The 104673-nt window shown below is 50.0% G+C and overlaps 3 protein-coding genes across 3 annotated transcripts; 2 read left to right on the top strand and 1 right to left on the bottom strand.

The window, feature by feature from the left end:
* The first annotated feature begins 808 nt into the window (after window positions 1-808).
* On the top strand, window positions 809-7451 carry BARHL1 (BarH like homeobox 1). The gene is made up of 3 exons (XM_045771303.1): window positions 809-1274; window positions 5209-5431; window positions 7157-7451. Exons 1-3 carry the CDS (start codon window positions 809-811, stop codon window positions 7449-7451), a joined length of 984 nt encoding a protein of 327 aa, XP_045627259.1.
* Window positions 7452-11990: 4539 nt separating this feature from the next.
* DDX31 (DEAD-box helicase 31) lies at window positions 11991-80611 on the bottom strand. The gene is given in 21 exon segments (XM_045771289.2): window positions 11991-12774; window positions 12776-12878; window positions 28359-28527; window positions 33759-33870; window positions 40317-40398; window positions 45445-45584; window positions 47174-47224; window positions 56221-56280; window positions 59528-59707; window positions 60428-60663; window positions 61684-61790; window positions 61901-62020; window positions 63584-63648; window positions 64789-64830; window positions 66172-66216; window positions 71743-71807; window positions 72768-72838; window positions 73951-73994; window positions 75004-75079; window positions 75186-75442; window positions 80130-80611. Coding segments are annotated over 21 exon segments (2382 nt in total). The 5' UTR covers window positions 80388-80611; the 3' UTR covers window positions 11991-12675.
* Window positions 80612-80812: 201 nt separating this feature from the next.
* GTF3C4 (general transcription factor IIIC subunit 4) lies at window positions 80813-104468 on the top strand. Its single transcript, XM_045771287.2, has 5 exons — window positions 80813-81319; window positions 88681-90507; window positions 93502-93632; window positions 97060-97148; window positions 98617-104468. The coding sequence occupies exons 1-5, from the start codon at window positions 80963-80965 to the stop codon at window positions 98679-98681; spliced, it is 2469 nt and encodes an 822-aa protein (XP_045627243.1). The 5' UTR covers window positions 80813-80962; the 3' UTR covers window positions 98682-104468.
* Window positions 104469-104673: the final 205 nt, after the last annotated feature.

Genomic DNA, 104673 nt, shown 5'->3' with positions numbered 1-104673 from the left:
GTGGGCGAGTCCCCTTTAAAAAAAACACACACACAACACAACGAAAAAAAAAAAAGAAACAAAAAAAAAAAAAACCCAGCCCCAAAGTAAAAGTGACACAAGTTCATTTTTTAAAGGAAGGGGGGGAGGCGAAGGCGCGCGCGGAGGACGCGCTGAGAGCTGCAACCGCGGAGCCGGAGGCGCTGTCCTCGGTGCTGACGGGCCCCCGGAGCGGTGGGAGCGCGGCGACAGGACCTCCCTGGCCAGGTGGAGCGTCATGCGCCGCGGGCCGCCGCCGCCGCCGCTATCCGCGGTGCTGACGCCGCCAGGTGCGCTCCGTTCCGCCGGCTGGTAGCGCGGCTCGGGCCCGCTGCTATCCCCGGTTCTGACCCCGCTGTCTTCGGCCACTGCTAGCCTGCAGGAAGCGTGCTGTTTGGATTTTTTTTTTTTAAGCCGTTCTTTATTTAGATTCCAACATCCTCCCATCTCTTCTGTGCCAAAGGGGCGCTCAGGCCGTCCATCTCCCCCTTTGCTCTCCCCAACTTGGCGCACCCTCCCTCCCATTCCTCCCTGACACTCCCACCACCCCCCCTCGGCTCGGCAGCTCGGCGCGATGCTGCAGAAGACGCGCTGAGCCCTTTTGGATCTAATGCGCAGAGGAGGTTGGCCCAGAGCTCCCCGGCTCCCCCAAAGCTGAACTCCATCCAAGGTGCCCGCAGGCTCCCTGCCCGCCTTCCCCATGCCAGCCCGCAGCTAGGGGCAGGGGCAGCGGCGGCTGGGGTTGGGGGTGGGTGGGGAGCTTTTGGGGAGGACAGGTCGCAGCTTGGCTATGGAAGGCTCCAATGGCTTTGGGATCGACTCCATTCTCTCCCACCGTGCGGGCAGCCCCGCCCTTCCCAAGGGGGACCCCTTGCTTGGGGACTGCCGCTCACCCCTGGAGCTGAGTCCGCGCTCGGAGAGCAGCAGCGACTGCTCTTCACCAGCCTCACCAGGAAAGGACTGTCTGGAGACGGGCACCCCAAGGCCTGGCGGGGCACCAGGCCCAGGTTTGGACTCCCACCTGCAGCCTGGGCAGCTCTCAGCCCCAGCCCAGTCGCGCACCGTGACCTCCTCCTTTCTGATCAGGGACATCCTTGCCGACTGCAAACCACTAGCGGCCTGTGCACCCTACTCTAGCAGCGGGCAGCCGGCCGCCCCTGAGCCTGGGGGCCGTCTTGTGGCCAAGGCTGGGGAGGACTTTAGAGACAAGCTGGACAAAAGTGGCAGTAACGCCTCGTCGGACTCTGAGTATAAAGGTAAGAAAACAGGAGAAAACTTGGGGGGGGGGCATGCCATGCTACATTTCTAAGAACTGCTCCATTTCTGAAAGCACACAGGGACATGTACATGCTCACTTGGGAGTTCCCCCGGGGCCCAGACTGAACCTTTAGGTCTTATCTGAACCTTTCAGCTGGCCCTGTGGCTATGCCTTTGAGCAGCAGAGCCCAGCAGAGAAAGTGGAAGAGGGACACTGTGTGCCCCAGGAGAGATTCCCCAAAATGCACAAAGCGAACTTTCTAAACTTCACCTGGGACCACTTTTCCAGCAGCACTGGTGGGCAGGAGCAGGTTCCTATTGGGCTAGTGGTTCTCTGGGAAAAAATCTGGCAGAAGCAATGGAAGACCCAAAGGGTTCTGCTTGAACGCCCTTTTTTAAGAGTGAAAACCTAGCAGGATATTTCAGATGAAGCCTTAAGAACAGTCAGAATTTTCCCCTTTAATCTGAACTTCCAGGCGGGAAGAAGAACTGAGCTTTCCCTCCCATTGGGCCCAGTGTGATCTGGGCCCTGCGAATCACGCAAAAGAAAGGCTCACTTCAAAGTAGAAAGAGCAGCCAGACGGCTGACTGGGAGCAGGTTGGAGGTCTGGTCGAGAGGGGAGGACCCTGCACCCAGCCCACAGTTCTCATTGAATTTGATTTCAAGTGCACTGAGCAGCCAACTTCAGGTTGTGTGTGGGACCCAGAGTGACCAGCCCCGCTTCCCCAGTATTGGAGTTGCTGCTCCTTCCTTTGCCTTTCCACCTCTGTGAGTCTTTTTGTTGTTGTCGTTCCTTTTACATCCTGTCTTGACCAGGAAGCTGAGATTGAGATTAAGAGGAAAGGGGGAAGGAAAGAAGGAAAGAGTCCCTAATTTTCTTTCTCACCCCAGCCACGTTAGCTCTTTGGTGAGGCCAGAGGCACAAAATTCTTTCTAGGAAGAAGTCAGGAGGCAGGAGGGGAAGGAGTTTCGGAATGTCAAGGGAGTAAAGCCCTGGGTCCCCATCCAGCAGAAAACTAGGGGCTGGCAGAGGCTGCTCAGAGCTCTTTCAGTCTTACAATTAATTCCGAGAACCCTTTTCACGAGAGGAAACTTCCATAATAAAGGCAACCTCTTTATCGTCTTGGGAGCCCTGGACTTGCTCCACCCTATTTGTACTAAGTCTTCACAAGAATTTAGGGAAGCTTACTTTAACACTCTCCTCCCAGCCAAGAATTCATTTGTGGACAGGCCCTGAACACAAACCGAAATCCCCTTGGGGCCTCACTACATCCCACTGCCCTCCACTTCCCCACACAAACTGCAGCCACACTGGGCCAGCCGTGCCTAGAAAAAGGTCTGGTTGGGCTAGAGAAGCCAGGAAGGAGGAAAGGAGGTCCAGAGGCATGTGGCCCAGCAACCCTTGCCTCTCCCCCTGGGGCCCGTTTAGAGAGGCAAAGAAAACGTGCCCTGGAGAAAGACAGGTGCTGGGGGGGCGGGTAGGCAACGTAAATATTTATTTATAATATAGTGGTTTATTATTAATAATTCTCAACAACACCCCAGCTTTATGGTTAGAGTAAGGGGCGAGAATTCCCAACACTGTTTGCCGACGGCTGGTGCTGGTGGAGGTGAAAGATAGTTTGCCTCTTGTCTCCTTTTATTTCTTTGCCCGTAGGTGGGATTTTGAGGCGAGATTTCGTTTAAGATAATTGGAATATCAATTTTCCTCTCCTGTCCCTGATGATATCTGATCAGGGAGGTGATGAGGGCCGGCTGTCCACATATCACTTAAATAGGTTTGGAGCAGAGGGGGGTGAAGTTCTCCCCCAACCCCCACCCCTAGGCGCTGCTGCCTTTGCACTTACAAAGCTTCGGGGTGAAAGAGAGAAGGAAACATCCACCGCTGAGACAGTGTCTGGAGCGTTTCTCCAACGTGGAGGCGAGTTTTTCAGGGCCCGAATTAGGAAGCCTTGTTGAGACAGAGACACACCAAGCCAGCCAGCCAGCCAGCCAGCCGGGGTGGTCATCTGAACAATTCAACTCCCCATCCACCTTCCATGCTAAGAATAATTTCTTCCAAGGAGGGCACAGAGGGAAGGTCAGCCCCATCCCAAGTTTTTGGCATCAAAGGCTCCTCAAGCATGACACTGAGAGAAACTGAAACCAGGCTTTGAAGTAAGGCGGTCTGCCGGTCTGCCGCTAGGTCCTGCCTGCTAGAGCCAACGTCCGTGGAGAAATCGAGCCAGCATTTTGGTTGGAGCAGGCTGGGTCGGTGGGCCTGGCACTCTGGGGCATTGAGATGTGGCCTCCAGACCAGAGTCTGAGGCCCCACTGGGCTGAGACTGTTCCGGAGGCTGAGGCTGAGAGGCACCCGGTGCCCATCCAAAGGCTCCAGCCTGTGCCAAAGAGGGATTAGAGAAACCAACCCACGAGTATCCAACCCGTTCTTCCTGACACCGCAAACTCAATCCCCCACCTCAGCCCTAAGAAGCTGGGGGTTTCTATAGTCAGTCCGGGCAGCTCCATCAAAAAGTAAGGTTCCCACAATATCGAGTTTGAGGTTTGAATCATTGTTTCCTCGCACTCGTTTCAACTTTATCTTCGGGCACAGACTGAACTCAAATTTCGCCCACCCTAACATGCCTCCTGAGGTGGCCATACCCCATCCTCACCCCAGCTCAGGGAGGGCAAGGACAGCCTGGCGCACCCGCCTGATGGAGACAGGCGGCAGGCATCCGGGGAAGTTTTCGCGGAGCCAGCGCCCTCCCTGCTCGCCTGCCTCCGCGCACCCGGTGCCGGGGCCTTCCCAGCCGAGAACCTTTGCCTTTCCGGTTGAAAAGTCTCGCTCCCTGGCGGCTCAATTAACCGGATTATTGTTTCCTACAGAGAGAAATCAACTTGCATTCAGCTGAACCCTGTCACTGCAAACGTCACGCACAATGAAACTCACCATAAAGGAAAATAGAGAAAAAGAGGGGGAAGCCCCAGCTCGCGCAGCCAATTTTGGGGACATGGGCTTTGGGGTTGTATCATCACTTTAGGGAGAGAAGGAGGGCGATCACCCAGCTTGTGCTATCAAGTGTGCGTTTTCGGTGCGGTCGACCCCGAACGAAGGTGCCTGGGGGAAAAAAGAAACCGGCCCTGTCGGGTTCATTCTTGGGCCTCAGGAGCGGGGCCCCTGCCGGGGTGTCCCGATCGTGGGGCGCAAACACACGACAGTAGGCGTCGTACTGACAAGGAAACACGGACCACGGCGACACGCGCATCGCAGGGGCAAACGCGTTGCGTATTTTTCCCAGAGCTTCGCGCTCCCGGCTCCGGCGCCCGGCGCTCCGCCCTCCGCACCGCGGTCTTTAGGTAGCTTAGGGACCGCGGAGGCGAGCACTAAGGCGTCGCATCTCACACGGCCAATTACTGGTTTCTTAGGACAATGATTCGCTGCGGGGCGAACAGGTTTTTGTCTCTCCACGCGGGTTTTTCTCCCCACATTCCGACCCTCAGCTTCCTCCCTTCCGGGTCCGCACGCGGCCAGAAAATTGGGGCGCGGATGCGGAGCACAGACCTGCACCGCCGAAGCGCGCACTTACGCAGCCCACCCGCTGGAACCCCCGGGCCCCTCCCCTCCCCCAGCGGCTCCACCCGGTCGCTTGGCCCCAGCACGGTTACTCCGTTTGTCCCTCCAGGGAGCGCGGCGGAGAGCAAGCGGGTCGGGTTCTCTCGCTTTGGGTCATTTGTCCCCGGAAGTGTCAGTCCTCCTCCTCCTCCGTCAGGGTTCACGCCCCGCTTTGGGGACTCGGAGGTCCTGCCCTTGAGCCGCTTTGCCGCGGCCCCACGCGCTTGAGTGCGGCGGGGCCACCGCCGTCGGGAGCCGCGTTCACACGAACGGGGCGGGAGGGCGCCGGCAGGCAGGCGCTGAGGCCGGGCCCTGACACACCGCTGTGTCTCCGCAGTGAAGGAGGAGGGCGACCGCGAGATCTCCAGCTCCCGGGACAGCCCGCCAGTGCGCCTGAAGAAGCCCCGCAAGGCGCGCACGGCCTTCACTGACCATCAGCTGGCGCAGCTGGAGCGCAGCTTCGAGCGGCAGAAGTACCTGAGCGTGCAGGACCGCATGGAGCTCGCCGCTTCGCTCAACCTCACCGACACGCAGGTCAAGACCTGGTACCAGAACCGGAGGTGAGGCCTGGCTACGGGGTGGGGGTGGGGGGCGTAGAGGGCCCCCCTCCTTTCCTCCCTGCCCCACCAGTGCGCCGCCGTCGCTGAGAGGTCCCCTGAGCCTTCCCGATTCTGTAAAAGTAAGGAAACTCAGGCCTCGGGGGCAGAAGGCCTTGCCCGAGGTCCACAGTGAGAGAGTGACAGGACTGGACTCGGTCTCCAGGGCCCAGTCAGCCTCCTCCAGGACAGGAGGACAGACATAGGGACCTGCCCCCACCCCAGCCAGGGTCCTACCATCCCCACTGGGACCAGCCCTAGCCCCTGTTGGGGCCGCTGAGCTCTCCAGCCAGGATGCCAGGCCAGGGGAGGGGTGGTGGCCTCGGTATGCAGAATGTCTTGGGGGGTGGGAGGAACGAAGGGACAGCCCTGATGTGTGTGTGTGTGTGGGGGGGCTGTCTGAGCTCTCCGGGGGCTCTTCTGGCCACCTCAGCCTTTACAGTCCTGACACCCGGGAAGGAAGAGACCCAACTCCGGCTCCTCGAGGACAGGGTGCTTTGGAAACGGGCGGTGGGCACTGGTCTAGAACCTGGCATTTCCTAATCTCCCTCCCCAACACTGTCACAGGACGAAATCGCTCTCACACACATCCACAGTCACACACACACACACGCTCACACTGAGCTCACACAGTCACACACACCCACACTCACACACACTCAGCAGAGGCTGGAATGGTGCTTTCCATAAACAAGCCTCAGAACACGTCTCCCCATTAATAATAAATACCGATTACTGCTTGGGGCATCAATAATTAAGGCCCGTTACAGTAATTACACAATTATGATGATGATGAATAATTCAGGGAGGGAAACGCGGTTAGTGTGGCTGTGCCCGCCTCGGTGGGACCGTGGCCGGCTGGCCCGGCCTCACTGGCCAGGTGCACCCAGGGGTCCCAGCTGAAGCTCAGGCAACGAACGGAACATGGCCTCGACTTCCTTGCCTCCTCCAACCCCAGGCTGACACTCGGCTGGTGGTCTCGGAATTCGGGTCCCCGTAGGCGGCAGGGCTCCTCCCGGGCCTGGGAGCTGGGTTCTGAGGGCAGCGGGTGTGGCAAAGAGCGTGGGTGCATCCGGTACTCATACTCTTCAATGGCCGACTCTGGCCTGCGCGCTTCCACAGAAGCTCCGCGGAACCGGGCACCTCGAGGTGTTTGAATCTTCCGGCCTGCGGTTCAGCTGCCGCACGCCCGCCACTGCTTGTGGACCAACCTCTTCCACCCCCCACCCCCACCCCACCCCCACCACGCTCCCCGCGGCAGGAGACTTTCTAAGTCCCCCCAGGGGGCGGATATGTGGGGCGGGGGGAGAGTCCCAACACCCAGCTCCAAGTGTCCCCTGCGATCCTGAGAGCAGAGTGTGGTGAAGTTAGAACCCCATCTTTGGGGTCAGACAGCCTGGCTTAGAGCCCGGGCTCTGCCTCATTGGAGACCATCTCCAAAACTGGCCAATGCCTCAGTTTTCTTATCTGTAAAATAGGGATAATAGCCACGGAAGGCCGGTGGAAGATTACAGGAGCCGATGCATGTGACGCCTGAGGACGGTGCCTGGCTCCCTGTTATTTATTAGCAGATCCGTGCGATCCCTCTTGGCCTCCCTGAAGGCGCTCTGGGCCAAGCACTCGTGAGGGGCAGGGGTCTTCGGGCGCCACAGCCCTGACCCCGCCGTACGCGTTTATTTCGGTCCCTAGGACTAAATGGAAGCGACAGACGGCAGTCGGGTTGGAGCTGCTGGCGGAGGCAGGCAATTACTCAGCGCTCCAGCGGATGTTCCCGTCGCCTTATTTCTACCCGCAGAGTCTAGTTTCCAACCTGGATCCCGGCGCCGCACTGTATCTGTACCGCGGCCCCAGCGCGCCCCCGCCGGCCCTGCAGAGACCGCTGGTGCCCCGCATCCTCATCCACGGACTCCAGGGCGCCAGCGAGCCGCCCCCGCCGCTGCCCCCGCTAGCCGGCGTCCTCCCGCGCGCCGCGCAGCCTCGGTGAAGCGCCCGGCCGCCTTCCTGGGGCTCTGTGTGGGCCCCTTCCGCCTGCCCCTCGAGGGACGCGGGGTTTCAACGCCCCTTCCCCGGGGCCCCCTGGCCGGCCCTCTCTGGAGTCCCAGCCAGTGTCCCCCGCAGGGCCCTTGCCAAGTCTACTGAGGCGCGGACCGGACTGAGTCTCCCTAACCCCCCTCGGCGTGCTCCGTCCCGGCCACTCCATCAGGGAGCCACTTCCACCCGCCGGATGTACATACAGCCCCCCTCTTCGCCGGCTCCCTAAGGCGCCCCCCCCCGCACCTCCTTGGGAGCAGGTGGGGGCGACCCCGACGCTGCACTCGTCCGCTGCCCCTCTATGCTCCAGCTGTACACCCAGCCCTCTCCCCGTACCCAGACAGGCGGAGGGGAGTGTGGAGCCCTCCTCTGAGCGCCCAGGCCGCCGCAGAGCTGTACATAAGGTGTGCAAAGTGTATATGAAGTAATTTATTCGTGACCCATGAGCCCGTGACCGTGTCCGTGAATCAGTGAGTTTGTGGCCTGTGCCGTCTTCCCTCCCAGGCGAGGCAGGAAGGGGTCGACGGGGCTTGCCCACCACCCCAACCCCCAGCCCCCACCTCCAGCCTCCGTCCGGGGCAGCCAGGCCCTCGGGTTCTCTCTCTCTTTTTTTAAATGTCGAAATAAACTTCTTACAAATGACCACGCGCCTGTCCGGGCTCAGCCCTTCTTTCCCACCCCTCCTTAAATGCATTTCCCCCTCCTGGGACTCGGCCTCTTTCCATCCTCAATAAGGAAATATTTTTGTCCACCTCTCTTCCTTGGCACTGTGGTCGGGGGCAGGGGCCCCGATTGGACTCACTGGGGTCCCCGGGCAGGGGCCTCCCCTCCCTGGCCTCAGTCTTCCTGTCTCTACAGTGAGGGGAGCCCGCTGCTCTCCCCACCCACCCCCCTTCCCTCTCCATCTGGTTCCTTGCTGCTCCCAGCGTCCCGGGGGCTGGAGTGGGGGTCAGCGCTGGGGCTCGCTCGACTGCGGGCCGGGCTGCGGTGCCCTCGCTGAGCCGGCTCATCTGGCCGCAACAAGGGCGCCGGCAGCTGGTGACCGGCCCGCCGGGCACAGGGCCGACAGATGGGCTCCGAGGCTACTCCCCCCACCAGCCCCCTCCGCCCCATGCCCCGGCCGCACTCGGGCTCCGGACGCTCACGGGCGCCGAGGCGGCTCCGGCCCGCGCCACCACGACCCTACGAGCCTTCGCTGGGAGCCTGACGCCACATCGGTAACCCCCACAATCCGGCATCCTCTCACTTCCCCCCTTTACCCCAGGAGTACGGAGATGAGACCGAGAGGGGAGCCGAATCCCGGTGTCCGCCCCATGCCCCAGCCTGCGGTTCCAGGATCTCAGGGGAGGAGGGGTTTAAGGCTCCAGCCAGACTCCAGGCCTCCAGTTCATGTTCAAAGGGCCAAGGTCACCTCCTGAGGCCGTTCCCTCTCAGGGGAGGTGGGCGCAGGTGTTCCCCTCCACACACCACCTGCAGCTCAGACTCTCAGGGCAGTAGACAGGCCCAGGGCTGGGAAGTTTTGGGGCCCCGCAAGTCGAGCCCCCTCCAGTTTTGGGGCAGGATTGTTGTGGGAGAGGGCTGCCTCCTGGGGGAGGGGTGGAGGGCAATTTTAAAGTACCCCCCCTCAACGGTCCCTGCTACTGTTTCCTGCCTCCCCCCCCCCCCCGCTTTTCTTTCTTGGGATGGTGAGGGTATTATTCTAATTTTGCAAAATGCACAGCAGCTAATTAAGTCAAGGAGCCTCTCGGCTTTCGAGTTCTTTTGCATGTGAATGGGGGTTGGTAAATCCCCAGCTCTGGCTGTGGTGGGGGGCGAGGGGAGACTGTCCCCAACTCAGGGTTAATGAAGTGGGAAAGGAGTCTCTCATAGCCTCCTGCAAACAAAACCCCCCCACGCAACAAACCCAGCCGAAATCCTACATGGATTGACTTAAGCCCAGGGGATAAGTGCTTTAAATTAATCTCATTGAATAAGAATGAGACCAAACAAAACTCTTTAAAATCATATTAAAAATCTATCAAAGGACAACTTGCACTGGTGTGCTTTTCATTTTGTGAAAGGGAAGGAGGTAGAGCGGAGCAACCGCTCTCACATTTACACAGCGGCAGCGTAAACCACAGACACATTCTCACTGTGTAATTGTCCTTGTACCTCAGAGGCGAGTTCATATCTTACATTAATGAAGAACAAGGCTTCCCTACAAGTTTATAATTACGATATCTTAAATTGTCCTGCACTTCCCATCTGTAATAATAACTTCATAGCCTTTGCGGTGAGGTGGGCTTCTGCTCTCACCCATTTAGAGGCTAAATTGGCTTCTCTGTTCCCAACCCTGGGGCTGGGTGTGAACTCTTTTTACAATACAAAGAAAGAGGGAATGCAAGCCCCCCGGAGGGCAGAACAATGGCAGAGGCTCCCGGGAGGCATCCTCTCTGCTCCTCCACCGGCCCACCCCAGTCCCTTACAAACCCAGGCTCCGCGGGGTCGGGGCAGCGAAGTTTAAAGAAGTTGAGATTCCCGTGAGCCTCGTTACAAGGGCTCTGGACATTTTTGAGGCACCAAGCTGACTCTAAGGGTGACCCACCGCCCCCACACAGGTAGGCCTTGCTCAGAGCTCCTCTCATGGTTGGAGCACATTAAGAGAGAAGGTGAGACAGTCACGCAGGCCATTTAACAAGACACATGAAGTGCCCTTTCCAAGCAGGGCCACTTCTCCGGTAGAAAAAGCTTTAAATTTCTGTGTCACGGAAGCGAGGCTTGGGTTCGAGTGGCCGCGGCGCTAACCAGCAAGGTCACTAGCAGTTTGGGGCTCTCATTTACTCCCCTCTTCCTGAATCTCACCTCCCTTCACTACAGGAAAGGGAAAAAAATAAAAGTCTAAGGAATCCACTGGGCTCTGTCAAAATGTCCTTTGCTGAGACCCGGTTGGCTCTCTGCTGCTCCTAGAGTGGAAGATGCCGGGTGCACCAGCGCTGGCTTAAGCCCTCGCCAAGGGCTCTCTGCCCTTCGGTGCGTGGGAACGGCCCCTCTGAAGAACTACAGCCACTAAGAGCTGCAAACACGAAGATGTTTTGGATGAAAAACAAGCACTCGACAAGCCCACGAGGGGGGAAAAGGTTTAGGCTGCAACACTCCATGAGATGTCCAAATTCTCTGTGACTTTAAATACGGGATCAGGCTTGCGACCCAGAAATAGGTAAGTTTGGGAAATCAGAAAAAGAGGCACGATTAAAAGTACACACGAAATTAGAATATGTACAGTGGAATTAGGCTAAAGCTTTGCCTAATTGATGCTTGAAATGTATAATCTGTCAGGAGCCATAATAGGAGAAAGAGATTTATTTTAAGGTTATTTAAATTTAGATAATATTAACCTTAAATCTGTTAAATCCATGTTTCTTTATTAACTGGGGGTAATATATTGATTCTGCTTAGAAACAGCCCACACAGCATCTATGGCAGGGGCCCCTCACCTCAGTGTTAGCAGAGTAAGCACGAGTTCCACCTCAGAATTATCCTCCTTTACACACTCAGCACAGCTCCCCCAGGAATGCGGAACCCGGATCGGACCTCTCTTGGAATGCGTACATGGGGGTGCGGGGGGAGCAGGGCTTCTCTTTGATCCTCCCCAATCACTGGCATTAATCCTGTTTCTCACACAGCTCGGTTTTGTCTCTAAAGTTTGATGCCTCGTTTTCTCATCCAAATCCTGTGAACCATTACGCTGAAGTAAAAGAAAGGTGGCGGATTTCCCCAAGTCGGCTTGACATGTGCTGCACGGCTTCATTATTATCGTTACTATTGTTGTTGGAAATTTCACCAACCGTCCCTGTGAACTGCTATGTGACAGCCGTTCTGGGGAGGTCACAGTTTCCCTCTGTGGAGGATTAGTGCTCACTGGGCTCCCGCTGGCCCTCTCTCCGGGGCCTCTGGTGTGGGTGTCAGCTGACCGCCCCTACCCTGGCTACCAGAGAGGGACAGAGGTGAGCACGCCGACCACTCCGTGGACCCTGCCGACGGCCCACCTCGCAACTCTCAGGGTCCGCTCCCGGCCACTCAGTGCCTGTGGATCTGGAGGGGGTACTGAAGTGGGGCCTCAGCTCCTGCTGCAGGAACTGGAGGAGGAGGAAGGCGGCAAAGAGAACAGGAAAGTGGAGCGAACAGAGCACCTACGGGCAGACTCCCCTCTGGAGTCTCCCGCATCCCAATCTGACACTTACTGGGAAATCAGTAAGCCCTGCTGGCGGGGGGTGGGGGTGGGGTGGGGGGTGGGGGTGGGGGGGGTGGGGGTGGTGGTGCGCTTTCAAACCTCCCAGGGAAACACAGTAGGGGAGGGGTGGCTGAGGCCTGGGCCACACTACAAAGAACCCCAGACCCCAGACTTGAGGACAAGGTGGGATTCGATGGGCGAAAACGTTGACTCAGCAGACTGGTGCCCTTTGACTTCAAAGGCAACAGTAAAAAAAAAATAAACAGAAAAGGCACCAGTACATCCATCAGCAGTGAGAGAAGTTTTCCTTGGACACGAAAGGGGCAGCCAAGCGCATGACTACGATGTGGGGTTTGGAGCAGCAGCCCGCCGACGGGACCAGGAGCCTGTGACCCACCCCCAAACCTGTCGAGTCCTTTTACACGAAGCACTGGTACATCAAGAAAATGATCCGATGTTTTTTTTCCTCACTTTTGCAAACTGCATTCCAGTTTTTAAAATCCTATTTTACAAAATGCATGCTAATCCACGAGCTGACATAGGGCAGCTCCTGAAAACTTTGAGACTCCTTCAGAACCCTGTCCCGAGGCCGGAAGAGGCCCCCTTGCTGATGCCGGCACCACCAGGCCCGCACCCGAGCTCGCGGGGCACCTGCAAACTGCAGGCCAAGACGGTTCTGGTGGAAGAAATACAAAGTATAAGCTACCTCACAGAAGGTAAGAATTAACCGGCTCGGCTACACAACGCCAACCCCTGCCCCCGCCCGGATGAGGGCGGTGGCTTCCCCGGGTCAGGGACGTCGTCTTCAGGGAAAAGTGGCACCATTACTTCCCACAAGGTCCTGACAAGGACAGGACATCAGCCCAGGCCTCTGAGGCCTCCAGGATCCACCCCCAAGCCCCCCAAAACGAAAACTTTTTTGGCAAGTCCTGTTGTCCCCCAGTAAGTCTTTTTGGGTTTTTCTGCTTCACGGGGAGCGTTTCTTAGTTTTTCCCACAGCCGAGGCTGGGCTCCGGTTACAGACAGCACTGCGTGGCTGGCTGCCGGGCTCTGCGTGTTTGTTTTTGCTTTTTGACCTTGGCGACGCCGGCCTCCATCCCACTTGAGTATTCCGAACGCAAGATTTCAGCAAGGCGGTGTTTACTCCGGGTCTTCTTATGAAGGTCAGCCCTGAAGAACAGTAACAGCAGAGGGGAAAAGAAACTTTATTATTTTTTTTCTTTCCCATTTGGAAAGGGGCTGAGAGCAGCTGGTTCCGAGACTGTGGAACTGACATTTTTGTATTAACAGAAGTACAGTCCCTTCAATAGTGCTTGTTGGATGCACCAGAAGATTAGATACGGTGCTGACAGATTTTCATAACGGTGGCAAAATATCATGGCATTTTTAAAAGTGAGGCTTTGTTCTATGTTGTTTTCATGGAAAAAAATAACGATACACACTCACACTCTGATGGCAAATGAAATGTATGATACAGCAGTTTGCCAAAGGACGGCGGGCGGGGGGGGGGGAATAAACCCGCCTTAAAACTCAACCACACTTAGCGGTGGGAGCTCGCCGGTGGCTCCCCGCAAGTGAGGCCCATGTAGTTCCAAGCGATCGGCCTCCCCCGCGACGGGGCCAAACAGAGACAGCTGGGGTCAGTCACATTCACCTCTTCACTGACTGAGGAGACTCTAGTAAGTATTTCTGACCCAAGAACCCCAAACCCAGGGTGTGGTGGGCCAGCGCGGTACGTGTCGGCCCAGCAGCTCTCCACGGATCACAGACGTGCGTGTGGCTCGGGGGGGTCTCCCCGCCTACCCCACTCGGAAAGTAAGTGCCAAAGGCTGAAAATCCATCTCAGACATTGAATACTACTAACCGTTTTCAAGAGACAGCAGCCTTACCATTTGATCAGATCAGAGGGAGAAATTTGTAGAAGTTCAATTGTGCACAGGAAGAATGATTATGAAAATGGAAGAGTAAATGTTTCCCGAGACACAATTTTAACCAAACAATAACAGAAACCCATAGTGTCACGCAGGCCATTCCCTCAACCCCCCGATGGCAGGGTCTTAGGGTAATATGGTGTCTTGGGGTTTTTACAGAAGGCACATGTCACCCTCTGTGACTTATAGTTACAACATTTTCTTTGTAATAATCAGAGCTCAACTGGACTAAAGCTGTGGTCAAAATAAACATAACGGAACTCCTTTAAAACTCAAGAATTAGCGACAGGACTAAGGTTGTGCTAATAAACAGATGATGAAAGGCTGTAGAATCGTGTGACAGCGTCCTATCTAGGTTAAGGCAACCACGCCTGTTGGTGCAGGGCCGGGGCGGCTAAGTCCGCAGTACAGGCAGAGCCCGGTTTTCTACCATGACACACGGGGGGAAACATACTCACCCTTTGTTGGGAAAAACGAAGACGCAAGGATAATGAGGAGCCAGTGTTTAAGGGTTAGAGTTTATCACCAGGGTGCATGGCTGCGTCCGTGACAGCACTCAGTGAGATGCGGGGTACAGAGGGCAGTGCTTCCCAGGTCCTGATCTCACATCATGTCGGCGGGACGAGGGAGGTGTGATTGCACCCTCCTTTCACAGCCCGGGAACCTGCTCTGGAGGGGCACACGTACCTTGCCTAGGACCATCTAGCTCACAGGTGCAGAAGCAGAGAAGCAAACACACATCAGAGGGACTCAAGCCGACGTGCTTCCCACCAGGCTGCTGGTCCCGGGACGGACATTCAGGAAGGCCCAGCAGGATCAAGGGTGACCAATACCACGATTTGACCTGGGGGAGTCCTGTGGTCACACAGGGATGCTGTAGGGGAACAATGAGGGCTGAATCTGGATGGCCGAGGAGGAAGGAGCAGGTGGGGAGGAAGAGGAGAGTGAGGCTGATGGAGATGCCTGGCCTGGAACCTTGCTCATGAGCTGAATGACGTGGAACAAGGCTCTCTGGGCTCCAGCTTCCTCATCTGAACAATGGGGAGGACACTTAGAACTGCAGAACAAGCTCACAGTGTCGTAGGGTTAAGACAGACAGACACACAGGCTGCCACCTGCCAAGGCTGCTTGGTTAGAAATGAGGAAACTGCGGTCCAGAGGGGCAGAGCAAGTCCCCCCAAGGCCACTAGGAGGCAAGCCAGGGCACTTCTGGTTCACCTCCTCTCCCACAGCGCACTCATTCTGACTCCATGGACCCTGCGGGGTGGGGGGTGGGGGGTGGGATGGGACACAGTGTGGCCTGCTGTCCCTGGCGGAAGGCCGCACCTGGGGAGGGGGGGCTCGAGAGGGGTGGGAAGCGGCGGGAGCCAGGCCTGCTCATGAGAGCACTCAACTTGTTCCAAACTGAAGGCTGCCAGTTCTTGGGCTCGTAGTTTATTTTTAGTTGGGTTACATGACAGACGGAGTGAAAAGGTTCTGACAGGAAGAAATGCTGCCTCTTCCCCTTTTGAAGCCAGGTACTCACAAGTGTATAATTTTAAACATAACCACCTGAGTTTCAAAATATGTAAAATTTCAGTCAAAATATCCTCCCCAGCATAGGCTCTCCTGCATCAGAGACTGCTCCTGCCACTGCTAAGGCAAACTAAATAACCAGCACCCGATCGGGCGACGGATGCCCTAACTGCCAACAGGGCCAGCGCCACCTGCGGAAGTGGCACGCTCCGGCCGAGGGCTCCCGGCGCCATGCCCCCCGCCACCAGAGGCGCCACACAGGCAGCCAGATGCACATGCACACTCTGTCCCTTCGAAGACACGGACAGCTGGGTGCTCGGGGCAGCAGAGGGCCCCGTCTGCTGGGTACGGTGTGCCACCGAGTGGGCATGTTTCTGAAGGAGCTTCGAGTCCACACTGTGGCCGAGGACACTGCTGAAAGCGCGTCTTGGCGGTGGTCCCGCTTAAGCCTGGAGCTTGTGATCGCAAAACATCCTAGCTATTTTATGATCTCATTCTAGTCAATGTACTTTCCACCTGGAACCCAAACCCAAACTCCGAGGCTCTTGGTGGTCCTGAGAGCAAGCAGGGTTTGATCTTTCAGACCCAGACCCCTTCCTCAGGACATGGACCTCGGGGTCACCCCGCGGGAGCCTCCCCTGCTGTCGGAGCAGCAGGACCCATCCTCCCCCTTGGCCAGCTTGCTGTCTGCTGTGCCTTTGTTCTGAGGCCCAGGGCTGAGAAGGCAAAGTACAGATGGGAAGGTGGAATGTTCTCAACCCAGGCCTGCGCCGGGCCCACGTGGGCTCTCGCTTCCTTCTCCTGCCAAGTTGCAGTTCTCCCAGGGCCTCGCCAACTTTCTTGCCCTCCTTGCCCTCCAAACACTCAAACCCCTCTCGAATGGACTTCCCGGTCCACCCGCATAATCCTGCAGTTACCAAGCAACAGATCAGTTTATCTAACCACAGGGAGCTCCCTTGTAGTGAAGGATGAACGAGCCCCCTCGGTCACCAGGCTGGATTACCCGGCAGGACGGGCAGATGCCACTTTCACTGCCAATAAGGTGAAATCACAGCCTAATTAGGAAATCAATATGCCCATTAGGGTGACCGCTGCAGAAGAGGGGCCTCAGGACCTCCTCACAGCTTTATCCACAGACTCACAGAGGGCCAGCCCAGGTGGGAAGCCACTCCAGCTCCGGCCTGTGTTAGTGGTGTCCTTCCCCGGGACAGTGTTTCACTCTATCTTCTTCGATTTACGTACTGTCAAGCCAAGCAATGTTTTCTTTTCCCGCTTCAGGATCAGGCTTACGAAAAGTCCTCCGCATCTTTGCACTGAAAAACGCTCAAGCATATTTTTAGTCTGCTACTGCCTTAATTCCATCCGGATTTTCTTCCGGTTTAACGATTCCTCCCCAACAGCTATCCAGTTATCCAAGACAGTCACTGGACAATAAACCTGCCCCCCAGGGACTCGGAATGCACCCGTCACCCCCCTCCTGACGTTCAGAACACTTCCTGCAGGTGACGTTTGAAGAGATGGTGACGATGATGGTGGCCAACATGAACGAGGTCTACCAAATATATTACAACATGTCACTTACACAGGTGGTGAAGGGATTTAAAGGTAAAACACGTCAAATCCAAGCCTTTGAACTGGCCGTGTGACTTTAATAATAATTCTACTACCCCCACTCACGTGGCACTTAGGGTACGCCAGGTACGGTTTTTGGCACTCGACCGGCATTTCACTCATTTATTTCACCACCAACCCCATGACACAGGTACTGTTAGCACCCCCAGGGTCACAAACCGGTGACAGAGGAGCTGGGGGTTCAGCCCCGAAAATCTGACCCTGTGCCTTGCACACTTAATCACTGTGCTGTTAAGTTGTTATCAAAACAAGAAGTCTCTTAGGTGAAATTTTTTTATAAGGGGAGGGGCAGAGGGAGAGAGAGAATCTAAAGCAGGCTTCATGCTGAGCACGAGGCCCAGTGAGGGGCTCGATCCCACGGCCCTGAGATCATGACTTGAGCTGAAACCAAGAGTCAGAAGCTTAACGGACTGAGCCACCCAGGCATCCCGAAATACTTTCAATACCAAGACAACATTCGTGTTATCTCAACATCTCAGACACTCTTGGAGCCGCGGATACGTGCATCTTCAGTGTAATGGCTGGATAACTTAGGTGAAAAACAGCAGTTTAAAAACTCACAATTTGTTCGGTTTCATTATACGTGTAAAGAGACCTGAATATGTACACCCAGAGAGGAAGTCTGAGGGCATAAAAGATGTGATTCAGGGTTAACTCGGATTGTGGGCTAATGGGTGATTTTAAAGCTTTTCCCTATTGCCTGGATTTTTACAACGAACATGTATTACCTTTATAATCAGAAAAAAGTGTGCTTATTTTAGGGGAAAAAAATCAAATGGTAGAAATTTGCTCTATGCTGAAATATCAAAGTTATTTTAATCTTTACTTATCAAAACCTCTTTCCCTTTGGCTGTTAGTTTGCTTGATTTTGTGAGAGATTTTTCTCTTAAAACAGAAACACAGGGGCGCCTGGGTGGCTCAGTCGTTAAGCGTCTGCCTTCGGTTCAGGGCGTGATCCCAGAGTCTTGGGATTGAGCCCCACATCAGGCCCCTCTGCTGGGAGCCTGCTTCTTCCTCTCCCACTCCCCCTATGTTCCCTCTCTCGCTGGCTATCTCGCTCTCTGTCAAATAAATAAAATCTTAAAAAAAAGAAAGAAAGAAAGAAAGAAAGAAAGAAAGAAAGAAAGAAAGAAAGAAAGACAGACAGGTGGAAGAGTAGTCAAGTGTGCTTACTTCTGTGATCTGAAACCTTCTGCATGTAAGCCAATGACCCAGAGCCACGGTGAGATCCCCCACCAAGGAGGCAGCGGGGAAGCAAGCCCCCCAGCTGGAAGAAAAGCCTGGGTGCTAAGTGATCCTGGTAGGAAACAGGGATGCTTTCAGGTGGCCTGAGGCAGACTCCAAAGTTTCTACTTTCCGCCTTGCTCTTACGGATGAAGAAAAGGCAGCAATGTCTGAGCGGGGTTCTGGTGGCTCTCAGATGACAGTAAGAGGAACAAACAACTCCAGGGAGAATTTGACAAGCAGTCCCTCTGGTGCAATAAAGTGGTTCAGGTAAGGAATCAGCCAGCACGGGATGATAGTTTAGCCTACACACTCTCAAACCCAAACCTTCCACGGTCACTGAAGGAAAAGCAACTGTATCAAGACTCCTTTAACCTTTGCATTCTGTTTCGGCAGAGATGTAAGCTGGCAGGTGGGCCCTATAAGGGATGCTTTCTTTGTGATTTCTTCGGATCAAACCAACACTAGCTTCTGTGAAACCACCAGGGCCCCAACAGACACCCCATTCCAGGTGAGCCCTGCTGCGGCAGTGGACATTGCAGAAAAATCCCCGAGAGTGGCTCTGTGGACACAGGGATTGATAAAAAGGCGGTTTCTGCCTTACATCCAAGAACAAGACCCAGTGTAAAGCAGACAGGAGCTCTGAGCTTTGGGGTGAGGGCGGGCGTGCCGCCAGGCCACACTGGTCACAGGCGATCGATACATTGACGTCGTGATCAATCTGCCACCTGGCAGAGCAGGCATGATGAAAGAGAGGACAGAGATGATGTTTAGAGATTGGGACTTAGGCACAGACGTCACTGGGCAGGGTGGCAGGGCTGGGGAAGGAAAGGGTAGAAGACGGAGTCCTGAGGACCCCGGCTGGAATCCCAGCTCTGCCCCTCACCCAGCTGATGTCCCCGTGGAGTCAAGAGCTTTCTCCAAGCTTAGTCTCCCCCATGTCAGAAAGTGCCTCCACATCTAGGCCTACGAGCATGTTAGAGTGCTTTACACATTTTAGTTCTCTGTGAAAATATCAAGATGGAGAAGTACCAAGCAGACATGGACACAATTATGGGTATTTGTAACCAGTAGGACTAGATCCTGAAAATGCTGCCTGAGATTGATAAGCTCGGTGCAGAATTTCAGCACCGAACCCCAGAGCTCAGCCCTCTGGGCCGTCCTGTCTGGCGTTATTATGGATGCCTCGGATGAGATCACGAGGCATATTTATCACATCTGCACATGAAAAGCAGCCTGCAGGGACAGCTAACACACAGAATGACAGAGCACCTGCTACACCCTAGCAGGCCAAAGGGACGGGCCTCAGCTAAAAGGTGAGACAGAACGGGGGCACAGGCCACGTCTTGCTCTTGAAGCAAAGCAGCTGGCTGGTTTGAACTATCCAAGTGCAAGCAAGCAGCGACCCAGCTGGCCAGTTTCGATCGAAGCCACAGCATGACCGACATGGCAAGAATGAGCCTGGAGGTCTGGGTGCGTGTGAGCCCCACCCTGCCCTGTGAGGGGCAGGACACAGCCGCCCCCCACCCCCTGCACTGAGAGCCTGGCCGGTGCTGAGTCCTGCAATGAGCGGCAGCCGCGCTCCTGGCTCTTACCATTAACGGACCAAGAGGTATGATCGCCGTCCTCGTTGTGCTGGCCGGTCTCTGCTGCGTGTTTGGTGAGTCTGACGAGCCCGATTTAGAAAAGAACCTGGGCTGAGAGAAGAGCTGCCCAGAGGAACGGTGTGACCGACGGGCAGCTGGAGGCGCTGGGGCTGCAGGGCCCAGGGGTGGCGCCACGGGGCAGAGCTGGCCCCTCGGAGGGGAAGGATCCTGGCGCCGTCACGCACGGGCTGTGTGACTCTCTAAGTCCGACCAAGGCCCGGTTTCTCCTTTTGCCAGTCTGCTCACTCACAAAAGGATTAAGTGAACTAATGACTCAAAGCGCCTCTCACAGTGCCTGTTGCGAAGGCCCTCATTAAATGTTGACTGTTATTGTTATTAACAGTATGGGAAAGAGGAAAGGCGGGAGAGAAGGAGCCATCATCAGATATCTGACACACGTCATGTGGACCAGCGATGGCTTTGATCAACGATAACAACACCTTGTATTTTTGTGTTTGCAAATCATGCACATTCAGCATTTGAATCTCACAGAGACCAGAGAGTGGAAAGACCAAAGGGGGGAAAAATGAAAGTGGTCCGTCGGGACTCATTTCCAGGATCTCTTATAGCGAGAGCAGGGTCCACCGGGGAGGTGGCGGGCCCACGCGGCTGCGAGGCCTGGAGCAGAGGCCTTCCGGATGGAGGAGACACGCAACAAGAGGGTCAAGGGCAGGCTTTGGCGGGAGCACTCAGGAAGGTTCCGCGAAGTGTTCATCCCTCACTTACAGACTCAGAGAGAGGAAGTGGGACGGTGGGAGAAAGCGGCATGGGCTCTAGGCCAGGCGCTCCACGTTCGGTACCTTCTGCCACTCCACACAGCCCCACGGCCCCCATGGCCCCCACGGCCCAGATTCGCTGTTTCCAGGGCTGGGATCAAGCTTGGAACATCTGATGCCGGCTCCAGGTTCCCCACTGCACTGCACCCTTCTGCCTCCAGACCCGGAAGGAAGCCAGAGAAGAAGTGGGATCCAGAACCTCCCTGTCATCACCTCTTCTCAGAGATCTTCTGAGGTAACTGCCCCATAAACGCAAAGCTTCTACCACCCACTCCACCGGTTGCTACTCTGCTGGTTTTAAACCCAATGACTTCCTGCTTCGAGTCTGTTTCTTCTGCTATGTGAACTACCTGCTCACATAGAAAAACATCTAGAGCAAGTTTCAAATACCTGTCACTTTGTCCAATATCAACTCTAGAAGCTGGAAGCTTCCACAAAGGGAACACAAGGCAGCAGCCAAGTGCTCAGAGATGGGCTCCAGGATCTCTTTTAAAAAGACTCGGGGCCGTGGGACCAGGCCCACCCACGTCCTCCCGGGCCACCGGGGACCAGCCTTGGTCACAGGGCCCCGGTGAAGTCTCCGTGGGATCTGCATGTGGACTCAGCACAGCCGAGGGCACGCAGAAGCCCTGAAGAGTCCCACAGTCCTACGCGGCTGCTCCACGGCGGTGCTCCCTGTTCTGGATTACTAAGCAGTTAAGACCCTACTCTCCATTTCGGACTGTTGCTGTAACATCAGGGCCAGAATGAAGAGGATGTCTGAAAAAGACCTGGAGTCATTTCGTTCAAGTCCTAACAGGATGCAAAGGCTCTAGCCTCATCGAAGTAAGGAGAGTGCGGAGGAGCGGGGGACACACACCCGCCTACTCAGGAAAGGAGCCCAAAGACCACGGGGACAGATCAGAGGAGTGAGTCAACCCCAGGAGGGGCTCAGGATGACTAAAACGAACTGAACCATGTGTAGCGAGGGGAAAGCTGGGGCCTAGCACATCCTTTTCTATTTCTCTAGTGGTATGAGCCAGAAGAGCTCCGAGCAAGGCCAGTCTAACGAAGAGCTGGGCAGTCTCCTGTTGCATGCAGCCTCAACTGCTGTCTGCCAAGTCGCGCTGGGCCAGCCCCGTCTTCCAACTCCGGTGCCTGGAAGGCTCCAACAGTGAACGTGGCCGCCCCAGCACCCTCCCAGGAGAGGCGGGCTGGGTTCCTGTCCTTTGTTGTCGGCCCTGACTGCTTGACTGAAAGCACACCCTGTGGTCCCCGCTGTCTGCAGGTGACCCAGGTGTGGAGGAAGAGCAAGGTCACCGTGAAATCCCTCTAATCGCCTCATTAGCCGGGTGGGGATGAGGGTGTGTTTGTTTCATGAGGAGGCACAGGGCTGGTAATTGCATGGTGTCAGAGGGAAAAAAAATAGTGGTAGAAGCAAAAGGCCAAATGTAAAAAGCTGCATGTGCACGGCTATAATTAAGCCAGGGCCCTGACAGGCAGGGCCCACAGCCCCTGACCGGCGAGAAGGGAAGGGAATGAAGACTGGGCTTGTACCGGGTGAGCTGAGGGGAAGGGGGCAAGCCCTCTGCTGGAGCCTGTGCCCACACCAGGCCACCCACCCAGAGCCGCCTAAGAATGCAACGCTGTGAGCTCAAAACCAACACGGGACTCGCCAACACACAGTCCCTGAGCGACAACTGTGGCCTGGGTCGTGTGTTCCACCAGAAGCGACCCGGCCCCTTTCCACAGTACTTCTCCCGTCCCTGTCACAGTCTGGACAAGATACAGGAGTGTATTCTCCTCAGTACAAATGTCCCAAAGCGATAATCCACTGTGGACTTCAAAGTGAGCCAGTCGGTGTCAGTCCCACCTACAACCAGTGCAGTTCATCCAGGTTCTGCGTTAAATTATCATCGATTAATCCCGCCTCCAATTCAGAGCACACACACACTTAGCCAGCACCTCACTGTCCTTCTGTGTTAAGGACACCCCATCACCTAGTCCGAGGACCTGGGTCTAGAGACCTGTCAAGTTCGACCACCTCCATCCCACTCTTCATGACTTCAGGCTTTCCTGAACCACGGTCGCCTGGGTGGGGGCCCGGGCATCTGTATTGTATACAGCTCCCCAGGAAGAGTCTGAGAGCAGGTACTTTAGTCCTTTGCTCCTCAGGACGTGCACCAGCTGTCCTCAAGGCTTTGTCCAGCGGTCCTTAGCTGTTTCCCTCTGGTCTTCAGGCCGAAGCTGAGTGATCTGACCTTCCTGAACCAGCTTGTCCCCATGTTCTGTGGGCTGATCCCCAGGCCTCCTCCACCTGTGAAGCCAGGGAAACGGGCCAGAGGCCCAGGCCCTCAGGGTGCTTGGCAAAGGCCCCGAGAGAATGGGGAAAATGGGGGCCACACAATGCAGGTCCTTGGGAAGAAGGGGTCTGCTGTTGTCACTTGCCTGAGTCTTTAGAGCAATGAGACCCAGCAAAAGGCTGGCCACAAGGGTGATGGGTGAGGGCTGTGGAGGCTCTTCGGCCTGGAGCACAGGTCAGAGGGGAGCAGAGTGGCCGCAGACTACTCCAGAATGCCAGAGGAAGGTGAGGGGCTGAGAGCTGCCACTGACCATGGCAGGGTTCGAGAAGCGGCGGAGGTGCAAGGTGGCCAGGGCAGTCAATGATGTTGAATGCTCCTCTGGACCCGATAAGGAGAAATCCGGCCCACATGCAGGGGGTGGGGGGGTTCTCACAGAGATCCCCACATTTTCAAGCGTGGCTTTGTCTAGCCTCTGATCTCATGTTTGGCCAATCTGTCTTTTTTACAGAATAATTGGCTCAATGAAATCGAGAAAATTTTCACAGTGGGCAAGGTTCCAGGTTTGCCTTCAGCTAATTAAGTGATATTAGAGAGGTTGTAAATGCCACATAAAAATTGGCAGGCAAGCTGCTCCTAATGACGAGAATATTGCCTTACAGGGAGGTACAGCTGCAGCTTCTTAATGTGCGTCTCAGAAAGGACCAGCTCCACGTTTTCAAGGTTGTTCCTGATAAGACAAGTTCAAGGGTGCTGCACAGCTGACCGTTAGCCACATTTCCCGCTCCCCATCGCAGGGACACTCACAGGGACAGGGAAGGCGGGTGCAAAGAACCACCAGTACTGTCGCTGCCGTCCCCCAGCAACAAGTGCTCCCGTGTGCTCACATGCGACACCGTGTCAATGCCCTACACTCCTCACCTGGCTTGGTCCCCGTGACAGCACCATGAAGCTCCAGCTCCCCTGTTTGGGAGCCGAGGGGACTAGGCAGAGGGAGGCTGAGTCAGCTGTCCCAGGGCAAAAACAGTAAGTAGCTCAGTCCTGAGCCTTCATCACTGTGTGACTCTCCCTTGCTCGGCCTTTAAGACACGGGGCGGGGGGGGCATTAGAGTACTAGTCAGTAGGGACCCTCGGTACTTATTTAACAACTACTCAACAGTCAAGGGTGAGAATCACAGCAAGTGACGGGGCAAAGGCCTTCAAAACGGAAAAATGCCCCAGATGGAGCTATGCAAAACCCCCAGTTTAAACTCCGGCAATAAAGCATTTGTGATCCTTCACATGGGAAAAGTCTAGCAAGCACCCTCTCCAAGAGGATGTTCACCTGTAGAGAACGCACTGTGTCTGGAACTCTGGGGGTGAGAGAGGTTAAGGTAATGCTCTGTGGTGCTTGGGCGCTGTTGGTTCTGTCCCGAGGCCAGGACCCAGGGGAGCCAGCCCCCACGTACCCGTATTACTGACCACAGCCTGCTGAGCACTGGCCACGCACGCGCATGCAGACCCAGTAGTCAGGGTTAAGAGCTCCCTCATTTCAGACTGTTTCCCTGCTTGGTAAGATCAGGTGACACTGTAACAAGGCTGGTTTGAGAAAACGTATACGAATAAAACACTGCATTTCTTTGAAGAAGAGTCAACAATTCAGACTGTTGTTCCTCTGCTAATTTTAAGAGGAGGGAGCCGACAACAGCAGAGCATAGTTACTGGATTACTGACAAAGACGATGTCCCAGATGTTTCTAGGCACTAAGAAAAACATCAGAAAGACACAGGTGGCAGAAGCCAGGGGTACACAAGTCTTCGGTAGCTACAGACTAAATTGTTTGGGGAAGAAGACCCTTTCATGGTTCCAGCATAGAACTCACCCGAGAGAGGGTGCTTAAAACCAGCAGACTCCCTCTTCCGTATTGTCACGGCAGTGCTGACACCGCAAGGCGTTCTATTCTTGAACCATTCTCCACGGTGTCAGACAGGTGAGGGATCCAGAGCCCTCCATGGCGTGCCTGCTCCCGGCTCGTGTGTGACTGCCTACACAGACACCCTGGCAAACAACACAACTGTACCCTCCCGCAGCAGACAGGACCGGGGCTCAGTGTCTCCTGGGAAGATGGAAATTCTGAAAGATCTGTTCCGTTTGCTTCTCCGAAGCAACTGCTGAAGCAACTGCTGAACTGAAGCTTCCAATCGGAACTGCAGTTCACAGGGGGAAATGCCGAGTTTGTGACGGATGTCGCCAAGGGGCCGCTCAATATTTTACCACCAGCACCGACTCCCTGTGTGCATGTCTGTGTCGGGGTTTGGGATGGGGGGTTGCTTTGGCAGGTCTGTGTGTAGGTGTCAGAAGAGTTTTGTAACTATGACTGTATTTGTGCGCAGGGGAGAAACATCTCGTGTTCCCTTTCAGAACTAAGGACTAAAAAGTAGACACAGACCTGGTGATTAAGATCTCATTTGGGGACATCATTTCTTCCTCTGAACAGTGGTCAAGTAAAGGAATAAAAGCACACAGACGAGATAAAACTTCCCTTTGCTGTGGCGCGGAAATAGTCTCCTGAGCTAACCTGCCCTTGCTTCGCGTTTCTAACGCCCAGACGAACTCCTTGTTCGGTGCATGACGAGGTGAGACAGGATTTTGCTCAGCGTGAGATGATTTGGTTTGCAGGTATCAGAGGTCTGCGCAGAACATAACCCTATCCTAGGCAGTAAACCCCATCAAGTGGAATGCAGAATAATCTGGCGAATTTGGTGCTAGTACTTGACCCACCCATACGAAACATAAGGGACCACTCTCTTTCTTGACAGATGGATTTCAGAGACGCCTGAGCTCAGAACAATCACTGTGGCCACAGCATAACTCTCTGCACTTTGTGGGCTTTAATGGACTTTTCTTTCCAGTGCTCAAAAAGCAGCAACTGGCATTTGCTTGAGCCCTGACTGAGGTGTGGAAAATCTGTCAAGTTTTCTCTGCCGCTTACCCTGACCACAATTATACGGTCCATGTGCAGATTAGCTGCAAAGTCATTCTTCTTGCAGGAGCGACAAGATTTCCCCCAAATAAAAAAAGGTGCCTACTGTATCCCCGAGTGCCCGTCTGCGTGAGCGAGGCAGGGGTGGGGTGGGAGGATGTGAGAGTGTGGAGAGAAATGCCTTCAAAAGAAGGGCATAACAACCCAAAAAGTAGCTGTAACTGAGTGGTGACATGGCCAGAACAGAGAGCGGTATTGTCACGGGCGGAGTAATCCTGTGACACACTGCTGTCACTCACCACCCGGCTCCCTGCTGCGCCAGCCAGACATCAAAGGCTGCCCCATACCATCTTACATGCTCTTTATCGGCTAATCAGCCCATTCTTCCCTAAATAAAGCCCTGTTAAATCCCCTGCTCACAGGGGTATAGTAGTCCTGGTGCCCATCTGCTAGCAGGGTCGGCCGAAGCAGGAGGCGGCGGCTTGCTCTCTCCCTAGCGGCTTCTCAAGGTAAGGACAATGCTGGCTCCAAGTCCCCCTCCCAATGGCCTCCCTGCCTTGCCGCTCCTCTTTCCAGGATCTGGGGAAGAGCTGCGGACACCCCGGTCTGAAGAGCTGCTATCTGGATTAACACTTGCTAATGAAATTCCCAGTCATAAAGGTAGACCGGCTGCGAACAATGGAATCACTGGGACCATATTTACTTGCGGGGAAGGGAGTCAGCAAAATATGTGTTTCTTACCAGTAATCAACTGGCAGGTGCATTCCTGTCTTCTCAAAGTGCCAACACCTTAGAGACGGTGGCAGGATGGCCTGGCTTCCAGATCACTAGGAGGTCACCCTCAGATCTGACCACACGCCTCATACACTCAAAATCGAAGTCAGCGTGGAGAGATACCAGCCACCTCCAGTCCCAGGAGAGCAGCCGAACTCCAGCACACCGGCATCATGACTGGCAGGAGATGTGAGGCGTCTTCTCCTTCTGGGAGATGGGCAGAGAAGCCTCTGGCTGCAGCCCCGCCCAGAACACGTAGCAGGGGCAGCCCTGCACCTCGATACTGCCTGGAAGACACCAGAGCTGGATGTGTCTTAGTCTTGTCTGGGCACGGCTGAACAGCCCCATGAGGAGAACGACCTGCCTCACAGAATGACTGGAGTACGGTCCTATATGAGCGGTATTAATATGAGGGAAAAAAAAGCAACTATCTGGAAAATTCCAAACCCGGCATTAGAATTAGGCAAATTTTACCCATTACAAACAGCCCTGTAGATGCCAAGTCCCTGAGCAGATCACGTTGGATGTTCCAGAATCTTAACCCACCTAGTCTCCAGGTCTCTGTTCTAAGGTGCTTCATCTGTACGACCCACCCTCAGGCTGATTCTCAAAATAGTCTTGGGAAATCGCTAAGAGCATCGGTTTCCTCCTCCCTTCTATAGTTGGGGAAGCCGAGGCTCTGGGAAGTTAAGCAGAGACGCGGTCCAAAGCTCAGCAGCTCACACCGCAGTGGAGCTGGAACCAAGTCCGAGTCCTCTGCCTCCGGGGCCAGCGATCATTCCCCTCTACTGGATGGCCCTCTCTCCCTTTCGTCGCTGCGCTCCAGAGAAACCAGGCCCCCACAAGGGGGGTGGTGGTGAACGTGCAAGCAGGCATTGTGCGGGAACGTGCAGGACAAGTGTGGCACACCCGCAGATTCTCGGGAGTCAGGGCAAGTGGATTTTGGCATTTGCAATTAATAAGCAAAAAGAATGACGTGCGATGCAAAATAACTGTCCAGAGCATTCAAGGGTTCACTGCCCCCCAAATGTTGTTCAATGTATCCTTTCCATCCACGTGCTACACAAATTCCCCGTAAAAGCGGCCCATGGATCCAAAGTACTCTGGTTCCTGCAAGGGGCTGGGGTTGGTATTAAAAGTACACCCTGTCTCTGAGGAGAGAAAGAACTTTTGCAAAGGTATTTTGTGGAGTTTCAGGACCTCATAAAACTGTGGGGGTGGACTCAGAGCCCAGGCTTCACGCTGCTGGGCAGCCCTCCTCACACTCCTCCAGAGGACCTCTGCACAGTTGGGACGGAACCTGCTTTCTGAGGCAGGGGAGGGAGGGGGCATGCCCCTGCGTGTGCGCAGCACCAAGGAGAGCGGCGCGGTGCAGGGAGTCCAGCGCTGGCCCCAGAGCCAGCCTGCAGGAGAAGGGGGCTGAGCCGGAACCCCATGCGCCGCTCCTCGCATCTCACCATGACAGGGCCAGGCAAATTTCACAGAAAACACCAGAAGTTTTCGTACAAGCGCTGGAGGTTTTCCAGGGTGAACCACGGCACATCTGAAGCTCTGACTCCCGCAAGTCCCAGAGTCACTCTGCTGGGGGGCAGTGAGGACAGCCCAACAGGTCTGTCTTGCAGCCCCAATAATATCCCCACGACCTCTGGACCCGACAGGAGACCCCACTGCATTTCTGCAGGTGCCTTAAAAACATTCAGATGAGGTATTTTTCCTCTTGCTCCAAGCACTTAATATGCTGAGAGAGGGGCAGACACTGGTGATAACTTCCCACCAGAACCAAAGACAGAAGAGTGCACACAGAGCACGCCGCAGCCTAGTACACCACCCCCTGCTGCCGCGGTGTGCACAGCTCCCCACACCCACCTGACGCACAGCCACTGGTCACAGCGCAAACTCCGCTCAGCTTACCTGTTCAGGTTTGCCTGCCTTCTCTTCAAAGCTGTGACACTAAGATTTTGGGGGGCATCTCTCAGGCCGAAGCTCTTAGCCACGTGGCCGAGGTGGAGCGACCGGACATGGAAGATGTGCTTCAGATCCCGGGGGTAAGTTGCATACGCTCGGATGAAGGCCTGCAGAGCTGGGAGGGAATGAGGGTCAGAGAGGTCAAGACGGAGGCTCGGAGCACGCCACGTGCCCTGGCCTAATGGCTATCCTGCCCACTTTATCTTGCTGGGCAACGCGTGACACACACCCAGGACAGCACCATATAAAGGAACCACCTAAATCTATACTTGTGTATTTTTTTTTAATTCCTCAAAAATATTAGCCTATAGAACACAAGCATCTTTTGACTAAACCCAATCTATTTTCAGATTTTACTGTGCAGTGCGTCCTCACCCTGGAGGGCTGGGGCCCCGTTTTCTCCTCCGTGACGGGCTTGGGGCCTCGCATAGTAGCTGGGACACAGCAAGCAGCTGGTAAGCGTTTGTTGTATAAATGAATGAAAAGCGGAATGAGTGAAGAAACATGGTCAATGTTTCTTCGAGATCATGAGACCTTTACGTTAGGAAAACATTTTCTTAATTCAATTTCATTTATTTTTTGCATAGCTAATACATGCAGCACATGTCATCAAATTCAAAAGGTTCCAAAGGCTTTACCGCGCTTGTCATTCTGCTTATCGCCAAGCCGTGCTACTACCGCGGTAAGGCTGCTCGCCCCAAGCCCCGCCTCCAGCGCCCCATCCACAGGGAAGGCTGCTACTTCTTCGTGGACTCCTGGGATTTGAAAACCAAATTCATTCTAAAGCATCTAAGATTTACTGATACAGTGCTTCTTACACATTTGAAAACTGCATAAAAAAGGCAATAAAAACAGAATTTTAAAAAGGAGGAAGGCAATTACTAAATTTCTGAAACAGCCCGCAAAACAGTTCCTCCCTTGAGAACTGCCAACAGTCTAGGGATGGCCGTCCGACACCGCATCCTGGAGCTTTCAGTCCTGTCTTAAAGTGAAGAAGAAGGCATCCCTGTTCTAGAGCCCAGCGCTGGCCAGAGAAAAGGCAGACATGGTCTGGGAGCGTGGAGCTCTGGCTACACCTTGACTCGATATTCCTTTGAGGAAAGAGAGACGTTCCTACGCCCAGTCCCCCTTGAATATATTGCAATTCCAATGAAAATCAAGTGTCTGCCTCTTCTCACTGCAACGGGGCAGGAGGGGATGGCTCTGAAGGGGCCCTAACCCCATCACCGCTCATTTTCCTTCCAAGCCCCGCTCTTCCACTGGCCAAGCCGGAGCCCAGCGCTGCTCATCTCATGGAAAAGCAGGCGCTAAACACCAGCCTCTCTCGCCCTTGCTTGTTGAGCCACTGGACTGGCAAGTTTGCCCACAGCTTAAACGTAATATCCCAGCAGCACCTGGAGATTGGCGTTTATGAACAGTAATAAAAAGTGTCATTTTAGCAGATCAGCTCCTGGAAGGATCCTGGGAATCCATGAAAGCTCTATTTACTGAGTAAAGTGAACTCCTTTTCCCAATCGATGAGAAATAATAACCAAGGCAACTCCTCTGCACCCCTCTCGTAAATCCATGCTTACTCCCCTTTTTAATAACTGGGGACTCGCTTTTTCAGGGGAAATCTTTAACACTTCACATGGTCTACACTGTCTGCAGGTTCTGTCGCCAGGTTCCAGACACGGAGCTACATACTCCAGTCCTCGGGAAAGCCCGGCTGCCGCGGCCGCAGGGGGTACGGGTCTCTTCTCCCCCACGCCCCGCCCCGCCCCTTTCCTGAGCCTCCACCCTGACTCGTGGTCTAACAAAGCCGCCTGCAGCCACACCAAGCCAAGGCCAAGACTCTGCCCCTTCACAGTCTCAGTCGCCCAAAGGCCGGCCCAGGCCTCCTCATGCACACCGCTCTCCCGCATGAGCACGTCAGCCCCCTCTTCCTGCACCAAACTTCAGTGCTGAGGATGGAAAGGCTCTGTCCCAGGAGACGCAGGTGCCCAGCTAACAGCTCTACAGGCGTAACGAGCTGCCAAGAAATGGCAGACGTGTCCTCTCCCCACACAACTGCTCAGGCAGCATTTCACGCTGCGTATTTTTACTAACCCTCCTTGTCCTCAAGGCTCCTGTCTCACTGGGCCAGCGACACCTGGCTGTCCTCACATCCCTGAATGGCCTCCCGTGTTTGGATGGTTCAGGGAAGCAGGAACTTCAGCAGAAGCTGTTTGTAGATGCTTCCCAGGGGCAGTGTCGAGAACGTGTGGCGGGAATAGGGCTGTGGGGCCCAGAGGAGTGGAGAGCAGAGAAAGAGGGCATTTATCCGGGATGGCGGAGGAAGCTGTAGCCACTTAGAGCACGTGCTCGAGTCACAGGCTCCTATCTCACAGCCATAAGGGAGACGACGAAGGGAAGTCTATTTCGTCCTTGTTCCTAAAATCAGATTTATTCTTGGCCATCTGATCAGGAATAGTAGTATCTTATGGATGATACTTAAGATCAAAGAGGTAGACAGGAGAGAAACCCGCCCCTCACCCAGAAGGACGACCGCCTGTGCAGAGTAAAGGCGCGGGCACCTGCCTACCTGCACTCACACTGAGGGAGGGGCTGATCTGTCATCAGTGGTCTGGGTGTTCCCGACTTTGAGAAGCGGCCCTTCCAGTCCATGCACAACTCGTCCGCATGCGGCCCTGGAAAACTGGAGGGGCCTCACCACCGGAAAGCGGTGGTTTGCAGGTGAAGGACTCCAGTCTCTGAAACTTTTGTTCAGGAGTCTGGAGTTCAAACTTCTGTTACCACAGTTTTTAACCCCTTGAATCTAACTAAAGGAGGCAAGAAATGAGGAGGGGAAGGGGTGACTGCTTCTGGAAACTGACAACAATTAAACGCTGGTTATTAACAATAACTGGGTCAGGAAAGGCAAAAGGAAAACAAATGCATACTTGGCCCAGTTTCTAACTAGTTTTCTGCCATAAAGGCAAAAACCAGCTGCTTTGTTAATTATTCATGAGGTGGGCTCTGAAATGGCATAAAAGGGAGGCACGTCAGCAGTGGGGAATTTGCATATGCAGATGGAAGCACAGAAGATAGTTTCGACTTGTGGGGTGCAGTATCGTGAACTCAACACGTCTGCAGGGCCGCTTATGTGTATGCTCCCCCCCCCAGCTCGGCACGCTGAGCACCAGGAGAGGGAGGCGCGGAGCGGCTGAGACCTACCACAAGCGGCCTCCTCCCAGACTGCCACCGATCTGATGTGGAAATCAATTAGCAGAGGAGAAAAATGCCTGTTCACTTCCCGGTGCCTCAACACTGCAGAGTGGCCCCACTCCGATATCCTTCAGAGAGAAGACAAGTGACTCTGCCTGCTTCTTGGCATGACCAACATCAGCGGTGACGACGACGACCGAAAACCAAAGCCCCCTCTCTAAGGACTCCTTCCTGCAGCCTCACTCTGCCGACCAGACCCCCTGAGGCAGTCGTGGTCTCGCCAGGAGATCCAAAACACCTCTGACCTCAAAACCGACGACGCAGATGACGGCGTGGCCTTGACTGATTTCTCTTCATCGCCGCTTTGCTATTAACCCAGAAAGCCTGCAGCCCCGCGCCTCGTGACGCACCACCCAGCAGGCTCACCGGGCCCGTCAACAGATGCCCGACGTCTGTAGTTACGCCGTGACAAATAATCTATTCCTCTGGAGAGGCGTGTGCCGGGACTTCTCTAAAAGTAGGTTCTGAGGAAAACCCTTAGGAACTGCTGAATTCACTTGAGGGAAATGTGAGGACAGGGTACTACGAGAAAGCGGTCCAGAAGGATACACGCTAATTATACATCCGTGGTTATGGGGCCATCACTGGGACTTCATCTTTCATCTCGCGTAGTTCTGATTTGTTCCAGTGCGACAGCAACAACCAAGGGCTGCTTTTATAGTGTGCCAGGGTATACAGTAGGCACTCAAAAACATCTGCCGACTAACCCGTTCTTGTTCTTGATTTCCCGATGACCATAACTGCCTGTAACCAGTCCCCCAGTACCCGCCCTTGCCCCCCCAGTCTACTCTCACACTGGCCATCTTTTCCAACCTCTGTGGGCCACACCAATCTCTGCTCCAAGTCCTGCAATGGCTCCCCATTGCCCTTGGGGTCCCCCAAAGTCCCCGACAGCTTGCAAGCCTCCTCGGCTGTGCGGGGCCCTCCCCTCCTGTGGCCACCCTGCCCCCCAGAGCTCCTCTGGGCCTGGCACACCCTCCTGTCGCAGCAGTGTGTGACCCGCAATTTGCCGGTGCTGCCTTCCCAGCAGGGCTCACACTGACCCTCTATGTAAAATGCATTCTGCCCAGTTACCCCTTCACCTCCCTTACCTGCTCTGCTTTTTCCATAGTTCTTAATATCTTTAAAAAGATTTATTTATTTATTTATTTTTACTGTGCTGCCTGCTCCCCCACTAGAATGTTAAAGAGGTCAGGATTTCTGTTTTGATTTCTGATGTATCCCAAGCACCTAGAACAGTGACGAATTCAAGAACTATTTGTTAAAAGAATGACTTTTTTTTTTTTAATTTTCAATTCATAAAAGGAAAAGATGATACCGTGGTGTTTCACATACTGGTAAGCCAGCCTGGTATTCTTCTCAAAATAGCAGGTAACTACCAGAAAGAAGCCAGGGCCCCCCAGCATGGACTGCGTCTCACTGGCACGGGCGACACAGTCAGCAGCCATGACGCACAGCATGCCGCCGCAAGAAACACCCAGCTGTTCTAAGCCCTTTCCCGCATGCTCTGCTCAGTGCTCCGGCGAACTGCTGAGCCCCCACTAATGCCTGGTGATCCCAGGAGCCAAGTTATCCGATAAGAGGGCCTGAATATTAAATGAACACCTAGCTCTCCTATAAATTTCCAAGGAATTGGGTTCAAGGTCTAGGGTCCTCCCTTAGAACTGTTCTTTCTCATCTTCCTTTGTATGTCCAAACTGAGACTGCTTAGGTCTGATGCTTCCGGTCCTTACCTTCATCTCTAATTTCCATGCCTACAATGGTCTCTGCTGACGTGTCACATCTTGTCTATCCAGTTTTCAAAGAAAGACAAAAATGGATCCCTGAGATCCAAGTCACTGGGTCAAAGTTCTAGTTCTATGTAAGCCAAGATAAAGCCTCATTTGTGCGAAACATGGGGAAGGATAAAATTAGCATTTAATATCGCTTTAAAGCCTTCCGTGCCTGCTTCCAGACCCTGCAGAACAAGGGAGACTGAAGGCTTTTGCTGGAGAGCAGAGACCCCCCGTTGGCCTCTCAGCCCGTCCGGGGCGTGCAGGTGGAGGTGGGGACAGCATTCTGGGGGCTATCCATCCACAAGCACCTACGAAATCCACCAACCTTTCTTTGCCCAGGAGACCCTCCTCTCACTGGAGTGCACGTAATCTTCAAATACCGTCTGCAAGACTGTGGCTCGCTCTCGGATTTCCTGGGGGCCAGCAGCACGGGATTTCTGGGAGGGTGGCGGAAGGATTAAAGAAGAGACAGAGTCAGAGTCAGGAATAATGAAGCACTTTATAATAGATTTAATAACAGTAAAATCACCCGGTAGCCACCGAGGGGCCAACAAGGGTAATCCTTTCAATATTACTAGAGGAAAAACGGGGGCTATAAAGATGTTAAAGTCAAGCAAAGATGACGATGGCTTTGTGAGGGAGAAGATCGGGTCTACTTATTTACTTGTTTACCTACTTACTCGTCCTCCTGGCCTCTTGTTCAGAATGAATGCCCACTGGAGACTCTGGAATTTTCTGAGTCCAATTTGGGCATTTAAAAACATCACTGAACACAGGCAGGTTTCACATGACTTGTGTGTCCTACCGAGGCCTTAAATCTCCCCTCCCCCCACGCTCCTCAGAGGAACAATGGGACCTTATCTTTAAGAATGCCCCACAGGCGCCTGCCTAAAACTTGGCCTGTCCTTGAATTTCACAGCATGCTCCCTCATTCCTAGGGAGGCTCAGACATGCAGTGTTTCAGATCCATTCTTTCAGCCTGGGACCACTGTGCTGGATGCCAGGGACCTATGAAGGAGTGGGGTGTTCCTTTACACCACATTCAGAGATGACCCCGCGATCTCTGCAGCAAACCATCCCTGTGTCAGGAGTGACATCTGTATGCACTAAAGTTCTACAGATGGAAAACGTTAATAAAATAAAAAAAAAATCATATCCTTTTCATTCTTCAAAAATCCCAGAGAAAAGATTTCCTTTCTTCACATCCCCCTAAAACCGAGTGTTGTTTCCTATTTTTTTTTTAAAGTAAGCTCTAAGCCCGATGTGGGGCTTGAACTCACGACCCTGAGATCAAGGGCCACATACTCTACCGACCGAGCCAGGCAGGTGCCCCTGTTTCCTATGTCTTAAAACAAACATGAATGCTTTTTACTGAATGTGAAACTGAGATCTAAAGAACCCAGATTCTCCAAACTCAATCTGGCTAATATGTCTCCCCAAAGACATGGATTCTCTCAGAGATGCTGCTAGTCTCTACAGTAACCAACACCCACCGTGTACGTGGGTCACCAGGAGACAGACTGTGTGAGCCCCAGTCCCTGTTCCATTAAACCCCGCAGAGGACAGGGTGCCCACGCCTGTGTCTAGCGCCCTGTGCCTAACCTAGGCTCCCAAGTCTCTTCCACTTTTAAAGCTACCAGAGGAAGAACAAAGGGGAGAGAAGAAAAAGACCTCATTCTTTGGGTCGACGACGTCCCTCTCTGTATTAATAGAGACTTTAACAACCTGAAAATGTTTTTAGCTCCGTCACATCATTCCTGCTACCTGTTTGGTTGATGACAGTCTAGCTGATTTCATAGTACATGGTCCCCCTAAGGGTTTTATCCACTCAAATGTCAAGAGAAAAGTCACTCAGGAGCTGTGTTATGAAAGTGGACATTTGCTATTGTCATTAACAAGGGTTTTGTTTTTTTTTTACCCTTTTAACTGATGTGAAATGCAAACTTTTTTTTTTTTTTTTTGCTGCCCCCCTTTCGTTAAGCCACCTCAGCAACGCAACTGTCACCTTCCTTGTGTGTGTGTGTTTTTTTTAATATGAATGTGAAATTAGCGAGGATGCCCTTTCCCCTGGCGGACAGAATCCTCTGTTATTAAAAAGTAAAGCACTTTAATAATGAAAACTTTTTCCTCTTTTTCCTGTGTTTTAACTGTTTAAAATTAATGAGAAGGGCAGAATGGTTGTCAAAGCGATATTGAAAGCCGGGCAGCCAGGACCGAATAAGCACAAAAATCCCTCTAGAGTGTTAGATAAACAGAGCTCCAGCCCGCTCGAATCCCTCTGTTGGTTATTGTATACATTCTGTAACAGCTCTCAGAATAGATCTGAGAGCCAGGGAGGCAGAGAGGTTTCAGAATTCCAATAAAGGCCTCAAATTAAAGACAGCCTGGTGCGAATTCCAGGAGAAAATTAAAGAGACCTCAAGCTTAAGTGACAGGTGACTTGCTTCTGTGTCACAACTGTCAGGGGATTTAGTGATAATATGGCAATATATTACAAAGGGCTTTTCTTATTCCCCCTTTAGGTTTCAAAATGAGGCATCTTTTCTTCCCAACCAAAAAAAAAAAATTACATACACACACACATATATAATGTGTGTGTACAAGTGAAATAGGTAGAAAAAAGGCGATAAAACTAGGTTCACACATTTGAAATGATGAGGTCAGTTTTAGTAAAATATAAGAAAAATTCAATGCAGAAAACATCATATACTCAAGAAAAAGCATATCTTTCTCCCACTAACCCCACTTCCAGAAATACTTTATTTTAAAATTACCCCTCTTGAGAATGAGGTATTTTTCAGTTGTCTTCTGGGGAGGACAGTCTAAATTTAAACTGAAGACAGGGGCAGACTTACGCACGCAGCACCATCTCAGCCCCAGACAGGTAAAATGCTGCCGTAATGAGAGCGGGTCAAAGCCCGGAGGGCGCACGATTGCCCTGCAGGACTGGTACCCCCCCCACCCCCCGCAAAGACGCACAGACCCAGCGCTGGTTAATGAAGCTAACTTGCAACTAGTGGACCAGGGCTAGCTTAGGAAAATGCAGTTCCAACGGTCCACACTCTGTACTCCTTAGTCCGTAAAGCCCTACTGATCCCAGAGAGGAGAGTCGATCAAAGGGACTGAGGGAAGGGGCTGCTGATCTCATTTTAATATCTCACCATGGCCGTTTTTTTTTGTAAAGGTCCCTTCACAGGCATATTTCACAGAACAAAAAAACTCGTAGAAAAAACATGTTGGGGTGTGTGCGTACTTTGAAGATGAAAATTTCACACCCATCAAGAGGCATCAGATGAGCTGAAGCTACTCGGGCTTCATTTTTTGTTGTTGTTGTAAAAACTTTTAGGTGGTAGCAGTGGTGGGGGGAGGCTGGTTTGTTTTTTTTTTTTTTTTGGAAGCACATCTTGATATTGCTAACTTCTAAGGTATTTTAAAAAACTAAACGAAAGGATTTTGTTTTAATCACTTGATTGCCAAGTTTCACCCTCATGCTTCCAGAGAACCTTCTGAGTGCTTCCCAGTAAAGTTGAAAGATCAAATTTATTCTCTTTGTAGGTGGGTGAACATTCGCACGCCCAGACGTAGCCATATATATTTTATATACCTAAATATGAAATATACATTTTACAGATGCTTCACTCACTTTCTTTCTGTTCACAGCAGCCCAAAAATGTATGTGCCAAAGGGACATTTACAATGGACTTCAACCGAGTGAGGAGAAGAGGGCCTTATAATGAGGTGCCTGGCTACGTGTTTAAAAGGCCTATTTACTGAGACCACATTAATCTGTCTGCACCGGTTCGTGTGTTAGACAGAACTGCCCAACCTGAGAACAGCAATTAAAACATACTGCATTTCTTAGGAGAAACAGAACTAAAAGTTGTACCTAGCACCTACTTTATTCATCTTACTATTCACATGGATCACACACGTAAAACACTCTTTCAGGCTGTAGATCTCTGTGATAATTAGTGATGCAGTCAATTTCATTTAGTTTCTCTTTGGCCTCTGAATTCGAGTCAACTAAGCCAGGTTTGCATCAATGGGACACGCAGGACCTTTTATGATTAGTTTTCTAAGCTAACCAGTTATTTCGGCATCAGTGAAAACCCAACCTTGCTGAGTGGTTTTTCTCTTTTTTTAAAAGAGACTTTATTTATTTATTTAAGAGAGAGAGCGAGTTGGGGGGGAGGCAGAAGGAGAAGCAGACTCCCCACTGAACAGGGAGCCCAATGTGGGACTCGATCCCAGGACACTGAGATCATGACCTGAGCAGAAGGCAGACGCTTAACCGACTGAGCCACCCAGGAGCCCCGAGTGTTTTTTCTTTTTAAAAACGAAGTTCACCACACCTTAAAAATATAAAAATATTCTATTTGTCCCTCTCCACCAAGGCAGGAGCTTGGGGCTGGGACAAACTGACACGGCCCAAAAGTGCATGGAGTGTTTTCTGCCTCACTTTAGGTCAACCTCACAGCAACATACAAGATGGGCACCCTTGTTCTCAGTTTACAGATGGGAACACTCAGGCTGGAGAGAAGACAACCTGCCCAAGGTTGCAGAACCACCAGCTGTTTAGCAGGGACTCAAACCCAACGTCTGTCTGCCTCGGGGTCCTAGGAAGGGACTTACAGGGAGGAGCCAACACACGAGGTCCCTGAAGGGCAGCAGTGGAGAAACGGCCGTGGCTTGCTCCTGGAAGAGCAGGGGCATGGCAGCTGCTCTGCTCCCTCTCCAGGGGAGTGTCTGCAGCAGGGGCTCCCTCCACAGATGCACTTGACGATCAGCTCCCCGGACAGAACTGATGTGTGCCCGGTTCAGGCACAAACACCGACAACTCAGCCAGTTCCAGAAGCAGTGTAAGTAAAGATGAGATTGGAATGAACCTTTTAGTCTCATTTCGTGACTGCTCACTCTTTATTTCCAGAGAGCAGGCAGATGCTAATGTTCCAGGTGACACAGCAGAAAGCACTGGGCTTCGGCTCATGGTCTGAACTTTGAACTCCACATCCGCTACTAACTGATGACGACGAGGACGACAAACATGCTTCAGAACCTGCGTTGGGGTTTTCAGGTTCTTTCTTACTCAGTCCTCCAACCTCCTAACGAGAAGAATACTAACATGATCTCAGTCTGACATTTGAAGAAACCGAGGCTTAGGAAGGTCCACGACTTGGCTAGAGCTACAATGGGGATTAGGAACCGGACCCTGGGGGTGCCTGGGTGGCTCAGTCATTAACTGCATGCTTTCGGCCCAGGTCATGATCCCAGAGTCCCGGGATTGAGCCCCATGTTGGGCTCCCTGCTCAGCGGGAAGCCTGCCTCTCCCTCTCCCACTCCGCCTGCTTGTATTCCTCTCTCTCTCTCAAATAAATAAATAAAATCTTAAATAAAAAAAAAAAAAAAAAGAGGAGTCGGACCCTGAGGCCATGCCCTTCACCTCTATGCTACGCTGCCCACGGGAACGGTTCCCCTGCCTCCCCCACGCTGTCCTGGAGCTGTAATGAAGTGTCCAAGGGAACACGGAAAACCCTACCTAGAAGCAGCTTCAGAAGACGCGTGCCAGGACCAATGAGTGTTCGGTGACTGGTCCGCTCCTTGACAATCCCATATTTATATGGGATGTTTCATAACGAAAGATCGCTTAAAACAACTGTTGGTCAACTGAGTCTTTAACTGCTTCTCTTGCTTACAGGGATCTCTGTTGTGGGGGCATTCACTGACCAAGTCTCAGCTCGACGACGACGACGGCTAACACTACCGGACTGAGCAGCCGTCTAGCTGCACTGCCTCGGTCTCGTGAGCGGTAAGGGAAGCTCGCTGGAATACAGAAGAGCACGTGCTTGGAAGTGAGGCTGCCCCTGCGGACATCCCCTCACCCCTCCAAGGCCCTGGTTACCTCACCTAGGACATGGGACAAGAGCACCCGCCTGCTGGGGTCTGTGGCAGGATTAAACGGGACCAAGCATGTTAAGAGCGCAGCACGGGCCCGGGACACAGGCTGGGACTGTGTCCCTCTGCCTTTTCTAGAATACATTTATAAGGTTCTCTCTGGAACAAGAGGACTAAAGTCAGGGCCAGTCAAATCAGGTCCCAGCTTCAGGGAGAAGATCGATCCAAATAAAGACACCTCTTGACGCATAAAAGAAACTCTTAAGCCTGATCTATTTGGCTCTCATTTTCCAGCTTATCCTCAGGCTTAAGAAAACAAATGTAAAATATTCAAATAATTAATATTTCATAGACAAAATTACATTCAGCAACATTACACACATATCTGTGACGTACTGAGTAACGGGCTGGAGTGGGGTGGGGGAGCGACTGCCTAGCAGGGGCGAAGCTGCAGGAAAGAATGCTCAGCATCTCCATACGGAACTGCATGGATAACACAGATTTCTCTCCCTAATGATCTCAACTTTACGCTTCTGTGTATGGCACCCACACTAAAAAATGGATGAACTAAGTGTGTCTGAAAGGAGACACAGAGAGATCTATTTCTTCCATGCTGCCCTGGGTAGATGGGTCCAGTCAGTCGTCCTTGCTGATCATCTGGACGGGGACCACCAGGGCTGGGCGTGTGATACTGCCGCCAAACTCACTCTGGGCCGGAATGAGACCTCCTCTCTGGGAAGCCTGCTGCGGCCTGGCGGACTTCCAGAATGGATGGCAGCCCATTAGCCAGACGAGACCAGCAAAACACATCCGGAAGCAAAGAGAGAGCAAAACACAAACCAGGTTTGGCCTCACCTAATGTTCACGGTCCCTTAGATAGATGCCTGCTTGACAGAGGAGCGAGCTATCCCACACACAAAGTCTCCACCGCCCCAGATCAAGAAATGAGTCACGTCTGTTCGCAGCAAGTACAATAAATAATAAAACTCACCTGGCTTCCCCACCGGCTCCCTTTAAAACAATCATCCCTTGTCAGAACAGACAAAATATCTTCCACCTTAATCTCAGAAACGCTGTAAAAGGAAGAGCATATCAAAGTAAACTTTTTATTCTTCCACCATCTGGAATCTTGATGCATAGAACTGGCTTATTCTCAAGCTAATTAGGTACAAAGCGGAAGCTACACCTTCACAGGAAATAGCTTCCTAAACCTTCAGGAGGACTTTGGAAGGAAGGGACATCTATGACACCACAGGGACAGATGGGATCATATTCCCAACACTCTCCATCCTCTCTGGTGACTTTCAAACAGGCTGCATTTAGAATTTCCTCTGTAAGGATCATGTCATTACTTCTTAATACATCTCAAACCCTAAACAAGGAGGCCTGCTTATTCATAGACTACCTTGACTTGAGCAGATGAAGAAATAAAAAGGCATTTTGGATAGTCCTTCTAGTTTTACTAGTTTTTTACTTTAAAAAAAGTGGGGGTTGGGGCAGGGTGGCCAAAGGTCCTTCACTGTTGGGGTCAACTCAGGGAAGGCTGACAAGTGACTAAGCACCAGAACTCTCTTCTCCTCTACCCTCATGTCTACCCTCTCGCTTCTTAATTATTAAGGGGTAAGGGACAAATGACCTCTGATGGATCCAGGGCTATGTACAAACAGCTGAGACCGGAATTTGGGCATCACTTGTGAGCAGAAGCCACCCTGAGCCAGAAGAAGAGGCCCACCCTGCCTTGTGGCGGGGGGGGGGGGGTGTCCTCGTCCGCCACGTCCTGCGAGGCCACGGCACGCAAGCACAGGAGGTACATGCAGACTCAAGTATCAGAGCCTCAGGAAGAAGCAGGAGCTGCTGAAAACATACTTCCCAGAGAGGAAAAAAAAAAAAGGGAAGGAGGCGTTCCGGGGAGAAAAACAGATCATAAAAAGATAAATGATTTCCTTGTATGTTGTTTCTTTCTTTCTTTCTTTTTTTTAAACGTAACAGCAAATTAATACATGAATGGCAACCTCTCATGTGGGAGAAGACAATTCTCCCCCTTTCCCCCAAAGGTTACTCTGACAAAGCTATGAATGAAAATGTCACGTCTCTGACAGCGATTTACCTGAAATGTGTCATCGCTTCCCTGAACACCCCCAGCCCCCGCCCCTCCACGTTCTCTTCCTCTGCTGCCGGCTCACAGCCCTACGGATACGTGAAATCTTCTTACAGCAGGAGGAGTAACCGGAGAAGGCAGAGCATGCACTGCGAGGGTAGCAGTTTGGGGGAAAGGGCTCATGATTTCATGGAAAATCTATTTTCATATGAGAGAGAAAAGCTGTGGGTGTGGAATTTGCCTCTTCTTTATGTCTGGAAATCTGAAGGTGAAAACACAGCCCAGGCCTATCTTTTTCTTTGTCTGACGGACTTGCCTCCATTCATCACTTTTTTTCTTGAGGGAAAAAAAGGAAAAGTAAAAGGAACATAAGTACTTGGGGGTGAGATCTGGAAGCAGGGAGAGAGAAACAAAGAATAAGGCCATTCGGAGTCGGGGACACAAAGAACTGAGCACACCGCCAAGAGGCACCGTGTTCTGAAAGGCAGGGCGGTGCTGACACTGCGGCCAGGGCTCGGCTCCGCTCTGTGTGTCCGTGCGACAGTGCTGGGCGACCAGGCACTGAACGGGAGCTGAGAATGGACTGGAGTGATTTACAGTTTAAAAGGGCCTTCCTCCTACTCTAAGAAATCGTTGCTTCTGAGGAACAAAGCCAATCTACTCGGCTTGTTTATGGTTCTACCAACAGATCTGAATCACCCTGCCTTACTATGAAAAGAGACAGATAAATAAATTCAGGGAACTGTCTCATGCCTGATCTAAGAAATACACGTTTTGATGAAGCATTTACATTTTAATAAACCAATGACGATTTTCATAAGAAACACACTTAAAGGAGAAGTGGGAAACAGGGAAGAAGCTGGCAAACACCAGGATGCAGAAACGAAGTCCTGAGCACTCAGACAGAGGTGGCAGCGGCCCAGGGCGCCCGTCTCTTGCCACGGCTGCTAAATCACAGTCAGGGCGCATTCCGCAGTGCGCGGCGTCCGAAGGCAGGCAGCAATTTGCTGTGATGGCCCTTGCTGCCGCGAGCCTCGGCCTGCCTTCCTGAATCTCCCCTCTAATTCATCAGCCGTCCCGGCATCCTGCTGCCTGGCTCCCAGGTTTTTAGGCCACACACACACACACACACACACACCCTCTTCCTTCTCTCTGTTTTTTGTTGTTGTTGAATATTTAGCAGTGTACCTTCTGTATTCCAAAAATGTTCAAGTCTGCTTCTTTCCATGGCACACATTGTAATCAGGTCTTCTTTGGTGTGATTTTTTTTGTATTAAGTCAAGATACCCAACATCCAGCCCTTCTTCAGCAATCAGGAAGCATTATCCAAGGCTACAACACGATAACTCCAATCTGATACTTCAGGGTGGGGCGGGGGATTGATTACAGTCAAAGCAGCCAGTGGATCAGGGGCACAAACTTCAGTGGGTGCATTTTCAGGGCAGAAACGAGCGAGGCTGGACCCCTCCAGGACTCCTTCCCCCTTGAACGGATGTTCTTTCCACAGAAGACCTGACTCTCTTCCTCTGGGTACTTCTGTCTTCATCTTTCTTAACTTCCCCTCCAAGTCCAAATACTGAGAACCCCTGGATCGGGGAGCGGTCTCCTGAATGTGCACATGGTTGTGCTGGATTTCCCACGAATACCACCGGCACGGCTTTTCCCAGGAGACCACCACAGAGAACGAGTGTACTTCTATCTTTAAGATACACATGGCTCACTAATAATTCAGGTTGGTGCCAACTACTATTTTCCCCTTTCAAATTTAGGTTTACATTTGAACCTTTCACAGCCATCAGCCTGAATGCGTTGATTGAAGAGACAGTCAGAGGCACCCGGGTGTGTGACTCTGGGGCTGGGCAATTACCGCCTGACTTCACGACGGCGGGCACCCACTTTTCTGCTTGAGAGACAGTCAGAGGCACCCGGGTGTGTGACTCTGGGGCTGGGCAATTACCGCCTGACTTCACGACGGCGGGCACCCACTTTTCTGAGCTTATTGGGTCCAAGCGAATGAGCACGGGAGGACATCCAGGAGCTGCTGACAGGAAGGAACGGAGAACATGAATCTGCAGGTCTAGAACAGAAGGTGGGGGAAAGACAGCCGAGGGGTAAGAGGCCGCCAAGGTGCAGTGACGACATGTTCTCCCATGGATGACAACACCCGGCTCTGAAAACACTTTCTGGAGGTCTACAAGTTCCTGTGCCAGAGGAAAACAGTCACGGCACCATGACAGGCTCCCAGCCTGTGAGGACGGGGTAAGGGAAGAAGGAGAAGGGCTATGTCCATGGGTTTTCATTCCACCCCCCACAGTGTTTCCGGGGTCCAGCTACCCTGTCGAGTGCCGGCCTAGGCCCTGAAAGCGCCTGTGAGAAGGACCGGCCAGCCCCCAGGTCTGGGCCCGGGGAACGAGCTGGAGAGGAAGCTCTTAGTGAAACGGGACTGACCATCTGATGGCCAGAATTCCTCTTGCAAGTGAGATAAAATATGCAGGCTTCCTGAAACCAACAGAAATCACTCTTTCAATGGTGAAATTGTTTTAAGATACTAAATGACAGGAAAACCCAAACCAGCATTAGTTGGGCCCACTCAAAATCACTACCGGGTTCATCAGGAGTGGGACAGTCCTGCCTCCCTACCACTGAAGGGTGCACACGAGGCACATTTTCTGAGGAGCCCCAGCCCACACATGTTCCCACGAGCAACCCGAGACTGCTGAGTGCTGCGAGGTCTGCACTGGGTACAGGGAAGAAGGGAGAGGGAGGGGGACTTTCTCTGCAGGTGGGAGAGAGAGACAGGGAGAGGGACAGCTCTGTACGTGGGAATTACGGTGGGCTGGTGGGGGTGGTCACAGGCCACTCTCCATGTGGGTGGCCTGCACTTAGTCCCCAGACCAGGTTCCATGCCACCTGTCTGGAAATTTCAGTACAGGTGCAGAATACGATGATTCTGCCAGCTCTATACTTTAGAGAATGTCTCATCATCTTATCTGATGCTTAACATAAAACACCGGGCTGGACAAAGCACCAGCACAAGAGATCCTTGGGCGCAGGCATACAGCGGAGTCCAAGCAGCAGGCGGGCAGCCATCCGGGCTCCTGTCCGCGGCTGGATTTGTCCCACCCTCCCGGGCACATACATGGGACTCTTCTGTGCCTCCGAAAACACTTTCCATACGCCTGTGCTATGTCTGAGCAGAAGCAATTCTTGCCAGTAGACCAGTGTGAGGAACCACACGCCTTCGGGAGCCCATTATTAGCGCTTGTCACTTCAGCTGCCGGAGCTTGTATGGAAAACAGGGCAAAACATTCATTTCTGGGACCCAGGTGAGTTCCTTCTGCTTTCATTCCATTTACTCCCAGCCAGGTCGAGACGCCCTTCTCCGTCTCTGCTTCGTTTCTCCTTCCTGGGCGAGGTCAGGCTCCGCTGGAGGCCCCGACTGCTCTTGCCTGCGGTCAAGCTGGCGGGCCGGGGCTGGAGCGGGGGCCTCGCTCGGAGTGGTGGGCGCGCACGAGATGGTGGCCGCACGGCCCCAGCTGTGAGGGTGTGCGGGCATCTCGGCCGCCCCGAAAAGGTTTCTTCCCTGGGTTTATTTTCCTGGGGGAGGGGGAGCTGTGTGAGGAGTCAAAAATATTATTTTTTTCCAAAGACAAATCACCTTTAAAGGTATAAGATGTTGAGCATAAAAATAAAAACCGTGAATAAAAAAGCTCTTCGAGCGGCTGGCTGTGAGGGCTGTGCACACGTCTCTGACAGAAAAGGAAATGAAACAGACCTCTATCTTACAGAAAAATCAAGCGCAACATACCGTTCCATGACTTAGTCTGGCAACACAATGAAAATTGTCATGTGCTGACGGTATGAAGGGTTTTAGTGTTTGCCACTGGCTATTCTGGGACTCATTTAGGGATCACAAGGGTTAATGGCTCTTCGTCAGCTTACAAGGCCCATCCACCGTAGAAGGCGACAGAAAGTTAATTAGGTGAGATCAGCCGAAACCCCGTTCAGGTTTCTGACTCACTTGATTTTGTGAGAAGCCAACGAGTTGACATATTCTGCCTCCGAAGGAGCCAAAATGAGCAGGCTGCTCCCACGGCAGCCAATCCGGGCGGTTCTCCCGATCCGGTGGATGTATTCAGCAGGTGAAGACGGCGCGTTGTACTAAAAAGGGTAACAAAAATGAAGCATTCACAGATCAAGGGATTGCCATTAATTGGAAGTGCAATACCCCTCACCTGCCTCCAGGTATCCCAAGAATTAAACCCTGGTGCTATGGTTACCCTCATGCAATCCCAAGGAGAAGTCACTCAACCCTGAAACCCCTGACTTCACTGGAAATAACAAGGCTCTGACACACAAACGTGAACAGCGGCCAAGTTTCCGATGAGCGAGCCGCCTTCCCGTCCCAGTATCTCCTTTGTAATTTTACTTCTCCACAGGTCTCTTCATTTTCCTATCTGCATCTTTTCACCGTGGTGACCGTGCAAGCTGAAGTGGGAGGCAGGCGGGGGCACCATTCTGCAGGATGGCCGCATGACCTTGGCAGACACAGCAGTGGGGCGGAGGCCACGAGGACTGAACAGGGTCAGGAGGAAGGGGCCGGCGGCTCCGATCAGAGTTCACTCTGCCGCCGGGCCGCCGCGGGCTGGTCCCCTCCACCTCATTGCACTTCCACTCAATCCCAACGGCACAGAGCTGTGAGGCAGCTGAGAGGCCAGTTCCCGTCCCACAGGGACTTGCTTCTGCTCCCAAGGACAGCATTCCTGACTCGAGGGAAAAGGCAGACTCTAACTCAGCAGAATGCATTCTTTCACATCCTCCATGGCAATAACTTCGCCACCACGAAAAGGAATTGACCATCTAACCATTCTTCCTTTTTGTTCTTTGCTGCTATATGACTCAAAGATCAGAGCCCCAAAGGGCTGTAATGTATGGGGGGGGCAGGTACATGAATCTAATCAATCTCGTGATACAGAAAAGCTCAGAACGATCGATTTTATGTGTCTGCCCCACTGCGCCCCCATATTAAAATTATCCTGTCTTTTTATCTTTGCTTTGCTCCACGGCCATCAGGAAAGAAGACACAATGCCTCTAGTCGAAAAGTGGCCTGCTGCGGTGGTAGATCAGATTTCCTAGCCAGTGACAGGCACGCAATTCCACTAAAATGTGAATAAACCATGACTCACGTAAATGGGGCACGTGTCCCATGACCTCCACACAGAAGGGCTTAAAAATACCATTCTGCAGACTAACGAAAAGAAAAAACAAAACTGAAACCACTAGACTCTAGTGCTAACACCTGTACCCTCTGGCAAAGCGTCCAAAGCTAGAGGTACGTGTAAGATGCTGTCAGGGACTTAATTGCCCCCTGCAGGTCAATGTACAGGGACACGGCTCTCAGGACAGCTGAGCCATCTCCTTCTGGACACAATGAGACTTCCCAAGGGCATTGGTAATTCCTGTTATTTTCAGATTGCTGAAACTTTGTGTGTGACATGCATTAGTCTGGGAGCAGGGGAGCCTGCCCCTCCCTCCCATGACTGCTCAGCCTGGCTGTTTCCCTGCAGCGGCTAGGTGGACTGGGTTAGGGAAAGATACCAGGAGAACCGTGCAGATAAGGCTGGTTGCTGCCTGGTTACCAGGGCAACACCCAAGAGGCTAATAATAATTATTCCACTTAGAGCCAACACAGCTACTCACAATCATATATCCCTGCCTTGAGCTCACACCTTAACGACTAAAAAATTACCTGAACAATCCACGTGACTTGAGGGAGATCTAAGCCCCGAGCTGCAACATCCTTCAAAACAGAAAAGAATATGGCTTAGGACTGAGTTTCTGAACCTTTTTTCGGGCCACAGTTCCATCTGATAATCTAATGCGAACTATGAGGGCTCACCACCCCCCGTGTGCACAGGTGGGTGCACGTGCGCGCGCACGCACGCACACACACACACACACAGCCCAGCATACAACTTCAGAGACACACTAGCTCGGGGGTAGTTCTGCAGAACACGTTGGTGAGGCAGAGACCACCCACTCCCCTAGAACGTAAACCGTGAGCCCAAGAACTGTGAAAACTTCGAACGTGTTATTACTTTCCCACTATATCTGAAGAACCGCTCTCCGAGGAATGCGTTCATGGGTTATTGCCCCATCCCTACCTATCGGCAATGCCTAACAACGACAGGGCTTTGAGACACGTGTCTGGAAGACCACCCCAAAGCATTCCTGGGTGGAGATGAGTCGCAAGGTCTTTACTGAGGACGTATCAGCCTCAGGTAGCAGTAAAGACCAAATAACGTCCCACCTCCCCTGACAGTTCAATTACGGCACCGGCCACAGACTTAATTAACCCCAGACATAAAAACCGTAAAAGCAAAGGAGATAGATCTCTCCCTTTCAGCTGGCTGCCACCCAAAGAGCAAAGGCTCTTGCTCTCTAGTGTCTGTCTGGCCATTCTGGCAGAGACGAGAGAATGGGAACTTTTTGGTTTTTAGGGATAAATTTACACTGGGTGTTCATGTTCTAGCATGAGCGTCGTCACAAGACTATCCCCAGTCGACATTTACTGAGCACTTACTATACGCCAGACTCTGCAGCACTGCGCCTGCGTTATCTCGAGCGATCTTCCAATACTCCTCAAAACAACTCTTACTCCCACTGGATGCACGGGAAACCACGGTTCGGACAGATTAGGTAACTTGTCCAGAGACACACAGCTAAGAAGTAGAGGCAGCCCTCAAATCCAGGTCCACTTTACTTTTCTAAGGCCATTATTATACTGTTCCACCATCGGGAAAGATGCTGCATCCCTCATAAGCTGCTGGTGGGAATGCAAAGTGGTAGAAAAACCTACGGTAGGAAATGCGGTAGTAGCCAGTAAAATTACATACGCACTTGTCCTCCGACCCAGATGCACTCTCACTCCTAGAAATCCATCCCAAAGATACAGTGGCAAAAATGCAACATGCTGCACGTACAAAGCTACTCATTTCGGCAAAATCTGTAATTGCAGGTGTGGAAAGGCAGCCTAAAAGATGGCCATACCGACCCCCTTTAGCAGAGTGTCCCACAGCTGAGACAGGAGGGAGGTGCTGGTGTGCGGACACGAACAATCTCTACGATCCGTTCTGGGTGTGCAGAGTAGGCTTTTGTGTGAGAAATGAGGGGAATACAAATATATTTGGTCAAATTTCAAAAAAAAATAATGGAGGAGAAAAGCCAAAAGCTCACAAAAAGTTACCTGCAGGGGAAGGGATCGGGGGTGGCAGACAAGGCTGGAAGCTGGACATCCTTGAAGGGACTTTAATAATTTTGACTGTGAAACAACATAGATGTTTTGACATAACTAGAAAGACAACAAGCTGTCATGCCACAGAAAGTACGAAATGTTGCCTATGGTGAATTCTTGCCAAAAACAAAACCAAATCTAACCAGGTGCATAGCCCCAACTCCTAGTTTACAGGAAGTGCGGGGGAGGGAGGAGCACGTGGACCCAACTAAAGAAGTCAATCCTGAATGTGGAGTATTCTAAAGCATGAACAGTCTGGTTTCTTCCAGAAAAAATCCAAGGGAAAAAAAAAAGAGGGTACGAAAAACGAGACCTTAGGAGATGGATTAATGGAGAGAGGAACTGAGACACTGCCCGGGAGCCTACGCCTGGAACGAGGCTCACCGGAACTATCACCTGTGGTTATCTCTGGGTAGAGGGATTGGGGTGATTATGTTTCTCTTTGCGTTTTCCTCTGTTGTTTGCTTCTTCTCTCAATGAATGCCTATTATTTCCTCCTAAATTTTTACCTAGAAAAATTTAAACCGAAAAGTTGGAAGAACAGTACAATGAGCACTCATGTATCCTTCATCTTTATTCACCAACCGCTAATCTCTGCACATCTGCTTTCTTTTTCTCTCTCTACACACGTATTTTTCTGAGCCATTGAAAGTAAGTTGTAAATACCATGACGTTTTATCCCTAACGACTTTAGCACATACCTCCCAAGTAAAAGGACGTTCTTCCTCACAAGCACAATACTAGCCTCATATCTAAGAAATTTAATATTAAATAACTCTTTTTTCAAGATTTTATTTATTTGACAAAGAGAGAGTGAGACCGCGCACGCACACAAGCAAGGGGAGCAGCAGAGGGAGAGGGAGAAGCAGGCTCCCCGCTGAGCAGGGAGGCCGACGTGGGACTCTGGGGCTCGATCCCAGGACCCTGGGATCATGACCTGAGCCAGAGGCAGACGCTTAACTGACTGAGCCACCCAGGCGCCCAAATAACATTATTTTCTAATAATCACCTCATATTCAAATTTTTCCAACTGCGTCTAAGATTGACTTTCATAGTTGTTTTTCTTGCCCAATTCAGGAACTGACTCACAGATCATGCATTCTGTTTTTAATATATGCCTTTAGACGTCCATAATCTAGAATGATATCCGTGCCCTTAATATTTAGTGATTTAGTTGTTTGACAACTCAATTGTGAAGGAGTCCATGCGTCTTGAAGGACGTCTCAGAATCTGTGTTTGTCTGTGTCCTCATGGTTAAGATTCCGGTGGAGCTTGCCCGTGGGTGTGCTTCCCAGTACCTGACACCAGGAGAGACGGAGGGCAGCCTGTGCCGCACCAGGGGGAGCTGTGCGCGATGCCCCGAGAAAGTAGCATCCACGTGAAGGGACCTTTCCTCTGTCATTCATCCGTAGCCGGGGAGTGAGACTTTGAGACTCTTTCCCAAAACCTTTGGCGCAGAGGCTTTAGCTTCTATGGACGCTGCTTGTTTGCACCAGTGGTTGCCCTGGTGGCAGCAAATGGACGGCTCCTGAAGTCTGTCACTCCCTTCTTCCATTTAATAGCTGGCATTTTTCCGTAAAGCACGGCTCGCCTTTCTCTCCCCTTACTTTGCATGCGGAGAGCTTTCCTGGAGACAATAACCCTGCGTGAAGTCCCTGCAGGAAGCAGGCTGAGACACTCGCACCCTGTGTCGCCGGCGTCAGGGGCAGGAGCCGAGGACGACACCGACCCACCGTCATCTAACCCGTCGGGAGGGGCCGCTGAGGGCAGGTCGGGTTTGCTCCGACTGCACCTGCGCTGGCGGGCTTGCTTTGAGCAGTGGCTGGGCTGCATCTATTAAGTGTTAAGCGCGAGTTTAACGTACTAAGTGCGTCAACCACCCATGAAGTGTTTTCAGACAGCTCCCACTGCCCTGAGAACTGAAGGCTGATGTTCCAGAGCTGATGCCTTTGAGAACACAATTTAGAGAGTTCTCTATCTTAAAGGGGAGCAGGCACTGCTTTCTACACTAACCACAGCTGATGTCTTTAGAAAAACTGACGGGTTCTTAAATCTGCTAAGCTCTTGTTAAGAAGTGATTTATTTTATTTAAGTGCTCTGCAGTGGGAGAGGCACGCAGACAATGGGCTGTCTGAGCTTTACAGACAGGCTTTGTAAAAAATTTAATGCTCATCGGTTTAGTAAATTCAACCAAGGAACACAGATGAAACTCTAAAATAGCATATGACGTTCGTGGAACTCACTGAGCACGAACGCGCTGAACAGTGAGCAAGAATGCCAGCAGCTTCATGGGACCGTTCGCAGTTCTATTTCCTGCCTGGGTGATCTGGCTTGGGGGGACTGGCCGAAACACCATCTTCCCATCTCCCACCACTTCTCGTCTCGGGCTGAGGGACCCTCACTGAAAGCCGCCCCTGCTCAGGTTTCACCCGGCCACTCCTGCAAGTCCTCCTTCCTGTTCTCAACCCAGGCTACCACAGAGGAGGGGACAAAGGGATAACCTTCAAGGTCTAGGAACAGAGAAACTGGACTCCACCATCCCTGTACAGCCATACCACCCGGGCAAGTCAACGCAGCTCCCTGACCCTCAGTTTACCCATCTATACAACGGCTGTAAGATTCACCCTATTTATCTCATGCCATGAGGTTGCCGTGAAGACCGAACAAGACTGTGCATGTGGAAGTGCACTTCGTCCACGACGAAGTAGGAATCGGCACGGTGGCAATCAGGCAGTGGTTTGTGATTCTCCTCACACCCACACCACGACCCGGGCGGAGGACCGCAGAGAAGTCGGGGTCCGCTCCATCCTCCGGAATGCCACCCGCAGCGGCCCCGGACCGACCGGACACTGACCTGCCCAAGACTCCTCAAAGGCTTAGGGTTCTCTGCCCTCTTAACACTTAGACCCAGCCCAACTGTATTCCTTTAAGCTAATTAGGGCAAAAGAATTGCTAAAGTCAGCTCTGAAAGACACTCAACGGTGAGGCCTTGAAGGCCCAGGGCTTGACAATTGGCTGCCTCCGCGAGACCAAGGAGTACAGATGGAAGGCAGCTTGCTCAGGTGCCAGCCTGTCAGTTGGATTAAAATGACTCATTTATTTACCCAAGAACCTCACAAAGTGCTTTTACTAACAGGGAGAGGGGGCCTGCCGGCTCTCTGAGCAAGGGACGCAGCAAATTCGCCTCTGCCGCCTTCCCGGCCTGCCAAAAGTCATTATTGCCGTGTGTGGAAAGCCATCAGCGGGGTACAGGCCCCCGTTGTCCGGGTGACAGATTGGGCTGCGTAATCAGAGGAGGAAGGAGAGAGTGCAGAAGCTGTCAGAGGCGAGAGATCTTGGCTGGAGCCGCCAGAAAACTGGCAACATGAGTTAGCGTAACTGAGTAAACAGCCAACCATCTCCAGATGATCTTGCCATTAACACGAATGAAATAAAGTGGAAAAGATCAACTTTACCTCAAAAGCACGCCCCAGAGAAAACCAAGAAAGTCTACATTTATTGTCAGTGGTGAACTGACATTCCCGTGACTCTTACGGCCTCAACCTCCTGGCCTCCTTTGTCTCCCAGCCTCCTGGCACAGTGGAAATTCCCCAGGAGGAAGGGAAATGAAGAACTGCACAGACTTAACGGTGTGCTTCAAGACAAAAAAAAAATTGAGAAGGTGGAGGAAAGCAGCACAGGGGACTCAGACATCTTCGGAAAGCAAGCACGTGCCGGATGGACAACCAAGATGGAGTGCCACGGAGACCGGCCAGCAGACCCAGTGGGGCTGGGAGTGCCCCGCCGCGCCGGGAGAAAGGCTACCGTGCTCCGTGTATCCAGGGACGACCAGGGAGCGCCACGTGTCCAACAGAGAGCCCGGTGGCGGCTTACAAGCAGAGGCGGCTCAGGAATATCATTTTCCAGTCACTCCGTGGTACTTCCCTTTGTCAACTCATCCACGTAACAATGGTGCTGAAACCCACCTTCCCCTCCTTTGGCCTAGGGCGAGTTCTTCACCAGAAGCAGGAGGAAATATTTTGTAGGTAACCCAGTATCTCCTATCTGATTGCTTTGATTTCTTAATTCCACCTAGGAAAGTGGGCTTTGAACTTTCAAACGGCTCCTTCCTGCTAATCCCTACTCCCTTCTTAACTTGGCTTCTTCTTAGATCTACTTCTCTGGAGAATACAAACTTACATTTCGAATGTGTAAGGACCTCTCTTTCACAAACTGGTCTCTCCTGCCCAGACGGCACTCTCACTTCTGCCTACGCTTCACGCCAACATGATCTCACACGGTTACTGAGAACCCACAGTACACAAAGCCATGTACCAGGTCCTGAAAGGGTGCATAAAATTAGAAAGGTCCTTGCTGTAACATGTTTGTAAATAAGATGAAGAAAACACACACACACACATCCTTAACTGTTCTTAATAACAGAAAAGTCGGCAGGGAGGAAAATGGATCGGGGGAGGGATTTTCAAGCAGTAACTAGCAGCACTGGGAGTTTTTCGAGTGGTTCAACCAGTTCCCAACTTCTCATACATTCAGTCTTCTGAGCTTGTTAAAAGATCTTGGGATGAGAAATCAAAATGGCAAAAGGTATACTATAAAGGGGAGGGAAAAGCCCCCTGCCACAATTAACAACATGATTCCTCTTTATCAAAAGAAGCCAGTTCTCCATCTGCCGTATCCTGACGTGGCCCCCGTTCCTCATTAACACTAAGGAGGCTCCTGGAGAGCGTGCAGAGGGCCTGGCAAGCAACAGGCTGCTTAGAAGGACGCAGAGTGACAGCATCTCCCCAGAGCAGCCATGAACTACTGCAGTGGGTCTCCTGTGCCTGCGGCTCTCGGGCACTGGACGCCTGCAGGCTGAAGCAAATGAACGTGGCAGAACTAGCAGGAACTCGGAGACGGTGAATGAAGAGCTCCTCATCACCGGGGACCACGTGCTCGAACCCAGGCTTAGAGATGGCCGGAAATGAGCCGCCCCACCCCCGGGTCTTCTCCGGTAATCTTCACCACACAGTGAAGAAGAGGTGAGGCTGGCAGAAGGTCAGCGCACTGGAAGGTTCCTCAACAAGCGAATGAACACACACCAAGAGCCTTTAGTGAAATCAGAGTGCGGGCAAGTGAGAGTCAGCTTTCCGTGCGGCACCCGGGACTGGCGGGGGGGGGGGGGGCGTGCAGAAGGCTGGGGGTGCTGTGCTCTGCCAAGTCAGGGGTGCTCTTTGGCTGGCTGACCTCACTTTGCCTGCAGGTATCAGCCTGCCGAAACAAGGAAAGTCGTCATAGGTTTCTGACCCCACTGAGAATTATCTTTAAAAAAGAATGACCTTTACTTCCATGTCTACCTACTAAAAAGGCCAAAACCAACCAAAACACTGAACTGCAAAACCCTGGAGTCCTCCTTGAGACCCAGAGCTGACCCGTGTCTGTAAAAAATACCAGGAGACTTGAAAAGTTTCCACCAGGGACAAACCCAACATCTTAAAGGTCAAAGATAAAACGTTTTGCCCCTGTCTTAAACTCCCACACAAAGGTTCCTACTGCTCCCGTTTCGATACACACAACCTGTAACATCCACCCCTCAGGCACATCACGTGTATGACTTATTCCCAATGAGCAAGCATAACGTGAACCTCTCTCAGCCTTCCGAAAACGGCAGGCAGACACTGGTTGTTTTCAACACTGTGTTTCTTGGGCCCCAACTATCCCCCCACTTGGTGCACAAATACTGAGTGTGTATGCTCACCTGCTCCATCCCAAACACTGACATGGGACTGCAGACAAGACACTGTCAGTCTCTTGGGGCTCGCAGTCTGGGGGGGAGGTGGGATGAGTGCCACAAAGAAGTGCGGGGTACACTGGGAGTGCCCAATGGGGAAAAACTGGGGCTCCCGAGTTCACGCTCCTGAAAAACCGAAACAGAAGCAGAGGCCTAACAAGGGGCTAGTCCGAGTCAGGGCGGGCTTCCCAGGCAGAGGGAATGCACGCACGAAGGCCCAAAGGCCTGAGAAAGGAAGGATGCTGCGCTCAGGGAACAGGAAGAGGAGCCTGTCTGGCTGAGGGCAGGGAGCAAGAGGCAAAAGTGGAGACCAAGGAGACGGGAAGGGGTTAGGATCCAGAAAGTATTACTGGACACGATAAGGACTGTTGACAAATTTCTTTGTCAAGTAGATCATCTGGACTCGTCTTCACTGTAGACTCGGCCTTTAGAGGTGGTTGAGCACAAACATAAGCATCTGATTTGTGGATGGGCTCCACAAAGGGCAGGGCCACTGGCCAGCCTCAGGCTTCCTCGGGGGGCAGGCGTGCCCATAGTGACCACGCCCAGATCGGGACGACCGAGTTGCAGAGCCACTGTGTGCCACACTCGTGGGAGAAGTGGCACCCTGTGATAAAACGGGTGACCGGTGGCCCCACCTCATACAGAAGAAACAAAGCCGTACTCGCTCATAAACCCTGCGTTTAGGAAGAGGACAATGCCTGTTACTTTGAAGACTGAATGCAGAGCAGGGGTTCCTTAAAAAGTAACTGCAGGGGCACCTGGGTGGCTCAGTTGGTTAAGCATCTGCCTTCAGCTCAGGTCATGACCCTGGGGTTCTGGGATCGAGTCCCGCATTGGGCTCCCCCTGCTCTGCGGGGAGCCTGCTTCTCCCTGTCCCTCTGCCTCCAACTTCCCCAGCTTGTGTTCTCCTTCTCTCTCTGTCAAATAAATAAATAAAATCTTTAAAAAAAAAAAAGAAAGTAACTGCATGAAAAGCGAGGCCTAGACAGGTATGCCAACAGCCAATAGTCTGTTCTGCCTGCCACTCACCCACTAGATGACCCAGTTTACAGAGCAATTTCAGGACTGCACGGACAGGGATTTCTCACATACCCAGCTGGGGGTTAAGTTACACCATCCAAGATGGCACAAGGAGGGAAGAGACTTTAATCTTAGGAGCCGGCGACAGCCATGGTGAAGCGAACCCCCAGAGAAAGGGGCACTAAAGGTGTGAATTTTCAATCTCAAAAGAGCACACGAGAGGCATATCCAAGAGGCCAGCTCTGCGCTGGAGGCGGCGGCAGTCCAAGCCCGCCAGGACTGAGGCCGAATGACCTGGCCCTGAAAACCGTAGGGCAAAGGACAGTTTTAGACAACAGCAAAGAAAATCTGTCGAAGCGCATCTATTTTCCTTTTTAAAAAGGCGAGCAGAGGCAAAGAGAGTGGTTCTGTTGCGAAAAGACTTTCTCAGCTCTAATTACTCCCGATAGCTGTAATTTACACGTTTTTGGTGGATAGAAATCGCCAAGATTCACACATTTTCAGACCAACAGCTGCCACTATTAGTGAGCAAATCGGCAAGACTTCTGCTCTGTGGCACAGTCAGGTGACACACCAGAAGCGCAAGGCAACCGGCCACACCCAGAAGCCCCTGCTAGCCCCGCTCTCTGTGGGGCTGGCTGCGAGGCAACCTGTCGAGGGGGGCAGCAGGAGGTCCAGGCCTCCCCGCGGAGTGCAGAAGGGTACATACCGTACAAAGAAGGACGCCTGTTTTGGAATGTGAGAATTCTTGAAACACTGCTGTTCTTTCCTATAAAAACAAGGAAAAACATGGCCTTACAACTCGGAGGTCAGTCCCAGCACAGTAGGCTTAGAGTCCCATAACTCCCCCGTTTCCTACCGCTAGATCTATTTCCAGGCACTGCGAGGCTTTACCAAGAAAGAGGAAGAAGCTGATCCTTCACATCTTCTCATCAGAACCTGTCCTTCCGGGACCAGCCTTCTCACACTAACATAGTAGTGGAGCTCTGGGGGCAGCACATCTCAGTAAGACAGGGCCAGGGTGGGCACACCCTTCAGGAACGGCCGAAAACAGGAGCTGGCAAGGCCCAAGGCCACAAGTTACTGCACTCCCAGTTCCCAACTCAAAATTTATTTCAATCATGTTTTTCTACAAGTGGTCCAGAGGCATGAAGAGCAATCACCTTTCCTACAGGACAATTTTTAAGAAACAAATTTTAAAGGAAATTTGAAAAAAACCATATATTTCAACTGTAGAAAATTATATATATTAAGTCACAGGAAGAAAACCAAATCATCCCACCACTCAAACAAACCACCACCGCTGGCAACCCCTTCTGGGCACGTGACCCACGTTTGGCTTCTCAACGGCAGTACGCTACTTCTACTACTAACGTGCCCTTGTACCAACAGAATAGGAACGTCCTTTTGGGCCAATAAATCTGCATTCAGCTCCGTCACTGCTCCGTGACGGGCAGCTGCAGTTGTCTCTGATTGTTCGCTGTTACGCCCAATGCCGTGATCAACACCTTCGTAATGTGTCGTGCATGTGTTTCATCACTCCCTGGGGTAACCTTGGGGTAAAACCCTACAGGTGGTCTGGCTGCACCACAGGGCGTGTCCGCTCTAAAGGCCTGCCAAGGGCACGCTCACGTGGCCCGAGTCACAGTACGGCGAGCAGTTCAGACTTGGCCGTGTCCGTCTGTCAGCAACAGAAAAAGGAATACAACCAAACGACTAAAAAGGTGGAGAAAAAAAAAAGTGACGTCTCCCCTTCCGCTCGGACACAGCCATCATGCCACTGGGGTGTACCTCATTCTGGTCCTTCTTGTGCCGCTCCTTAGTCATGTGACCAGAAGCCCCAGGCACCCCTCACTTAGCGCGGTGGGTAATGACAACCAGCACGCACAGGGTGCTGGCACATCCCACCTGGCGGCCTACGCGCTGCGTGCCTGAACTTCGCCTCACCTGCACGAAACCCCATGAGTAGTACTATTACCACCCCCATTTCCAGATGGAGGAACTGAGGCACAGAAAGGTGAAGTCCCTTCTTGCCCAAGGGACGCGCAAACAGCAGAGGGTCTGGCCTGGCACCTGGACCCAGGGAGCTGTGTTCCAGAATGGCGCCCAGGCCCCGGGGAGGACAGCTGCATTTGCCCAGAGTGCTGCACAGTCTTTAGAAGGGTCATGTTTAATAGATGCGTTGTAGGGTGAAAATTAGAAAAAAATCAGAGAAGTTCATAAAAGCCCGTGAGATGTCCTGAGGACTGGACGTAACGTATTCAGATCTGGGAGCATTCCTCACAGTGATCAGGCAGCAACTTCTTCAAATGGCAACTTCTCCCTAACGCTCGGAAACGTGGCCAGGGCCACGTCAACCACCAGGGAGACCGTACTAAGGTCCTGTGGAGCAGCAGCGAGGCAGACGGGACGGGGATGGTTTTAGCTTAGTGTGGGACGAGAAAGCCAGCAAAACGGTATCTAGAGGTATGGCCTCCCATCTTCTACCCATCTCAGGAGAAGGCCGTGCAGGCTAAATACTTAATAAACAGAACACCACAAGTGGCAGGCTGACCGTTCGGGCAGGAGCCAGAACAACAGGAGTAACGGCACCTACATTCACAGAGCGCGCACGAACCAGGTGCTACGCTGCGCACGTACTCTGTGTTTACTCAGTGCACCATCACACCGACCCTGTGAAGTAAGAAGTGCCGTCCCCTCCCTTTGAGAGACGGGCTAACTGGGGCACAGGGAGGCGACACGCTCTCCTGAGGTCACGCAGCCAGTACAGGCGGAGGCGGGACCAGAGCACACAGCCATGAGCACCCTGCTGGACCACTGCCCTTCGAATGTGAGGCAAACAGTTTGAGGTAATTTCACACAGAGCTTCTGCGTGACCTCTTCAAACTCCTAGATCCTCCCGAGCCCGTCCTCGGCTCCCTGGTCATCCTCACGCCCGCCCCACAGAAGGCCTTGGGTGAAGAAGACTGAGAGGATGAGGAATAAACGCGGTAAATGGCGTTAAATGATGAAATCAACAAACTCAACTGAATCAGGGACCTTGAAATTGAAAACCAAGAGTTTATAACGCGCACAAAGGCTGGACTACTCGGGAAATTCTACACAATCTTGTGGTAAATAAGCAGCTCTGTCCTTGAGTGACCTTGAGCAAGCTCCCTTTCCTGAGGCTCCACATCCTTAGTGACTAAAACGACAAAAGCGAGCACAAGAAGGGGGCTGGACTTGATGACTTTAACGTCTCCTTCAGCTCTAAAGATGTGTGCGTTTTCAAGCTGGTTCCAGTCAAGTCTTGCTCCGATTCCTGGTTGTCTCTTGCTAACTGTGTGAGCGCCTGGTCACCTCCTTCTAAGGACAAGATGGCTCCCCCTTGCAGGGCCCGCGCGTCCTCCTTCAGCGCCAGCGTGCTCCCCTCAGTCTGCTCTCCGCCACCCCCTCAACGGAATGAGGGCCACGTGGCTCAGAACCTAAAATCGGGGAGACGCTATTCTCTTCTTCCTGAACAACAGTATTCCTCAGAGCCGGGACAGAACTGAGACCCTGAAGCCCCTCTCCCAACCAAGGTGTTAAGAGTGAAAGCGCTGTATCTTGTTGACAATGACAGCAGTCGCGCTCAGCAGTACCATATGGGATCCACAATTTAGCTCCATTAATGCTCTTAATTTGAAGACATCAAGCCCTAATTACACACTGGGTACTAAAAAGGCAAAACCCTTCCCTGGTGCCAGCTCCTTAGCGGTGCTCTGTTGCCCTAACAGCTGCTGGAGGCAGACTCGGGCCAAGGCGGGCCTGGGAGCTCTCTCAGGTGGAAGAGGGCAGCTCCCAGAGCAAGAGCACACAGGAACAATGGACGCCCTCACCCACGCCAATGCAGCCGAGCCGAACTGCTTCCAGAGCCGGCGGGTCACCCAACTGAAGTGCGTCCCCGCCTGCCCCCGTGGGGTCTGAGAGGGAAAGCAGCGCCGACCCCAGGGGGGCACGCTCCCGCCTCCGCTCCCGGGGCCCGGTGCGGTGCTCACCTCCTGCTCCATGTTGCCGTGCAGCCGCAGGAATTTTAACCGTGTGGAGGCAGATGGTAGCAGCTGCCCTGACGCCGGGGCCCCGGGGCGGCTCAGCAGGGTCTGCACGAAGAGGTGGTAGTGGAACTCCACCAGCTCACAACTCGAGAAAAAGACGATCATCTTCTGGTCTTTTTCAAACTACATCGGTACAAAGAGGGAAAGAACCATCACATTTTTTAAGATCAGATGACACTAAAATGAGTATTTCTCTAAAACACACAGGTGGATTTGGCCCCGATTTGGAAACGCGGGTGACAGACAGCTTTGACTTATTTTACAAAAATAATCCTGATACAACATGCTACAAAGAGGAGATGAAAGGAAAACAACAGAGCTGTAACTTGGACTGGGTTTCCTGAATCTGAGACAAACCAATACGCTGTAGGCTGGGGCTGCACGCTGCTGTCCCCCCTGGCTGGGACCACGCACGCAGCAGACGTGAGGCTTCACCCTCCAGGCCCGGCACCTACTATTCTCCCACATATCAGGCAAAGTTCGCACACGATCTCGTAAATAAACACAAAAACCCTGGGATTCTTTCAAAACCACAAGCACAGGCCCCTCTGTCTGCCCGCATTCAGCATGTTTCTGCCACCTGCGACACTCCTGGTTCTCAGGCCCACAAAAGGATTCGGGCAGATCTCACGTCGAACGTGGCAGCCATCCCTGACCTCGGGTTCTTCACCACCACCCTAGAACCGCTGACTGCTAAGGTCTGCGTTCGCAAACACGGCAGAGTTGGAAAATTTCTGTGCATGTGTGTAAGTGAGGGTCCCTCAATTTGTTGCTATGAACACCTGACACAAAGAAAACGGGACCTTCTTTCCTCGACTGATCCGGCCTCACGTGCGGTCCCACCTTGCACTGCTGTAGGATGAAGGCCGCCAGGGAGACGAGCCTCAGTTTGCTGGGAACCAGTGTCACATGCTGGTCGAGACTCTCTGGAATGGCAAAGCTGTCCGGCTCGCCAGCAGCTGGGAGAGGGGAGGCCTCAGGAACTGCTCTGCCCTTTGGGTCAGACTGGCCATGGTGTTGATCCAGGACAGAAATCCTGACCGGATTGAGCAAGCTGATATCAGCTAGCCGCGTCACACCTTGGAGCAAAAGTGAAAGAGGCAGAACAGGTGACAGGCATACACTGTGAGACTAGTCTCGTAGGCGCACCCCCCACACCACACGTCCAGGCTGATGAAAAGGCTCCCTACGGGCAACACCAGGGCCCCAAGGGCCTGCCCTCTGCTTGACCTGGTGGGGCAGGCCCACTGAATCCACACCAGCGTTTCTCAACTCCGACCCGGGCAAGACCACTGAAAGGGATGCTAACAGCTGTCTTCCCAGCCCCCAGAAGGGTTCTACAGCTCTATCTACTGATAAAAGGGCATCACAGGATTCTGTCATAGGATTTTATAGGTTTACAGGCCTTCTCAGAACTTTTATTGTGTTGACACACACCAGGAATTTCTAAGACAAGGGGGAAAGGTGTGGCATTCCCCAAACTTCTGAGCACAGAATCATGGATTCTCTCTCAAAATTAACGTTACTTAGGATACATTTTGAGAACTGGTATGTGCACACTGCCATAGGGTCAGTAAAATGAGTAAACCAGACCTGAGAACAAACGAGCTGTGTGTTGTGTTAAGAGGGTGACTCTGCCAGGCCTCAGTGCCCTGTCTATGAAGGAGGGCTCAGAATGTCCATCTCATGAAGATGGAAAGACAGAAATGAACTTAAAGAAGTCTCTGTTTAAGGGTCAATGTTATTTAAGAGGAAGGTAGGCTGATAACACCCACAAAAAAACCTCATGAAACCTCTGGATGGACGGAAGTCTGGCTCTTCTCTTCCTCTCGCCCTGCCACGAGCACTGGGAGCACTCTCCTAACAGAGGTGGCTCAGGATCTGCCCTGGCTGCCCCCCCCACGCCCTGGGTAGCATGGGAGAGCCTGATGGGACTGGAAGAGGAAGGCAGGACAAGAGTCTGAAAAGGCAGTGCTTTAGGGGCACCTCCCTCCTCAGCCTCTGCCCCCAGTGCTGAGAACCACTACGGACAAATGTCACACATTACATCTACGTCCTCCCTCCCGGTTAAGAACAAAGAGCACTCCTTTTCAACCTACCTTCAGTGAGTGTCGCCGACAGCAAGACGTTCTGTCGTTTCTGGCATTCAGCATTTATGGCGTTGAGTATCACTGTGATATCCTTTTCAAAACCCAAATCCAAGATTCTGTGGATTCAAGAGAGGGGATTTTATTCTGCATGCAAAGTAAAGACTGCAATGAGGCCAGCAGAGGCAGCCCTCTCCTCCTACTGTTCATGCTTCTGGGTGAGGCTCACCTGTCTGCTTCATCCAAAATCAGCCACTGTATCCGACGAAAATGAATATTCTTCGTGGATTTTATATGATCCACCAGTCGCCCAGGAGTCGAGATAAGGATATTTATTCCTTTGCGGAGTCTGTTTAAAATTATGTACCATAAAGGAAAGTAAATCAAAGGGGGCTGTATCAAGAGAAAACACCCGAAACAGGCACGGGAGACAGATTCACGTCTAGCACCAACGTGCACAGTGTGAAGCCACGACAAACTTGATGACAAATGGATACAAAGATATATCTGAGTTTCCATTTTCCTCCCAAGGTTCTCTCGTGTAGAACATAATTATAAAGATTCAAAATTATATTAAATTCATAAAACCTTACATTTGAAAGGAATCTTTACTATATAGTCCAATGCCCTTTATCTGATCCATGGAGCCTTTCTTTCTAGAACATTCCAGATAGATGGTTATCTAGCCTGTTCTTGAAGGTTTCTGTGCCAGGGAACCTCCACCCTAAATGAGTTATCCCACACCAATGTGATCTAATGGCTAGAATATTTTTTTATACTGAATCTTTTTTTGTAACCTCCACACAACGGGGGCCCAGCTTTGTTCTGTAGATTAGGGAGAATAAATCTTAAGTTCTTACTCCCAAACATCCTTTATCCCATATTTCCACAGCAGTAAAAGCTTCCGATTTTTAGCTGAGTGTATTTTCAAGCCTCTTTTGAAGTTAAGTATGGTCGTGCGCCTATGTTCGAGCATGGGATAGAAGGACAAAGGGAATATGCAAAACCCATAAGTCTCTTTGGAGGAAGGACGTATGATTATCTTTGTCCCTGATGGCAGGGAACGAGATGTAATGGCTGGAGCTCTAGCAACTCTCTAAGACTATGGAGTACCCTTAAAAATGGAAGCCTCACTTAGTGGTAAAGTTAGAAGGGACTTAGATCCTGATACCAGAGCACCATACCAGCCTGGGATGGGCTACCATCAGGCTTCTTAAATGTGAAAGAAAAAGAAAACAGCCGGGTTTGTGCCACTGCTGTTGGCTGTTGTTATTTATAGCTGAATCAAATCCAACCAATACCTTTAGGTTTTAAGTTTAATATTTACTCCTCAATTACAAACTACACACACGTGACTGGGTGTTACTACTGAGCATTAAGATATAATACAATAAAAATATTTCAAAAAGAATACAGATGATTTGGGATTTACCTGTTGCAACATTTTCTCCTGACCCCCATTACCACTTCCAATACAGAATTAGGAATCAGTGTTTTGGATATAAAAAACCAAGTGTAGAACATTATGGAAGTTTATAATCTTGTTTTTACAGAGCCAAACAACAAGACCCTAAACTCCCAATGCAGACAAAAGAGAATCACCAAGGGGAATGGACACCAAACAAGGAGGACTAAGGGGTGCTGGAGGGAAGGGACAGAACTTAGGAGGATAGTGAGCATTGCTACCAACCACATCAGAAGTGAACCCATTGTAGGTTCATCAGTATTCCTTAAGACAACACCATCGAGAGGTGACCACTCCCCTGCTGCCTCAATCTGTCCCTACGCTCTGGGACTAGGAAGCACGGTTTGAGTAAGGCTCTCTCCAGGTTTACAAGGACCAAGACTCACTGAATAGGAAGGCAGAACACAGACCCAAACAGGAATGGATAACAAACAAGGGTCCCCATACCTGGCTTTTTCTGATTTCCTTCTTTCTCCTCCCATCAACACTCCAGGCACAATCCAGGTAAATGGCTATGGAAAGATATCAGACGAAAATCATTGCAAAGACCCCCTTTACACTTTTTTTAAAAGATTTTATTTATTTGACAGAGATAGCCAGAGAGCACAAGGTGGGGGAGGGGATGGTAGATGGAGAGGGAGAAGCAGGCTCCCTGTGGAGCAGGGAACCCGATGTGGGGTTCAATCCCAGGACCCTGGGATCATGACCTGAGCCGAAGGCAGATGCCTAACCTTGACTGAGCCACCCACGTCCCCCGTCAAAGCCCCCCTTTACTGAAGACACAGAGACCAATTACAAATTCTTTTTCCTTAGAGAAGCTGGGAGGGAAGACCCAGGCTTCTCACTGTAGGAGGCGTGACTGTGCAGACATAATTCCCGGGCATCAGCCCTGCTATGGACACCAGCAGCAGTCACTTAGTCCCAGGCATCGCCCCTGCTATGGACACCAGCAGCAGTCACTTAGTCCTAGGCATCGTCCCTGCTATGGACACCAGGAGCAGTCACTTAGTCCTAGGCATCGCCCCTGCTATGGACACCAGCAGCAGTCACTTAGATTACAGCTCTACAACTAGCTTCCAGCACAGTGAGAGAAATGCGGGCTTTCTAAACGATTCCAGTAGCTTCTCTGCCTTTCCTCATGGAGCCTCAGTTGAAAAAACATTTCCCTAAGTCTACTGCCTCTTTTCCCTTTCTGGGTACAATAAAACCCAAGCACAAACCTTCTTTACTCCCCACCCCTGACAAAAGAAAGGACAGATCAATTCTCCATCTAATTTGGTAGGCTGGCAGGCTTTGGCTCTGAAGCCCTCTCTCTCTTCTTTCTTAGACCCTATGTACAGCTTTCCATGCAATCGCTTCAGGGTTGTCCCTGTGCATCTCCACGTGTGGCTTGCTAGGGACCACGGTGAATAAGCTACAGTACTATAAGCACCAGGAAACACTAGTCATCTAAGCTAGAAATTGGCAGTTAGTAAAGTGTAAATCAGTAAAATCTTACAAATTTTACCTGGGCAGAACAGAGACAGCCAGGGAACCTGGAAAAACTGAAATAATTCCTTGCTTTTTGAAAACAAAGATAAGACTGGTCGACTTCTCTTTTCTCAGAAAGTCAGGGAACACAAAGATAAAACTGAACTCACAGCTCACCTTACCTTGAGCAGTTTCTGGACAGTGTCAAAGCTTTGCAGAGCCAGCTGTAAAGAGTGAAAAGTTACATATAATCAACAAGCTTGTTCCCACCTCCCTTCCCCACCCTCAGGCCCCCAACTTTTAAAAACCTTTAGACAATGTAAAGTGATTAGGATTCCAACTCAGACCTTAAGTTGAGATTTGAGAAAAACAAAATCTGATATATGGCATCTGCTCAGAACAAGACACCTTGTTCTTACACTGCTTCTGAAACCTGTCACTTTGGAGACTGTGGACAGAGCTACTGCGTCCACTCCTTGGACGTGTACAAAAATAGTGTCTTGTGCTCCCTCTGCTGGCTTAAATTCCCACAGTGCCACACAGAGAAGTACAAGTCTACAGCCCATGGATGGAGAAGTGAAACAGCATCACCCTGAATGTGCCTCCCTTCAGGAAGAGAGAGAACAGAATATGCAGGAGGGCGTAAACTGGAATAGTGGTCCACGGGCTAGCCTCTGGTCACATTGCTTTAAAGGTGGTATGTGGTACCCTTCGAATGTGCCAAATAGAGCACTGAAAGGTGGTCACTCCCCAAGTCTATTAAAGGAACAAAATCCAATGAGCCCAGTGGAAACCAGAGAAAGTGAAAATTAATGTAGGTTATAACCATTAACCAGCATCAAGAAGCCTCAACATAATCCATTTATCCAAGGAGATGTATATAGTTTCCACATGCTCAGTATTCATGATGCATCCTAGGGAAGTAGCAAGTTTGCTGCTGTAAAAATTTAAATAGCTTCATGCCTACTCCTTCACAGGACTGAGCCGAGACAGGGCATCACGGCAGGCTGTGTAACAGGCTAAGTAGAAACCTCCATCTCCATGATCAATTCTCTGCAAGGAAGTGATTAGCATTTGATATAGAAAACAGATACCCTAATCTAAACTTGCCTCTCTAGGCAAATAAAATAGATCAGACGGAAGAGATTTCCAAGAAAGAAGAAAAATGTTAAGAAGCTTAACTTCGAAGAACAAGTAAAATTTTTGGTACAGTAGCCTCTTTAAAAAAAAAGTCTATTTTAAGGCCGACTGCTCTAATTTTTAATTAAGTTATAAAACAAACTAAAAAAGTAGAATATGTAATTATTTTAATTCCTTTTAAAAGTACAGAAATTATAGTGTCATTGGTTTTTAGACAATAGGGAAATGCTTTTCTGTACTTAGCTTATGATTTTCAAAGAGTACTTGAATTTTTCTTCTTGACGGGAACCAAAAGGATGGCCCCAGGCAAAGGTAAGGGTGCAGAAGGGAGAAAAATGGTAAAACCCACTTTTAAATTCAAAAGGATCTTACTTCCAAAAGGAAAGTACCTGCTTAAAACCCATCCCGAAGGTGAGACTGCTTACCTCTCTCGTTGGCACCAGTACCAGGGCATAGGGGCCGTCACTGCGCTATCGACACAGAAGGAAAGAAATGCCGTGAGTGGGTGGACTAAGGTCACAGGACTCCAGGTGGAGAGAACTTGAGGGGCCCTTTGCACGCATCAGCGGCAGTCTCATTAAGAAAGGGACTACGATGCCCACTACGCTTATTATTATGCAACCTTGTTCTAAAGGTGCTGGCCCATGCAATCAGACAAGAGAAAGAAATATGTATGAGTCTGGAAAGTAGGAGGTAAGCCTGTCATTGTTAGCAGATAATATTTTATACTAAACAACAAAACCAAACAAAACAAAATAAAACCCTGAAGAGAATCAATTGAAAATCTACTACAAAAAAGACAACTCAGTCGAGTAGCTGAATGCAAAATTAATATACACAAACCTACAGCCTTCTTATGCAAAAAAGTTACAAAATGCAATGGAAGGGGGAAAAAAAATCACACCAGAGCAGCAACAACAAGAAGCTTGACAAAAAATGTTCAAAATCCATATGACAGACATTTTTAAACACTTCTGAGGAGCATAAAATAAAATTTGAATAAATGGGAAAATGTATCCTATTCTTGATAATATGGCTCCATATTACAAATAAGCTAATTCTAAGTCAACCCACAAACGTAGTGCAAACCTAACAAAACTGCCACAGATACGCATATGTGCACACGACATATATAAAATAATACATATATTCAGACAAGCTGATTTCAAAGTTCCTATGAAAAATAAATGTGCAAGAATAACCAAAATATGTCTGAAAAACATCAGATATTAAAACAAATTAAAACTACCATAATTAAAAAAAATTGATACTGGCATATAAATTGAGATTACAAAAGCAAATAAGACAGAATCAAATATAGGGGCGCCCAGGTGGCGCAGTCGGTTAGGTGTCTGCCTTTGGCTTGGGTCATGACCCCAGGGTCCTGGGACTGAGCCCTGAGTCAGACTCTCTGCTCAGCGGGGAGCCTGCTTCTCCCTCTCCCTCTGCCTCTTCCCCTGCTTGTGCTCTCTCACTCTCTCTCTGTGTCAAATAAATAAATAAAATCTTAAAAAAAAAAAAGAACAGAATCAAATATACACAGAATTGTAGGAAATAAGGTGCATTTTGCATCAGTAGGGAAAAGATAAATTATTCAGACTTCAACAACCAAGTCAGAAAAGTTGGAATTAAGTTGGCCTTTTTATAGATGATGTAAAACTCAGAAACTATAAAAAAAACACTAATAAATCCTATTTGGTAAAAAAAAAATTTTTTTTTAAGATTTTATTTATTTGACAGAAAGACAGCCAGCGAGAGAGGGAACACAGCAGGGGAGTGGGAGAGGAAGAAGCAGGCTCCCAGCGGAGGAGCCCGATGTGGGGCTCGATCCCGGAACACGGGAATCACGCCCTGAGCCAAAGGCAGACGCTTAACGACTGCGCTACCCAGGCGCCCCTATTTGGTAAAAATTTTTAACTCAGAATGGGAAAATAATACCTAAACAAAACCAAGTATTAAATGACAAAATGAGGGGAAAACACCCCACATGTAAGAGAAAGGGCCAATTTCTTCAGTTCACAAAGGTCTGTGATTCAATTAAAAAATAAAAATACAAAAGATCACAACAACTTAAGTTGAAAAATGGAGAAAGAATGTAAATAGCCAATTTATGGAAACAAGAATTCAAAACATGGCTTTTACACATATGAAGAGATGTTCAATTCCATTGTCCAATGAGCAAAACCAACATAGCTGGTAGTGTCACAAGGGCACAGGCGAGCCGGGGCTCCTGGGTGCCCCGCTGTGGGGAGCACACCCTGGCTTCACCCACTGAAGTTCAACTGCAGCGTTATCTACCAAATAAACATGCCACTTCCGCTTCCAGGGATTTCTCTAGAAGATGCACCCGTAAGTACGCATAAAAAAGTAAAATATTTTACAGACTGTGAAGTATGGAGAACAGCCTTGTTTGTAGCAAAATACTGACATAATGTAAATTCTACCAAGGAGGGACTTATGCGGTGAATCTGTTGTAGTGACAGGCAGCAGGATACTCAACGGCCATTAAATAGGCAAGGCAGATGGGCAGGGCACTGCTAAGAAACGACCCCAAAACATACCAAGCGAACAAGAGCAAGGGACAAAACATCATGCACAACAAGCAACCACTTGTGTAGCAAACCGAACACAACAGAAAAACCAACACACAGAAGCTCCGACTGAAGGGGGAGGGGAACTCTGCGCTCACACTTGCTCTCTCTGCAGAGACGAGCCCTGGGAGGGCCCCCAGGCTGGCGGGAGGACCTCGCACCCCGAGAGAGCTGTGCCACATGGGGGAGAGGGAAGGATAAGAGACTGACTTCCCACCATGTGTTGTTTGGTCCTCTTTTAAATTTTTTTTTAACATGTACATTATATCTAAAAAAATAACAACAAAGATAATAATAAGAGAAATTACACAAAAAGTAACCCGATACAGGCCTCCAAGTCAGCGGTGTCTTGCATCTCTGAAGGGCTCACAGACACTTAGGAATTAATCAAAACAATGTTAGTGTAGAGCTAAGCGCAGATTTAGAGCAGATTCAATTACAAGCATGGTTTTCATGTTTTGCATAGGAAACATTTACCCACAAGGAGAGAAGGATTTGGAATTCAAACTAGAGCCGTCTGTACTCGACAGCAAGTCTTCGAGGCTGCACTGAAGCCCGGGCGAGGAACGGCAAACATGTTAGTACAACAGTAGCAACGTGCCACAGTGTGACGTTAGGAGATTCTGACATTTCAAAAGGTGTTACTACACAGAGAAGAAGAAAGAAAAATCAATTCCTCGCAGGGCAGAAGTGAGTAAAGAAGGATGGATGTGTTGTTAAAAAAATCAGAGCCCAAATAACCGAAAGAGTGAAAACACGGAAAAGCAATCCGTTCTCATTCCATCACCAGAGTAATTTATGGCTCTGCTGGGTGTCTGCTGGGTGCCTTGAGTCTGCTGCTCCCTCCAGATAGGTTTTTACAGGTCAGATCATTTTACAATGAACTCCAAGGGTCTCTATTGAATATTACTTGAAATAAATGAATTACATTTGGACTTAGAGAACTCCTTTTACAGAATATTTCAATCTTTAATAGAACGAACTGTTGTTGACGCCAAAATAAATGGAATAAGTAAAAATGAAGACATGGCTGGTGAACGTTTCTAGATATAAGCAAATCAAATCGCTGCCTTTCACACTAGCCATGTAGCTGTGCTGTGGACAGTGAGAGCTCGCGCCTCACGGGCAGGTACTGCTTCCAGAAGCTGGACACCAGCTCTCCACCCCACCCCACCCCCCGAGCTTTAGCTCAGGAGCCTCGTGGTAACCCCGGGAGACATGCACGACACCTGAAGTCACGGAGGCACAGCGGGATGAAATGGTTTGCCTAAAGACACACTCAGAGCCAGGCTTTGAGCAGAGCTGCCCACCACATGGTCTCCCTTAGGTACGGAATCTAATCTCTCCTGTCCTCAGGTCACCGACCTATGAAATGAGACAGTTGGGCTGGAACTACAGGACCCACGCCAGCTCAAATATTCCCCAACTCTCCAACCTTATAAAAAAACCAAAAAAACAAAAAACCCACTGCTAGCAAGAAACCCTCCTGGAATTTATAAATGGATGAGACTTTCCCACATTACTGCAATACTTGGCCTCTCTCCTTCTCTAGCTAGGCACCGCTATAATGCTAAGTCCTTTATATGAATTACCTCACTGAAAAGTGCCCAAAGGGAAGAAAAAATCAGTCACCTGTAGGAAATACATTCCTCACTTATCCACCTCAGAGGAAATCACTATTAATAGTTTCTTTCTTGTCTTTTTATGCACACACACGTACAGAGTATTATTTATGAAATCAGATCATACTGTACATACTGTCTTGTACCTGCCTTTTTTTAACAGGCAAGAACACTTGTCAAGTTCACAAAGACAAACTGAAAAAAAATACCACTTTCAATGTCTATGTAAGGTTCCATCACTTGGACGTTGTGTAGGACTTGTTTTATTGATTTTAAATAAAAGTTTAAGTAAAATTTAAAAACTTACCTTGAAGTAAATTTAGGCTTACAAAAAAATTACACAAACAGTACAGAGAACTCTCTTATACCCTTTTCCTAGTTTCCTTATATGGTTATTAATTCTCAAAATCCCAGTACGATGATCAAAACCAGGGAATCAGCACTGACGTGCAACTCTGGATTAATCTGCAGCCTGTATTCCGACCTCACTGAGTGACCTCTCAGCGTCCTCTCCCCAGACCAGGGCCCAGTTCAGGACCACATGTTGCACTGAGCTGTCACGCCTCCTTTGTCTCTTTCAACCTGGAGCAGGTCTCCAGCACTTCTGCTTTTGGTGACCTCAACACTTTCGAACAGTAACGGCCAGTCGCTTTGTAGGAGGTCTCTAGATCTGTGTTTGTCTGCTATTTGCTCACGATTAAAACCGGGTCACACATTTGGGGCAGGAAAACCACAGAAGTGGTGCTGTGTCCTCTGGGCACCTATCTGGAGGTGGCTAAGGTGGCGGCAGCCAGGCTTCTCCATTGTAAAGTGGCTGTTTTTCCCTTTGTGATTAAGACGTATCTCGTAGGGAGATCCTTCAACACTAGGTAAATATCCCATTTTTCATCAGACTTTTGCCCCCTCGTTTCAGCATCTGGGATGACCCTTGTGTGACACAGTATTACTAAGGCACCAGCCAGACGCTCTACGGCCGTCATTTCCGCGTCTCTCCGTGGGAATTCTACTGTGAGGAGGGCCTGTCCTTCTCCCGTGTGTTTACCCATTTACGCGATAATTTGTTTCTATCAGTTTGTACTCATGGATGTTTGTTTTAGCCTGCGGGCTATAACCCAGTGCTATCACTACTTGCTTGTCACCCAGTATCAGGGAGGCTGGAAACATGCCTAATTATGTCCAAACTGAGAAAAAAAAGAAAAGTAACCAATTAGCTCTTCTCACCTGCTTGTGCACCTACCTCACTTCCTATTTCAGATCTTACCAGGTCCTCTGCACTGAGGATAACCAGGACGTATTTGTGGGACTCTGGGCTGGGTTTTGAAATGATGCCTGCGCCCCTGGAGTCTGGCAGTTAATGTGCCTCCTACAGGCCCCGGGGAACCCAACTAAAAACAAGTATTCCACCACTGCTCTCCAAGCTTCCATTTCTTTCTATAAACTTAGGGTAACAGTAATACCTGTAACTTCCCGGGTCAGGGGGTCGGATTTCAGATTCAAGAAGATACAACACAGGCAAAGAATCCAGTACAATGTTTGGCATGAGGAACGTGTATTTTACAAATGTTTCCTACTAGACCTGACACGATGATTACACAATAGTTATTCTATTCTACTCTACTCTGGGCACAGTCCTCGGGTGCAATGTGTTTATGTAATAAATGAATCAAAAAGAAGAAAATCATGCTAAATGGAAACAGACTCTTTTGGTCCCAGTATTACTGCTTTGGTTCAGTTCAATGCTGCTTATGCACTATGAGCAATGACAGAAAAACACTATACTCACCTGTATTTTTGACTTCATTGCTTGAAGAGACTGGACCACAGGGATGCAGTAGGCAAGAGTTTTACCTTTTAAAAAAGTACAAAAGCAATTAAAATCACAGACCCTGCAGACGTAGAAAAAGCAACAATAGTAAAGAAGACGGGTTTGCTACCTTTGGGTAGCACTAGACTCGGGGGACAGGAAAAGCACATCCTACATCCAAGAGAGGTGAAAACAGGTTTGCCCGTCTGCCACAACTCCCAATTTTGTGTGTAAAGCCAGTACTGCCCAAAAAACCTGCAGCTTCAGCTCCTTTATCCAGCTAAGGGAGACAATGACACGCTTCCCAAGTTACACAAAAGCTCAACTTGAGGACCACCCTCCAAGCTAGGAAACCCCTTTAAAGTCATCCTTCACCATGCAAATGAGCTTCATGGCTAAGTGAATGACCTGCACGGCGCCGACGTACTTAGGAGCCAGCTGGAACCCGAAGCCAGCCTCTAAAGACTGTGGAGAAACCAAGGAATGGCAAAAGCTTCGGTTCCACCCACCTGAATGGTGGCTGAGCTGGAGGGCGTGGTGAACCGCCAACCTGCCATTCTGGGCACAAGAGGGGCAGTACACGTCTATAGATAATTTTGGAACACGCAGAACCTGTATTCCGTATTGGAGCAAAACAACTGGCATCCGAACAGCGTGTGCTCATGCCAGCACTGTGCGTCAGTATCAGAAGAACATATTCATCCCCTGCTGCAGGGAGGAGGGCAGCTCGGGCCACAGCTGGTGGTACTGGGCAGAGCCCTGACAGAGGCTCGAGAGACTGACAGTGGCCTGACCACCTCCTGATCACTCCTGCTCACAGCACCACCAACCACCCTCTTCCTTTCACTAGGGGAACAAATTCAGGGCTCCAATTAAGAGCAGGCATGGCCTCCCTCCTTCCCCCAACAAAACAAAGCCACCGCCGCCACAGACACTACACTATGGAACCTACTATGTGAGTGTGGCCTGGGTGTCAGGGGAAAAGAAGTTAAGTGACGACTGACCTGAGCCTGTCTGCGATCTCACCAGAGCATCTCTGCCTTCCAGCAACACGGGAATACTTTGCTTCTGAACGCTTGGGCCACCCAAAAGAAAGAACACATGCTGAACTATAATATTTTAGCCTCTCCTATTTACAGGCAGAGACACAGGACACACAAATCACAACCGCCCCCACGCTTTGCTGCACCTGCCAACTGCCACCTCAGAAGTCACCTAAACATTCAACTTCTGATGACTGGAGAGGTAAAACCTCAGTTAAATTTCTGCAACTCAGCCGAAAATACTGAGGCTAGCCAGGGATTGGCCGCTCTAGCAAACGAATTAAAAAGAAAAATGGCACAGGCGTGATGACAAGCGGGAGCTGTCACAAGGGCATACCTCCCGTGGTAGGCAATGGGACACAGTAAGATGTGGCGGCCAGATTCCATACAAGAGAGTACAAGGCAGCCTGTGAGCCATCCAGATAGGCTGGGGCTGCTTCCCAGTCTCCAAAAACCAAGGCGTGACTATCATACACACACTAAGATGTGTGTCCACATGTGTATTTAAAAACAAACAACAAAAAGGGCACAGAATTCATTTAAATTTGGTTGCTGAAACTGAACAAAAAAATGGGTAAGGGATGTCCTCCTTTTATTCTTCAAGACTTTGATTAATTTGCACCTCTAAGTAAAGTGTGGAGATGAGTAAAATGTAAAATACAAAGCATACATACTCACAAAAAGGAAGTTCACCTCTTCTCTACACCTCTTACTATTCTATTTTCCAAGAGTCATCACTATTAAACACTCAAAAAAGTTTTTTTCAATATCCCATTATATCCAACCAAATATTTACTCCTCTCTTTTTGCTTGCTCTAGTTCTTACTACTAAAAAACGGCATGATAAATTCTACACTGTGGACATATTATTTTCAGGGTAGCATGGACAGGAGTGGGATCACATGCAGACATCTTCCGGACCGGTTCAGAGCTGAGAACAGAAGTAGTTAGCGACTCAGTCTCTCCCTCTCACAAGTCGGGGACTGGGTGGTAAGTGACGTGTCAAGCCCTCAACGGGCAGCCACCCAGCCGCGCTCTCTAACACAAAGACGCAGATTTGCTCCGCACACCACAGGTAATTCAGATCCCACTGCTCAGAACCACTCAAGGCTTAAGAAAAGCAAGACTGGCCTGGAACCCTTACCTGGTCATTCTAGTCATGTTTAAGACCGTATTTATCGTGGAAATCTAAAAGAGAACACACAAAAGAAGTATTTTTAACTATCGATTTTTTTGGCACAAATATATTTAATGTAAATGAGGGACGCAAAGGAAAAGACACTGGGATAAAACCGATGGCCGTGCTCAAGTTCTTCCAACCAGTAAGTGTTACCTGGAGGCGGTTCTGCCCACACCCCACCCCCATCCCCCTCCACACAAACACACACACACATGTGGCAACGTCTGGAGGAATTTTTGCTGTCACAAGTGGGGCAGGGGATGCCACTGGCATCAAGTGAGTAGTCACAGAGTGTTCCTGAACACCCCACCATGCACAGGACAGTGCCCGCAACAAAGAATTATCCATCCCCAAATGTCCCCAGCACAAACCCCCTCGACGTCCCTGTTCAAACCCGGACGTAAGCGAACAGCTTATGCAAGCCACCCTAAAGGAGAAAGTGAGCTGTGACCATGGCAGCAAAGGAAATCCAGACTCCCTGAAAGTTAATGCATTTTTCTCTTACTCATAAATAAGAGTGGAAACTTCATTCACGGTCACAAAAACAAACAAAAAAATCCATCTGTTTGTAGAAAATGTATGTTAAAATCGCCTCGTGTTCCTTCAATTCTTTGTAACAACAGACTACCCTTGATAGGAAGATGCCAGCTCAGTTCCCTCTCTTTCAGTCATTGTGACCCCGCCACCCAGATCGGCCTCCATGTCCCATCTACCCACTAATTAGGAGCTTCTCCTAGAGCCCAGTAAGTGGAGCCCCAGGCCTAATTTGAGTTAGGTAAGGAAAGTGTTTAGTTCTTTAAAAAGGGGGTGGGGATGGAGGTGAGGACAGTGAACAGTGACCTAAGCTCACTGGGATTGTCCTAGAAGAGCATCTTACCGATCTGACTTCATTCACGTAAATTGGAACAGAAATAACCATTCTTTGATTTTTCTTCCTAGAACTGTCATTTCACAGACATTCCCAAGGAATAACCACACTGAAAAAACCGACCGCACAAGACACTGAGAGATACTTACTAAATGTGGGTGGAGGTCCAGTTCCTGAAAAGCATCCGAAGTGAACACCTTTTCTTGCACCTGCTTTACTACAGGTCTGCGAATGACGAACAAAACCCAGGCATCAGTTCCGATCGACAGAGAACAAGGCAGAATACGCTTAACTCCTCCTATTCCTGAAGCACACCTGCCCCTGAACATACCTGTGGAGCTCCGGGATTTCAGGGTTGTTTTTAAATAATGATGAAGTCCTAACGCACGGTTTCTGTTCCCGGGTTCCATCACTCACACCAACTGAAGGTTTCTTCGGAGAAAATGTTTTCTGTGCCTTCCCCTTAAAAGTCCTTTGTGTTTCTTTAGCAGCAGCTCTCTCGGCTGGGAGAAATGACGCCTCGCTCCTCCGTTTCGCTGGGGGAGCCTCCCTGGATGCTGGGTGTTTTCTTTTGGTGGCCTCTGCTTGCTGCGTTGTTCCCAAAAGGCAAGAGCAACAAGAGATGCATTAGTCCATGAAGACAGACCTCAGAGTGAAGCCTGACTGCCCGCAGAATTGCATCTCTCCCTGCAGAGATCATTATGCCCCATATGTCAAGCAACAGTTTAGGGTCTGCAATCAGATTCTTTGACTCAGCTTTTTTTTTTTTTTTCCCAAAAAGAAAAAAACAAAATAAAACAGAAGAACAGAACACAAAAATCTCAGCTCATTCATCCAGTAGACCTCACCATCCATCTTCACCATCAACTCAACCAAGATGAGGGTGAGGATCAAGAAGGGAGAAACCTTTGTGGGGCTGAATATGAACAAATGGGAGTCTCTTTAAAGGGAAGAGAAACCCACCTTGTGAAGTGTGCATGCTAAGTCAATCCTTATCCCCAGATGTCCATCTACACAAAAAGACCAGGGGAGGGGGAGCGCATCCTCTCTCTCCATCAACAAAGCCTGTTGGTGACTAGACATGGGAGGCTGCATCCCAGCCCATGCCCAGGAAGCGGAAACCTTCATTACTGCTCTATCCCAGAGCGCTTGGATCGCTGTCATCCTCCCCCTCACGCTGCTCCCCCAGATTCAGATGGCTTGGAGACGATTCCTACTTGCCGTTTCCATTCCAAATGAGAATTCTGCTCCATCCATCACTTCTACCACAATTATTCCCAACTCTCCTGGCCTTTCAGGTTCCCATCTGATCGCCGATTACAGGCTACAACACTCGGCATTTTCTTGCCTGTTGCTTATTTCTGTAACATGGATATGGCCACAAGCGTGATGTCCAAACTTCTCCCAGGAGAAGAAACATCCAATTTTCTTTGAAGAAACATTCTATTTTCTTTGGCCTTCTCTTCCAATTTACACAGGAATGAAAAACATCCCACGAGTAGCCAGGGCTTATTATTCTGGCATTTGGGTTTCTCTTGGAATGTTATTTCCCCTTAACTTGAAATGACGGATTCCATTTACACATCAGCTTGCTTTGGCCATGACTGTCAGCTTCAGGCTAACCTACCAATAATAGTTCCTTGTTCCTGACAACTACAGGATTCCTATATCTAAATAATTCAATAAATTCAACTTCGAGTATTTACTATTAATAAAGTATTGACCTACTCCATTTTACGATCTATTCTTACAAAGTCCCAAGTTTATGAATGTTCAGATTAAAGAAAGAGATAAAGTCAAGTTGCAGGTCTGCTGAATCATTTTCAAGGCAGAATGAAATGTGCTGACGTTCTTTGATTTATGGAACTACAGACTCCCGGAGCACAAAGAGGCCTAAAGGCCACTCCCACCATGCACGGATTCCCTACTACAAACTCCCCAACAAGTGGCCTTGCAGTAGGCCTTGCCTACACACCTCCCCTTACTGCTCTCCATCCCTCGAGATGCCAAATTCTAGGGGTTAGGAAGCTGTTTCTGACACTCAGACGAGATCCTCCACCTCGATCATCTGTCTGCTAGTCTGAGGTTTGCTTTCTGCAGCAACACAAAACAAGCTTACTTCCTCCTGTGCACCACATTCCTTCACACATCATCTAACTTTTTGTCTCTTCTTTGGACTGAACAGCCCAAATAGGACACGAGCTTTCAATCGTTTATCATCCCAGTCACCTTTTATTCCCATATCAACTGTTCTCTAAAAATATTCAGAATTAAGCACGATATTTCACAGGCTTTCCACTGATCCTGGGCTAAAATCGAAAACCTATAATATTATCTATAAAGCCCTCTAGAAGCTGGCCTCTGCCCATCTCATCAGCCTCAGCTGTCCTGCGCTTCCTTAGTTCCTAGAACGCGCCATGCTCCTTCCCTCCTCAGGGCCTTTGCACATGCTATTGCCATACCCATGTCTGCAACCCGCCCTTTGGCTCGCTAACTCAAACTCATCCTTCAGATCTAGGCTTACCGGGTCCTCAGAAGAACCTTTACTGACCTCGTCTCTCCACCTAGTTAGGCCAGGGCTCCTACTCTTGGCTCTCCTGGTACCTTTTTTCTTCGCTGTAGCATTCAGTACAATTACCATCATAAAATGTAATTTGTTATGTGGTATCAGTCCTCCCCATTAGACTAAACTCTGTAAGGGAATGGACAAGTCTGTGCTGCGTGGCACTGCATCCCCTGTATGGGCTCAATTCTGCCCAAAGTAAGTGCTCAGTAGATGCTTGTAAGATGAATGACACACAATGGAATTATCCCTTCCCATAATGTGGACACTACTGCACTGCTTGTTAGCTTTTCTTCCCCAGTATCCACAACAAAGTCACTTAAAAAACTGACGACTCAGCAGCCCTCAAGTAGCTTGGTTCTGAGGATACAAGGCTGGAAAATTTAGCCAAGCCCTTGAGGAACTCACAGATTAGTGGAAGAGACAAAAGCATAAAACCACAAACCCAAACGTATATTTGTACTCAGAAAAGATATGAACAAAGGATTATGAAAGCACAAAACAAGAAGACTACCATGGCCTACGGCAAGGGGAAAGGAGGCCAGGAAACAGAAATGCTTCATGAGGTGGCATCTGAGCAAAGAGGAGCAAAAACGTACCTGAACCTACTAAGAAGTCAGCTCTACAACATTAAGCAAATTACCTCCCTCTGAGTCTCTGTTCTTGCACCCATAAAACGAGGGGGTTCTGGCGGATGACCTCTAGGGCCCATCTAGCCCCCAAGTCTAAATACCATGTCTCTGATATTAATAAATATACTAGACCCCAGGCAACATGCTAAGTACTCAGGTGAATTATCTAATGCATCAATACAGGTACTGGTATCATCCCATTTTAAGATGAGAACAGTGAGGCAGAGATATGAGGTAATTTGTCCCAGGATCACTGAGGGATCCAGGCTTTGCTCAGGCACTGATTCTACAGTCATGGTTCCTGACAATTATGCTATAATACTATTTATTAACTGTATCCTAATTGGTTGGAAAACATCAAGTGTAGCTTGATCCCTTGTTTGTTTTCTAGAAGGATACACACCAAAATGTTAACCAGAGGTACCTCTGAGTATGGCAATTATGGGGTTTTTTTCCTTCAACGTACTTCCCCTTCCCCTATTTCCTACAATAAACTTATACTACTTGAACAATCAAAAAACATTTCTAGAAAGAAAACAGTATATACTGTTACATATAGCAACACGTAAGTTGTCGAGGCCTTTCCAAATTCAGTATATTAGTTACCTGTCCCAAATTCAGGCCACTGGCCAATCTGATTGGCATAGCTATAACTCTCATTCAAGACAAGCAAAAAATGCAGGTGCAGATGAGGGCACTCGGACACCTGTCATCTTATTAATAGACATCCTTTTGACACAGTGGTTCAAGTGATCGTAAAGCCAGATATCCTGTTTTATTCCTTCAACTCACTCAAGGAGGTATTAATAGTGCTTCCTCTGTGTTACTAGGCACCTCCAGGGCACAAGCACCCCAGTGACCTCTGGACATAGCAATTCCATTACTCAAAATGGAGCCAATACGACTTTATTTACCACTGGCATTTATTAAGTGCTTCTATGGGCCAGAAAATACGTAGTCTCTATGTATATTATTTCATTGACCTCTCATGATAACTTTATATGAAGTAGAAACTGTTGTTTGTATCTGCCCTTTATTTGGTGGGCAATTTTATGTCTACTCCTCATTTTACAATCGTTTTACAAAGTGGAAATGTGAGGTTCAGAGAGGCGAAATAACTTCCCCAAGTTCACAAAACCAGCATGTTGCAAGGCAGGCATCTAATCCCAGGTCTGTCCGACTCCAAATCCCATGCTCCCCGTGGCTCTTCAGTACTTCCCCTGCCTCCTCCCAGAGAAGCAGCAACCCCACCGGCTAGCTGAAAACTCCTACTCCCAAACCTCTAAATCCTAAAGCCTGATCACTGAAAAATCACCAAAGAGAATCCTTATATGAACTCGAGCAGTATCAGCTTCAACAAAGTGGTTGAACTGAACGTCGGCAACTGTCAACGGAATTACCTGTTGCTTTCTGGAGAAAACACACACCTTCCCTGGCACGAGGTGGTATAATTTCTGGCCTCTGTGATAACTCAGGCTTCTACAACAGATTTTCTGCCTTGCGGCCCTCCTCTCTTCCAGGACAGAAGTCAATCATCCTAGAAGCCAGTTTTCAGCTCTGGTTTAAATTTAATGCATCTTTGCCCTCCCTAGTGAGCAGATTAGACTCGCGCTCCGTATTCTCTTTCCCCACTGCACGTGGGTGAGAATCTATGCCATTTTTGAAAGCTCTTGAAGGAGAGCTCTAGTCTCCAGACCTCGTTCCTAAACCAAACGACCCTCAACTGAGGTAACGGTGGCTGAGAGAAGTTAGGAGGTGTGGCCGGCAAGTGCCCGAGCTGGCACTCAACCCCGGCGGCAGTTCCTAATTTGGGCGGGAATCAGCCTCCCAACCCTTACACGACCTTCGGGACCCTCCAACTAGCAGCCCGAGCCAGCGGCTGCCCAGAACATCCCCGCAGGGTGGTGTTCCGAGCTCAGACACGTGCCGTTCAGCAACTTCTCCAGAAGCTGCTAGACAGCCTTTCTCCCCTAACTCCGTCAGTAGTTCGAAACCCTCCCCAGAGGCGAGGCGGCAGCTCGCGACGTGCGGCGGGCCGAGCCTCGAGTGCGGAGGGCTCTGAAGCCGGGTCAGAACTCACCCGCCTCGCCTGGGCCCGGCGGGATCCCGAGAGCGTCCTGGGGGCAGCGGTCGGGGACTCGGGAACGTGGAGAAGCAGCCCGCCGACGGCGGCCATGGCGCGCGGTAAGACGGTGGCAAAGGCAGACACGGGCGTGCCCCGGCACTGGCTGGCGCGGCCGGACCCCGCGAACCCGGCCCACGGCTCGGCTCGGCCCCACGTGGGCGGCGCGCGAGGACCCCGCGTAGCTGCCCCGCCGGCTCCTGCGGCCGCGCCCATTCCGGGTCCCGAGACGTCCACGGGCCACGGCGCCGGGGTCCCGGGACCGGGTGGCCGCTCCGCGTGGCGTCCCTCGCGGCGTGGCGCGCGGCGGGCGATGCCACATGACACCCAGCCTTGGAGTTCATGCTAGTGAAGTTCTCTGAGTGCCTCTGAGAAACAAGGGGCCGTGTGCCACCTAACCAACGTTTCCTTCGTTTGCCGCCGGCCACCGCTTCCTTGGCACTTCAGTTTCTCGGGAGGTCTCTACAGAGGCCTGGGGCCCGGTTGCCCGGAGAGGGGGCCCTCGAGGCCCCCTTCCCTCGCCCACCTCGGCCGAGTCCGGGCGCTGCTCCGTCCGGCCCGCAGAGGAGGCGCGCTTTCTAGACAGGCAGCGCCTTGGCCACCTGGCAGGTCTGGGTCGCTTAGCAACGGCGGGGTCCTTCCTGGCTCGGCGGCGCTCCGGGCCTGAGGGGAGAAAGCCGCCGCGGAGGGCGCTGGGGGCCGGTGGCGGCGGCGGCGGCGCAAGAGGCGGCAGCCGGACGGCGGCGCGGGGTTGGCGCGCCCCGGAATCCAGCCTCTGCACTTGAGGGGAAATGAGCTCGGCCGACAAGGCCCGGGTGGGGCCCGCGGCCGAGGGGCCTGTGCCGCCCGACGAGGAGGAGGGCGAGGGGGGCGGCGAGGCGGGCGGGAAGGAGCCAGCGACGGACGCGGCCCCCGGGCCCAGTGCAGCGTTCCGCTTCCTGGTATCTCGGCGGGAGCCGGCCGTGAAGCTGCAGTATGCAGTGAGCGGCTTGGAGCCGCTGGCCTGGTCGGAGGACCACCGCGTGTCCGTGTCCACGGCCCGCAGCATCGCTGTGCTGGAGCTCATCTGCGACGTGCACAACCCGGGCCAGGACCTGGTTATCCACCGCACCTCGGTGCCCGCTCCTCTCAACAGCTGCCTCCTCAAAGTAAGTCACCCCCTGGGCCCCAGCCCTGGGGGCTCCTTCTATCCCCCCTCCCGCGGCCAAGTTACCGGTCCCTGGGGAATCTTGGCCTGCGCCCATTCCGGGGATTCACCTCGTCGCATCCAGAGCTTGGGGCTGAGCGGCTGGGGTCGCCGTATTTTAAAAAACAGCCGTTTGCGCCCAGTTTTCCAGATCACCCACCCCCTTCCGACGTACACAGGCATCCCCGGAGCTTTGTCGGAGCCAGGTCCTTCCTTCGCCCCGGCGCCTGCCCCACTGCTGGCGCTGATTACTCTCCGTGGTGCTTTCTGAGACTCCACCCCCTTTGACCCAACCCCAGACCTTGCCTCTACAGTTGCTCCTATTGTCTGGAATCGACTCCCTGAGGCCCTTGTCTGGCTTTGTTTACTGTGACGTGCCCTCCTCTTTGCCTCTTCTGCTTTGGAGAAGAAAATTTGCTCTTTTTCATTGCCCAGCTATCTTAACGACTTTATTATATGAATGTTCCTTCTCATCTCGAGCAGCTGGGTACTTTAGTTTTTTCTTTTATAGTTGAAAATCTTTGGGATTGGAATGAAAAGGAAAGCTTTCGGAAATAAATGCAGTTCTTAAACTTCAAGGCCTCTGTGTAGATTTAATGTTTTCATCTTCGTATAAACTAAGTTTGCCTTCAGAACTTTAGGGTTCCTAGTTTTACTGTTTTAATATCACGATCTTCAAATTTATTTTTTTCCCAAATAGTAAGTCATATCATTCATTAGTGGTTCATTAGTGGTTTAAAAGTATAAAAACTTTCCCTGTCTCCTTTATAAATCTTTATGCATATATGTGATCGATAAGAAGTGTATATTCACTCATTTAGCAGATATTTGAATAGCACCATGTATCAGCTAGGTGCTGATCTAGGTTCTGGAAATAAAGCAATGTACAAAACCAAGTCCCGGGGCGCCTGGGTGGCTCAGTGGTTAAGCTTCTGCCTTTGGCTCCGGGCGTGATCCCAGAGCCCGGCATCAGGCTCCCTGCTCCGCTGGGGGCCTGCTTCTTCCTCTCCCACTCCCCCTGCTTGTGTTCCATCTCTCACTGGCTGTCTCTCTCTCTCTCTCAAATAAATAAATAAAATCATAAAAAAAAAAAAAACAACCAAGTCCCTGCCTTCATGGAGCTTACGTTCTTTGTCAAGTCATGAACAAGTACGACTATAATATCGGATAGTGATAAGCACTGTAAAGGTATATATCTATGCCCAGAGAATGTATTTATGTGAAAATGAAAGGGTTTTAAACTTTTTCTGCGCTGCCATTTTAAATATGAATCATTAGCTGTGGGTAAGGTGCAGGGAGCCCACACTTTTTTTTTAGCACACTTAAAAGTTTTAAACAAACAGTTCATTGTTGAGTTAAATCACTGGTAGACTGATATGACTAAACCCTGAAAATCTTCTTGGAGAAGATATGAACAAATTAGTTCGAGTAGAATCACATCAGGTAGATGGATAGTGGTATTACGGTGAAATTGAGAAAAGGATGGAGGCAGAAGAAAGAGGCTTTAAAAGCTGTATCCGTACCATTTCTAAGGATGTTCGTGTGTAATGAACTAGAAAACTTTAAGTGTGTGTGCCCAACGTGGTCCAGATTTAATGCTTTAGCAGGGAGAATTTCTTTTTTTTTTTATTTAATTTTTTAAAAGATTTTACTTATTTACTTGACAGAGAGAGAGCACAAGTAGGCAGAGCGGCAGCAGAGGGAGAGGGAGAATCAGGCTCCCTGCTGAGCAGAGAGACCGATTTGGGGCTCGATCCCACATGACCCCAGCCAAAAGCAGAGACTTAACTAACTGAGCCACCCAGGCGCCCCAGCAGGGAGGATTTCTTAAGGAGGGGGGAGGCGCAGTGGGAAAGGGAGATAGAGATTCTTAAGCAGGCTCCATGCCCAGCTCAGAGCCTGTCGTGGGGCTCAGTCCTACGACCCAGAGATCATGGTCAGAGCTGAAACTGAGAGTGGGGATGCTTAACCGACTGAGCCACCCAGGCACCCCTAGCAGAGAGAATTTAAAGAATGGAAGGAATAGTGAGGGGAGGCATTTACATCGGAATGTTATCTGGTGGTGAATCTGAAGGAGACCTGAAAGAATGATGGATTTGGTTAGTAAGAGGAGCATAGGAAAGGGGCATCCAGGTAGCAGGAATGAGGTGTCCATCTTATTTGCATACATAATTAAGTCACAGACATACTTTGTTGCTTGTGTAAGTAATGATGGATCAACAGACGACCTCTTCTAGAGAGAGAATGAGGTGAGGCCAATTTGGGACTTCAGTGTGAAGAAGTTGGCTTCAATCTAGGAAGCCCAAAGGTGCTATAATAGTTTCATAAGCATGGACTGGCCTGGGATGGTTCAGGAATATGAATCTGGTGGGTGTAGAGGCAAGACAACGATTATTGGGGTCAGTATGAAATAGAGGGTACAAATTGGGCTTCGGCACAAAACAGCAAGATAGGCCTGTCTGTACAAGGGGGGATGATAAAACCTGTGTTGTTGAGACTTTTTTTTTTTTTTTTAAGGAAAGAGAGAATCCGTGTGCACAAGGGGTGGGGAGGGGCAGAGCGAGAGGAAGAGAGAATCTTAAGCAGGCTTCTTGCCCAGCATGGAGCCCAACATGGGGCTTGATCTCATGACCCTGAGATCCTGATCTGAGCCAAAATCAGGAGTCTGACGCTTAACCAACTGATCCACTCAGGGGCCCCTAGACTTTTTGGAAGATTAAATACGTATATGTGTATATATAGATACATATATGCACACACACAGTCACTTAGTACAGTGCCTAGCAGACTGTAAATACTCAAAGTAATAAATTCGATCATACAGGTGTGAAGAAATCAGGGTCTGGATATGAAGTTATCCATAATATTTTCATAAACTTGTATCCACTGTAGTTGTGGATATGAAGATATCCATAATAGTCTGATAAAAATTGGACTTTCATTGGTTGTCCATCTGTGTAATAAGTAACAGGAAGTCTTTTGTATTCTGCCTGGAATTGGTAGCTAGCTTGCCTGGTTAGTTAGTGGCACCTTCCCCTCCTGTACTGTCCTTCGGGATGCCCATCACACAAACCATCCATCCGTCAGCAGTCTTACTAAACTAGGACCATTTGGTGAATGAATGCCGGGTTGTCCCTGCAATTCTGAAAGAGGCCTCTGTCAGGTAAATTTGGGCTGCAATGGTAGGGATGTAAAGAAGTCTGTATCAGTACTTTGCTGGCTTTACCCTTTGGCAGTGCCTAGGGATTTAAACTGCTCAGTACTGTCTGCTTGCCTTGCTCTGACACAAAAGGTGGCCATTCTGCCGCCTGAATCAGCTTAGCGTGTGACCCTGCTAGAAGGCTAGATGCCCAGCCCCTCTGAAGCTTTTCCTCTATGACCCCATTATTTAGATTATGAATTTCAGGAAAAAATGCAGTTATATGATAGTTCAAATATTATTTGCTATTTGCAAGTTACTGTCATGGACGCTGAGGTTATATGATACCAAGGAGAATGATATAAGTGAATGATATGAAAAGCAATATAATTGTGATTTAAGATTAATTTGCAGTTCTTCTTCCCTGCTGATTTAGTGAATCATCTAATTGGATACAGTTCCAAATTCTAATAATATTTGTATAACTAATTTTATTCTGCATGAATTGTTAGGACCATGAGAAAGTATTAACTCCATCCACATGAAGTTACATAACTATTGGCTGTCTTTGGAATCCTATTCCTATCTTCAAGAAGCTTCCTGTAGAATAGCTTCAAGTGAATTTCTGTTCATTAGGTGCTTACAAAGGAATTAGCTACTAGTAGTGATAGTGGCCAGTTGGAAACAGGGTAGTATATAACTAAATGATTGACTGGGTGTGGTCCTCTGGGAGCTGGACTCTTACGTGGTGTGCTCCTTGGCCATCTGAGTCCATGTTTTAATTTGATGTCTGGTTTTGTGACATGGAGACTTAGAGGGAGGGGCAGTATACTCATTCAAACTAACATTCCAGAAATTACTACACAAAACCATTCCGGTTTTCCCTGCCGTTGAGATCCAAGCTGCTCTCTATCCTGTCAAGAATTCTTCCTACAGTGAGTGGGACCAAGGGTTGCTTTTATTTCATCATCTGCTGCTGTTTCGGGTTATAGGTCCAGTGAAGTTTACTTTTAGTTCTAGAGTAGGTTTTATCTGTAGTAAATTTGCCTATTCCAAGGATTATTGCTGAGTGTACAACGTCCCGAGATCTGGTGATTTTGTATCTGCCCTGTATTTGGTGGACAATTTTATGTCTGCCCTGCATTTTACGTACTTTTATTAGGTCTCATTAACTTGTACTTAATCCCCAGAGAGTATTCCTCCTCCTCCTCCTTGGCCTCCTCATCGTCACTAACATTTATTGACACTTATTAATATATGCTTTACAGGCATCTGGAAGCTCAGCCAGTAGGACTCTTTGATCTCAGGGTAGTAAGTTCAAGTCCCAAGTTGGGCGTGGAGCCTTCTTAAAATAAAAGATACTTTACATATATTGACTTATTTAACTTTCCTAACTCTGTGAGACACGTATTATTGTTCTCTTTTTATAAATGAGAACATTAGGGCCAGAAGGTTTAAGTAATTTGTGCAGGGTCACAGAGCTAGGGTGAGATAGAGGCAGGATTTGAACCCAGGTAGTCTGGCATCATAGCATAGATTCTCAATTGTTACACTGTGCTTCATTCTGTCATATTTCAAATTTTATCTACCCATACAAAGTTCTGGGCTTTGATTAGCATTGTTTTATTAGTAGGCTGCCAGCTGCACTTCTGTTTAATTGGGATTTCCAGTCTGTATTTCTCAGGCATGTCCATAAGTGTATCCAAGAGGCTACGTTAAATGCCTTTCTAAATCGAGATATACTGCCTAAGACACCATTTCCAGAGTATTCTTTAGGATAATATAGGATGACACCACCCAACAAAGTTCTATTGTTTAAAAAAAAAAAAAAGTTTGGAAAACTCTGGTTAAGTCACTAGCTCCCTCACCAAGGCATTTAACGTACTCCTGCAGACCCTTCAAGGAGAAATGATGTGTAACATACAATGTTCCCAAGACTTGCTTGGCCATAGAACTCTTTTTCAAGGAACAATTTAGGGGAGTAGTGTTCTATGTAACACATTTTAGGAAAAGTTAGTCATTGGATTGATTTGTTGGATAACTTTATCTTTCTGTGCTTATTATGTCATTTAGCAGTTTCAGCAGAAAAGAGAGTAACATTAGATTTTTCTAATTATCCTATGCTGGTTTCTAATGATCCACACAAAGGTTTCTTTTTTTTTCTTTTTCGTTTTTTCTTTTTTTAAAGATTTATTTGTTTAGGGGCTCCTGGGCAGCTCAGTCAGTTAAGCATCTGCATTTGGCTCAGGTCATGATCCCAGAGTCCTGGGATCTAGCCTGGCATCTGGCTCTGGACTCCCTACTCAGCGGGAGTCTCTTTATCCCTTTCCCTTTGCACCCCCCTCCCCTGCTCATGCTCTCTTGCTTGTGTGTGTGCTCTCTCACTCTCTCTCAAATAAGTAAATAAAATCGTTTTTTAAAAAGATTTATTTATTTGAGAGAGCATGCATGTGACCACGAGGGGGGTGGGGGGAATCCCAAGTAGACTCCCCGCTGAGCACAGAGCCCAACACAAAACTCCCTCCCACAACCCGTGAGCTCATGACCTGAGCCAAAACTAAGAGTTGGGGGGCGCCTGGGTGGCACAGCGGTTAAGCGTCTGCCTTCGGCTCAGGGCGTGATCCCGGCGTTATGGGATCGAGCCCCACATCAGGCTCCTCCGCTATGAGCCTGCTTCTTCCTCTCCCACTCCCCCTGCTTGTGTTCCCTCTCTCGCTGGCTGTCTCTATCTCTGTCAAATAAATAAATAAAATCTTTAAAAAAAAAAAAAAAAAAAAAAAAACTAAGAGTTGGACACCCAACCAACTGAGCCACCCAGGTGCCTCAGAAACCTTTCATTTGTTAACAACTGAGGGATTTTATTCCCTAGCAGGCTTAATGGTCTGTAATATTTGTTATCTGTTTTCCACTTAGGGGATATTATAAAACTGTTTATTGTATTCTGGTTTTCTGACACATTCCCAGTTATCCAAGCTCTATCAAAGACTAGTCAGTCATTTGGAGTTCAACATCGTCCAAGTTTATCCTGTGTCCTGGAGTGTAATTCCTCTGGGCTTGGGGACTTAAAACTCATTTAACATGACTTTTATTATATCCATACATGTCTTAGGCCTGAATTCCTTTGTAATCATGTAATAACTGCCCTTTCCAGTTTGAAGATCAGCTTCCACGTAAAAGGAGATTGTCACTAAATCTGAAAGATTCTGCTTTCTTTCTCTGGATCAGTTTCTTTAAAGACAGTAAGGTCAAGTGCTTGCGTCTTCCTGCTTCGCACATATGAGAAGACACAGTTCAGCTGACTTCTGCTTTGTTTTGGCTTCAGCCTTCCAGGCTCTGGATCACTTTCTTTTCGTCATTTATCTCTTCCTTTGTCTTTAATGTCCCTTTAAAGTCTTTTTAAAGAGCTTGCCATGTACAGCCAGGCACTAAATAAACAGCAGCGCTGATATGTGTCACAAACTTGGAGAGGGGAGAGATGGGTGAAAGCCAGGAAGATCTCAGGCGGCTTCAGAGACAGAATTAGACCTGGTAGGATGGATGGGATTTAGATAGGAAGATAGCATTTCAGACAAGGGGTCCAAGGGAGGCCGAGGAGGAAATAGGCAAGGAATGGCAAGTAGTCTAATCAGAGTGGACATTATTCTATAGAAACAGTGGACAGAGCAGTTGGAAGTTGGCTTTCAGCATAATTTCTAAGTGAAATTTTAAATAGAAACTTACAGCTGACATTTCTATCACAAAGACATTGTAAAAACCCAAATATCCAATTGTATCAAAGATGTATATGGATATGTGTTTTCATGAATATGTAAGGTGTTTTGTGGTTTTGTGGCTAGTTTAGCTAAATGCTCTGTTGACTCTTAAGGATCAAGTACATCTCTGTTATGGCTCTTGCTTATGGCAGTTCTAAGAAGAATGTGGGAACCAGGCTTTGAATAATGGCAACATTTATTCTGATCCTTGAAAAAATTTTTACTTTCTGAGTAAGTACTCATTTACTTTCAGACATGTACTTGATCTTCTAAATAAATGCGTGTCTTTCAAAATTAACAGAATTGATACAAAATTCTGTGTGTGTTACCGTGACCCAGTTAATACTGCTTAATCAGTACCTCAAGTAATGTAAATATGTCCCTCTTAGAATGCAATGTTTATCTGATAGTTTTTGTATATCTTCTTTTCAGGTTGGCTCCAAAGCAGAAGTTGCTGAGTGTAAGGAGAAGTTTGCCACCTCGAAAGACCCCACAGTCAGTCAGACTTTCATGTTGGATAGGGTGTTCAACCCCGAGGGGAAGGCGTTGCCACCAATGAGAGGATTCAAATATACTAGCTGGTCCCCCATGGGTTGCGATGCAAATGGCAGGTGCCTCTTGGCGGCACTGACCATGGACAATCGCCTGACCATCCAGGCCAACCTCAACAGACTGCAGTGGGTCCAGCTGGTGGATCTGACTGAGATTTATGGAGAACGTCTTTACGAGACCAGTTACAGGCTCTCTAAAAGTGAGGCTCCGGAGGGGAATCTCGGGGACTTCGCGGAGTTTCAGAGGAGGCACAGCATGCAGACGCCAGTCCGGATGGAGTGGTCGGGCATCTGTACCACTCAGCAGGTCACGCACAACAACGAGTGCCGGGACGTGGGCAGCGTGCTCCTGGCGGTCCTCTTGGAGAACGGGAACATTGCTGTGTGGCAGTTCCAGCTGCCCTTCGTGGGGAAGGAGTCCATCTCTTCGTGCAACACCATTGAGTCAGGAATCAGCTCTCCTAGTGTTTTGTTTTGGTGGGAGTATGAGCACAATAATCGGAAAATGAGCGGCCTTATTGTGGGGAGTGCTTTTGGACCCGTGAAAATTCTTCCTGTCAATCTCAAAGCAGTTAAAGGCTATTTCACTTTAAGGCAGCCTGTCGTCTTGTGGAAAGAAATGGACCAGTTGCCGGTGCACAGCATTAAATGTGTTCCGCTCTATCACCCTTACCAGAAGTGTAGTTGTAGCTTAGTGGTGGCTGCAAGAGGATCCTATGTGTTTTGGTGTCTCCTTCTGATCTCCAAAGCGGGTCTCAATGTCCACAATTCCCACGTCACAGGCCTTCACTCACTGCCGATTGTCTCCATGACTGCAGACAAGCAGAATGGAACAGTATATACTTGTTCCAGCGATGGGAAGGTGAGGCAGCTGATTCCCATTTTCACCGATGTCGCATTAAAGTTTGAGCACCAGTTAATTAAACTCTCAGATGTGTTTGGCTCAGTGAGGACACACGGGATAGCAGTGAGCCCCTGCGGTGCGTATCTGGCCGTCATCACCACTGAGGGCATGGTCAATGGCCTCCATCCCGTGAACAAAAACCACCAGGTCCAGTTTGTGACTCTCAAAACCTTTGAAGAGGCAGCGGCTCAGCTCCTGGAATCGTCAGTGCAGAATCTCTTCAAGCAGGTAGATTTAATAGACCTTGTACGCTGGAAGATTTTAAAAGATAAACACATCCCTCAGTTTTTGCAGGAAGCTTTGGAAAAAAAGATTGAAAGCAGCGGGGCCACCTATTTTTGGCGTTTCAAACTGTTCCTCCTGCGGATTTTGTATCAGTCAATGCAGAAAACCCCTTCAGAAGCATTATGGAAACCCACCCATGAGGACTCCAAAATCTTATTAGTTGACTCCCCTGGGATGGGCAACGCCGAGGAAGAACAGCAAGAGGAAGGCACGTCTTCCAAACAGGCGAATAGGCAGGGCCTTCAGGAGAGGAGCAGAGAGGGCGACCCGGAGGACCCCACCGACGATTCACTGACCCAGGCTGGAGATGCCGGGGGCCGTGAGCCAATGGAAGAGAAGCTCCTGGAGATCCAAGGGAAAATCGAAGCTGTGGAAATGCACTTGACCAGGGAGCACATGAAGCGAGTCTTAGGGGAAGTGTACTTGCACACCTGGATCACAGAAAACACTAGCATCCCCACCAGGGGACTCTGTAACTTCCTGATGTCTGATGAGGAGTACGATGACCGAACAGCACGGGTAGGTGGTCTTTTTTAGCAAAAACACTAAAACTGTAAAAGGTCTGCTTCCTTCATGAGGGAGAAATGGTCTAAGTGCATTCCTAACCCAACTTCTGCTTTTATATTTTGGGGGAAGTTGATTGGCATGAGGTGCAGAATAGCTAGGAAACGTGGATTAATGCAGAGGACACATTCAAATCACACAAAGAGTATTTCGATTCTTCCTTTCACCGTGGCCTTGATTGCTATGCAAGGTTTGCGGGCTGAGAGTCCCCAGGCTGTGGATGAGCTGGAGGAGGCTTCAGTTAGCCAGTAGGATGTGATTGGGCGGACACCTCAGGGGAAGGGTGACACCCTGCTTTCTTCCCTTCCTGTTTGCAAAAGGTTCTGGGGTCCTGGGGAGGAGGGGGCACGGGGGTGGCGGCAGCACAGGGATTGTTCACACTTGGGAGGACTTGAGATCTTTTGATGTAGTCAGGGAGGGCATGTTAAAGTAAGCAAATTATTACTCATAATGTTTATTTTTGCAAAAACTGGGCATAATCTTTATTTTGATTTAGAAGCATCTTAGAGTCTTATCCACAATGTATTCCACAGAATTCAAGTTCCCTGATAGAACACTAGGGTTCCAAGCTTGAGGAAATGCTGTCTGCTCTGTCCTCCTCTGAAAGCTTCCCAGTGTACCTTACCTTCTAAGGACTCTGAGAATTCCTGCGGAAAAGAAACCATTTAGCTTTAGGTAGCTCACGGTTACCCTGACATCAGGGAACCTTTGTGAACTAACAGCTGCTAAAATCCTGAAGAACAGCAACAACGAAATAAAAATAAAAAATAAAATCCTGAAGAGCTTGTGTTTCAAGGAACGTACTTTATACTAAAATATTCAAAACCACAAAAGCCTGTGTCCTTTTTTACTGTTAAGATTGACCTTGTTCTCACTGCCTAAAGTCTTACTTAAAATTGAAGGTAATAAATTAAAATATCTCCGTGCCTCATGTTAAACCACTCACAAATTCCTTGTTGCGTTTTCTTGTTGGGAAGTGTGTGTGTGTGTGTGTGTGTGTGTCCGCTCCTGAAATCATTACTTGCAGGATGTTTGCAGTAATCTCAACAGTTACAATGTACTTTTCATGTAACTGACTTTTCATCTTTGAAAGTCAACTTTGAAAATTGTTTCATTGTGGTCTGAATTGTGCAGAAGAGTTTCCTGGTGATCACTGTTTCACAGGACCTAGCAGGAATATTATAAGAGTCAGTGAAAGATTGACAGAACATTTTAGGAAGTATGTGGCGGGAGTTGGCGGTAATGGTTTGGGCAGTTGTCCATGTGCGGCCTGAGCTCGGGAGCCACTAGCATAGTCACGGGGCTCCAGCAGAGCCAGTTTAAAGAAGGGAAGATGGGGCCTCTGTTTATCGATATAACCGAGTTTTGATTAGAAACACTGCCTTTCATGTCTTAAAAGATCCCACTACGTGCATAAAATGAACCTTTTCAAACCTAGTGCATTGACGTACTAGTAATTACAAACTGTTTCTGCGATTCTCATCCTGGTGTGTTGGTGCATTTAGACCAACAGTTTTTGTTATCGCCACCACTGTCCCCCTCTTCCCCATCCCCAGCGTTTTTAGGCTTTTTTTTCCTAGTTGTTCCTGCCTGTGACATTCTAATAATACTACAGCTATATTTGTACATATTTGTGATAAATATATACCTAAATGCACTTTATGCATAAAAGTAAGAATTTTTGTCCCCCGGAGAACCAGTATTTGCCCCTTGGAAGGAATAATATCTCCCCCATTGGGGATGTGTGAGTTACACTAACACAGGTGGGCCTGCATGGTTGAGGCTGGTGAGAGCACAGAGAAGCAGTTCTTCCTCGTGTAAAATTTGAGTGCATCTGTCCCAGAGGAATTCTAAGCAGATTTTGTCATGGCACCACTACCAGGATATTTGAGCTGTCTGGAAAAGAAGGGAGGGGTGGTTGTCCCTGCTGGAAGGGACCATAAATTAGAATTCCTAAGGCTAAAAAATACAAAAGGCCTAAAACCAATGGGCTTTAAGTTTGGAAGTTATATACAGCGTAGGTAAGACAGCCTTCTGAGCTATTAAAATGCCCTTCAGAACTTCAGGGAACTACTCCTAGTGAATGGTTGAAGTAGAGAGTTCTTCCACAAGAACTTGTATAAATGGATTAAAAACCTCGAAGGACATTATCTCCTAGTAAGACGAGAGTCCGTAAGGCTTGGTGTATCCCATGCCTCCAAATGACGTAGCCAGTGAAGGTTTTTTCAACGAAGTACGTAGATCAACGTTTTTTAGACTTCCATTTTCAAAGTGGTGTAGTCCTGATAAAGCAGAGAAAAGCAAAGCTGAGTAGGCTCAGGGTCTAGAGCCTGCCCCGTTGGCCTCTCTCCGCACCACTCCGCTCCTGCCTCTGCGGTGGGGCTCGCGGATCGCAGGCTGCAGGCTGCTAGACCGGATTGCTCGTGGGTCTTGGGGCTATCAGAAAGGGGAATTATCTTTTCTAATCCTGATTATATTTGTACTTCGTAAGCCTTGTTGAAGAGTGGACATTTGTACAACTCCACAAAGGTAGTATTTCACATAATACTTGGCCCATAGAGATGATGCTTTTCCTTCTAAAGTCATCATGTTACAAAGAAGAGCTAAATACCTTGTCTTCCAGAAGAACTCGAGTCCTTGTTCCAGAAGCGGCTAATAAAACAAGGCAGGTGATGAGATTTTGGTTTTCAGAAGTTTTTCCTTTCGGGGTTGGGGTTCGCCCTGTTGTCACAGCGTCACTGAAGGAATTCATCCTACTCAGCGGGCCGACGCAAGGTGAGGGTCTAGCTTTGTTGCGTCCAGGCGGTATGACCAGCCTACGTGGAGACGCAGATCCCCTGGCCGTGTACGAGGGGCGGACGCTCTCGTCCCTCCGTCGTGTCAGGAGGCTTTGTCTTCGGGGAGTCTCGCGCTCACGCCGCTGAACGCTGCTACTGCTTTGTCCCCCAGGTGCTGATTGGACACATCTCAAAGAAGATGAACAAACAGACTTTCCCCGAGCACTGTAGTTTGTGTAAAGAGATCTTGCCGTTCACAGATCGCAAACAGGCCGTCTGCTCCAATGGCCACATTTGGCTCCGGTAAGCCGTTTAAGCCAGCCCCTGCTTTTGCTTGTTCCCCGGTTTTGTACAGCACAAGCCCCGGTAAAGTGTTTATCCAAAATATATGTTGCCCGTGCCACTAGGTTAGAGAAAAGCTGCTATTGAAAAACAGGATCTAGATTTTTTTATCAGTCTGACTAAGGCAGGACACTCTTTTAAAGAGCATTTTTTTTTTTTTTTACTGCTTGAGATAGGGTTTTTTTGTTTTAAGATTTTATTTATTTGAGAGAGACAGCATGAGCGGAGAGAGGGAGAAGCAGGCTCCCCACTGAGCAGGGAGCCCGATGTGGGGCCTGATCCCAGGACCCTGAGATCACGACCTGAGCTAAAGGCAGACGTTTGACTGAGCCACCCAGGCGCCCCGAGAGGGATTTCTTTATTTTGGTAATACTGTTTTCCTTTGAAGTAGCATTAAATCTTTAAAAATTATTACAAAAGTAGTATCTGTTTAAGCTAGTGGAGTATAGAAGAGCTTGGTTTAAGTAAGGTGGACGTCTTCTCTTGCTGTCCGTCTCCCTGAAGGGGCGTCTTGGTGTGTTCGGCTCTCACAGACCTGTGAGCTGTGTTTGACTCCCCCTCTGCCTCCTGAAGCCCCTCCTCACCTGGCTCCCCCGCACACAGTCCCCCTGGTTTTCTCCTTGCTTCTGCCTCTGTTGTCTTTGCTGACTCTCCTTCATCTCCTGGAGGTCTGTCTCAGACCTGTTTTTCTTTTGTCAGCACTTCCTGGCAGTAGCCTTAGCCTGAATCTCTCCCCCCACCACCATATCCAAACTTTTATGTCTGACCCCCTGTTCACTGTCTCTGCTTGGAAGGTTAATAGGCGTTTCAAATCTGAATCCAGCCTTTTCTCGCTACCTCCACCTCTGTAGACTGGTGCAAGCCTCTGTCTTCTCTTGCCCAGATTACTGCAGTTCTCCCTGCAGGTGCTCCTGTCGCCTTCCTCGTCCCTTCCGGTCTGTACGCAATGTGGCCATGGTTGTGATCCTGTTGACTTCCTCCACTCCACCCTTCTCTGCTCGGAACTCTCCAGAGGCTACCCATTTCTGATGAGTAAAAGCCAACATTTCTTTAGTGATCAAAGCTACACAGCCTGGCCCCCATCCCCGCTCTGACCTTATCTTCTGTGTTTCTCTGCCTTGCTTCCCTCGCTCTCAGCGCACTGGCCTCATGGTTCCTCAGGTCCACAAGGCACCCCTCCTACTTCGGGATGTCTGCGTGGATTGCTCTCCCAGCGGGTGTCCACATGGCTTCCTCAAGTGTCCCTTTAGCAGTTAGGCCTTCCTTCTTGGCCATGCTACCTAGAACTGTCACCCCTGCCAGCATCCCCTGCCCTCCTAGTATTTCTCATCTCTCTTCCTTGCCTTCTTGGCCTCCCAAGCAGCCATCGCCACTTCATATATGTTTCACTTTTTGTCTCTCCCGCTCCTCTGGGATAGAAAGCTCCATGAGGACAGGGAATTGTGGTGTTTTGTCCACAGCTATTCCTCGAACAATGCCTAGTCCATGATAGGCACCCATTTAATTTTTTTAAAAATATTTATTTATTTATTTATTTATTTATTTTAGAGAGAGTGCATGCACTCAGTGGGGAGGGGCAGAGGGAGAAGGAGAGAGAAACCCAAGCAGACTCCACGATCAGTGCAGAGCCCAACTCCACTCAGTCTCATGACCCTGAGATCACAACCTGAACCGAAACCAAGAGCCAGAGGGATACCCAACCGACTGCGCCACCCAGGCACCCCCACCCGTTTAATTTTTTAAATTTAACAGAAAGGATTATGCTACACATCCTTTTTTTTTTTTTTTGAAGATTTATTTATTCAAAAGAGCAAGCATGTGAGCAGGGGCAGAGGCAGAGGGAGGGAGGGAGAATCTCAAGCAGACTCCGCACTGAGCACAGAGCCCGACCTGGGGCTCCATCCCAGGATCCTGAGAGCATGACCTGAGCCGAAACCAAGAGTCAGCCGCTCAGCCGACTGAACCACGCAGGCGCCCTGCTACACATCCTATCTTAACAACTTGACTGTTCTCTTGTCAAAATATTGTGGACGTTTTTTCACATTATTACATAGATCCCCCCCGCTTTCTTTTCAGATTGATTTATTTTAGAGGGGTGGGGTGTAAGCAGGGTCGGAGGCAGAGGGGGAGAGAGAGAATCTCAAGCAGACTGCCTGCGGAGCATGGAGCCCGATGCAGGGCTGGGTCCCACGAGCCCGACATCGTGACCTGAACCAAAATCAAGTCAGATGCTCAACCATCCGAGTCACCCAAGCGCCCCCAGATCCCATTTTAATGGCCGTAGAGTTTTCACAGTATAGATATTCTGTTACTTACTTCTTTATTGATAGATACTTGGATTTCTTCTGATTTTTACTGTGTTCTTATGCTTTTTTCTAATTTGGTTTTTAGGGGAAGAATGGGAAGCAAGTTGGTAGTAGTAGTGGGCTTGTAGTAATACCATCTAACAGCTGTTGAGCGTGCGAGCGTGCGTGGGGCACTGCGGTCGCTTGTGTCTGCAGGTGAGGGAAGTGGGGCCTGGGGAGATGATAATGGGCCAAGAGTCATCCAGTGGTGGTCGGCAGGGCTGAGAGCCCGGCAGTCCGGCTCCAGAGTTCCCGTGTGTCACCACGATGCGGTGTTGTTCCTCGACGGGTTCTTTCACAGAAAGCATCTTCGTATTTGCTGGATGGAGTTAGGGCCAGAATGTCTCAGTGTTATTTCTCCACGGGAGAACGGGTGCTCGCTCTCACTCAGGTATAGCCTTTCTTCCTGTGTACCCACGTCTTCACTCAAGGTAATCCTACTTGGACTCTTTCCCCCCCGCCCCCTTCCTCTCTGTATTTCTCTGCTCCTTAGTTGCTCGGCTGAAAAACTGTGATCTTTTGGGAACCCCTACCTACACAACCAGTGCGCTCTCTGCCCTCTCCCAGCATTGCAGCTTCCCTCACCATCCAGGTTGCAGGGAATGCCCAGCGAGAGTGGTCACAGGATGGAGCTGAGCCTGTGGACAATTGTTCTTCTGGATCTTTCCGGTTCCCGCCACTGTCCTGTCAGTTCTTAAAGACAGTGCTTATACCTAATCTTAAAGATCACGCACAAGAATAATTTTCCATATAATACATGTTCATGTTTTTTAACATGTCAAAAATTCAAAGTATGGACAGAATAAACTCTTAGACTTGGAAAGGGCCAAAAAGAAGCTGCAGTGACTGGATTGGAGGCTTTCTGTCTCTTGCTCAGCAGCCGGGCCCTTCCTAAGTGTGGGCTCGGTCTGGCCAGCTTTGTGCAGAGGGATACAGTGTTGCCAGGGGCTTGAGAACTGTTTCTATGCTTTCCTGGTTAGTGTATGGTTTTACGGTAACTTATCTGTGGCTTCCTCTTGATGATACAGTCTGTCTTCTCTCAGGTGCTTTTTAACCTACCAGTCCTGCCAGAGTTTGATATACAGAAGGTGTTTGCTCCACGACAGCATCGCCCGCCACCCGGCTCCCGACGGTGAGTGCTTTCCCAGCTTTGGGATGGTGCCATCGACTCCGTTCGGGTCGGGCTCCACCCTGCTTCGTCTGAGGCCGTTGGGGACTGTCCCAGGCTCATTCTGCTCCTGACAGTATGATCACGAAGCCATAGCTCATTAAAAAATGAGAATTGGAATAGGTCGTGTGAAAGTACACACGGGACTGTAGTGCGTGAGGAGGGCTGCAGTTCGCTGCTCTGTCCCTGCAGACAGATCGTTCATTCAAGAAAATGTCAGAGCTTGTCTTGGATGGCAGATAGAGACTATATTTGGACGGAAATTCTGCAAACGATACGGTATACCAAGACAGCATTACTAAGCCGGAATGTTCGCATATGCACTTGGAGTCATTCTTCCAGTAGCCGTGATGAGATTTTTCTGATGGGTCTGTATTCTCTTTCCCGATAGCCCCGGTGACAAAGCCCACATTTCTGAAATGATGAGCTGGAAATAAGATCGCAGACACGAGCCAGGAGTTAGTGACTTAGTCGCATGAATGTCGGGTTCATGACCTGAGGCTCAATCACACCGCGCCCAGCCCAACAAGCTAACTGGACACGGGCATCAAACAGTTATGTACATGTTTGGGGGACACTTGTGGTCTTGGTGAACTAAAACAGAAAACGTTCCACATAAAACTCTGTCCCTTTTTTTGATTTTTACTCTAAACCGGCTGAAGCTCTTGTTTGGAGAAGTTGGTTGTTGGCAGCTTGTGTTCTAACCTGTCACGGAAAACGCGATCACATACAAAAGCAGAGAAAAGAGTATACAAACCCTCACGTGCCCGTCATTCAGCTTCAGCCGTGGTCCGCTCGTGGCCTTTTCGTTTCATCCGGTGTCCCCCGCTCCCCTTCCTCCTCTCCCTGCAGCTGGGCGTCACTGTGCACTGTCCACAGCAACTCAGGACACTATCAAAGCGAGTTAGACACGCCTGCCGACCGGCTTCGGGTTGAGCTGCGCGCAGTCTGGGGGGAGGATCTGCGGGGTCTGGAGGCCCGTCGTAGACCAGGGCGCTCGCAGACCGGGGGTTCTTAAAGGGGAGAAGGTGTTGACCCGGTTTAGTCACGCTTTGCTCCAAGTCCCGCGTTTAAAAAATTACCAGTACTGTAATTTTAGATGAGAGTATCGTAACAGTAAGAGCGTATGAAGGCTCTTAGAACAAAGTATAGTCCTTTCAGCTAAATAAATTGAGCTTTACGAGTCACTCATTCACGACCCTTCTATTCCCGTTCCCTCACAGAGGGATGAAAATGTCATCACACATGTAGCTTCGGGAAGCACACATTTAGTCCAGCCTCGTCTGGAAGGTGGGAGTGAGGTGCTTGGTCTGAGAACACAGAGCCGGGACCAGGGCGCCTGTCCCTTTACCCGGCAGGCCCGCTGGGGCTCAGCCCGTTGGCCTGCCTTGTCTGCAGCTGACACTCAGTACCACTTGTCTTCCTCTCGCAGATCCCGACTGGATTAAGAGGTTACTGCAAAGCCCCTGCCCTTTCTGCGATTCTCCTGTCTTCTGAACGTCAGTGGCGGGGAGCTAGAAAGGGCACGTGCTCTGCGGCGGAAAATACCCCCGGCCTGAAGACGTGGGACGCGCGGGCTAAGCCTGGCCTCCGAGTGGGAGCGTCTCTTCAGGAGCGGAAACGGCCCCGGGCGCTTGTTCCTGAAGTGCAGTCTCCATCCCCAGGGACTAAAGGAGATCTTTAAACGACTGAGCGCAGACACCGTGAGTCATCTTGAGAGGAGCACCAGCCCCCCACTTCTTACCCAGGGAGGAGCACTTACTTTTCAAGTGTTTTGACTGAAGCGACTTGAACAAAAAGAATGCCCTCTCATTTCTGGGAACGGAATGACCTCTTCTAGAGCGTCGGGGTAAGGGCCTTGCTGGACTGAATTAGGCTTTAATGCCCGCGTGGGTCTGCAGCTGCCCCGTGGCTCCCCAGAGCGTAAATGGCCTGGCCCGTGGTGGCCGGGGTGCCGGCAGACATTCCAAGTGTCCACAGCAGCGCTCGGCCCTGATACTCGGTTCTCCACAAATAGCCACAGATCTGTACCCACTGATTCTTGTTTCTCCTGCGTACTGAAAACGTGTTCATAAAACTGTATTTTTAAGAGGTTGAGGCCAAGACTGAAGCTGGTTTTAATGTGTCAAAAGATGAGGTGATTGTTGTAAGTAAATAATGGTGACTTATTTTTGATGAGCTCCCACATTATCAGATTTCCAGTCCCAACTCCTTAATATGTCAAGGATGTCGGGTGTTCCCGTTCACCCGTGTCACCTCCCTGCTTCCGACTGACTGTCATAGCGCAGATGAGATATTTGTACATAGAAGAAAAAGAATATTTTCTCCTTAAAACTTTTAGTGTTTTTAATGTTGACACGTCCAGACATTTCATTTGTATCCACTATAAGAATGTGCAGTCCATCTAGAGACTTCCAGAAAACTTCCAGAAAGCAGTGAGCAGCCCGGGTGTGCAGGTGCTTGTGCTCTGGTGTGTGGCTCCGTTGACGAGAGCCTGGGAATGCTCCTCAGCAAGGGTCCTTGGTATTTATAATACAGGTATTTTCCTGTGGGCTGTTAAGAGGCGACGTTAGACATTAATTTCTCTTAAAATCTAAAATTAAAAATGGACATTCGGGACTGACAGTGTTCTTGGATTGCAAAAATAGTGACCTAGGGGTCGGTGCCGATCAGCAGGACTGTGACGTGTGCGTGTGGACATGGTGTGTGCGTCTGCGAAGTAGGACGGGAAATACAAAATGTGAAACTCACTCCTCTTACATGCTGTCTGCTTTGCCTTTATTCTAACGTTTATTCCTGCCTTTGTCGTGATTCCTCAGTGGAAGACTTTTTGTCCTTGCTTTAGAAACACCTGCTGTGCGGACAAGACCCTCACAGACACGACCACAGGCTGCCGCGTGTCATGTTCCGCCCTCCCCGCCCCTGTCCGCCGGCCGCGCGCACGGGCGCCAAGGAGCCCTTCGGAGGCGCCAGCCGGCCCTGAAATGTCTTTTGTTTCCTATTCAAATTTTGTGTTGTCTCCTGTGTTTAATTCTGTGTTTGCTGGAGACTTCTGCTTATCTTTCTTATCTCGGTCATGTCAAGAATAGTGTTGATCCAGAGTCTGGGGTCCAGCACGTTAAACTGATTTTTCAGGAAAGAGAAGCGGGCGCCATTAGAACCATGAGCAGCACAGCGCCAGGGCTGGATGGTTGCACTTGCTTACGCCCGAAGCTGTTTCACGTGCCAGGAACCACGACGGTAAGCGTGGAGATCATGTCAAGGAATCCGTAGTTTTCATAATCATGGGATGCTTAGTTTCACTCACTCTTTGCCCCTAATCAGGGTCACTGAGTTGTTCTTATTGGGGAATTTTGTGCTGCTGCCATTTAAAACTTACATTAAGTTTTTATTTAAAGCAGTTGTACATTTTTGGGGAAATGTACCTCTTGGGATTTAACTAAAAGGGTCTCCCAGATTATTTTGTATGTCTCTGCAGGAGTAAACACGGCACTGTTTTACTAGAACATGGCTTCTCTCTGCACGGGGCGGGGCATTCCTCAGACTCCGAAATCCACCCGACTCCGCAGCCTGAGTTCTGTGCCCGGAGCAGGGAGGCCTCACCCTCCTCCTGTCCGCACCCCCCCCCCCCGCCCCCGTGCTTGGCAGCCTCGCACACACAGCCGGCTTCTCATTTCACTAAGGGCCTGTGTACCTGATGACGGTGTGCCAGGCAGTGGGACTTCAGGAGAGCGGGGTGACACCTGGAATCTTCCGGCTCACTGCTTCTCCTGGCTTAAACTTGTCTTGCCCTCCACGTTTCCTAAAATGTGCCTGCTCTGTTCCGTGGATTTCAAGTTTATCTCGGCTGTCGCTGTAAGAACTGTTTCAGAAGCAGCAGAAATGGTAGAGCCGAGTTGCCACGCTGCCCGGGGGTCAGGCGCAGACTGGGTGCAATTAGACCTTTTCAGCTACAACACGGTTGCATTCGCGGGGTTTGATATCCACACCTGTATCACGCTTTCTCTGCCTGGGGTTAATTTGTCCCCATTACTCCGGATAAGAGATAGCTTGTTATGCTTGATATCCATTCTGAAATCCTCATGTGTCCACCCCCCAGACTTCAAGCGCTCTCTACCTATTACGTCTGCCAAAACTACCAATTATGTTTCAGTGTCAGGAGTTATTAGAACCACTGGCGAAGCTTGTGGTTGAGTGTGACATCCTTCTGCTTCTCTCTAAGAAGGTTTTGGGGATGTTAACGTGAAGCATGTGGGTTGGACCTGTCCGAGAGTGTCCCGGGTTGGTAAGGCGAACGGAACGCTAAAGGGTGATAAATATAAAAATACGTTCCGTTATAATTACAAGGTTATCAGCGAAGAAGCAGAAGTTGGTGCTCACTGGTGCTTGTTAAGAGGAGCAAACGCTGGTTTTACAAGACGCCTGCTCCCCTGGCAGCTGAAGATAACACTTCAGAGTTTGGTGAATTTTCTGCAGCTCCTGGAAGGAGACCGAGTCCCCGCCCCTCTGCTCACTCTTGCTTTTCCTTCCTGCTTACATCCTCTTGATTTCCCTTCCTCTTGATTTCTCAGCTTCAGGATATGTCCATAGCTAGCACATCTCGTGTTTGAAAGAACAATAGATCAGTGATAAAATTTCTAAACATTGCATCACACAGTAGGTCTCCCTTCCTAGAAGAGACGATAGCACACAGTGATTTTTCTAATGGTAACAGTGTTGGTTGTTAACTTGGTAAATTATATCCAGTTTTCTTCAAAACTCTTAATTATTTCCCCAGCAGAGTGCTCAGTAACTCTTGGCTGGCCTTTGGGGCTAGAGTCTGCTAAATTTTAGCCCCTCGCCACTCCCCCACCGCCCTCCCCAAGCCCACATTTGTTCCTGACAAGCAAAAATGCTGGTTAAGTCAGCCAGCCTGTTTTTTGAGGGAAAGGTAGATTCTGCCCTTTTTTCTTTTTAGAGATTGGGCACAGAAACAACCAATAGCCAGAGAAATCACTGAACGTCTTCAGTGAGCCCCCGTGGACTGTGGTGGGCCTCCGCGTGGCTCCGTGATGGGTCAGGGATATACCTTTATGCCCAGACGCTTCCTTCCTGTGTGGGTGGAGTTAACAGTTCAGGGAGACTACAGTGTCTCGAGAATCTAACCTTTCCCCTCCAGGTTGTCCGTTTCAAAAATGCCTCTAAAAGATCTAACGGAATTGTTTCATTTCCATGATTAGCGCAAGTGTCAGCAGCTTCAAGCAGGGTAAGGCTGTGTCTCAGGTCTCATAGTCAGCGTTGAATTGCTCTTTCTTAAAGCTAAAAAAGGTTCTTGGAGTTAAGATCTTCACGTCTGCTAACGTGCTGTCTGGTACTGAAAACGGTTAGAGAGCATGTGAAATCTGACTCCCCTCCAGCTGAATTAAGTCCAGTTTGCAGAATCCAGAGTTGCTTCTGACGATCTGAAGTACTGCGGCACCACGAGCCTGATGAAAAAGCAGGGTTTTTCAGAAGATGGGGAGCTCGTTTCCAAGGCGCTGATAAAAAGCGGACTTGAAGCCAGGCCGGGTCTGGTAGACGCGATGCGGCCTCACATCCGCGTATGTCCTTAGTTCTAGAACAGGGCTGCTTCTGAAAACTTGCTGGGGAAGCCAATCAGTGTAATGGGGGAGTGGCTGCAAAAACATCCTGCAAAGAAGTTAGTCCTTTTGGTGTAGGGCTCCCCCAACCTCTCTGACTAGGTGATTCAGCTTCTTTTATCTTGCATTGTTTGAGTTATAATTATACTCTTACGGGGGGGGGGGGTCTTAATAGTCCTCGTCAGTGAGCTTATTCAGAGCATTATATGAATTTCCGACCTGGGGGTGCCATTCATCCCAGGCTGGGCAGGAGCTGAAAGAAAAGAAGGACGATGCTCTCCTGCCCGCACAGAGGCGTAGGCCGTCCACGCTGTCCGTGGGCTGGGGAGACTGAAACCGCAGAGCTCTGAATCTTGTTCACTTCTCAGTCAGAATTCGCTCACCCCACCGTCGTGAACTCCTGTCGCTTCCCTAGAAAGATCCTGTCAGGCGGTCGGACTGGACCGGACGAGAGGTGGTGACGGCTTTGAGGCACTTCTCACGTGATCCGTTTTACATTTGCCGAACAGGCTGGTGGGGGTTAGGGTGTTTTGTTTTTGGTACGAATGCAAAATTAAAAGCAAAAATGGATTATTAGGTCTTTTTCAAGACTTCGACTCAGATTTGTACTTTATGAAAGGAACGTGAACATCAGACCTGTTTATACAGAAATAAGACTGTACAGAAAACTGTTGTGTATGGTGATATTTTATGGTTACCCAATGCCTGTGCTAATCTCTGTGCTCAGCTTTGAATTATATGTATGTTTACATAGGACATTTTTTTAAATAAAAAGAACGGGCGTCTAAAACTTACGCTTATAGAAAGGAGTTAGTTTCTTAATTCTTACCATCTGATTAGATGGTGTGTTTTAGACTTTGGTGTTTAAATAAAACTTTTAAGAATAAGAACACCTTTGGCTTGGAATACCCCGCCTCCGGAAAACGGGCTGCTTCTCTGCGCTGCGCCCCTGCCCGCGGTGTGCGTCACTAGACTGTAAGCTCCTCGTGGGCAGGGACCGTCGGCTTCATCTCGGTGGCTCCCGCGGCGCCTAATGCCAAGTGCCTTGCAGAGAGCAGGTGCTCCCGACCATAGAATCCGTAACTTCCCGCCCCCTTTAAGGTGGAGCACGAGCCCTTCCTCCAGCGTTTGAACAGCCGCCATGTCTGAGGACCCGAGGAGGGCCAGGTTCCTTCTTGGGTTCGTCCGGGTCATCCCGGGTTGAAACGGACCATGCCACCTCCGTAGTGCTATTTAGCCTTCTTTTCCTGAAGATCCTGCACCAGTGTCCTGAGCTTTTATTTAATTCTAGGGCAAAGGTTGCTGGAAACCGTTTGAAGTGGAGAAGATCCTAGAAAAAAATGAAATGGAGAATTTGGAGGGGGTGCGTGTGTCCGTACACGGCCGGTGGGGCAATCTTCCTTGGGTTACCACTAAAGAAAAAGGTAACAGGTGCTCGGTTTCTTTAGCAGCTAGCTGGTTGGCCAGTTTTCCAGTTAATGGAAGATCACGGTCTGTCGCTTTTGCCCGTTTTGGATGCGCCCGGTGGCGCTGTGGTTCTAGTGTTCAGAGTCCGGCCAGGTCGCGCCAGGCAGCACCGTGTTCTGCAGACGTGGGGTCACCGCGAATGTGGCGTGTTTGTGCGCAGAGTCACTAGTATCCTCTTGGCCACCTTTTTTTTTTTTTTTTTTTCAAAATAAACAAGTAACAGAATTAGTTGTATATTGTTTGCATATCTCACCAGGGGCGCGTGGTTGGTAGCAAAGTTCAGAAACCGCCTTGGGCCCGACGCCAGCGGCGCAAAGGTCAGTCCAGGCCGGGCGGAGCGGCGGAGGCGGAGGGAGCTGCCGGCCGTGGGCAACAGCCGGCGGTGACTCGGCCGGAGTCAGTGC

The sequence above is a fragment of the Ursus americanus genome, chromosome 18 (assembly GCF_024610735.1).
Source record: "Ursus americanus isolate L20-20 chromosome 18, mUrsAme1.1.p, whole genome shotgun sequence".
NCBI lineage: Eukaryota > Metazoa > Chordata > Mammalia > Carnivora > Ursidae > Ursus > Ursus americanus.
Note: the sequence above shows the minus strand (reverse complement) of the source record. Positions and strands in the feature narration are given on the sequence as shown.

Coding starts and splice junctions, on each gene's coding strand:
- BARHL1 (XM_045771303.1), top strand. CDS start 809: ATGGAAGGCTCCAATGGCTTTGGGATCGACTCCATTCTCTCCCACCGT. Junction 1,275..5,208: donor GTCGGACTCTGAGTATAAAG/GTAAGAAAACAG, acceptor GTGTCTCCGCAG/TGAAGGAGGAGGGCGACCGC. Junction 5,432..7,156: donor ACCTGGTACCAGAACCGGAG/GTGAGGCCTGGC, acceptor TTCGGTCCCTAG/GACTAAATGGAAGCGACAGA.
- GTF3C4 (XM_045771287.2), top strand. CDS start 80,963: ATGAGCTCGGCCGACAAGGCCCGGGTGGGGCCCGCGGCCGAGGGGCCT. Junction 90,508..93,501: donor ACGATGACCGAACAGCACGG/GTAGGTGGTCTT, acceptor TTTGTCCCCCAG/GTGCTGATTGGACACATCTC. Junction 97,149..98,616: donor CCGCCACCCGGCTCCCGACG/GTGAGTGCTTTC, acceptor TTCCTCTCGCAG/ATCCCGACTGGATTAAGAGG.